This window comes from Oncorhynchus clarkii, chromosome 17, assembly GCF_045791955.1.
Source record: "Oncorhynchus clarkii lewisi isolate Uvic-CL-2024 chromosome 17, UVic_Ocla_1.0, whole genome shotgun sequence".
Classification (NCBI taxonomy): domain Eukaryota; kingdom Metazoa; phylum Chordata; class Actinopteri; order Salmoniformes; family Salmonidae; genus Oncorhynchus; species Oncorhynchus clarkii.
In genome coordinates this window covers 58673849-58818027 of record NC_092163.1, presented here as the reverse complement: position 1 = coordinate 58818027, position 144179 = coordinate 58673849, and the positions used below count along the sequence as shown (strand labels likewise).

The window sequence follows — 144179 nt, the reverse complement described above, 5'->3', positions numbered from 1 at the left end:
TACTGCACTTCTGCTGACATATACTCTATATTGTTCTTGCCCTCTCAAGGGACACATTTTTATTACGGTTGTGTCACCCCAAAGGCGTCGTCCAACTGGGAACTGCGGCACCTCTTCACCCGCTTTTTCAAACGTCTCTCCTGTGAATTAGGAATGTCTGTCTTACGAGATCCAGCACATTTGACCACTCATATAGTACATAATGGACAATTTTGAAAGTTAAAGACCTCCCCAAGTTTGTAATATTCCCCAGAAAAGCACTAATCTGGAAGCATTTTTGATTTTAATAATTTAGCAGACACTCTTATCCAGAGCGACTTACATGAGCAATTAGGGTTAAGTTCCTTACTCAAGGGCACATCAATAGATTTTTCACCTAGTTGACTTGGGATTCGAACCAGCGACATTTCAGTTAGTGGCCGAACCCTCTTAACCACTAGACTATCTGCCACCCCTCCAAACTTAGGCGCATTAGTAATACCTGTCCTATCCAGTGGTTTTATCTACAGATTGCTTATAACCTGGTGAGCAAGACTCTGACTCTTATCTGTTTGGTATATAATTGCCAGTTGGACTCAGTGCTGCCCGCTCTGGAGGAGCCGGGGCGAGCAGGCAGACTATTTTCTGTCTCTCTCAGCAGAAATCGTAAACAAATGAACAGTTGATACAGTATGGGTTTGATTGCTTGTGCAATGTATTTGTGTCTTCATCCTAATGAAGGTTGTTAACTATTAACGTTTAAAAAATAATGCACTCTCTAGAAATTCACGGATTTAGTTATTTTATATTGAGAGAAAAATGTTTACTATAGCCCAGCCTTTACATCACCATAGCATGCCCCTGTTGCTTATGACTGAGCTTGCATTGCTCCCTCCTCTCTGTGAGGAGAAACTGACAGCTGCTTGGATGCTATGGAGTGCAGGGTCCTAAAGCTATTTTCTGATTGTTTCCTTCTAGACTGACCTTATAAATGTAATGGGTCTCTACACTTCACAGTAATAAAACAGAAAAATACCATTATTTTGAGCTGTCAGTGTGGGAATCTACTGATGGGTGAATTTTGCCACTGGCCAGTGCTTGTAGTCCACTTTTGGCTTAGTTAAGTTTTTGGTTTGTTTTTGCAAATTCCACTTGATGATGTAAGCATGAGGCGTGTAGTTCAGGGCCAGAGACTGTTGTCATTGGTGATGATGTCATCGTTGCTCTTTTTACCATAATAAGATGTTGTCATAAAGTTCTTTGGAAAACTACAACGCTCCCTCCCTCCAGCAGTTTTCTATGCAATTAAGTAAATTAAAGTCATCCAGATCTGCTGGCAAATATAAGGACACTTGGAGCCACCCGAGCATCCCTCATTAGTATCAGCCAGAACTGTTCCTGAAATAAGTCTGCCAATGAAGCAAATATATAAATTAAGATTTAATCTCCTTGAAGTATCCGGTTCATCTTTTGAAACACCCGAGCTGGCACTCATGCAGCCCTCTTTCTATATTCTGGAACATGTACTTCATCTTAGCCTGCACTCTTAAAAAATGGGGTTCTAACTGGAACCAAAAAGGGTTCTTCAAAGGGTTCTCCTATGGGATAGACCCTTTTTTTCTAAGAGTGTGTGTTTATTCTTCTATGTAAAATGAAATTACAGTGAACTCATGATTAACCATAAAACATTGTGACCTACTCAACATTCTATGCAGACGCAGAATCTAGGTTCCTTACTGAGGGTGCACAAACAGTATATAACCACTCAAGACAAAAATGCAAAACACCTCCAAGAAATACCCATAGGTAGGCTCCTGCTTAAGTGGGTCAATTAATGGAGTTTGTTCTAAATGTGCTACCTCCAGGAAAGTCTAATAGTTTGGGACAAGGACACATTTATTTGACTGGGCCTTGTGGCTATGAGGATATTTTAAGCAGAGGCGTCTGAGAACAGCGGCGTTACACAGTGCTTGCTGAAGGACCAAATTCAGTAAGCAAACGGCATCTCTCCTTGCAGGTGTCAGAGTTTTCCTCCAGCCGTGCGACATCTTTGTGCCTCAGACTCAGATTCCTAACAGTCACGATATTGATAAAATAAAAAAAACTGGGGAACACTCCAAGTCCCAATGTCCTTTAAAAGCGGTTTGTTTCACATTAATCTATTTTCTCAAATTTTCTGGATATGACATAGTCACCATTCCAGTTTGATTTGGCATGGAAAATATGACCAAATTTGGAAATTTTCGAGTTTCTTTAGTGACTCTGAGGGCAAGCCTGCAAATGTAATTACATGGGTACCTACTGTAATATAGTTACACCCAAGTGAATGACTGGGATGTTACTAAAAGAGTGTTTCTTATCCCTGGGGTGTAGATCAAATTAATGCTGTAATCAGTGAAGGACTAAAAATAATGTTTTTGAGTAAGAACGGAATGACTCATTTCTGGAGCTACAGTACCAAAAGAGCTGTCACCATAACAAAATATGTTGATTGCCTTATCTTTTGACAATTCCAAAAAGGGTTGATTGTAAGATAGAGGGGCATAGCTATATAAAGATGTATTTGATGGTTGGAGTGCCAGTAGGCACGTAGGGCTAGCATCATCAGCATCCTTTCCTCATGACGCAGTATTTGCCCCCTCGATTATGGAATGTATGCACCAATGAATCTCTGTCTGTCTGAGTTGTTTCCTGATGGATTTTTAAATTTACATACACTGCATGTATAAGTATGAAAAGTCCATTTGCGATTCCCTGTTAATCTGTGGATATTTTTTCTCTTAGGTTAAATAAATCTTGTACGTTTTGCTTTTTGTTTTCTATGCAGACATTGAAATTGAAAAGCAGTCATGATATTACAAAAAAAAAGAGTGACCTGACTGACTGTCTACCAGTATATTAACATGAATACTTAAAAAAATTATCTGTCAGTTGTTAGTAATGTTGTTGGAAGTTTAAATAGTTTTATATCCCTTCTGAATTTTACTCACTATTCACCCATTACGTTTAACACCCCAGTTGAACACTCCAACACTAATATCTCCAGTTGGTCAGTGTAGCTATATTGACTATATTTGTTCTAGATTGGGTATCCAACAGCAGCATCTAGAGTGGCAAAGGGTCGGAAACTTTCCGGGAAATGTACGGATGTTTTCTGGTAATCTTCCATGGGAGGTTAAGTCATGGAATTTGTGGAATTTTGCTTAAATTCATCAAAAACGTTAGCTCATAACAGTGAGCCTTTTTTGTGGGATACACATAAGGCAATTTTAGGTCTCTCTTTCTTTGGTTAAACTATCCCCAATTCAATGGAATTGCAACCCTCTGCATGCACAGTGCATTCTTCCATCACATGTCCAGATGATTCTCAAGATCTTGCACTCTAATGAGATGCTATTGAGCCCACGCTACTACACTGTCTGAGCCAAGGACTACATGCTTTCTGGTAAATTTTGATTACGATACTGGGTGGGATGAATATATTTTATATGACATACATGATTTTGTGATAACGAGTAAATAGTAGCCTACAGCAAAATGCGTTTAAATCATTTCTAACTTTTCTGCTAGTTCGTTTTTGCTACCATGTGGGTTTTAGCTTGCTTGAGCCTGCTAACTGAGGAGTGTAAATTCCCCTGTTCCATACATGTTATTTAAAACATTTAACTTACAAATGACTTGTTTAATCTAACAGCTTAACTATTTATCTATACATGGAATTGTATTTGTTTTTTTTAACTAATTTTTTATAATATTTACAGGAAAATGCCACAGGCACTATCTGATGTGTGGAGATATTTCACTGCAGCTAATGTAGAAGGAAAATCTGTGTACATTTGCAAATAATGTGCCAAATCGTGTGTGAAGAATGCAACAAACATGCAGAATCATCTGGCCAAGTGCATAAAGTTCTGTCAGCGCTCACAACAAGCAACCTCTGACAAAAGTCTCTCTAATCCTATTCGAGGTGAAAATGATGCATTAGACACCTTATCGATAGCAACAGCTCATGGTCCTCCTGGAATCAGAAGTTTTTTGGACTCAATTGAGGAACGTAGTCAGAGAAATGCTGATGATTGTCTTGTTCGAGCTGTGTATGCAACTGGTTCACCTCTGATGCTAACAGGCAACGTGTATTGAAGAGATTTCTGAGTGTTCTTCGCCCAGCATACACCCCTCCAACCAGACATGCTTTATCTACTAATTTGCTGGATGCAGAGTTCAACAGAGTTCAAGTGAAGGTCAAGCAAATCATAGAGATAGCAGACTGTATTGCAATCACCTCTGATGGGTGGTCGAATGTTCGTGGATAAGGAATAATTAACTACATCATCTCCACCCCTCAACCAGTATTCTGCAAGAGCACCGACACAAGGGACCACATTGCAGATGAGCTGAAAACTTTTGCCTGAAACTTTTGAAACCTATAGCAGTAGCCATTGCACGGATTGAGGGAGACAATGCCATCCTGTCTGACGTTCAGACTCTGCTTGCAGATGTAAGAGAAGAAATCTGTACTGCCCTGCCCACTTCACTGTTGCTCCAAGCAGAGGAAAACGAAACGAAAATTAACAAAAAAAGCTAAATAAAGGAAACCAGTCTCTTCTAACCAGCGGTTAATGACCTTTCTATTGATTGCTTTAGAGTGTCTCCTGATGGTGCTGAGGGGGGATCGATGGCTTTTTTACACAGTGGGAAATCCATTGTATCCCTGCACTCCATTGACACAGAATTGTAGCATATAGGTTTAATTCCATGGCAAATTGGCTTGTCCACCGTGATGGACTCATCCATCTGTCCTCAGCAACAGCGCTGCAGGGACCAGTGTCATTGGCCACAGGTAAATGACTGACAGCTTACACTCTTGATTGTGCCTTTTTTAAGAGGAAGGTGGCTTCATGTGTGGTGCAACTAATGACTTTGATATAATGGTAAGTTATAGTACTGTTTTATGTGTTCATATATATATTTTTAATGGTTTTGGGGTTATCGTCAGATGTTAAGGTCCTGTTATGAAAATCAATAAAACAGAATTTTCTCTGCCTTGCACGGGTGCAAAGTTGACCTGAGAGAATTTGTCAATTTGGCCCTAGATTGAACCTCTCAGTGGTTGCACTTTTGCATGCTTCAAATATAGCATTTGATTATTTTGCAGTGTATTATTACTACAGCCTTACTGCCTTCTCTGCAAAAAAGGCCTACAATAACACTAGCATACAGCTGATTCAGATGCTTAATGTACTCCATGTAAAAGGTAGTCCGTCATTTTAATTATGTTCTCAGTGTAACCCACACAGTGGCAGTGATATTTATTGACTGTGTATTGATATGGAAGTTGTATCTGTCATTTTTTTTTTGACGTCAATAAAGGTCCATTTAAAATGGAGTCAATAATACAATTACATGTTGTGCAATATGCAGAGGATGCGGAAAACATTTATGAGAACATAAATATTCAACAGTAAACGAGCTGATTTATTCTCATTTTGTATGTAAAATGAGTCCCTATTGTCACTGTAATGGTATGTGGAAATGCAAGCTTAATTCATTCAAATACATCTGAGGATTCCATAATTGGTTCTCAAATTATTGTTGCTCTCTAGAGATTTCATATTCAGAGATCATATATTGTAGCAAATATGGAGACGCATTTATGAAGGCCACTGTATTTTCTTTCTTTTTTTAGAATACTGATTTGGTGCGGTAAATATGTCAAAATAAAATGGTATTTGTCATATGCTTTGTAAACAACAGGTGTAGACTAACAGTGAAATGCGTACTCACGGGCACTTCCCAACAATGCAAAGAGAAAGAAAATAGACTACTAACAGAAAAGAAAAACATGTAATAATAAGTAATAATAAATACACATTGAGTAACGATAACTTGGCAATATACACGGGGTACCAGTACCGAGTCGATGTGCAGGTGTACGAGGTAATTGAAGTAGATATGTACATATAACTAGGAATAAATGTACACATAATAACCAGTAGCAGCAGCTTATGTGATCAGTCAAAACAGTTAGTGCAAAAAGGGTCAATGCAAATAGTCCGGGTAGCTATTTGGTTAACTATTTAACTAACTATTTAGCAGTGTTATAGCTTAGGGCAAGAAAGGTGTTCAGGATCCTGTTGGTTCCAGACGTACCATGCAGTAGCAGAGAGAACAGTCTATGACTTGGGTGGCTGGAGTCGTTGAAAATATTTAGGGCCTTCCTCTGACATTGCCTGCTATAGAGGTCCTGGATGGCAGGGAGCCTGGCCCCAGTGATGTACTGGGCTGTACACACTACCTTCTGTAGCGCTGTGCAGTCGGATGCCAAGCAGCTGCCATACCAAGCGGTGATGCAGCCAGTCAATATGCTCTCAATGGTGCTGCTGTAGAACTTTTTCAGGATCTGAGGGCCCATGCCAAATCGTTTCAGCCTCTTGAGGGGCGAATAGGTGTTGTCATGCCCTCTTCACGACTGTGTTGGTGTGTATGGACCATGATAGATCCTTAGTGATCTGGACACCGAGGAACATAAAGCTCTTGACCTGCTCCCGTACACTCCCCGTTGATGTGAATGGGGGCGTGCTCGGGCCTCTTGTTTCCTGTAGTCCACGTGGCGGATGTGTTGTTGCTTACCCTCACCACCTGGGGGCATCCCATCTCAGGTCCTGAGATGTAGGTGTAGGTGTTCAGTCCCAGGCTCCTTAGCTTAGTGATTAGCTTGAAGGGCGCTATGGTGTTAAATGCTGAGCTCTAGTCAATGAACAACATTCTCACATAAGTGTTGTGTGGGGATACCTAGTCAGTTGCATGCCTCTGAATCAGAGAGGTGTGGGTGGCTTCCTTAAACTACGTCCACGGGAGCAGTTGTTGTTGGGGGTCTTGCTCAAGAGCAGAACGGCAGATTCTGCACTTGCTGACTCGGGGGTTCGGACCAACGACCTTTCGGTTACTGGTCCAATGCTCTTAACCGCTAGGCCTCTTGCCGCCCCTGCCATCCCTGTTCCTCTTGTCCAGGTGGGAAAGGGCAGTGTGTAGTGAAATAGCGATTGCGTCATCTGTGAATCTGTTGTGGTATACGAATTGGAGTGGGCCCAGGGTTGGCTGACATTTGGTGGATTCATTTTAAGAAGACTCTTTGCCACATGACAATAGAAATGGAAACAATGTGATTTTATAGACACAAAGTAAGAATAGCCTCTATGATGAAAGGGATCGGAATCCATCTGTTACTGTGCTCTCACCATCATCATTATCATTATTTACATAATTCAAATTCAGAGTCATTTTGTTTATAAGCCCCCTAGGCTACTCATTTGTTGTCATTAAATCTTTTGAATAATAGAAAGGAAATACCTTGGGTGTTCACGAAATTGCCTAGGCTATCCTACGCAATAGCACACAGTAGCCTAGACTCAGTGTCCAATCCGACACACAAGAAACATATAAAAACATGAACTCATTACCTTGATGCTTTATTTGTTAAATCTTCTAGACCATGCTCTAAATCAACCAGTCAATAGCTAATAATCAACATAAATAAAGGGGTATTGTATTGGACCCAACGTGGATCACAACTGTCGCAACAAACAAAGTTTGTTAGAAGTTAGAAGCATACGATTTTGCAATCGTAATTATTGGAGTTGTGTGCCCATTAAAAACTGTTCACGGCGTAATATAAAATATCAATATGATCGTTTGATAAAACGGTGCTGCTGTTAATAGTGGACCATCTCATAGACTCAGCAATACTTTCGTCCCGCTGATGGCAATAAGGTGTTGATTGGTTGATGGTTTAAGCTTGGAAAAAAATCCACGCCTAGCCTACTGGTCAATCAGCTCACAGTCATCTGGACACTTTTCTATGTGCAGTCCAGGTCAGTCATTTTTCCCTCTCCTCTCTATTTTACTAGGCAAGTTAGATAAGAACAACATTTTTTTTTCCCAATGACGGCCTAGGAACAGTGGGTAGAACGACAGATTTGTACCTTGTCAGCTCGGGGATTCAAACTTGCAACCTTTAGGTCACTAGTCTAACGCTCTAACCACTAGGCTACGGTGCCGCCCCTCATAGATGTCAGGGATCCCTCCGGAACTTTCATCACGCACACCTGTCCCCAATTCCCACTGATTTGTACTTGTGTAAGTGTGGCCTTTGGTTTCCATTATCTGTCGATTATTGTTACTATGTCTGTTGGTGCGTGTGAGTACCTGTGATTTGTGTTTTGGGCTTTCGTGCCATTGTGGATTGCACAGATGATTACGGGTCTCGTCCCGTGTGTTAATCATTGTGTGCGTGTGTATTTTATTCGAGGTACCCCTCGCTCTTTTTGGGGGGTTTCAACCCTGTGTTTTGTGTACGTGTTTGTTTGGTCTTCGTCCCGGTGCCTTTACACCGCACGCCATAATTTTGGCTGAATAAAAAACCCTATTACGCATTCCTGCGCCTGTCTCATGAATCTCTTCATGCCAACGTGAAAATATCGAGAAAATGCAGCTGGTAGCCTATTTATACAGACTTTACATAGGCTATTGGTGATTCTTTATATGTACACATTATGATTTAATGTATAGGTTTATGGATAACATTTTTCAAGTTATTTGCATAACCCTGTTTTATCTAAAAGGAAGGCAACGAATGCAGTACATTTTTATGTATTTATTTTGTACAATATTCTCCCCATATGAACACATTTATATACAATATTCTCCCCATATGAACACGTTTATATACAATATTCTCCCCATATGAACACGTTTATATACAATATTCTGCCCATATGAACACGTTTATATACAATATTCTCCCCATATGAACACGTTTATATACAATATTCTGCCCATATGAACACGTTTATATACAATATTCTGCCCATATGAACACATTTATATACAATATTCTCCCCATATGAACACATTTATATACAATATTCTCCCCATATGAACACGTTTATATACAATATTCTGCCCATATGAACACGTTTATATACAATATTCTGCCCATATGAACACGTTTATATACAATATTCTCCCCATATGAACACGTTTATATACAATATTCTGCCCATATGAACACGTTTATATACAATATTCTGCCCATATGAACACGTTTATATACAATATTCTGCCCATATGAACACATTTATATACAATATTCTCCCCATATGAACACATTTATATACAATATTCTGCCCATATGAACACGTTTATATACAATATTCTGCCCATATGAACACGTTTATATACAATATTCTGCCCATATGAACACGTTTATATACAATATTCTCCCCATATGAACACGTTTATATACAATATTCTGCCCATATGAACACGTTTATATACAATATTCTGCCCATATGAACACGTTTATATACAATATTCTGCCCATATGAACACGTTTATATACAATATTCTGCCCATATGAACACGTTTATATACAATATTCTGCCCATATGAACACGTTTATATACAATATTCTGCCCATATGAACACATTTATATACAATATTCTGCCCATATGAACACGTTTATATACAATATTCTGCCCATATGAACACATTTATATACAATATTCTGCCCATATGAACACGTTTATATACAATATTCTGCCCATATGAACACATTTATATACAATATTCTGCCCATATGAACACGTTTATATACAATATTCTGCCCACATGAACACATTTATATACAATATTCTGCCCATATGAACACGTTTATATACAATATTCTGCCCATATGAACACGTTTATATACAATATTCTGCCCATATGAACACATTTATATACAATATTCTGCCCATATGAACACGTTTATATACAATATTCTGCCCATATGAACACATTTATATACAATATTCTGCCCATATGAACACGTTTATATACAATATTCTGCCCATATGAACACGTTTATATACAATATTCTGCCCATATGAACACGTTTATATACAATATTCTGCCCATATGAACACGTTTATATACAATATTCTGCCCATATGAACACGTTTATATACAATATTCTGCCCATATGAACACGTTTATATACAATATTCTCCCCATATGAACACATTTATATACAATATTCTGCCCATATGAACACGTTTATATACAATATTCTCCCCATATGAACACATTTATATACAATATTCTGCCCATATGAACACGTTTATATACAATATTCTGCCCATATGAACACGTTTATATACAATATTCTCCCCATATGAACACGTTTATATACAATATTCTGCCCATATGAACACGTTTATATACAATATTCTCCCCATATGAACACGTTTATATACAATATTCTGCCCATATGAACACGTTTATATACAATATTCTCCCCATATGAACACGTTTATATACAATATTCTCCCCATATGAACACGTTTATATACAATATTCTCCCCATATGAACACGTTTATATACAATATTCTCCCCATATGAACACGTTTATATACAATATTCTCCCCATATGAACACGTTTATATACAATATTCTCCCCATATGAACACGTTTATATACAATATTCTGCCCATATGAACACGTTTATATACAATATTCTCCCCATATGAACACATTTATATACAATATTCTGCCCATATGAACACGTTTATATACAATATTCTCCCCATATGAACACATTTATATACAATATTCTGCCCATATGAACACGTTTATATACAATATTCTGCCCATATGAACACGTTTATATACAATATTCTGCCCATATGAACACGTTTATATGCAATATTCTGCCCATATGAACACGTTTATATACAATATTCTGCCCATATGAACACGTTTATATACAATATTCTGCCCATATGAACACGTTTATATGCAATATTCTGCCCATATGAACACGTTTATATACAATATTCTGCCCATATGAACACGTTTATATACAATATTCTGCCCATATGAACACGTTTATATACAATATTCTGCCCATATGAACACGTTTATATACAATATTCTCCCCATATGAACACATTTATATACAATATTCTGCCCATATGAACACGTTTATATACAATATTCTGCCCATATGAACACATTTATATACAATATTCTGCCCATATGAACACGTTTATATACAATATTCTCCCCATATGAACACATTTATATACAATATTCTGCCCATATGAACACGTTTATATACAATATTCTCCCCATATGAACACATTTATATACAATATTCTGCCCATATGAACACGTTTATATACAATATTCTGCCCATATGAACACGTTTATATACAATATTCTCCCCATATGAACACGTTTATATACAATATTCTGCCCATATGAACACGTTTATATACAATATTCTCCCCATATGAACACGTTTATATACAATATTCTCCCCATATGAACACGTTTATATACAATATTCTCCCCATATGAACACGTTTATATACAATATTCTCCCCATATGAACACGTTTATATACAATATTCTCCCCATATGAACACGTTTATATACAATATTCTCCCCATATGAACACGTTTATATACAATATTCTCCCCATATGAACACGTTTATATACAATATTCTCCCCATATGAACACGTTTATATACAATATTCTGCCCATATGAACGAATTGATATACAATATTCTGCCCATATGAACACATTTATATACAATATTCTCCCCATATGAACACATTTATATACAATATTCTGCCCATATGAACACATTTATATACAATATTCTGCCCATATGAACGAATTGATATACAATATTCTGCCCATATGAACGCATTGATATACAATATTATGCCCATATGGACGCATTGATATACAATATTCTGCCCATATGAACAAATGTATATACTATATTCTGCCCATATGAATGCATTTATATACAATATTCTGCTCATATGAATACATTCATATACAATGTTCAATATTCAATATTACAATATATATATTTTTTTACGGCATTAGTGAACCAATAGGCTATATACGAGCCTTCAAACAGGTTTAAAGGAGGTTCCCCATGGCGCCACCAACGCACACGCGTTGTTCCCTAGACAATGGCGAGCATGTGGGCGCGCGAATGGACGAAAGAGTCACTGACAAAGGAGTTCGCTTTTGCTGCAGCCTTTGCTGTAAAAAATAAAATCGTTGGGGCGGTGATTCTGATTCTGCATCTGTTATGATGGCGAGAGGAAAAGTAAGACATACTGACTGTCGCACTCTGCCTTCAAGAAGAGCGGAAACTACGTTCAGCATTCCAGGGAGCAGCTTGTTATATGCCTTATCACACAATGGCTCTGATTATTGCCAGAATGAGACAGCAGCTCCAGACCAAATTCTTCATTCCTCCTCTCTGTGTGTCTGATTTGTTTGCATGTGTACTGCATGCCTGCCAGCTGTTATATAGATTCTCTGAGACAAGCCTTCTGCCACAGATTTGTTCTTTGATTGCTTTACCATTACATTGAATAGAAACATGAAACACATTGTCCTTCAGGTAACAGCACACACTGTGGCAGAGACAGAGTAGGTTATCAAAATAATCCTGAAAATGTTATTACATTTCTGTCTTGTGCTCTCCACCATTATAAAACACTTTGTCAAAGTTTCCCCCTGATGTTAGTGTGAGTTTGATTAATTAGCTGTGTTTACTGTTTACTGTGTGTCCAGAATATGAAATTGGCTACTGTAGATGTTATTGGAACATAAGACCAACTTGTTTGCCAACAGACAGTAACCCCAGAACGGTCTGGGGAAGGCGTTGACAAGAGGAGACTCAGCAGATATGAATTTATGAGAATAATTGTTCGGAGGAGTTGGGGGGTCAGTGAGGTCATCGGTGGAACATGGAGAGCAATGATTCATCAGTTTAATAGTTTAAGCCTGGAGCCACTGGGAAGCAAAGCTAACCTGCTGTGAGTGGATTCGACACAAGGCTCAGTCTGGACCTGACGATGACACACCCAAGGCCACTGCTTTTTTTCTTCCCCTATCTCTCCTCATTCTAGTTGTGTTCTATGAGGCAGTGGCATCTGAATGGAGTAATATTTCAGCAGCCTCTGTTGCTGTGCAGCATTCTCCAAATGTTCCGAGATGAATACACAAAAACGCTTGAAAGTAGATCTTTTCTGATCGGTGTCGGTTATGATTGGTTCTTAACACAGTGCGCATCCAACCTGGAAGCCAGCCGCACCAATGTGTCGGTGGAGACACCATGCACCTGGCGACCTTGGTTGGTGTGCACTGCGCCCGGCCCGTCACAGGAGTCACTGGTGTGCGATGAGGCAAGGATATCCCTACCGGCCAAGCCCTCCCTAACCCGGACGACGCTAGGCCAATTGTGCGTCGCCCCACAAGCCTCCTGGTTGCGGCTGGTTGCGACAGGGCCTGGGCGCAAACCCAGGGTCTCTGGTGGCACAGCTAGCGCTGTGATGCAGTGCCCTAGACCACTGCGCCACCCAGGAGGCCCCCACCTTGTTTTTTTATGAGCACCCTCTATCTACAAAGATCTACTATTTTGTGTCCTAGCAGGGATTCCCTTTAGTATAGTATGGTTGTGTGTGCTCAATAGATGGCAAGGACGGTGAAGACTTGACTCCGATTTCAGTATTTTAAATCACATCCAACTATCCACATTACATGCATACTGATTGCATGCTAGGGTGTGTAAGATGGGGAATGACAGATGTGTTTGATGATAATTACCTCCCATTTATGTTCTATACAGTGTCCCTGAGTGATACATTCAAATGTGCATAGAACATCTGAAAGGGAGGTACAGTATGTGGTGCTGAGGGTGAATTTAAATTATAACATGACAAACAGTAGGAGCATGGTGCTTTTTGCTGGGGAGGAGGAAGCCACCACCCACAACTGTACATGGTTCAACATGTTCGCTCTACCATGTAGGGCTCAATACAGTAGTCTAGTGAATACAGTAGTCTAGTGGTCTGTCCTGTTAGGTGTGTATGATTGGGAGTCCTGTACTATGGCTTTGCTTCACTAATCTGACGTCGGATCAACCAACGCCATATCATTTGAGGGTGAAATTGGTTCGCTTTGCTCTATTGACCCACCCCTTTTGCGCAATAACTAGAACCACTCAGTGGCAGGTTGTCCTGGTGTACAGTACTTTCTTTTGATGTCATGATCTTCAACATGTACCAGTGACTAGGGTTTAACAAGTTAAGTCCTCTGTGATGGATCAGGAGATTTAGTCATCTGGATAGACTAGCCTTTTGTTTACCTTTTGGAGAAAGGGTATTGGAAGACAGATGGTAACTCTGAAAGGTCAGGAAGGAAGGATGAGCCCAGTATAAGAGTCATTATCTGCCCCAGGTCCCAGTGGGCATCTTGGCAGTGCCACCTCCACCATTACTTAGACAGTATACATGGGTACCTTGGCTGGCACTGCCACCTCTTTCATTATCTAGACCACAGATGGATTTATCACCAACACCCTATCACTAATCACTTAAAGGCCAGGAAGACTTGGAGAGCTAATGGTTGGTTTCTTGGGGTGCTTCCCTGCTACATGATCTTTTCCAAGTCAACATCACTGTTTTGTATAAGTGTGAGCACTGATAGCAAATTGAGGGTCCAGCAAGGCACCACTCTGTGCTTTCTGTAGTCTAATAGTCTTATGGACAGAAGAGTGATTATTGGACAGTCAAATCAGTCAATCAGCAAAGTAAGTTGAAGATCTCAGTGATGTAAATGTAATTTCCTCTAAATGTCACAGTTGTGTATCCGTGGCCTATTGGTTGGAGTGGAATAAGGTTGTGGATACTGCAGAGTGCCGTCAAGGTCAAGACCATAGACATCACATCATTGTATCTGTCCCATTATGGCGTCTGTGAGAGCACGGGCAGTGCCATTGAGGACTTCTCCATTTTAAAGTAGTATATTTAGTCTACTAAATGGCAAACAAACTGAAAGGGTGTATACTGCCACCAGGAGTGTGTTCTTTGAACAGGCATAAAGACAAGGTAGGCAATTTACTGCCATCTGCAGTTTTGGAACGTTTGTATAAGTATAATTTATTGGTTTATTCCTCCTGCTGACCTGGGTGGAATTATGTGATCCTTCCTTAACCCACAGGAAGTCCCACCCAGTTGAATATTTCAAAATGGTGAAAGTCCTAAATGTCACTGACTGTGCTAAAACAGGATTTTGGGAACTAGAGTTCTCTACCTATCTCTATGGACTAGACACTTCTGTGAAGCTGGCCTTCAGCATGATGACGTCGGGAGGAAGAGGAAAGGTTAGGTGGAGCTCTCTGCAATGAGTCACTCTTGTGACGAACAGATGATGACCTGTTTGTCTGCATTCCACGCCATCAAATGTCAAACACATCTCGGCTTCCCCTGTTTCTCTTTCATACTGCTTGCTGCTGTGACATTGGTCATTACGTAACGGTCTGAACACTCCCGGTGTTTGAAATTCACTTTTATCCTGACACACTCCCACATAGTGCAGTAAACACACACACACACACACACACACACACACACACACACACACACACACACACACACACACACACACACACACACACACACACACACAGAGAGAGAAGATCCTGCTACACTGGCACATTGGGAGGCATGCACACAGCACATGCAGAGCACATGTTGAAGTGAAATGTCAAGGAGATAATCTAAATTGTTTTGCAGCTCCCCAGGGAGCAAGGAGTGCAGGATACAATTACCTTAATGATGGGCTAGTGCTGTCTGCACTGCAGGCTCACTACAACACTACGCACAGAGGGCAAGCTCATTCCAACACTACTCACAGAGGGCAGGCTCACTTCTCACCTATGTACTGTACGTACTTATACACAGACACACCCCTATTTTTGACCACAGTAGTAGGCCTCTTCGTGCTCTTTACGACTAGAAAAGTTTTGTTTTCTCTCTTTTTTGACTCAATCTATTTTTACATGGTAAAGACTCCAGGCAGGCTACTGAGTTTCTTGTATTGTTGTTTCTTGTCTTTACCATGTACATTAATTGTTTTGACTTCAGGCCAGGCTGTAGTTTCATGTTGACCCATATGAGTTCTTGTGTTGGATTTTTTCATTCTCTTGTCAGTGTTATTCATCCGAAGGTCTACATGCTTACACAAATATAGTAATTTACTAGCTACTGCAATGTACTCCCAACATATCCATGTTTATGTCTTCCCTCGCATTTCTCGCTTTGTTTCTCCCTCTCTTTTTCCAAATGTCTCCAATGCCTGCAGCTCACAGGGGCATCTGCCCTCGCTATTCTCTATTCCATCTGTCTGCTTTTGTATTTTACTTTGTATTTGTGTCAGTCCTTGGGGAGATTCTGCCGAAGCGTATCATTAGAGATTCATTACAAAGCATTATTAGATTCATGTCTCAACTGAACAGGTTGAATTATTCAAATGTGGGAATACTCATCCATTGGAGATTGAGTACACAATTATGTATGCTACCATTCTGAAAAATCTAGATAGTTCTACCCATTCACTTTTAACAGTTTCATATTTACTAATTGAGTATAAAAATTGTTTCTGAGCAGCCAAAACCAGTTTATTGGAATAATGTTTACCGCACATGTAATGTCAAGTCCTATCATGTATTTTACCACAGTTAGGATAACACTATAAAATTGCCCATGCTCTCAGCATGTATCAGTTAATCTGTTCACATCATTTCAAACTCATCCCAGTCTCTGTGGAGTTTGTTGGATGTGAGATAACAGTAATGTTCTCCTCCTCTTCTCAGCTTGAAGAGGTTTCTCTGTAGCCTGCAGATGTAGGATCACAGCTCTCATCATCACATGGATGTGTGTGGGTTCTGTTGTCCAAGGAGTTTTGTGTAGGTGAGGTTTTATAATCAACATTATTTTTGTGGAATGTGTCATGGTATTATACAAAGACATCTGGCGGTGAACATGTACTCTGAGATGTGAGGCTGCCTTGAAGTTTGAGCATCTTTCCCAGCTTGTCTTTGTTCTCTGCTTTTTCGGAACTTCAGCTAGAATGAGGGTCAGTTTGCTGTGGCCTTTCTGTTGGCACACAACTACAACCTCCATGCTTTTGATCGTGTGAATAATTCTGTCCGACTCTCCCAATCGCTGTTTTCTTTACCACAGTATAAGGGTATTCGTTCTTATCTCTGTATCCTTTGGCAGTGTATTATATGGGGTTGCTGATGTATAGATTTCCAAAAGGAAAAGTCATTGTCAGCCTGTAAACCCTGTATTTCACTGCCATTTCTCCTGCCTCTGGCTTAGAAAGAAATCCAATACTGCCATGTAATTTACCATCCAGAGGAAGTGGGCTAGTTATGTGCTGCTGAAACTGTGTGGAGAGGTGCAGATACATTGGCAGACCAATTCTTAATATGAACACGTCCTCTCAAACTACACCATGGAAAATCATGTCTGCTGCTGCTATCATTTGGCTGGATGTGATTAAACATCATGATGGAAGATAAGCAGAGAAGGTTAGTCTGCTTAAACCTCTTTTATGGCTAGCGGAACCCCTCAACAACATTCTTCTGAAAAGACAGCGCGCAAAATATAAAAATATTTTTTTAGAAATATTTAACTTTCATACATTCACAAGTGCAATACACCAAATTAAATCTTAACTTCTTGTTAATCTATCTACGCATTGTGTCCGATTTCAAAAAGGCTTTACAGCGAAAGCACAACATATGATTATGTTAGGTCAGAGCCTAGTCACAAAAACACATACATACATTTTCCAGCAAAAGAGAGGAGTCACAAAAAGCAGAAATAGAGATAAAATTAATCACTAACCTTTGATGATCTTCATCAGATGGCACTCATAGGACTTCATGTTACACAATACATGTATGTTTTGTTCGATAAAGTGCATATTTATATCCAAAAATCTCAGTTTACATTGGCAAATATATACAGTTATTGTTATTGTTCAGTAATGTTCTGCCTCGAAAACATCCAGTGATTTTGCAGAAAGCCACATCAATTTACAGAAATAGTCATCATAAACTTTAATATAAGATACAAGTGTTATGCACAGAATTAGAGATATACCTCTCCTTAATGCAACCGCTGTGTCAGATTTAAAAAAAACATTTAACAAAAGAGCAAACCATGCAATAATCTGAGTACAGCGCTCAGACAACAAAACAAGCCATACAGATATCCGCCATGTTGGAGTCAACAGAAGTCAGAAATAGCATTATAAATATTCACTTACATTTGATGATCTTCATCAGAATGCACTCCTAGGAATCCTAGTTCCACAATAAATGTTTGATTTGTTCGATAAAGTCCATCATTTATGTCCAAATACCTCCTTTTGTTAGCGCGTTCAGTTCACAAATCCAAACTCACAACGCGCGGGCAAGTCCAGGCAAAAGTTCAGAAGAAAAGTCATATTACAGTTCGTAGAAACATGTCAAACGAAGTATAGAATCAATCTTTAGGATGTTTTTATCATAAATCTTCAATAATGTTCCAACTGGAGAATTCCTTTGTCTGTAGAATTGCAATGGAACGCAAGCTAACTCTCACGTGAATGCGTGATCAGCTCATGCCACTCTGGCAGACCTCTGACTCATTCAGCTCCCATTCTCCCCTCCTTCACAGTAGAAGCATCAAACAAGGTTCTAAAGACTGTTGACATCTAGTGGAAGCCTTAGCAAATGCAATTTGACCCCATAGACACTGTATATTGGATAGGCAATGAGTTGAAAAACTACAAACCTCAGATTTCCCACTTCCTGGTTTGATTTTTCTCAAGTTTTTGCCTGCCATATGAGTTCTGTTATACTCACAGACATCATTCAAACAGTTTTAGAAACTTCAGAGTGTTTTCTATCCACATCTACTAATACTATGCATATATTAGCAACTGGGCCTGAGTAGCAGGTAGTTTACTCTGGGCACACTTTTCATCCAAACATGAAAATGCTGCCCCCTATCCCAAACAGGTTTTAAATGTAAAGTCTACATATTTGTGGACCTTATTAGATTTTTAAATGTTTTAATTCAGTCTGGTATAAGAATGGTATCCCCTATCTGTAAAAGCTGGGTGTCTGAGGAAACCTGAGTATCTTGGCTGTTGATTGGTGCCTGCAAATCATTTGTGTGACTTACTACCATATATGGGCATACTAATAAATAAAGGCAGGCTGAGCCGATGACCTCATTTCAAGATGGCTGCTACCTACATTCCGGTTAGCGTTGTGAAGCATAAACAAATTAAACACGGAATATGTTGATACACACAGAAAGCGGGAACTCCAGCGATTATGAGGATATCTTATTTGTCTGCCTGTGACCTACCGTTATTGATCACCAGCTCCAAGAGTTAAAATGTTTCTTTTACACATTTTCACCAAAAAGCAAACATCTTACAAAGTAAGCTTCAATTTGGTCGTTTGAGCTATAGCTACATGGGGGGTATCAGTCACACCCTGATCGGTTTCACCTGTTTTTGTGATTGTCTCCACCACCCTTCAGGTGTCACCCATCTTCCCCATTATCCCCTGTGTATTTATACCTGTGTTTTCTGTTTGTCTGTTGCCAGTTCGTCTTGTTGTCAAGTCAACCAGTATTTTGTCTCAGCTCCTGCTTTTCCCCAGTCTCTCTTTTTTTAGCCCTCCTGTTTTTGACCCTTGCTTGTCCTGTCTCTGAGCCCGCCTGCCTGACCACTCTGTCTGACCCTGAGCTGCCTGCCGTCTTGTACCTTTTCCCCACTACAATGGATTATCGACCCCTGCCTGCCTTGACCTGTCGTTTGCCTGCCCTGTTGCTATAATAAACATTGTTGCTTCGACACAGTCTGCATCTGGGTCTTACCTTCAAACCTGCATCTGGGTCTTAGCTATTATCTGGTGATGTATGACTTAATAGCAACATCGAATGTCCACCTAGTGACTATTTCACGCTCTGTAGGCATCCATTACACAGGAGATTGGCTACTATGGCACCTTGACAGTCTTGCAGCCAATTAGATAAGCTTTCCAGGGATATGCAGTTGACCTGGGTGGGACAAAACCAGGCCTAGAACCTTTTATAATACGAACTATTGCTACCTGGCTAGGAAACGTCCCGACTAGGAAACGTCCCGTGACCACACCTGACACCACTTACTAAAACAGCTGCCCATTTCGAGTTGTTAGGTCTATCAATACCATTTTTTTCTGATATCATTCACTTTGTTGAAGCCATCTGATGTGTTTCCAGCTCTGGGAATCAAAAATTAATTTATATCTTGTCAATGAAAGATGACTTTCAAAATAAAAAATTTAAAAAAACGGTTGTTCTGTGTGTGCTTGATCTTGTGTATTCTGAACTATGTAACTCCTATCTCCTGATGTCACAATCGTCGTATAGAGTAGACCAAAGCGCAGCGTGGTTAGAATACATAATACTTTTAATAAAGATAGACCAAATAAACTATACAAAATAACAAAACGAACGTGACGCTAAGATACAAAAGTGCAAACACAGGCAACTAGACATAATAAAGACCGACACTAAACAAACTATACAAAACAAACATGAAGCTATACTATAAATGTGCATACACAGGCAACTAGACATAGACAATAACCCACGAAATACCCAAAGAAGATGGCTGCCTAAATATGGTTCCCAATCAGAGACAACGATAAATACCTGCTTCTAATTGAGAACCAATCTAGGCAACCATAGACCTACATAAACACCTAGATGGTAAACAAACCCCATAAATCTACAAAACCCCTAGACAGTGAAAAACCTAGATGAGACAAACACACACATACCACCCTCGTCACACCCTGACCTAACCAAAATATATAAAGAAAACAAAGAATACTCAGGTCAGGGCGTGACAGTACCCCCCCCCCCCCCCCCCCACCAAAGGTGCGGACTCCGGCCGCAGAAACCTAATCTAAAGGGGAGGGTCCGGGTGGGCCTCTTTCACCGCGGCGGCTCGGGTGCAGGACGTGGACCCCGCTCTATTTCAGTCTTGGCCCACTTAGGTGGCGCCTCAGGAGTGGGGACCCTCGCAGCGGGCCCCGGACAGAAGATCATCGTAGAGGGCGCCACTGGTCTAAGGAGCTCCTCTGGACTGAGGGGCAGCTCCGGACTGAGGGGCAGCTCCGGACTGAGGGGCAGCTCCGGACTGAGGGGCAGCCTGCCCAACCTTACCTGGTTGAATGCTCCCCGTAGCCAGGCCAGTGCGGCGAGGTGGAATAGCCCGCACTGGGCTGTGCTGGCGAACCGGGGACACCATGCATAAGGCTGGTGCCATGTATGCCGGCCCGAGGAGATGAACTGGAGACCAGATGCGTAGAGCCGGCTTCATGGCACCTGGCTCGATGCCCACTCTAGCCCGGCCGATATGAGGAGCTGGAATGTACCGCACCGGGCTATGCACATGCCCGGTACAACACCCTCTCTCTCCACGGTAAGCACGGGGAGCTGGCGCAAGTCTCCTACCTGACTTCGACACACTCCCCCAAGACATTTTTGGGGCCGCCATTCGTGCTTCCAACCGCGCTGCCAACCGCGCATACCGGCGCCTCTCTGCTTTCGCTGCCTCCAGCTCTGCTTTGGGACGGTGATATTCCCCTGGCTGTGCCCAGGGTCCTTTGCCGTCCAGAATCTCCTCCCAAGTCCAGAAGTCCTGCGATTGCTGATGCTGTCCGTTACCACGCTGCTTGGTCCTTTGTCGGTGGGTTATTCTGTCACTATCGTCGTATGGAGTAGACCAAAGCGCAGCGTGGTTAGAATACATAATACTTTTAATAAAGATAGACACTAAACAAACTATACAAAATAACAAAACGAACGTGACGCTAAGATACAAAAGTGCAAACACAGGCAACTAGACATAGACAATAACCCACGAAATACCCAAAGAAGATGGCTGCCTAAATATGGTTCCCAATCAGAGACAACGATAAACACCTGCCTCTAATTGAGAACCAATCTAGGCAACCATAGACCTATATAAACACCTAGATGATAAACAATCCCATAAACCTACAAAATCCCTAGACAGTACAAAAACACATACATCACTCATGTCACACCCTGACCTAACCAAAACAATAAAGAAAACAAAGAATACTTAGGTCAGGGCGTGACAGTACAAAGGTGCGGACTCCGGCCGCAAAACCTAATCTAAAGGGGAGGGTCCGGGTGGGCCTTTTTCACGGCGGCAGTTCGAGTGCAGGACGTGGACCCCGCTCTACCTCAGTCTTGGCCCACTAAGATGGCGCCTCTGGAGCGGGGACCCTCGCAGCGGACCCCGGACTGAAGATCATCGTAGAGGGTGTCACTGGACTGAGGAGCGGCTCTGGCAGCTCCGGACAGGAGGGAGATTCCAGCATCGCCGGCGTGACAGGCGGCAACGGCAGCTCCTGGTTGGCTGACGGCGATGGCAGCTCCTGGCTGGCTGACGGCTCTGGCGGCTCCTGGATGGCTGACGGCTCTGGCGGCTCCTGGCTGGCTGACGGCTCTGGCGGCTCCTGGCTGGCTGACGGCCCTGACGGCTCCTGGCTGGCTGACGGCTCTGGTGGCTCCGGACAGGAGGGAGACTCTGGCGGCTCAGGACAGGAGGGAGACTCTGGCGGCTCAGGACAGGAGGGAGACTCTGGCGGCTCAGGACAGGAGGGAGACTCTGGCGGCTCAGGACAGGAGGGAGACTCTGGCGGCTCAGGACAGGAGGGAGACTCTGGCGGCTCAGGACAGGAGGGAGACTCTGGCGGCTCAGGACAGGAGGGAGACTCTGGCGGCTCAGGACAGGAGGGAGACTCTGGCGGCTCAGGACAGGAGGGAGACTCTGGCGGCTCAGGACAGGAGGGAGACTCTGGCGGCTCAGGACAGGAGGGAGACTCTCGCGGATCCGGACTGTGACCCGTCGTGGTAGGTTCCGGACTGCGACCCGTCGTGGTAGACTCCGGACTGCGACCCGTCGTGGTAGGTTCCGGTCTGCGGCCCGTCGTAGGAGGTTCCGGTCTGCGGACCGTCGTAGGAGGTTCCGGTCTGCGGACCGTCGTAGGAGGTTCCGGTCTGCGGACCGTCGTAGGAGGTTCCGGTCTACGGCCCTTGTAGGAGGTTCCGGTCTGCGGCCTGTCGTAGGAGGTTCCGGTCTGCGGCTCGTCGTAGGAGGTTCCGGTCTGCGGCCCGTCGTAGCAGGTTCCGGTCTGTAGACTGTTGCCGGACACTCTGGACTGGGTATTGTTGCCGGACGCTCTGGACTGGGTACTGTAGCCGGACGCTCTGGACTGGGTACTGTAGCCAGACGCCCTGGGCTGGGTACTGTAGCCGGACAATCTGGACTGGCGAGGCGCACTGTAGGCCTGGTGCGTGGTGCTGGCACTGGTGGTACTGGGCCGAGGACACGCACCTCAGGGCGAGTGCGGGGAGGAGGAAAAGGGCGTACTGGACTGCCGAGTCGCACTGTAGGCCTGATGCGTGGTGCCGTACTGGTGGTACCGGGCTGGGGACACGCACCTCAGGGCGAGTGCGAGGAGCAGGAACAGGGAGTACTGGACCCTGGAGTCGCACTGGTGGCCTGGTGCGTGGTGCCGGCACTGGTCGTACTTGGCCGAGGACACGCACCTCAGGGCGAGTGCGGGGAGGAGGAACAGGATGTACTGGGCTGTGGAGGCGTACTGGAGGTCTGGTGCGTGGTGTTGGCACTGGTGGTACTGGATAGACCGGACCGTAAAGACGCACTGGAGGTCTCGAGCTAATGGCCTGCACAACCCGTCCTGGCTAGATGGTGACTCTAGCACGGCACGTCTGCGCATGATATCCTGGACCGCGAGGAGACACACTGGCTGTCTGGAGAACAGAGCTGGCACCATCCGCCCTGGCTGGATCCTCACCCTAGCCCGGCAGATGCGGGGAGCTGGGATGTAGCGCACCGGGCTAAGCACGCGCTCCACCGCATAACACGGTGCCTGACCAGTATGACTCCCGCCACGGTAAGCATGAGGAGTTGGCTCAGGTCTCCTACCTGACTTACACAAACTCCTTGTGTGCCCCCCCAAACAATTATTGGGGCTGCCTCTCGGCTTCCGTGCTAGCCTTGTACCCATATACCGTCGCCGTTCCTCCTGTGCTCTCTCCACCTGCTTCCATGGCAGGGTCTTGTCCCCTGCCATTACCTCCTCCCAGGTCCAGGATGTTTTACCGTCCAGTATTTCATCCTGAGTCCTCCATTCCACAAAGCGCTGTTCCTCCTTATCACGCTGCTTGGTCCTTTTATGGTGGGTTATTCTGTCACGTTCGTCATAAAGAGGAGACCAAAGCGCAGCGTGATTAGAATACATGTTATATATTTTAATAAAGACGGACACTAAACAAACTACAAAACAACAAACGAACGTGAAGCTATACTACAGTATAAATGTGCATACAAAGACAACTAGACATAGACAATAACCCACGAAATACCCAAAGAAGATGGTTGCCTAAATATGGTTCCCAATCAGAGACAACAATAAACACCTGCCTCTAATTGAGAACCAATCTAGGCAACCATAGATATATATATAAACACCTAGATGATAAACAACCCCATAAACCTACAAAACCCCTAGACAGTCCAAAAACACATACATCACCCATGTCACACCCTGACCTAACCAAAACAATAAAGAAAACAAAGAATACTCAGGTCAGGGTGTGACAGTATTACTGCTGGATCATTACATTTTAAAAAAAAATCTGGATTTCTACAGATACATTTTTTTTGAATAATTTCTTTAACACAGGCAGTAAGCTTATAGGACGACTATTAGAACTAGTGAAGGCAGAATCTTTTGTCTTGAATTATGTTTTGTGTGCTATTTGTTCTATACAAGACCAAGGTAATGTTGATTAGAAAGTCTTTACTTCAGCATCACTCGGTAACATGCATACAGCTCCATTCAGTGCACAGTAAGTAATGCCTAACTTGGCTTGCTAGTACTATATAGTATCACACTCAGATACAGATAACAGCAGCGCCATCTATTGGCTTGGCGACATCTTGTATCACCTTCCTTTAAACAACATATGAAGATTACTGCTCCTTGACTCAAACAGGAGAACTGGGGTTAGACCCTTGGCAGTGAAAACATTACACTGTTAACAAAAAACACATAACTGTGTTCTTATTCAAGTACTTTCAATAAGCATCGCCGTTAAAGTCAATAAGCAGACTACCCTCTTCCCACTTACAAAACAAATACCACCAATTTACAACCTTTAAGATTAAACATCATAGTCTCTGGAGTATCTCACGGGCGGCCTGATATTTGCTGGTGTGTCTCAGAGTTATATTTTCAGGAAGTGGGGCTGCTTCCATATCAGCAGCCTGTTGTTCACCACCTGCTTGGATGGCAGGTTCATTCCATGGTCCCCAGTCATCCTCATCCATGTATGCTCATTGGTCGTTCGGGAGGATCCTGAGTTGTTCAGTCACTGCACAAATGTCTTTTCTGTTTCTGCTGTACTTTGTACCATTCGCAAGTACCTCATACGACTGGTCACTGAGTTCATAAGTGCATATTCCCAGCGTCCAATTGCTGGCTGAGTTGTTGGGGTGGAAAAGAACCCTTACTGTTTGTGAATGATGTTGGGCATGTCACAGGCATGTGTGTCAGTGGTGTTTTGCTGTCAGCCCTTTTGCTTGTTTTCTTGGAATGACATTTTGTACCACTTGGGGTTAGAGTTTTTTCATGGTGGGTAGGATCATGCGTGTGCGTCTGGACATGATTTTCACAAATTTTCAGCTCTGATTCTGCTTTTCCATTACTTTGGCTGTGATACGGTGATGACGTCACATGTTTAAGGTCCCACTCATCAGCAAATTTTTGAAAGTCCATTCCAGGAGGGGAGGCCATTATCAGAAACAACAGTGTGGCAATGCTATGTCTGCTGAACTGCTTTTTGCAGCATTCAATGATGGTGTCTGATGTGGTGTCATTCAGCTAGTGAGCTCCCAGTAGTCTGAGTAATAATCGACCATGATTAGGTAGTTGCTTTTGTTGACTGTGAGTAAGTCCATCCGGATCTTGGACCATGGGATGGGGAGGGAGGGATTTGGTGGGGGATGAGTGTCTGCTTTTGTTGTCTCTTCTGGATGGAGTTACAGGTGGCATATTTGCTGATAAAGATCTTTACATCCTCTGTAATCCTTGGCCAGAAAACAGCATCACATGCCTTTCTGAGACAGGCCTCTATGCCTGAGTGGCCAGAGTATATTTTGTGTAGAAAGTCTCAGCATGTAACATGTCCAGGATGAAGAACCTGTAAATATCAGTTCATTTTCTGTGGTGAGCTCCTCTTTGTACGTCCATAAATCTTTCAGTGCGTGACTCACAGCCTGTTTGGTTCCAGGCCAGCCGCTGTTGATTTGTGCGTACATAGCCTGAAACAGTGCGTCCTGGAAACATTGTGCTTTGATTGACTCCATTGTCTTAGTTGAGATGTTGACATCACTGCTGTGATCCATCTGTTCCAGGTCAGTTGTGGCTAGACACATAGCGTAGACCGTGGCTGGTGTTTGCATTTGTCTGTGCTCTGTGGTTGATTGAGCTGTTCTGGACAGGAAGGCAGCTAGCTATATGTAGTTCTTTGCCTTGTTTGTATTACACATGGAGTTGGTATCTTTGTAGCCTTATCAACATTCTCTGCAGTCGCTTGGGCGCTGAGAGTAGGGATTTCTTGAAGATCATCTTAAGCTGTTTGTGGTAGCAGTGTATTGTGATTAACTCTCTGCCATGCAGATACTGGTCTAACTTGGCACATGAAAAAACAATGGAGAGACATTCTTTCTCAATCTGTGAATATCTTTGCTCTGTCTGGGACAATGTTCTGGAGGCAAATGCAACAGGTTGTTCTTTCGGTAGCAGGGCTATGCCCAAATCTGTCTCTCTGGCATCACACTGCAGTGTGACTTCTTCATTCAGGTCGTAGTATTTGAGCACTGGGTGTTGTGTGACTAACTGATTGATAGTCTCAACTGCTGCGGTAGCCATGTCCTGTCAATGTCCTTGTCAGTCAGTCTTCTGAGCGGCTCACACACACATCAGATAGGCGGGGCATGAATTTTGCAAGATAGTTCACAAACCCCAATAGCCCCTGTAGTGACTTGACATCAGTCGGTGTACCCATGTTCTGAATGACTGTTATTTTCTCTGGGTCAGGGCGAAGGCCCTCTGTGGTGAGAAGATGACCCATGTTACACTCTGCAGCTTTAACCGGAGTTTCTTTTTGTTCAGCTTCAGGTTGACATCTCTTGCTCTCTGCAGGAGAGCTGTAGGTTTCTGTCATGATCTACCATCACCTTTTCATGTGTGTCACCACATCCATAGAATAGAATGTCATCCGATCACACTCACTCCTTGCTACAACTAAACTCTCCGTGAAGTGAAAAAGGTATGGACTGTAGGTGCGAGTAAGGATGACAACACGCAGAATGTGGTACCGTTTACAAGGACTTTATTCCTTTACACGGTAATATGGGGAAAAGGGGCTGGACGGAACCAAAGCAAAGAAAATAAATCTCAAAGCCCCCCCTCTCCCATCTTACCTGCCTACCCACTACTTACCTAATTTAGCACCACCTGGTGCCCTAACCAAAATACAGGGGGTGGTCCGCCCAGGTCTTACCTAGTGTGCCTAGACAGTGAATATACTACGGGTATATGTATGCCCGCGGGCCTCTTGCCTAAGCACTCCCAAGGTGCCTTCCCTTTCCCCCCTGTGAACAAATGAAACAGAATATTAAACAATTTCACAAACAAACTAAGAAACAAAGGACATCAAATAAGCTCTACCTGAGCAACAAACTCACAGAACATACCACTTCCCAGCAATGAACTCCCAACAAAATCAACCTCTAGCAAAAATCTCTCTGCAATGACCTCCCAGCAAATCTCTCTCTCCTGAACAGAACACTGGCTTTTATATAGCTCCAGAAGGAATGGGTAATTGGAGACAGCTGCGTCTTGTCGAGGGGGCGGGGTCAGCTCTCCAATTAGCCCTGGAGTCGACCAATCAGCTGCTTGAGGGATTTCAGGAAGCCATTTCCTGAAATAAACACATGCAAATACACAAACTACAACACATAAACTGGGGAACGTAACAATGCTTTCCTTCAGTGAAATAGGTATCTGTCTTGGAAGCTGCTGCACAGGCCGGGCTGCATTGTCTACTTCAAGGAAGACAGCCAAGCCCATCGAACTTGTCCTTGTACTTGGAGATGATCTCCTCAGTTGTCATGATGACCTCAGTGGATGTGGTGCTTGGGGTGTCAACGTAATGTAACACATGGCTGCATTTCTCATGTAGTCTTTCACATTTGTCAGCTGACAGCAAAGAAAGCTGGGATGTCTCCATGACCTGAAATTTGATATGAAACATTTTTTCATCATGATCTGCTTTGAGATTGCATTCTCCTGTTGGCTTTATCAGTGTGCCGTCATATAGCTTGAGTGGAGCTTTGCTGGGTAGGAGAACTGGATTGCTGACATGACTTGCTGTAGGTCCCCATAGCTTATGACATTCACTGTTGATCCTGTGTCTAGCTGACATTTAATTGCATGGCTGGGGTCATATGTCAATGGCTCATCACTGAGTGGAGTTAGCTTAGCTTTGCTTTCCACAGAATTAACCTGCGAGATGTACCACATTGCATCTGTTGTTTGGTCATCTGACTCATTCTCTTCCTCTACTAGATTGAGTTGAGGTTTGTGTTGTGCTTGTTTATAAACTTTGGAAAAGTGGTTTCATTTGCCATATGCTTTACAGGTGACACCGTATGCTGGGCATTTGGCTTTGGCATGTACTGAACCGTAGTAATGACAGGGTACTTCGTTTAGCATTCTATGTTTGTTATTATCCCCTGTAAACGTTCTGTTTACGACCATATTGTCGTTTTCATTCTGAACGTTGCTCATCGGGAGGTATAATGTACAGTCTCTGGTTCACCTCCATCAATTTTCCTGATTTGCCTTTGTGCTTGTTCACTTGAACGACACATGTCAACAGCTTAGTTCAGTGAGGTTCGGTTCTCAGAGCAAGCACGCTCGCGCAGCTATATCTTTAGTGCCTATGACAAGCCTGTCACGGACTAGTTCCTCTCGTAATGAGCCATATTCACGTGTCTGCTAGCTTTCTCAGATTTGCAATGTACTGCTCTGTTGTTCACATTGACTTTGTTGACAAGCATTAAACATATACCTCTCATAGATCACGTTCCTGGAGGGCTCAAAGTGTTTCTGTAGCGCCTCTATAATTTTTACCGGGTCAGTTCTCTCTGCTTCTGGCATATACAAATACCGCCGTAAGAGATGACATTCCTTTCCCATCACGGTTAGCAGAGTTGCAATGCAGACTTTTGCTTCCTTTTTGCTTCCTTTTCTGACACCATGTTTTGAGTGCTATTAGTTCTATACAAGACCAAGGTAATGTTAATTAGAAAGTCTTTGCTTAAGCATCACTTGGTAACATGCATACAGCTCCATTCAGTGCATAGTAAGTAATGTGTAACTTAGCTCGCTGGTACAATATAGTATCACACTCAGATACACATAACAGCACCACCATCTATTGGCTTGGCGATATCAGGTAACACATTAGTCGAATAGCCTTTAACTCGTTCCAGACTTTTGGGCACATCCCACACATCAAGAACCTACACTGCATGGCCAATAGTATGTGGACACCCCTTCAAATTTGTGGATTCGGCTATTTCAGCCACACCTGTTGCTAACAGGTGTTTCAAATCAAACACACAGCCTTGCAATCTCCATAGACAAACATTGGCAGTAGAATGGCCCATACTGAATAAAAAATATGACAAATTGGGGTGGATATGTGGTTGGCTGTAGCTCTAAGCAGTTTGACATCATGATGATCGGTTTCTGGTAACTTATCATCGGAAAGAGACAACAGCATCCTTTCAACCTCTTCTTTTTCTACTTGTTAAAATTCTAACTTGCAATGCCTCTCATTCATGATTCAGCCTTTTATAAGTGTATATGACAGAGAGCCATCAGTTGGACTCATGGCATTTCTCAACTTGTCCACTTAGCACGTCAAAATATTGATTTAAGTCATTTGCAATGTCACGTGGTTTCATAATAAAATATACCCTCTGATTTAACAAAAGAGGCATACTACCCATTATGACATTCAAAGTTCTCCACATTTTTCCCCCATCACCCTTGACTTTTGTGATTGTCCTTGGTCTCCCCCTCCAGCTCCTCATAGCCTAGGAGTAAATTAGTGCAGCTAGCCCAGACCTCCATCCTGATAAGAGACAAACTAATTACCTACATTATTTCCCACTAATTACATATAGGCTGACAGATTACAGGATAACTGATGATGGTGCTCTATTCATAATAATAGTTGTCTGAGTACATTGTTTATTACTTGTTCAACACGTGACTGTCTGTTTTAAATACAGAATAATAAGATTCAATAAACTCATCTCTGCAGAAAATATACTAAGGGTACAAAACATTGGGAACACCTTCCTAATATTGAGTTGCACCCCCCTTTGCCCTCGGAACAGCCTCAATTCATCGGGGCATGTACTACAAGGTGTTGAAAGCGTTCCACAGGGATGCTGGCCCATCTTGACTCCAATGCTTCCCACAGTTGTGTCAAGTTGGCTGAATGTCCTTTGAGTGGTGGACCATTCTTGATACACATGGGAAACTGTTGAGGGTGAAAAACCTAGCAGCATTGCAGTTCTTGACACACTCAAACCGGTGCACCTGGCTCCTGCTACCATACCCTGTTCAAAGGCACTTAAATCTTTTGTCTTGCCCATTCACCCTCGGAAAGGTACACACACACAATGTCCATCCATCCATGAGAAACAGATGTACTATCTCAATTAAGGAAGCTAAATCAAGCTACATTAAGTGCTATCTCTGACTGATGATCCTTCTACATGTTGGAAAACAGTAAATGCACTGAAGTGTACAAGTTCCTTTTCTTCCCTGCACAAGAAAGCTCTGGAATCATAACTGAGAAGAATGGGATAAGTGATGCCTTTAGTCATCATTTTATCTCGGCAGGCTTTTTATTCAAGTGAAACTGTGGTTTACTTGACCCTGGTCAGTCAATCGACTGCTCTACCCTGTGACAGCCTCTAGCTGACTCGACGGTTAACCTGTCAACTTCTAGTGAATCTATGCTTTAATTTCAACAATTTACTATATGTGATGTACTAGATGCCTTGCTTAAGATCTTTTTTTTTTAATCACTGGGGCTGATATGCTGGATCCAGCTCTCTGGCCCCCTGATTTGCTGAATCATTAACCCATATTTTTACCTGACGATTATATTTGGTACTATCCCCAAGGTTTGGAAGGCGGCCCATGTACTCCTACTTCACAAAGGTGGTTACCTAAATAATTATCGCCCTATTTCTACATTTCTTGCCTAGCCAAAATATTTGAATCCTTGATTAATTCTCAGCTAAGATCTTATCTTTGAAAGGTATTCTAAATCAGTCGGGTGTTAGATCAGGTCATAGCACAATCGCTGCTGCATCCCTATTTATGAATCATGTGGTTAACTTTATGGATAAAAGGCAACATTGTGCTGCACTCTTCATTGACCTGTCAAAGGCTTTTGACCAATTGGGTCTTTCCTCAATTGGCATAGAACAGGCTGCATGTAACTGGTTACACTGGTAAAAATGATTTGACAGATAGAACTCAATGTGTGTCTACTGATGGTGTTAAATCCAATTTCCTGGATATTATGAAAGGTGTCCCGCCGGGGTTGATTCTGGGTCCTGTACTTTTTACTGTTGACATTAACAATATCGACTGTAATTTTTTTAACCTGCACTTGTATGCCGATTATGCTGTTGTGTATGATATTGCTCCCTCAGTTGACCAGGCTCTATCTGAACTACAACCTGCCTTCATTGTATTACAGGAAAACGTTGACCTGAAATGAGTATTGAATGCAGTTAAAACTATGTATATGTTGTCTCTAGAGTGCATAAAAATAACTCTGATGATTTAAGCATAGGTCATTTGGATTGTGTCCATATTGATTGTGTCCCTGCTTACAAATATCTTGGCATCTGGATCGATGAAGAGCTGTCCTTTAAAAAGCATATTGATGAGTTAAGAAGCTGAGAAAAAAAATGCCTTATTCTATGGAAATAAATAGGTTCCGCCTCTCGCTAAATAGTAGAAAGCAGATTATTCAGTCGACATTCCTACCGGTCCTAGACTATGAAGACATCATCTATATGAATGCAGCTGCCAATTCATTTAAGCCGTTGGATGCAGTTTATCATAGCGCACCGCACTTTATTACAGGCAACAATTTTAGTACTCATCACTGCCTTCATCACTGCCTTCATCACTGCCTTCATCACTGCCTTCATCACTGCCTTCTCTACCAGAAAGTTGGTTGGCCCTCTTTGATGTTACGTAGGTTGATACACTGCATCCTGTAGCACTTATTCCAAAAAGTTGTGGGACACTGTAAAGTCCATGGAGAATAAGAGCGCCTCCTCCTAAATGCCCACTGCACCGAGGCTACTGCACCCACACTGTCACTACCGATAAATCTACGATAATCGATCATTTCAATAAGCATTTTTCTATGGCTGACCATACTTTCCCCCTGGCTACCCCTACCCTGGCCAACAGCTCTGCACCCCTGCAGCAAACTTTCCCAAGCCCCACCCGCTTCTCCTTCACTCAAATCCAGACAGCTGATGTTTTGAAAGAGCTGCAAAATCTGGATCCCTGCAAATCTCTTTCTCTTTCTAAAACTATCTGGATTTCTCAAATTCTCTTTCTCTTTCCAAAACTATCCGCCGAAATTGTTGTAACCCCTATTACTAGCCTGTTCAACCTCTCTTTCGTATCGTCTGAGATCCCCAAAGATTGGAAAGCTGCCGCGGTCATCCCCCTCTTCAAAGGGGGAGACACTCTCTAGACCCAAACTCTTATAGACCTATATCCATCCTGCCCTGCCTATCTAAACAATTTTGAATCCCACCGTACCTTCTCCGCTATGCAATCTGGTTTCCGAGCTGGTCATGGGTGCACCTCAGACACGCGCAAGGTCCTAAACGATATCATAACCGTCATCGATAAAAGACAGTACTGTGCAGCCATCTTCATCGACCTGGCCAAGGCTTTCGACTCTGTCAATCACCACATTCTTATCGGCAGACTCAATAGCCTTGGTTTCTCAAATGACTGCCTCGCCTGGTTCACCAACTACTTCTCAGATAGAGTTCAGTGTGTCAAATCGGAGGGCCTGTTGTCCGGACCTCTGACAGTCTCTATGGGGGTGCCACAGGGTTAAATTCTTGGGCCGACTTTTTTCTATGTATATATCAATGATGTTACTCTTGCTGCTGGTGATTCTCTGATCCACCTCTACGCAGACGACACCATTCTGTATACATATGGCCCTTATTTGGACACTGTGTTAACAAACCTCCAAACAAGCTTCAATGCCATACAACTGCTTTTAAATGCTAGTAAAACTAAATGTATATTCTTCAACCGATTTGCTGCCCGCACCCGCCCTCCCGACTAGCATCTCTACTCTGGATAGTTCTGACCTAGAATATCTGGACAACTACAAATACCTAGGTGTCTGGTTAGACTGTAAACTCTCCTTCCAGACTTACATTAAGTATCTCCAATCCAAAATTAAATCTAGAATCAGCTTCCTATTTCGCAACAGCCTCCTTCACTCATGCTGCCAAACATCCCCTTGTAAAATGGACTATCCTACCAATACTTCACCTCGGCGATGTCATTTACCAAATAGCCTCCAACACTCTACTCAGTAATCTGGATGTAGTCTATCACAGTGCCATCCGTTTCGTCACCAAAGCCCCATATACCACCTATCACTGCGACCTGTATGCTCTCGTTTGCTGGCCCTCGCTACATATTCGTCGCCAAACCCACCCGCTCCAGGTAATCTTTAAGTCTTTGCTAGGTAAAGCACTGCCTAATCTCAGCTCACTGGTCACCATAGCAACACCTACCCGTAGCACGCAGGTATATTTCACTGGTCATCTCAAAGCCAACACTTCCTTTGGCCGCCTTTCCTTCCAGTTCTCTGTTGCCAATGACCGGAATACAAATCCCTCTCTAACTTTAAGCATCAGCTGTCACGCCTTGACCTTATTTCTCTATTTGGTTTGGTCAGTGTGTGATTTGGGGTGGACATTCTATGTTGTTTGTTTCTATGTTTTGGCCGGGTATGGTTCTCAATCAGGGACAGCTGTCTATCATTGTCTCTGATTGGGAATCATACTTAGGCAGCCTTTTTTCCTTTTGGTAGTTGTGGGTAGTTGTCTTTGTTTGTGCATGTATAGCCTTACGGAGCTTCACGTTCATTTTTGTTCTATATTGTTTTGTTGTCGACATTTGAAAATTAAGAAAAATGGACGCTCACCACGCTGCACCTTGGTCCATTCCATACGACGATCGTGACAGAACTACCCACCACCAAAGGACCAAGCAGCGTGGTGAAAGGGACTCATGTACATGGGAGGAGATCCTGGACGGTAAAGGACCCTGGAGGCAGGCTGGAGAATATTGCCGTCCAAAGGGGGAGATAAAGGCAGCAAAGCAGGAAGGGCGACGATATGAGGAGGCAAGTCATTGACGGAAGCCCGAGAAGCCACTCCCCAAATATTTTTTTTTGGGGGGGGAGCACACGGGGAGGTTGGTGGAGCTAACTCCCCGTGCTCACGGCAAGGAGCGTGGTACTGGTCAGGCACCGTGTTATGCAGTAAAGCGTACGGTGTCTCCAGTGCGCGTATACAGCCGGTGGGCTCGGAGCCAGCTCTCCACAAGTGCCACGCTAGAGTGGGCATCCAGCCACGAGGAGCGGTGCAAGTGTTAAGCACCAGATCTCCAGTGCTCCCCCACAGCCCGGTTCGACCTGTGCCTGCGCTCTGGAGGTGCCGGGGTAAAGTGAGCATTAAGCCTGGAAAAGTGGTGCCAAGGATAAGCACCAGTGCTCCCCCACAGCCCGGTTCATCCTATGCCTACAACATTCTATGTTTTGGCCGGGTATGGTTCTCAATCAGAGACAGCTAGCTGCCTATCGTTGTCTCTGATTGGGAATCATACATAGGCAGCCTTTTTTCCTTTTGGTAGTTGTGGGTAGTTGTCTTCGTTTGTGCATGTATAGCCTTACGGAGCTTCATGTTCGTTTTTGTTGTATTATTGTTTTGTTAGCGACATTTGTAAATAAACGTATGCTCACCACGCTGCACCTTGGTACATTCCATAAAACGATTGTGACAGCAGCCTACAGATCACTATACCTGTACGCAGCCAATCTGTAAATAGCACACCCAACTATCTCATCCCCATATTGTTATAATTTTGCTCTTTTGCACCCCAGTATCTCCACTTGCACATCATCATCTGCACATCTATCACTCCAGTGTTAATGCTAAATTGTATTTATTTCGCCTCCATGGCCTGTGGCCTATTTATTCCCTTACCTCCCTAATCTTTTACATTTGCACACACTGTACATATATTTTCTATTGTGTTATTGACTGTACTTTTGTGTATGTGTATCTCTGTGTTTTTGTCACACTGCTTTGCTTTATCTTGGCCAGGTCGCAGTTGTAAATGAGAACTTGTTCTCAACTGACCTACCTGGTTAAATAAAGGTGAAATAAAAATAAATAAACAAACATCGCCTTATTTTCATTTATAAAGCCCTTGCACAAAAAGTCCCACTATACCTAACATCTTTACTAAACTAGACATACGAGTTACCATGCCCGGTCTCAGGGATGGCTAACTCTGGAAATTCCTTTGAGTTAGATAAATCAGCTTTTACTTTTCTTTCATTATGACTTCCTGATAAAATAAAGGTTTTAAAAAATGCCTCAATTGTCTCAAAAATCCTTATTTTACCTGATTTAGATTTGACTAGTCTCAACTGTGTCTGCATTATCGAAGTACAGCTCAATTTACAGACTGCATACAGTATCTATAAGTCTTTCTCACAGGTGTGAAACAGACCTCAGGTGCCCCTGATACTATATGGATAATTTTTTTTAAATTAGAATCTTCAGAGGCTCCAGAGATTGAAAGGCATACTAGTTTTCATGGGTTGGCTTGTACTCACTCCAGAGCCTATGCAGATACACACAATGTAGCCTATATAATGCACATATATTTTTTTTAATGCTACAGTATATTAATTATGTACAGATTTTCATGCACAGTGTGTTTTTTACTATTTATGTTGCCTTCCATATCAAGTATCCGGGCCCAACGTGATAATTGTCATTGTGGCTTTGCTCTGGCATTAACCTGTGATGTTAACTGTCCATGTGCATTCCCATTAACACACACAATGAAACCACCTGCTAATTTTCCTAGCACTTTAGGAATTATTGATTTTCATGATGCAAACAGCTGACAGTTCAATTCAGTTTACTTGTGTAGAAACATTAAAAGCACTATGCTGTTTAGTGTGTAGTCAACCAATTATTTTAGGCAAGATAAAATTATTCCGACACTGTTGATGCTGATAGCGGAATACACAAAATCCTGAAATGCGCCCATCACAGTAAGGTGTTTATTAAGATGTTTACGTTTTCTTTGTGATTTTAAGGTATTTTCCGGAAATCAGGAAGAGGAGAATACACAGACATAAAACAGGTAAGACAATGAACATGTTATCATGCTGTTTAACTTCTGACAATATTGAGAGAGAAATTAAATCAAGTTGTTTGTTGAACCTGTGCTGTGTTTGTTTGGTGACCTGACAGACACTTTTGGGGTTGTCAGCTTTGTCTGTTGGCCAGGAACAGGCACACTTGCTGCTCTATTTCCTGCTCTTGATGTGAGTGGCAGAAGCAGCAGTGAGGACGGCTCAAGGTTATGTCCTGTGGCGTTTGAAATGGGGCTGGCCAGTCTGGTGACTCCATGGGCTCAGATTATTGCCTCAGCATGGAGGCAGCAGCAGGAGGAGTATGCATGGCTTTAGTCCCTGCTGTCTGTCACGCATCTCAGTACTGAATCCATTTGGAGAGGGATGGATAGTTGTGTTTTGATGTGAGTGTTTCATCTGCCCAGAGGCAGCAGGAGCTTTGCCTGTGTGATGTACTATAAGGCCTCCTGTATTTTCAACTGCAATGAGTACACTGACCTGCCATGCCTGTCTTCTCAGGAGTTTTAGAGAATGGGCTATACTCAGAACTCCAACCAGGCTGTATGATTGTTCTATTTATAGGAGCAATAGGTCTTCCGTTTCCCTGCCCAGCTAAAAACTCTAGGGAAGAGAGAACATTTTTATAATGTTACCCGTAATGTTTGAGCGTCGAGTTTTCCATTAGTTAGGGGAACCAACATTCTATCTATGTTAGCAAAAACGCTTTTTTTAGCATATTTTGATGTTAAAGTTAGAACATTCTCTTACGGTTGCCATGATCTCACAATATACAATATGTTCTGGACACGTTTCATGGGACATTGCATTACACAACACGCCTTGTTACAGTTGCCAAGCCCGCCAAGGCCGTAATTGGTGAACCCTTAATCCATTTACAGCTTTTTTTGTCCGTTTGCAAGGTTAGGAACACACACGCACTCTGCTTTTAATTTTTTGTTTTTGTTTTGAATTTTACCCCCTTTTCATGGTATCCAATTGTTAGTAGTTACTATCTTGTCTCATCGCTACAACTCCCGTACGGGCTCGGGAGAGACAAAGGTCGAAAGCCATGCATCCTCCGAAACACAACCCAACCAAGCCGCACTGCTTCTTAACACAGTGAGCATCCAACCCGGAAGCCAGCCGCACCAATGTGTCGGAGGAAACACCGTGCACCTGGCGACCTGGTTAGTGTGCACTGCGCCTGGCCCGCCACAGGAGTCACTAGTGTGCGATGAGACAAGGATATCCCTACCGGCCAAGCCCTCCCTAACCCGGACCATGCTAGGCCAATTGTGCGTCACCCCACTGACCTCTCGGTCGGCGCGACCAGCGTCACCGGAAGTTGTCCCGCTAGCGGGACGCCTTATTAAAAAATACAACTTTTACATTACCCTGCAGTTTACCTATAAAATGGGCTGATGGTGAAGTAGACATACTTGGTATTCTTATCACAACATATATAAATAACAATTAATTAATTAACAATTACCACAATTAATTTTATCAGAAAACTTGTAAAAATAGACCAGATCCTGCAACCATGGAGAGATAAATACCTGTGTATTTTTGTGAGAGAAAAAGAGAAAAACAATTGCCCTGATTAACTCCTTAGTCAAATCTCAGTTTACTCACTTACTTATGGCGTGGCCTACTCCTGATATGATCTTTATCTGGGACGCTAAACCAGACAAAATAAAACATGACTGTGTATATTATGAATATGAATTGGGTGTGTTGAGATAAAATATAAAAGCACTAAACCTCTCTCTAAAATCTTCACTTATTCAAAAGTTTAATTTAAACCCTAAATGGTTCTCAAGTAGATTACTAAGAAAAGCATTGTTTTCCTTTATCCTCTTTGCCTTTGTGCAGATTGCCATGCCTCATTTTCAATTCATTGAAAATTATACTTTTTTCAAAGTATCTCTCTTTTTCAAACAAGAATTGCAGAGCTGGCTACAATTTCAATTTCATCCCCCTGAAAAGATAGAACAAATATTATGGCTGAACTCAAATGTGCTGGTTGATGAAATACCTGTATTTATAGGAAAGATTTTTGAAAAAGGTATTTTGTTCTTAGAGTTATGTTATGAGTTATGTCCTTCATGGTGTTATCAGAATTGTACGAGAACGTCTGCTCATTCCAAGACTATAACCAATTGATTACAGCATTACCCCAAAAATGGAGGAGGCAGGTGGCAGCGGGAGGAGGTAGGAAACTGGTCTGTCTGCCCAATATAAAGGATCAAAACTGGCAGAGGAATAAAAATGGCATAAATAGGAAAGTATACCCGTTTCATTTGAGAACTGTGCCATACAGATTGCAAAATAGTTGGGAAGAGGTTTTTGATGTACAGATTCCATGGAACAGGTGTATGAATTGATATATAAAACAACGCAAGATTCAAGACTTCGTGCTTTTCAACTAAAATTATTATATAGAATTCTTGCCACCAACAAAATGTTGAATATTTGGGGCATAAAATCATTGAAGCTCTGCAGATTTTTTTGTGAGGATACAGAATCAATAGACCATTTATTTTGGTATTGCCCTCAGGTAGCCTGTTTCTGGTCTCAGGTTCAGGAATGGCTGATAATGCATAGCGTTGATCTAAAATTGACCCTAAAATTGACTCTAAAAGTACGATCTTTGTCCTCATGTACAGTTGCAAACCGTAGTCTGACTTTTTTTATGCCGGTTTTGGAGCAGAGGCTTCTTCCTTGCTGAGCGGCCTTTTAGGTTATGTCGATATAGGACTTGTTTTACTGTGGATATAGATACTTTTGTACCTGTTTCCTCCAACATCTTCACAAGGTCCTTTGCTGTTGTTCTGGGATTGATTTGCACTTTTTGCACTGAAGTACATTCATCTCTAAGATACAGAGCTTGTCTCATTCCTGAGCGGTATGTCAGCTGCGTGGTCTCATGGTGTTTATACATGCGTACTATTATTTGTACAGATGAACGTGGTAGCATCAGGCGTTTGGAAATTGCTCCCAAGGATGAACCAGACTTGTGGAGGTCTACAATTTTTTTTCTGAGGTCTTGGCTGATTTCTTTTGATTTTCCCATGATGTCAAGCAAAGAGGCACTGCGTTTGAAGGTAGGCCTTGAAATACATCCACAGGTACACCTCCAATTGACTCAAATGATGTCAATTAGCCTATCAGAAGCTTCTAAAGCCATGACATCATTTTCTGGAATTTTCCAAGCTGTTTAAAGGCACAGTCAACTTAGTGTATGTAAACTTCTGACCCACTGGAATTGTGATACAGTTAGTTAGAAGTGAAATAATCTGTCTGTAAACAATTGTTGGAAAGATTACTTGTGTCATGCCAAAACTATAGTTTGTTAACAAGACATTTTTGTAGTGGTTGAAAAACGAGTTTTAATGACTCCAACACAAGTGTATGTAATCTTCCGACTTCAACTGTATACAGTTGGCATTGCTGATATGATTTTAGTTGCCCTTGATGTCCTTTGTTTTAAATGTATTATTATTATTTTTTCTTTTTTTTGCATTGTTGTTTAATGTTTTCTTCTGTCTTTTTATTTTTCTCTTCAGTTCATTCTCTTGGTTGTTGCATTGGGGGGGTTCTTGGGGGAATGGAATTAATTGTATTTTTTTATTTAATTTTTTTCTTCTTGGGGGGGACTGTGGGAGGAGTCTCGAATTGTTGAGGGACAGCTATTGGGGAACTGTGGGGGGATCTTGGAGGGTTCGGGTTCACGTTTTTTGGCCTGGTGGGACATCTGTCAACGTACCCTTGAGCAGGTCATTGACCCTGAATGCTTCTGTGTGTCACTCTGAATGGGAGTCTGTTGGATGACTGGTATGATGTAGTTGTTGAGCGGCTTCACTGCAATTATATTGTATGTTTCAGATATTTAAAAAAAAAAAAAAAAAAAAAACATTCAGTGCAGATAAATTATTCTAATTAATTATTTTACACTATCTTATCACAGCACTGGCAAAACATGGTTGACCAACTCCCTGACCATGTACAGTGCCTTGCGAAAGTATTCGGCCCCCTTGAACTTTGCGACCTTTTGCCACATTTCAGGCTTCAAACATAAAGATATAAAACTGTATTGTTTTATGAAGAATCAACAAGTGGGACACAATCATGAAGTGGAACGACATTTATTGGATATTTCAAACTTTTTTAACAAATCAAAAACCAAAAAAATTGGGCGTGCAAAATTATTCAGCCCCCTTAAAGTTAATACTTTGTAGCGCCACCTTTTGCTGCGATTACAGCTGTAAGTCGCTTGGGGTATGTCTCTATCAGTTTTGCACATCGAGAGACTGAATTTTTTTCCCATTCCTCCTTGCAAAACAGCTCGAGCTCAGTGAGGTTGGATGGAGAGCATTTGTGAACAGCAGTTTTCAGTTCTTTCCACAGATTCTCGATTGGATTCAGGTCTGGACTTTGACTTGGCCATTCTAACACCTGGATATGTTTATTTTTGAACCATTCCATTGTAGATTTTGCTTTATGTTTTGGATCATTGTCTTGTTGGAAGACAAATCTCCGTCCCAGTCTCAGGTCTTTTGCAGACTCCATCAGGTTTTCTTCCAGAATGGTCCTGTAATTGGCTCCATCCATCTTCCCATCAATTTTAACCATCTTCCCTGTCCCTGCTGAAGAAAAGCAGGCCCAAACCATGATGCTGCCACCACCATGTTTGACAGTGGGGATGGTGTGTTCAGGGTGATGAGCTGTGTTGCTTTTACGCCAAACATAACGTTTTGCATTGTTGCCAAAAAGTTCAATTTTGGTTTCATCTGACCAGAGCACCTTCTTCCACATGTTTGGTGTGTCTCCCAGGTGGCTTGTGGCAAACTTTAAACAACACTTTTTATGGATATCTTTAAGAAATGGCTTTCTTCTTGCCACTCTTCCATAAAGGCCAGATTTGTGCAATATACAACTGATTGTTGTCCTATGGACAGAGTCTCCCACCTCAGCTGTAGATCTCTGCAGTTCATCCAGAGTGATCATGGGCCTCTTGGCTGCATCTCTGATCAGTCTTCTCCTTGTATGAGCTGAAAGTTTAGAGGGACGGCCAGGTCTTGGTAGATTTGCAGTGGTCTGATACTCCTTCCATTTCAATATTATCGCTTGCACAGTGCTCCTTGGGATGTTTAAAGCTTGGGAAATCTTTTTGTATCCAAATCCGGCTTTAAACTTCTTCACAACAGTATCTCGGACCTGCCTGGTGTGTTCCTTGTTCTTCATGATGCTCTCTGCGCTTTTAACGGACCTCTGAGACTATCACAGTGCAGGTGCATTTATACGGAGACTTGATTACACACAGATGGATTGTATTTATCATCATTAGTCATTTAGGTCAACATTGGATCATTCAGAGATCCTCACTGAACTTCTGGAGAGTAAAGGGGCTGCACTGAAAGTAAAGGGGCTGAATAATTTTGCACGCCCAATTTTTCAGTTTTTGATTTGTTAAACAAGTTTGAAATATCCAATAAATGTCGTTCCACTTCATGATTGTGTCCCACTTGTTGTTGATTCTTCACAAAAAATACAGTTTTATATCTTTATGTTTGAAGCCTGAAATGTGGCAAAAGGTCGCAAAGTTCAACGGGGCCGAATACTTTCGCAAGGCACTGTATATGGCTCTGGGTATAACCAACCTAGGACCAAGATTCCAAATCATGGACCTAATAGCAACTAGCCGGATTTCCATCAGAAAATATCGCTACAGAATATGGTTTATTAAATCAATCATACAAGACAACACTAATAATGCAGTTTCTAAAGCAACATATTACAATTACATTCCAATTCCTTTTTAAGGCATGTAAAAAGCAGTTTTAGACAGTGGACTTATGAATTGATTCAATGTGATTATTCACCATTATGAAGCTCTTTTCTACCATACTAAAGGTCTAGGGAATATTATTTCCAATGCTACGGTTTAGTTTGTTGTATCCAGCTGGTTGTAAAACCAGCACTGCTGTGTGATTTAAAAAACAACAGCATTTACTACAGCTTTAATGGGTCTTAGAAAAGTGTTCAAGTCTCAAGTCACTACTTTACACTGCATTAAAACATCAAGCTCCATTCAAATAACACTTTGCTTTTTGGTTTTCATTAGACCGTGGTAGAAATACCACTCAATTATCAAGGGGCCAAATCACTGTGTGGATGAGTTGGATTTCTACAAGCTTAGATGCCATGAAGTCAAATCCAAACTCGTATTTTACCCTCAGCATCTCCCAGCGCCTCAGGTCATCCATCATTCCCAATACACCCATGGTGATTGGGTTTGGTTTGGTGTGGACTGGGGGAGAGGCAGTTTTCCATCCCTGAGCAGAATACTATTATGATTAAATGGGATGTTGCTGTTCACCCACACCTCTGTCACTCTGCTTTAGTCGCCCCCTCATTCTCCAAAACTATTTATAGCTTTCACAGACACTGTTCTCCAACCCATTCCCTAATGGATTATACAGTACTACAGTGCCTTGCAAAAGTATTCATCCCCTTTGGCGTTTTTCCTATTTTGTTGACCTGTACCTGTATTTGTATTTTGATTTCATGTAATGGACGTACACAAAATAGTCTAAATTGGTGAAGTGAAATGAGAAAAAAAAATACTTATTTAAAAAAATTATAAAAAATAAAAACCGGAAAAGTGGTGCTTGCATATGTATTCACCCCCTTTGCTATGAAGCCCCTAAATAATATCTGGTGCAACCAATTACCTTCAGAAGTCACATAATTAGTTAAATAAAGTCCACCTGTGTGCAATCTAAGTGTCACATGATCTCTCACATGATCTCAGTATATATACACCTGTTCTGAAAGCCCCCAGAGTCTGCAACACCAAGCAAGCGGCACCATGAAGACCAAGGAGCTCTCCAAACAGGTCAGGGAGAAGTGTAGATCAGGATTGGGTTATAAAAAAATATCCGAAACTTTGAACATTCCACAGAGCACCATTAAATCCATCATTAACAACAGTAAGAATATGGCACCACAACAAACCTGCCAAGAGAGGCCGCCCACCAAAACTCACGGACCAGGCAAGGAGAGCTATAATCAGAGAGGCAACAAAGAGACCAAAGATAACCCTGAAGGAGCAGCAAACCTCCATAGCGGAGATTGAAGTATCTGTCTATAGCACCACTTTAAGCCGTGCACTCCACAGAGCTGGGCTATATGGAAGAGTGGCCAGAACAAAAGCCATTGCTTAAAGAAAAAAATAAGCAAACACATTTGGTGTTCACAAAAAGGCATGTGGGAGACTCTCCAAACATATGGAAGAAGGTTCTCTGGTCAGATGAGACCAAAATTGAGCTTTTTGGCCATCAAGGAAAACGCTATGTCTGGCGCAAACCCAACACCTCACATCACCCAGAGAACACCATTCCCACAGTGAAGCATGGTGGTGGCAGCATCTTGCTGTGGGGATGTTTTTCATCGGCAGGGACTGGGAAACTGGTCAGGATTGAAGGAATGATGGATGACGCTAAATACAGGGAAATTCTTGAGGGAAACCTGTTTCAGTCTTCCAGAGATTTGAGACTAAGACAGAGGTTCACCTTCCAGCAGGACAATGACCCTAAGCATACTGCTAAAGCAACACTTGAGTGGTTTAAGGGGAAACATTTAAATGTATATGAATTGCCTAGTCAAAGCCCAGACCTCAATCCAATTGAGACTCTGTGGTATGGCTTTTGCTGTACACCAGTGGAACCCTTCCAACTTGAAGGAGCTGGAGCAGTTTTGCCTTGAAGGATGGGCAAAAATCCAAGTGGCTACATGTGCCAAGCTTATAGATGTCACGCCCTGACCTTAGAGAGCCTTTTTATGTCTCTATTTGGTTAGGTCAGGGTGTGATTTGGGGTGGGCATTCTATGTTTTGGCCGGGTATGGTTCTCAAACAGGGACAGCTGTCTATCGTTGTCTCTGATTGGGACCCATACTTAGGTAGCCCTTTTTCCCTCCTTTCGTGGTGCGTAGTTAGCTTTGTTTGTGGCATTTTGTCCTGTAAGCTTCACGGTTGTTTTCTCGTTTGTTGTTTTGTTGGCGTCATTTTTAAAATAAAAGGAAAATGTATGCTCACCATGCTGCACCTTGGTCCACTTCTTTCAATGGCCGTGACAATAGAGACATACCCCAAGAGACTTTCAGCTGTTATGCAAGCTCAAGTTTTTCCATTTTTTTGTCTTATTTCTTGTTTGTTTCAAAATAAAACATATTTTGCATCTTCAAAGTGATAGGCATGTTGTGTAAATCAAATGATACAAACCCCCAAAAAATACATTTTAAATCCAGGTTGTCAGTCAACAAAATAGGAAAAATGCCAAGGGGTGAATACTTTTGCAAGCCACTGTATGTACCGTACCGTATAGTGAAAGGAAAACTGCTGTCAGAGTAATGGAGTGTGTGTGATTATTTTTTGGAAATAAGCACAAAGAAAAATGTTTATGAAGTCAGCTTTCTGGGCCCGAAATGGAATTGTGCTGTATTACATTTCATATGGATGGTGCATGTTTTTCTGACATTTTATGCCAACTCGTCTTTGCATTTTCAAATGAGTTTGATGATCTCTCTCTCTCATCGCCAGGACTCACTTGTTGAATATTCAGAGAATGTGGTCTGAAACGCAGTGGTTCATGATACTATCAGGGATGTTTGTTCATACCGTACTGTATACTGAAAAGAAGACTGCAGTCAGAGTAACGGAGGGGCGGCAGGTAGCCTAGTGGTTAGAGCGTTGGACCATTAACTGAAAGGTTGTTAGATCGAATCCCCAAGCTGTCAAGGTAAAAATCTGTCCTTCTTCCCCTGAACAAGGCAGTTAACTCACTGTTCTTAGACTGTCATTGTAAATAAGAATTTGTTCTTAACTGACTTGCCTAGTTAAATAAATGTTGCATGTTTTCAGATCAGGCTTAATGCAGTCATTGCCCATGTTTTACGGATGTGTGTTAGTGGTTATCTGGCTATGATCTCCCTCGGGGGGGGGATCACACTGCACACAGGGGGCCATTCCTTTACAGTACTGTCCATACCCTCAGCAATACAGCTGGCATTGAAAAGCATCAGGTTCATGATCTGGAAAATACTCATAGATATTTCCTCCCACTAATGTGTGCTTATTTGAAATTGCTTGTGTTTGTGAATTAAAGAGTGTATGTGTACTGTATGTTTCCTTTACTCTACTCTGGCCCTTTTCCAAGCTCGTGCTGCTGTCCATGGTGCTGAAACACTCCAGCCGAAGAAACAAAGAGCCCATTGTTGAGTAAACCCCAGAGTGGCTTGTTGCCGGGAAACCGCACCTGGCATTCTTCCAAAAGCTCCCAGTGAGATCAATCCTTTTGAAGCAGTAGTATTTTCAACCTCTCCTTTTCCATGTGGTCTGATTGCCACTATTGCTAGTATCCAGGGATTCAGTTGGGATTTTGTGGAAGTTCTGTTGTTGATTGCTTTTTCATTATTATTTTCAAAATGTATATGATGCTGTTACAGTAGCTATGACCAACTCAAGGTTGTAAAAATATATTTTATTTATTAATGGTGGTGAGAGCTAGTAGGCAGGCCTGTGTTATTTTAATAAAGCAGTGTGATGAGACATTCCCACTCTGTCTGTCCCTCTCCTCTGGATAAATCAAAGTAGGTCTCAAATCTGTGTCCCTCCCAGTATGTGTTTGCAGAGTCATTAACCCATGCCTTTGGTCTGTGGGTGCTCTCCTTCTAGTTGAGCTGAAAGATAGTTCAGCTTTGGTCTATTCTATCCCTCCTTCTCTACCTCTCTTTTGTTTATCCTAGAGGCCTCTGCCTCTCAGTATTCCCCTCTGAAAATGTGTTGCATATGGTGTAGATGTGTTGTCCTGTAGTGTGTACAGTATGTGGGTTGGTCCAGTTGAGACACACAGGCAGGCAGGGATTTTCTCCATGTCTCTCAGCAGTGTTGCCATACTTCCAGTTCCACAGGATTTGTGTCCTCATATATCTTCTTTATCTCCTCTCCTCTGCCTCCCTCCTCACAGTTGTAAATCTGATCAATGTAGGTGGGGAGAATAAAGGTGAATGGATCCTTATTTCCAACCACATTTTCCAGGCTTGAATTGTGCCTATGTAACAATAATTAGGTGGGCACTTACATTTGTCCTATTTCACACATGTACAAGTGTGTGAATTGGAAATTCGTTTTTTTTGCATATCCCACTCCCCCTGAAACACGCTTGGAGAGTGTGGCCACGGCTAGCCATTAACGGTGACCCTGTAGCAATTAGTGTTAAGTACCTGTAGCAATTAGGATTAAGTACCTTGCTCAGGGGCACATTGACAGATTGTTCACCTATTCGGTTCAGGGATTCAAACTAGCGACCTTTCGGGTTACTGGCCCAACGCTCTTAACCGCTAGGATACCTGCCGCTCATGTGATATTCAACTCTCTCATACACTGAGCCTGAACCCCTTCCTCATCCCTTTTTTCTCCTCACACGTCAAAGTCAAGAATGTCCTTTTCTATCCAGCAGTAACCTCATTTTTTAAATCCCTCTACCATCTAATTACATACAGTACCAACCCTTTTTTTTATCTCTCTCTCTCTCTTTTTTCATCTCCCCTCTCTCACTTTCGCTTTCGCTCATTCTTTCTTTCGCTCTCTCGCTCCACCTCTCTCTCTGTTCTCACCAACCCAATGATTTATGTTGTAATATGCATACATACTTTTCTCTAGCAGTCCCAGAGAAGACATTTGTGGAATTCACGACATTCAGTGGACTAGGCGAGGCTGGACAATAATAGCCTTATTAAAAAAGCAGTCTGTTTGATGACTGGGTTATAAAATGTCTGTATATTTATCTGTGTTTTGCAATTTGAGGCAGGCAGAATCTCATTTGTTTCATTAATTTATGGAACACTGGCTTTCGCTGCATCCTTCCATAATTATAATACTCCTCTAATGAGTGTACAGGTCCTGGCTGGAAAAAAAAAAAAAAAAATTTAATATCATTTTAATCTCTGGCTTGGTCAGATAATGAATGGGAAAAGTTTTCTGGAGAGGTCTTTCCTCTCCTTGTTATTCGAATTCCCTATATGTTGATATATTCTGGGTGTGCCTCTGATACTGTAGCATCTGCAAATCCTCCTAAAGAAATTGATTGTGGTCTTGGAATTTCTCGAAAGATCCTTTTGCTCATACTCAAACAAAGAACTGTAGTTTGCAAATGACGCATCACACCATGCATGAAATTCAAACTTATCTGGCTCACACAGCTTTGCAAATAGCCCCTGATACGATCCACTCCATTGCACAACTGAAATGGAAAGTAGTTCCTCTTCTGATCAGGGGGTGTGCTCTAAGAGGACTACATTAGTCCGCTTCTCCTTGACTGTTATTGCTTTTCAATTCATTGTGATTTAGTAGTAGTATTAAACTTAATGCCACGCCCTGACCATAGAGAGTCTTTTTATTCTCTATTTTGGTTAGGTTGGGGTGTGACTATGGTGGGTGATCTAGTGCATTTATTTCTATGTTGGCCTGGTATGGTTCCCAGTCAGAGGCAGTTGTTTATCGTTGTCTCTGATTGGGGATCATATTTAGGCAGCCAATTTCCCCACTGGTTTTTGTGGGATCTTGTTTTTGTGTTGATGCCTGTGAGCACTACAGAACGTCACGTTTCGTTGCTCTTTATTGTTTTTGTGAGTTTCAATTAATAAACATGTGGAACTCTACCTACCTTGGTCCGAGTATGATTACCACGACGACCGTGACACTTAAAGTAAAGGACTATAATAGTACAGGGTACACATTGTTTGAATTCTGATTTAGACCAAATAGAAAAAAAAGTGCAATATACCATACAATACACATGGTTGGTTAACAGTATTCTTGACCCAACCCAAATTGATTCATCTCTTTTTCTTCCAAGGAAAGGTGCTCTCACACTCATGCTATCTCCTTGTCTGTGTCTCTATGTCTCTTCCTCTTCCAATTTTTCCTCATTTAATTGGTGCTGAAGGCTTCTGACTGATTTATCAGGTGGGATGGGATGGTGTGCGGCACAAGGTATACTGGGCCACAAAACAACAGTGTGGAACTGTGATATGTCAATCAGTGGTGGAGAGGGTGGAGAACACAAAGTTGACATGACATTCATGTAATGGGTTGTTAGCCCTGCGGACCTCTATTAGACGAGGCATACTTTTTCATTTGAAGAAATAGTGCTGAGATAAATTCTTAGTGATTGTCTATACAGTAATATTTATATGTGATGTTATGGTTCTGTAAGTAAAACAAACAAACATGAGCTGGCACACACCCAGAAAAAGGATTTTGCGTGGAGGTGCTGACTAACGGCGAATAAACTATAAAAATAGAGTCGCACATAACCTGGTTCAAGTAGGGTGACATCACCCTGAAGAGGGTACGATGATGCTGAAGGGTTGGTGATTTACCCAATAAATTACTGGGAGTTTATATATGGCGTGTGTGACTCTTTATTTTTTATAGTTTATGGTTCTGTAAGTCACCTCTGTCAGATGGTAGAGAAACATGTTATTATATAGAGGCATCTCAGGGTGTACTCAACCCCATCTCTGAGGGCAGTCGCTCATTACTGTGCTGCCCTTGTTGCCGTCTGAGACCGTCTCAACGTTGCGTCTGACCCACTTTAATAGGAGCACAAGCAGCACCGTGGCATTTTGAGACTGGTGGACAGACTAATTATGCTAACGTACCCTTCCCTTTTCACAGCTGATGGAAGGGGAAGAGAGTAGGAGAGGCTGCTCTGTACACCTGGACAGGACACTCCTGGAAAAGACGCTCTGACCACAGGACAGCAGGCAGGCTAGAGGGGAATCTACTTATATAGAGGGCAGAGCAGAGGAAGGGAGAAGAGGAATCTGTAGGGTGATCCATCCCTTTATCCTTGGTTGACCTTAGGACAGGCTTAGGACCCACTCTTGTCAGCAGATACTCCACCTGCACCACACCCTTAGCCAGCTTTCTGTACAATCCACATTTCTATGTGAGATGCAATGCTATTTGTTTGGGTTTGACCTCCTTAACCTTTTAGTTTGCTGGGTTATTTTTATGTAGACTTGTCTAACTTGACTGTAGGGTAGGAAAAATTAATGGGATTCCAATTTCCAGTAGGGTTGAGCTGATTACCACAAGTTCAGTGCAAGTCATTTTCTTCCACTATTCAACCTGTCAGAGCCTTGAATCTGGCTGCTGCTACTAATGAATGCACATGTTTTCCCTTGTACAATATTAAGACTACTTGAGTAAAGGGCATATTCTATTGAACATATTGCATATTCTATTCTAGTAATAATATGACTGAGGTTTTAAGATGAAACAAGAAGTTACCTCTTTTTAGGATGAGGATGGGAATTGAGGACATGTGAGTGCATAGAAATGAATTTAGTCTAAGTGAGGGAGAGAGGGGCACCTGCTCGTTACCAGGGCAACGGAATTGTTGGACGCACCTTTCTCTTAGTCTGAGGGAGATATGACTTACTGAGGGAACGGAGGAGAAAAGTGAGGGTGAAAGGAAGAAAGGAGAGAGGGAGGTGGCAGGCAGTGATGCTTATTGACAGAAATGTAGTCTTGTAAAACACACAGCCTCTGTCAGCCTAGAGAGTTTAAAGAGTATAACAGAGAGGAGGTAAGGAGGGAGGGAGGGAGAGCGAGGGAAGGAGGGAGGGGAGAGGTATGAGTGCTCCCATTGCTCACTTGCTGTGAACTCCACTGATGTGGACATTCTCCCCAGAAAGCATCAGCAGCCCAAGCAAGTAGGATGTCACAGAGAAAGAGGAGCTTCACTTTCGGAGCATATGGAGGGTAAGGATGAAAGCCATTCGGACAACAGATAACATTTACTTATGTGTGTCGCTCGGCAGGCTAGAAATAGCCTTGGTGGGGGATAGTAATGGATAGGTGTTATATATAGCAATACCTGGTATGGAATTAACTCCATCACTGAAGAATTAGGCCTGAGATCTAATGAGATCACCTGGGGTATAATGCTTTAGATATTGAGCAGACTAGCAGTTGAGAGAAAGATACCAAGGTCAGACAACAGTGTCTGCTCTGAACTACAGCTCGGTAACATCTATGATTAGCTCTGAAAGTGATTTCCTAATGAGCTCAATGAAACAGGAGTTGAGTTGGAGATAGAAATAGAGGGGCAATGATGAAATATTCTCCAACACACATTTACCACTGTGATCATTACCTCTTAAATTACAATAGTAATGTGTGTTGGAGAGTAATATCTTTCATTTATGACCAACCAGTGAGTTTTATTGTTTTTGTTCTCAGCACCGGAAAGTTAGGCATAGTGGGTGTGTGTATGTTTATTTGTTTGCCTGCGAGACAGAGGTTCACCATAGGTTTTAGGTTTGATTCAGGGTACTGTTAGATGCTGCTGGGAATTTGTTGCATTGATGAGGACAAGAGTTCAAGGGATGTTGTTAAACCGGTCTATATGGGGCCTCCCGAGTGGCGCTGCTGTCTAAGGCATTGCATCGCATTCAAGACAAGACTAACTACCAATTGGGGAGAAGGGGTAAAAAAGTACTCCAAAAATATATAAAAATAAATAATAGTCTCTATATAGTGTACGGTCTCTGTGTAAAACACACATTGACAGATCTGTTACAATTAATTGTGTTTTTGTGGTCGGTGGGTGGCATATGAAGAGCTAGATGTGGCTTACATCAATGCATTATAATGGTATGAATGTTGGTTAGTGAGTTTTTACTGTAAATTACACACTTTAGCACAGAAATGATGTGCATTCAAGGATGTATGATGTTGTGTAGACTAGCTGCATCGAAACCCCTTGGCACAAGAATAACTCTTAACTTCCATCATTATGTTGCCCTGGCCCTGGGCACTGACAGCTACATGCAGGAAAACATTTCACTCATGAGACTCAGAGTACAAACTAAGCCTTTGGCTGACCCTTAGGCCCTGTGTGAATAGTACAGTACAGTGTGTGTGGAGTTCCATGGACACAGTTTGATTCAAAGTTGGATCGTCAAGACTGTTTTAACACAATCGCCCACCCTCCAGCCAAGCATCAACCGATTGTTCAGGCTCTAAATGCTGTGGTTGGCACTGTAGTGAATTCCATGGATAGAGTGAGATTCTTAGATATTTTTGTGCGTCAGGTTTACGCAGCTATAGAAGTGGGGGAGGAACCACCATTCACATTCATGTGTACACACACACAGAGACACGCACACACACACTCCCACCCACCCACACACACACACAGCTCTGAGTAGTGGAGCACATTAGATAGTCCCACTGACCGCCATCTGCACTCTGAGAAATGGAGCTTGTCGCCCTGTTAATGGAGATTTTATTCCTCTAATTTGTTTTTTGTCACATCTTTATAACCGCATGCATCTTTCCATACACAGCCTCCCCGAGCATGTAAATGGATAATGGTACTCAGGACACTGGGGGACAATAATACATAGGGCGAGAACACTAATACATAGAGCCTTTGTCCATATGAAGAAATAAAACACAACAACACTGTTCAGATCAGTCACATGGTTCAAAATACTATACTGCACCCTATAGAAGGTGTGGGCCTCAGGGAAGAATAAGGAATACTGTATAGAAGGCATGGTGAAAAGCCATGCTGACATTACTGTACAGTGCATTCGGAAAGTATTCGGACCTTATTCGAAAATGGATTCAATTGCTTTTTTTCCCTAATCAATCTACATGCAATACCCCATAATGACAAAGCAAAAACAGGTTTTTAGAAATCTTGCAAATTTACAAAAAATGTAAAACTGAAATATTACCTTTCACTCAGTACTTTGTTGAGGCACCTTTGGCAGCGATTACAGCCTCAAGTCTTCTTGGGTATGACGCTACAAGCTTGGCACACCTGTATTTGGGGAGTTTTGTCACATGGATGACGCTGGAGAGACGAAGCAGGTATGGGGAGTAAAACATTTAATAATAACGAACATGGCACCAGACAGGAACAGCATCAGCAAAAGTAATACTGACAAAAAACAATTAATGCAGCAGTGGGGAACAGAGCAGGGAACTGACAAATATAGGAGGGAAATAAACAGGAGATAAGTGAGTCCAGGTGAGTCCAATAATGTTGATGCGTGTGATGAGGGAAGGCAGGTGTGCGTGATGGATGGCAGGAGTACGTGATGCAGGAGTGCGTGATGCAGTGTAAACTGGCGCCCTCAAGCGCCAGGGGGAGGGAAGAGCGGGAGCAGACGTGACAAGTTTATCCAAATGTTCTCTGCAGATCCTCTCAGATCCGCTATTTTCAGGGGTCTCCAGAGATGTTCGATCGGGCTCTGGCTGGGCTACTCAAGACATTCAGAGACTTGTCCCGAAGCCACTCCTGCGTTGTCTTGGCTGTGTGCTTAGGGTTGTTGTCCTGTTGGAAGGTGAACCTTCACCCCAGTCTGAAGTCCTGAGCGCTCTGGAGCAGGTTTTCATCAAGGATCTCTCTGTACATTTCTCCATTAATCTTTCCCTCGATCTTGACTAATCTCCCAGTCCCTGCCGCTGAAAAACAACTCCATAGCATGATGCTGCCACCGCCATGCTTCACCGTTGGGATGGTGCCAGGTTTCCTCCAGACATGTCGCTTGGTATTCAGACCAAAGAGTACAATCTTGGTTTCATCAGACCAGAGAATCTTGTTTCTCATGGTCTGAGAGTCCTTTAGGTGCCTTTTGGTAAACTCAAGCGGGCTGTCATGTGCTTTTTACTGAGGAGGGGCTTCGTCTAGCCACTCTTCCGTAAAGGCCTGATTGGTGGAGGGCTGCAGAGATGGTTGTCCTTCTAGAAGGTTTTCGCATCTCCACAGAGGAACTCTGGAGCTCTGTCAAATGCCCTTTTCCCCCGATTGCTCACTTTGGCCGGGCCGCCAGCTCTAGGAAGAGTCTTGGTGGTTCCAAACTTCTTCCATTTAAGAATGATGGAGGTCACTGTGTTCTTGGGGACCGTCAATGCTGCAGTAAAGCTTTGGTACCTTTCCCCAGATCTGTGTCTCGACACAATCCTGTTTCTGAGCTTTACGGACAATTCCTTCGACTTCATGGCTTGGTTTTTACTCTGACATGGACTGTCAACTGTGGGATATTATATTGGCAGTTGTGTGCCTTTCCAAATCATGTCTAATCAATGGAATTTACCACAGGTGGACTCCAATCAAGTTGTAGAAACATCTCAAGGATGATCAATGGAAACAGGATGCACCTGAGCTCAATTTTGAGTCTCATAGCAAAGGGTCTGAATACTAATGTAAATATTTTATTTTTTGCAAACAATTCTTAAAACATGTTTTCATTTTGTCATTATGATTATAGATTGATGAGGAAAAAAATCTATTTAATCCATTTTAGAATAAGGCTGTAACGTAACAAAATGTGGAAAAAGTCAAGGGGTCTGAATACTTTCCGAATGCACTGTACACTGTACATACTTGAGTGTTCAGGCTGGACATGGTTTTCTATTAGTTTTCTTTGACTGTATGCATTTATTTGTTCATTTTACAAAAGGGACATTAGCTTTTAGTATCAAGAGAAATCCTTGAGAGGAAGAAGGCCCTGAAAATGTAACAAAGGACATTTCAACCTTCAGTTTAGCCATGAGCTAGAACAACCCTGGAGTAGTACATCCCTGGGAGGAAGGGAGGCAGGTAGGGAGGGAGGTAGGTAGGAAGAGAGGGAGGGAGGGAGATGGGGTAGTACAACCCTGGGACATAAGGGAGCTACGGAGATAGGCAGGGAGGGAGTAGTACAACCCTAGGAGGGAAGGAGTTGGGGGGGTCTCATTATCTTTAGATTTTTCTTTTCCTCTCCCTATCCCAACATAAAGAGGGTAAAGGTGACATTGTCCTTTTTGTATGCATAGCTGACTATCATATATTACATTACAGAAATGCTCCTATCTTTGTGTTACTGTACCTAAAAATGTATTTTCCTTCTACTTTTTATTTGCATATAAGCAATTTATAAAAGTTGTACATTCTAAGAGGAAACACCCCAAAAAGTGTGTGTTATTGTAACATTGTACAATATAGTATGTTGTGTTTATATTTTTGTTCCGTGTATATAGCAGTCAGACATGAGAGTGCATATTGACACACACGCACGCACACACACACACACACACACACACACGCAAACACACACACACACACACACACACACACACACACACACACACACACACACACACACACACACACACACACACACACACACACAACCACACACATAGCCTATAGGTCCACGCTGAAAGATAAAGGTGTCATGCAAGACAGTATGATTCCCTTGACAAACCCCTAGATTCAGTAGGCTTTAGATATAACTTCCTAATTATGCTACTGACATTTATTTGATAAGATAAAAATAAATGTTTTATATTATTATGGTTGGTTTGATACCATGATCTGTATTATTATTATTATTATTATTATTATTGTTATGCTGGCTGCCTGGTTGTGACATTGTTTTTGTGCAGGAGTGTTTTCCACTGTGTACCGTTATCACCAAAACAGAGATTTCCCCTCAGTCAGTCGAAAGAGGAGCAGAGAGCGACTCCTGAGTGACAGCCTGATATTTGTTATTGCTAACAGTCAAACACAAGCAGAACGTGAATGGCCGTTTCCTGTTGTCTTACAACAGCTTTCAAGTTGTGCAGAATGTCATACTGTAACAATGAGGTGGGACTACTTGTTTGTATAAACACAACTATAAACACATCTTGCGAGAGAGTTTAACAGTTGGTTCTGGTTTTTGGATTGTTACGCAAAATGTTGCATTTTTCACATTACCTATCTTATAAAACAGGTAGTCGTTCTATAGGTAGTTCCTCATCTCCTCAGCTGTAGTTCCTCATACTGTATCTTCAGCCATGTAGAGACAAAGAGGAGATCTGAGGGAACCTATCACTCTTCTCTACAGACCACAGGAGGCTGCTGAGGGGAGGGCGGCTCATAATAATGGCTGGAATGGAATGGTATCAACCACATAGAAACCATGTTGTTGATGTATTTGATACCATTCAATTTATTCCGTTCCAGCCATTACTATGAGCCCATCCTCCCCAATTAATGTGCAAAAAAACTCCTGTTCCAGACTGAACCTTCAGCTCCACTGAGCCATCCAGTGGCACAGCCATTCTACTGCAAGATGTGCCCATACATCTAAAGCATGTTTCACCATTCCTCCTGCCTGTCCTGTCCTAAAACCCTTAAGAAGGCCAGAAGCCAACATGTGTTCGTTCTACTTTTAAAAATAAAGAAGCCTTTTTATTTAATTTCATTGTCCTCCAAGTGTTGATGAATATCCTGTCGACTTCAGTTTGCTCCTCAATTCATGCTCCTTGGTTGGAAAGCGTAGTAACGGCAGTGATCCCTATGCACTGTCCTGTCCTCAGGACAGGGATTCATCTAATCTCTGCTGCTAATATCCCCTAGAACTCAAACAAGGCATGAATGGATCACTTTAAATTGTAGAAAATGCCCTCAGAATAGATTAGATAAGGGAGATAATATTAAACCATGCTGGGCTTAAAGTATCCTATTAGGATCCACGTTGGGTCACTGGCTTGGCATTGGAAAATCTGAACTGCTTCAGGGGCCGTCGCTTGTCTCATTCATCAACCTGATAGGGCCTGTATGAAAAGAGAGGGAGAAAGGTAGGGTAGATGAATGTCATCCATCCAATGTCACCTAGTCAGCATTGATGAGGTCTGCAGCAGTATGCTAGTTATGCCCAGCAGATTGTAAGACTTCACTACAAAAGCATATTCAATCTGCTGTGCCATCCTATATTAACCTAGAATACCTGTTGTGTTCTAAAGACTAATCTCCTGTTGATGGGGTGTGTGAAGGGTACCTGTACCTTTTATTTCATCTCTCTCTCTGATACTTTCTGATGGATGGCTTTTGTTTGAGTTTGATTTGCTATGAATGACAGACATTTGTTTGATTGGCTTAGGATTCAGGGGGGCAGGGATAAGTGGTGATTAGCAGTTGATTGATTGACCGTATTAAGCATTTATTCAGCGTTTACTCCATGACGGCTCCTGTGATTGATCCAGGCAGAGCGTTTGCCCGGTTTGATTTGTATGCAGCATGGTAAATGTAGTCAGAATTTGAACCACTATCTCTCTCTGTGCAAACACCAAAAACAATTCCATGGTAAATGGCCAAGAGAATAAAATGGGCTGTTGCTCTATCTATCTCATCCATAGAGATCCTATTAAATTACTAGAGGGGCTATGTCATATACCCTTTAAGTTTCCGAATGGGTTGGTGACAGCCATTGTGGCCAGGGAGAAATCCAAACTAGTCTAATTGGAATGAATGGCCCTAGAAACAAAATCCTGATTTTACTTATGCAGGAAAATAAAAAGCATGTGATATATCAGAAATTGTGTAAAATAATTATTGTCAACCTAAAATATTGTCATATCATTATAAATACAGTTTATACACATTTTCTGTATGAATAGCCTCTAAAATATATGTAAACAGACCAGAAATGTAAAAAACATATATTGGAAGCTAGGCATGCATGTCTCAATGTTTTCTTGGAAAGATGTGAGTGCTATTATATGATACAATATCAGTACTAGTTGCATTTAAATCTTGTCTAAGTCCTATCATCAATTGATTTCAGCCAGTGTATGGCTGTGGATTGACTGCATTTTCTGTTGGCATATTGGCATTTAATTTGAATAATTCCTCTAAAACTGGCTGGCTAGCTAGCTAACAAACATGCAGTGCAGATAAATTCTTCAAATTCATTGATTTACACAATATCTTATCACAGCACAGGAAAACCATGATTGATCCACCGCCTGACCAAAATGGCTGACCTTTATCCCATCATAAGAAGGTTCATGTCCATTATAGTATTCTAATTTCTAATTCTATGATTCTCGTCATCCTATCCGCTGTGGCTTTTCTCATATCTTGGGCACTACAATGGGCTCTGACTGTCTGACTGGCACCTCAGCCAGACTGCCTACTCATCTAGGAGATGGTGCCAGCCTCAACCTGAGAGTGTGCCCATCGGCTGGTAGTCAGGCAGAGGGAGATTACATTATTGACCCATTAATCTGGTGCCATGGGTTCATGGAGGTTGATGCTGTTTTAAATACAGACTACGGTTAAATTCTTGTTCTAAATTATGATTTTTACAGGCATATTTTCAGCCAAAATCCCTGATGCTTTCACCTTTTTAGATGAAACTCTGTTTACATTTTAGTCATTGAGCAGATGCTCTTATCCAGAGTGTAGTAGTGAGTACATACATCTTCATACTGGTCCCACATGGGAATGGAACCCACAACCCTGGCATTGCAAGAGCCACGCTCTACCAACTGAGTCAGTCAGTTTGTAGTCATTTGGTTATGGCATTGTTCTAGACTCTTCTTTAGTCTGGTATGACTTGACACTCAGTGGAACCCATTGATTAAACCAGACCAGTGAAGATGGTGGGAGACAAGAAGTCTGATCTGATATCGCTCTTTGTGCTTTCTCTTTCTAGTGTCGACAAGACCTTCTCCAGGACCAGAAGTCTATGGTGAGTTTACCCCCCTCCCCCTCTCCTTGACATTCAGAAATTAAGTTAATGTTGTGTGGGATAACTTAATATCATGCATAGGTGGCTCTAGATCACTCTTAAAAGTACTGCAGATTAATTTAAGATGTTTCTAAGACAGGCCGCCTTATACAGTAGCTTTCTTTATCCAGCTAAGCTGTCCACCCCTGGTTAAGTACTGATTACAGTCAGAATAACAAGGCATGAAACATCACATGGATGTCAGCCGATGTCTTTATTTACTGTGTATGTTGTACCACATATGTCTATGCTCAATGTGCCATACTGCTGTTGTAGCCACAATTGGGATTCCTTCAGTAAACTGCTACATCAGGCAGTAACATATATGGCACTGAGGAATCCTAATGTCATGGCTGTGGATCAGGCCATCTGGTAACATAATTAATATTGAGGAGGGCAATGTAATATTCCATCCTTGGCAGCATGAGAGAAAGATGTGTTCCCTGTAAATACAGGCACGGTAACAGATGGAGAGGGTGCTAGAGAAATGGAGCGTTTGGAAAGAAGGCCTGCACTTATCAGACATCTTTCCTTTTGCCAGGGTGGCATAGGGCGGGCAAGGAGCTGTGTGTGTGTCTCACACATGTCCTTTTCACAGGTACAAAGAGACACACTCACAACCCAGTCTGATTACAGATACATTCTTATTTTACCACTGCCACAGGGTGAAACATGAGTGATTTAACATAGTACTAGAGAGTAGTAAGAGATTGGGAGTGCTTATTGTCTCACCGGACCCTAATGTATCTAGGCCACTCTACCACTGTCTGTACCGTTTTTGGCCAAGCAGTGTTTAAGCATGAAATAGATTACCTTTGACACAGCACATTAGAATCTGAAATGTAATATCTCCGTGTAAAGCAATCTTATAAGAGCTTTGGAAAGGGCTTATAATATGCTGAAAAGAGAGAGGGAGAGGGGTGAAGATGGGGGGATGTGAACAGGGTCAATAGAGGTGCAGGGTGAAAGACCATCAGAGGGTAACGTTGGGCCCGTATTGCTGCTGAATTTAATTAAGAGGGGATGTGGGGGTTCATTCTGCACTGTGTTCCAAACAGGTCTGTAGCGCATGCTAATATAGCGGGACACCAAAGGAAGGGAATGCCTTCTAGCCACTGAACAGTGCTGCTCTGAACAGTGCCGCTCTGAACAGTCCTGCTCTGAACAGTGCCGCTCTGAACAGTGCCGCTCTGAACAGTGCCGCTCTGAACAGTGCCGCTCTGAACAGTGCCGCTCTGAACAGTGCTGCTCTGAACAGTCTTGCTCTGAACAGTGCCGCTCTGAACAGTCCTGCTCTGAACAGTCCTGCTCTGAACAGTGCCGCTCTGAACAGTGCCGCTCTGAACAGTCCTGCTCTGAACATTGCTGCTCTGAACAGTGCTGCTCTGAACAGTGCTGCTCTGAACAGTGCTGCTCTGAACAGTCCTGCTCTGAACAGTCCTGCTCTGAACAGTCCTGCTCTGAACAGTGCCGCTCTGAACAGTGCCGCTCTGAACAGTGCCGCTCTGAACAGTGCCGCTCTGAACATTGCTGCTCTGAACAGTGCTGCTCTGAGCAGTGCTCTTGCTGCACTCAGTAAGTCATTATGTTCGATTATATCAGCCTCTACCTGCAGGCAGATAAGAAACCCATAGTCATGAAAAGCCCTTTTTGGGTTTGTATGTGAGAAAGTTGTATTTTTTAGAAATAAGACAAGCATTCTTCTGTATTTATTAAATGCATTCATCACTGCTATAAATCATTTAGGAAGGCTGGCCATGTATGACTTACTAAGAAGTCATAGGAAGGATGTCCCAGACTGACTCCATCTCCATTATAAAGGACTGAAAGTTGTCACTGAATAAGAATAGCAGCTTGATACTCAGATTTACCAGAGCAGATTTAAAACAGACACAGTATGCTGTCGCATCCCTCTTAAATCCATCAGAGCCTCAGTCATCCTTTCTCTCAGCAGCCGACAGGTATGCCGAGGGGTATGTGTGTGTGTGTGTGTGTGTGTGTGTGTGTGTGTGTGTGTGTGTGTGTGTGTGTGTGTGTGTGTGTGTGTGTGTGTGTGTGTGTGTGTGTGTGTGTGTGTGTGTGTGTGTTGTTTTTCCTCTTATGGTTAGCAGTGATAATGGTAACTTGACACACACTACATAGTAAACTCCGTCCATATAGGTTGTGTTGTTTTTTATCCCTCAGCGTATGTCTGCCAAGTGCCCTCTAGTGGTTAATGATCAATCATGAACATAATGTTCTTCAACATTCTTCAATGTTCTTCTTGAAGTGAAATAGTTGTAAATCTTCTTCACTGCCATGCTGAATATATAACCATACAGACTCTTCTGAATTACATTTTTTTGTGTTAGTCATTTTTTTGTGTTAGTCTTGCTTTTGGAAATAACACTTCCCCAAGGACATAACTCAGCTATAAACCATGGTAAAGTACTCCGTTTGTGTGTGTATAACAATTTGATTGTGTGGGGGTTAGAGAGTGTTCATGAGGTGGTATGGGCATGTGTGTGTGAGTATGCGTGTGTGTGTGCGAGTCAGTGAACCCCATGGGTATCTCTGACTGCTGCCGACACCCTGTTGCCGTTCAAGCCCCAGAGCGCTGTGTCATGAAGTCATAAAGTGATGGTGAGTGATGAGGAGGGGGAGCTGAAGTAGGACCTCATTACCAGGATGTCTTACTCCTGAGTTCCTCTGTAATGGCTGCCATCTGCCCAAATGCAAGAATGCAGGCCTTGAGGGGAAAGCTGAACCCAGCCACAGAGAGAACAATTGTGGATCTGGGCACCAGTGTCAGTGTGTCTTACCTTTCAAATTGGTCCATGTAAGTCCTCTTGGCATCTCTAATGACACAGAAAGAAGGTGAGGGCGGAACTCACTTATTCAATTGCTATTGGGAGTGCTTAAGATGCTGATTACTTGAGTGTTTCGGATTATACATCGGAATGGGGTCTGGTTATTTTGGGGGTACTGTAAGTCACTGAGCATGTACTCTTAGGCCTCATGAGGACAGTCGAGAAAGCTGAGTATTCACTGAGCATTCAGTTTGAGTGGTGACCCAGACAGAGTGGTGTCTAGGCTAGTTAGATAAAACCCATTTGATTGTATGACCTCCATTACCACGAGGTGACTCTGGTGGAGGTTGTAGAAAATACAGACCTCTAACGCAACAATGAACTAAATTTGTTGAGCAGAAGTCTTTACACTTCTTGTCTAAGCACCTGTTCTGTTTAATGCATGCTAGACAGCAGGCAGCTGGAGGGGGAGGCACACACACACACATCCGCCCCTTTTGATAATCGCACCAATCGTGCCCTGTTCAACTGGTGTGCCAATCCCATCCCCACAATACCGGACAGCTGCAGGTTTTAAATAAAATATGACCAACTTGATATCCCCAATGGGCCCTGTTATAGTTATATAGGTTACTGTAGATACCATAGGGAGAAACTCTCCAATCACCAGCACCCACATTACTAGTCAAGGATTATTTGTCTCCACCAGAATACTTACCTTTAAATTATCATCTACGTGCATCATCATAATTTAGGAAGATTATGTGTTGAAGACTGACATAGGGAGGGAGCGGTCTAAAGCGATGTGCACTTTCCCTTCCCATTCTTTTTAATGACTCGATGCCAATTCATCACATTCCCTCTCCAGTTTCCCCTCATATCTGATGACATGATAATGCATGGGGCTGTGAATACCATCTAATCATGTAGGTTAATGCTTCTCAGCGACAACACATATCACTAACAAATGCCTCCCTTGAGCGTCTAGTTGAGTGGATTGAAGAGGAAACTCTTTTGTGCCTCAGTGTGTCCTGTCCTCTTCATCCCATCCCTCCCTCACTCCCTTCCATCCCTCCCCTCTCCCATCACTCCCGCCGTAGAGGCTTGCTGATTTGCGGCATCTAGCTTTCTGCATTTGCATTTGAGAGTGCATTCACTAAACTGTGATCTAGTTAATCTGTCAAGAGGGCCTCCACTCAGGGTCCATATATTCATGCTATTAATCAGTAAGATGAGACTCATTGAGGGAGTAATGTCCCTTGCAGTTGTGAGCCTTCCCTATAGTCTGGAGGTAATTCTCATCTAATCAAGGGTCGATAGAATTGGTTAAGTATGAGCACAGGGGATTTGCCAGAGTAGCGTCCGCCGGGTGAATTCAAGTGTGTAGTGTTGTGTCTTTGGCTATGCCGGATTAAGTGATATGACATGCTATTCTATAAAATAATTTCTCCGTAATTAATATGACCTGATTGAGCTAATCATATAAATGTAATTAACTAGAGAGTCGGGGCACCACAAAATAATATTTATAGAGCTGTTATCTTCCAAATAAACTCTTAAAGACCTAGTAATATTTTACATCAATAGCAGTCAATATTAATCGTCATCTTAATTCAGTCTCATCTGAAAGTTGTAAATTCCTGGTTATCTGCACGAACCCTGGCTAACAAGTTGAATCAGCAATACAAAATTGGGTTTAATTATTTATTTACTAAATACCTAACTAATCACACAGAATTGCACATACACATAATTAAATCATAATTTGATTACAAATTACGTCATAAAGGAAAACGTCCCTGGCGGGTGGAACAGATATGACAGCTGGTTACACAAAAGAAAAGGGGCTGGGTTTGAGTGAAAGAGTGGGAAGACTAAGGAACAAAGGGCGAAGCTGTGCTATCGTAAATACAGTATCTTATGCATTCTAAATTACCGCCCATTTGGAAAAGGAAAATGCAATAAATATTTACTCTGCTGCGCTTCAGTAGGTTGGTGGTAGATGGAAGGCCATGTTGCCAAACCAAGTCCTTTGTCCTTTGAAGAATGTCTCTGGTGGTCAATTGGATACGTTGTAGTAACGTCGTTGTGTGGTAGACGGGATACTCTGTCTGTTCCTTCCTAACCTGCGTTTGCAGCTGCTGTTGCTAACTCAACGGCTAGGAGGTATCACTTCTGAAGTGAATAAGAGTTCAAAGTTCATACCATTCGCAACCAAAGCTCACGCATCATGATGTTGGCTTCGTTCTGTAGTTATTATCTGAACCATTCTGACATCAGACCGTCGTCAACGGAACAGATGGTTATATTGTCGTCAAGGCTTTATATAGGAAGGTTAGAGGAGGGCGTGTTTGAAAAGTTTTATAGCCCATGTCCCTTCACAGGGGTGGGCCACTGATTGAGCAGAGCCCTACCTTATGGAATCAAATCTCACATTTTAGAAGCTAAAATCACATTAAATCCCATCACGAATAATTTCCTATTCAAACATTTAAATTGAACAACAATTCCATGTGAATCTGATAACTCTGTGTAGACTTTCCACTGTAGAGTTTGTCATCTTATCATTGATGAGAATGTCTCAGATGACAACCGAATTGACATCATATTCATTAAGTACCACTGTGCTGCCATCCTGTTAGAACACATATGTCAGAGTCAAGGCCCGCGGGCCACATCCGGCCCGCAAGAAGGTTTTTTACGGCCCCTGGGATGATCTTGATTTATTATTAGAACCGGCCCGCAGCAAGCCGGCAGCCCGCAGATCTTTTACACGCACCAATACTACATTTCCCACAATGCAAAGGTGACGCACCGAGCAGTAGGCTGCTTCATTTCAATATTTATTGGCACAGCAGTCGTCAGCATCACAGTAAAATTAACTTTCAGATACCCATCAAAAATGGCAAAACGGAAGGTGGATACTGAGAACCGGGGGTTTCAAACAAGGTGGGAGTCGGAGTATATGTTCACGAAGGTAGCTGGAAAACCTGTGTGTCTTCTGTGTGGAGAAAGTGTGGCGGTACTGAAAGAGTATAATCTGAGACGACATTATGAAACGAAACACGCGGACACACACGCGGACGCAACTGTCAAGGCCAGTTTTATTTTGGCAGAAGAGATCGCTAAATCAGCCCGGCCATTTACGGAGGGGGATTTCATCAAAAACTGCATGATTAAAGTTTGTGACGAAGTTTGCCCAGAAAAAAGGCAACTCTTTTTAAATGTGAGTCTGAGCAGAAACACCATTGCCGAGAGAGTAGACCAGTTGTCCATCAATCTAAAAGAGCAGCTTGTGAAAAAGGGAAAAGATTTTATTGCATATTCCTTGGCTGTGGATGAGAGCACCGACATTTCTGACATTGCCCAGTTGTCAATTTTCATCCGCGGAGTGGACTCCAACCTAAGCGTGACAGAGGAGTTTTTGGCTTTACGTCCTATGCATGGCACAACTACGGGGCATGATTTGTATGAAGAGGTGTCAAGATGTGTAAATGAGATGGAGCTGCCTTGGGAAAAACTCGTGGGTTTGACAACCGACGGAGCACCTGCGATGTGTGGACACAGGAGCGGACTGGTGGCGAAGATACGGGAAAAGATGCAAGAGGAAAACGCGACAGGTGAGCTGACAGCTTATCATTGTATCATACACCAGGAAGCGTTGTGCGGTAAAGCCTTGAAAATGGAGCATGTAATGAGCATCATCACGCGCACAGTTAACTTTATCAGAGCCAAAGGTTTGAATCACCGCCAGTTCAAGGCATTTCTGACGGAGTTAGAAACGGAGCATGGTGATTTGCCTTATCACACAGAGGTGCGATGGCTAAGCCAGGGAAAGGTGCTTCAAAGATGTTTCGAGCTTCGTGAGGAGATTTGTCTGTTCTTGGACAGCAAAGGGAAAGACACAACACAACTCAGAGACGAAATGTTTCTGTGTGAAATGGCTTTTCTGTGTGACATTACGAGTCATCTGAATGCAATAAACTTGCAGCTGCAGGGTCGGGATCGTGTCATCTCTGATATGTACAGTACAGTGAAGGCATTTAAAACCAAACTGACTCTGTGGGAGACGCAGATGCGGAAAGAAAATTTGAGCCACTTTCCCAGCTGCCAGACCATGAAAGAGAAGCTCTCTACCAGTGCGTTCCCGAGCACACAGTTGGCTGATAAAATAGGTATGCTTGCCGCTGACTTTCGACGCCGATTTGCTGACTTTGAAGCACAAAAAAGCAGGTTGGAACTGCTCGGTAACCCATTTGCTGTTGACGTGGAAAGCTCACCACCAAACCTCCAAATGGAGTTGATTGACCTCCAATGCAATGATGCACTGAGGGCAAAATATGCGGCAGTGGGTGCTGCGGAGTTCGCCCGTTTCCTCCCCGGCACAATGCCCCAGCTGCGCATCCAGGCTGCTCAAACGTTGTCTATGTTTGGCAGCACATACCTGTGTGAACAACTGTTTTCTTTGATGAACCTGAACAAAACATCACACAGAAGTCGACTTACTGCTGAACACCTCCACTCAATTCTGAGGATTTCTTCAGCTCAGAGCCTTACCCCGAACATTGATGAACTTGTGGAAAAGATGGGACACCACCAAGTATCACCCTCAACCTCAAACAAGTGAACATTACTGTGCAATCACATATTTAGAGTTTTTACTCAGTTCAAGTTTAAAAGTTAAAATTTAATATTTGTTTTCACTGCATGTTACTTCTCCTTAAACAAAGTGTTGTTTTTGATTAATAGATTTTTGCACTTTATTTTTTTGTATTTCAATCCAATTATATTTTAAAAATATTTCAGTTGAGTGGATGATAGAAAATTGCTATTATTGTTTTTTCTTTGAAGTAAATTTAGCCCACTTTTGCTAAAATAGAAAATATAGTCTACTGATGGTGCCTTGAATACCGGTTTCTTTCATTTAATGTTCATGTTATGGGGATATTTATATAAAGGAAATTTGTCTTTTGTGTCTGTTGAAAATTAAAGATTACTGACAGAGCCATAAGAAAATATTGCTTTATTTATCTGATCATATTGTAATATATTTGTTAGGTTTTCAGTAGGTTCAATTAGGTTCACTAGACTATATGCGTCATTTAAAAATTTTTCAATGAACATTCGAACAGTCCGGCCCTCGTCTTGTAGCTGATTTTTTTATTTGGCCCTCCGTCCATTTGACTTTGACACCCCTGTGTTAGAAGGTAACAGATTATTTTATTACAATGGTTCATTGGATTTTCATTGTGTGCAATGGTGTTATTTTCCCCCTAGTGGATGCTTCTGGTACTTAGAAAGACAACGCAAACAGGAAGTAGAGAATTTGTTCTGCACGCATAGAAGCAGCTACAAACAACGCTACGGTGCAGGTCTTTCAATGTAGTTATTTCTTGTCACGCTTCAGCCTTGGAAAATATTTGTTTGTAAGTTCAATTCAAGCATTTAGCTAATGGTTATAATCTTGTTATTGATAGAGTTGCTTACATGTCAATGTTGGTTGCATTTACTCACAAATTGCAATGCTTTTCATGTATGTCGTTAGCTGTATTACTTTGCTCGTGCGTCATGCAAACGAATTGTAAAATATACAATACTGTAGTTTGTTACTGTTCCTAGTGTAATATGCTTTGTTATTCTACATAAATGGTTGTACATTATTAGAGTAATGAAAGGAGCTAATTACCATATGAGTAACAATTAGCTATATGGTTTGGCATCATGCCAGATGCATGGTACCTTAGCGCGTGCTTTGTATTTATGCAACTTCAAATGTATAATGTACAGCTACTGTCGGTGTGAATTGAATACTAAAGTATATTCTTTTCTGTATTTTGCAGTTTCACAACATAAACGTTTTCAATATATTCATTCAAGAAAAGTCACGCCTTGGGAGTTTTATTGAAGACTTAGTTGTTAGCTATCTGTCTAGTTTTGCATGGGAACGCAACTCAAGGGCAGAATAGTGAAAAAACATCATCACAGCGGGCTCAAGCTCAAGAATAACTGCACACGGTGGTTATGTTTCTACGTTCATCAGCCAACAAAGCCTCTTATCCTAGGGAAGACCAGCAGTCTACGATGCAACAACCAGAGTCAGGTGTTCAACAGAGAGAGATGGAAGAGCCTCTTCAGCACATTGGGACCAAGTCTCAATCTACAAGATCAAGGTCATCAAAACAGTCAAGCAGATCCTCAACGGCGAGTTTTGCAGCCGTCAAAGCACGCGCCAAGGCAGACGCAGCGCGTGCACAAGTTTCCTATGCTGAGAAGGAAGCTTCTGTGATGAAGCAAAAAGCTGAACTCGAGGCAACTTTATATGTTCTCCAAGTTGAGAGAGCAGCTGCTGCTGCGTTGGCTGAAGCTGCAGCCTTTGAAGAAGCTGTAGAATCAGAACGCAGAGAGCTTCGCAAAGAACTAGACACAGGGACACAGCCCTTAAGTCCAGTCCAACGTACATGTGAGTATGTGCAACAACATGCTAGGCCCTACTTTGCTGAACTTCCATTTGAAGTGGAGAAACAAGAGCTTGGTGTTGACCCAGCTACATGCCACAATCTAGAAAGTAGCAAACAACGGAGCATAAGCAGAGACTCTCCGTTCAAAAGGAATGAACAGCAGCATGGTGGAAATGGAAAACAAGCCCACTTCCAGTCACACACACAAAACTTCCCTGAGTCACAAGTGGCACCAGACCTCATCAAGTACCTCCTACGCCGTGAGATGGTGAGTTCCGGACTCCTGAAGTTTGATGATCGTCCTGAAAATTATTGGGCATGGAAAGCATCCTTTCTCAATGCGACCAGAGACTTGAATTTATCAGCCGGGGAAGAGTTAGATCTAATTACCAAGTGGCTAGGGGCAGAGTCGCCTGAGCAAGCAAACAGAATTAGATCTGTCCAAATTTTCAACGCAACAGCAGGACTTAACATGGTCTGGCAACGACTAGAAGAGTGCTATGGTACACCCGAAGTGATCGAGAATGCACTGTTGAAGAAAATTGAGGATTTTCCAAAACTGGCTAACAAAGACAATCACAAACTAAGAGAACTAGGTGACATTCTTCTCGAACTGGAGTGTGCTAAAGTAGAAGGGTACCTTCCAGGCCTCGCTTATCTGGACACATCTCGGGGGGTAAACCCTATTGTAGAGAAACTTCCATTCAGTTTACAAGAAAAATGGATAGCACAGGGATCCAAATATAAGGAGGACTATCGGGTAGCATTCCCACCATTCTCGTTCTTCTCGAGATTCATCAGGAATCAGGCGAAAATTAGAAATGACCCCAGCTTCACCCTCTACACCTCAACTAACCAGGTGCCCATGAAAAGTGAGAAACCTGCCAGGTACAGCAGCAAGACACCTGTGACTGTATACAAGACAGATGTGTCATCTGAGGCCTCAGACCACCAAACCAAACCCAGTAAGACAAAGGTTGAAAACCCTGACCATCACTGTCCAATACATAACAAGCCTCATCCTCTTAAAAAGTGTCGTGGGTTTAGATACAAAACTCTAGATGAGCGCAAATCATATCTCAAAGACAATGGCATTTGTTTCCGATGTTGTGGGTCAACTCAGCACAGAGCTAAAGACTGTAAGGTTTCAATCAAGTGCTCTGAGTGCGACAGCGACAGGCATCTTGCTGCTCTGCATCCAGGCCCAGCCCCTTCATATACAGACACCGCTACAGCAGAGAAAGAGCATGGTGGGGAGCAAGGTGACGATGCTCTTCTATCTGTCACCTCAAAGTGTACAGAGATCTGTGGTGAGGCAGTCAATCCAAGATCATGTTCAAAAATATGCCTAGTCAAAGCTTATCCGGCTGGGAAAAGAGAGAAAGCTGTCAAAATGTATGTAGTGCTTGATGAACAGAGTAACAAATCTCTGGCCAAGACAGAGTTTTTCAGTCTCTTCGACATCAATGACAACTCTGCTCCATACACCATGAAGACGTGTTCTGGGGTAACAGAGACTTCGGGCAGGAGAGCCGTCAACTTCATGGTGGAGTCTATAGATGGACACATGCAGATCACTCTCCCTACTCTGATAGAGTGTGATATGATGCCAGACGATAGGATGGAGATTCCCTCCCCCGACATTGCGTATCATCATCCCCATCTGCAACCAGTTATGGACAAAATTCCAGCAGTGGACCCAGACGCTCCCATCCTCCTGCTCTTAGGACGAGACATCTTAAGGGTACACAAGGTACGAGAGCAAATCAATGGGCCCCACGACACTCCTTATGCACAGCGACTCGACCTCGGGTGGGTCATCGTGGGTGAGGTCTGTCTGGGAACGGCTCACCGACCAGCCAATGTTAACGTGTTCAGGACAAACATACTTCAAAATGGTCGCACATCCTATCTGAGCCCTTGCCCTGACATCATCCAGGTAAAAGAGAACTACAACAGCGTAGCTCAGAAACACATCTCTCCCTCTACAGTGCACTCGAGAGATCCAATCACAACTGTGAACACAGACAGCCTGGGATGTTCCGTGTTCGACAAAACACAAGACGATGCTAAACCAGCACCATCAGTGGAGGACAAAGCCTTCTTGGACATTATGGACAAACAGGTTTTCCAGGATGATGGAAACAACTGGGTGGCTCCACTACCCTTTCGCCCCACTAGACGTCGCCCCCCTAATAACAGGGAGCAGGCCATGAACCGTCTCACATCACTTCGCAGGACTTTAGACAAAAAGCCTGACATGAAGCGTCATTTTATTGACTTCATGCAAAAGATGCTGGATAACGACCAAGCCGAACCTTCACAGCCACTAGAGGGAGACAAAGAACGTTGGTATCTGCCAATATTTGGTGTTTACCATCCACAAAAGCCTGAACAAATACGAGTAGTATTTGACTCCAGTGCTAAGTGTCAAGGAGTGTCACTTAACGAAGTTCTGCTCAGTGGTCCAGACTTAAACAACACACTCTTGGGTGTCCTAATGCGTTTCCGCAAGGATTGCATTGCACTAACAGCAGATGTGCAACAAATGTTTTACTGTTTTGGTGTACGTGAGGATCACAGAGATTACTTAAGGTTTCTCTGGTATGAAGATAACAACCCAGATAGAAACATAACTGAGTACAGGATGAAAGTCCATGTATTTGGGAACAGCCCTTCACCAGCCGTAGCCATCTACTGCATGAGACGAGCAGCGCTACAGGGTGAGAAGGAACACGGGTCAGAACCCAAGCAATATGTAGTGAGGAACTTCTACGTCGATGATGGTCTGACATCAGTAGCTACTACAGAAGAAGCTATCAACATTCTAAGAAAAACACAAGCAATGTTGGCGGAGTCCAACATGAAACTACACAAGATTGCATCCAATAGCAAAACAGTTATGGAAGCCTTCCCTATGGAGGACCGTGCGAAAGACTTAAAATATCTGGACCTAGGAGTGGATCCTCTCCCCTTTCAACGGAGTCTGGGACTTTCCTGGAACCTGGAAACGGACACCTTCTCATTCCAGGTGTCCCACAATGAGAAGCCTTTTACGCGGAGAGTCATCCTGTCCACAGTGAATAGTCTTTATGACCCCCATGGGTTCGTGGCTCCAATAACAATGCAAGGTAAAGCCTTAATCAGAGAACTCTCTTCTGATCAGAGTGAGTGGGATGTCCCTCTTCCCACAGAAAAAGGAGAGAAATGGAAAAAGTGGAAGCAAGTCCAGTGTCTCGCTGACACCTTTTGGAAAAGGTGGAGACAGGAGTACCTTACAACGCTGCAGAGACGCAGACAATGGACAGCAGAAAAGCCAAATGTAAAAGTGGGAGATGTTGTCTTATTGAAAGACAGTCAGGCACACAGAAATGACTGGCCAGTCGGGCTTGTGGTAAAAACCTTTCCCAGTACTGACAAAAAGGTTAGGAAAGTAGAACTAAAAATTGTCAAGCAAGGAGCTGCTAAGGTGTTTCTGAGACCAATCTCAGAGATTGTTGTTCTTCTTTCTGAAGCATCCTAGAGACAAAAGATAAAAATAGAAAGGGCATTATTTGTTTCTTGATATGTTTTATTTCATAGTGGCACAATTTCATTATACCAGGTGTGCTGCCATCCTGTTAGAAGGTAACAGATTATTTTATTACAATGGTTCAATTGGATTTTCATTGTGTGCAATGGTGTTATTTTCCCCCTAGTGGATGCTTCTGGTACTTAGAAAGACAACGCAAACAGGAAGTAGAGAATTTCAAATCAAATCAAATCAAATCAAATCAAATTTTATTTGTCACATACACATGGTTAGCAGATGTTAATGCGAGTGTAGCGAAATGCTTGTGCTTCTAGTTCCGACAATGCAGTAATAACAAGTAATCTAACTAACAATTCCAAAGCTACTGTCTTGTACACAGTGTAAGGGGATAAAGAATATGTACATAAGGATATATGAATGAGTGATGGTACAGAGCAGCATAGGCAAGATACAGTAGATGGTATCGGGTACAGTATGTACAAATGAGATGAGTATGTAAACAAAGTGGCATAGTATAGTATAAAGTGGCTAGTGATACATGTATTACATAAGGATACCGTCGATGATATAGAGTACAGTATATACGTATGCGTATGAGATGAATAATGTAGGGTAAGTAACATTTATATAAGGTAGCATTGTTTAAAGTGGCTAGTGATATATTTACATCATTTCCCATCAATTCCCATTATTAAAGTGGCTGGAGTTGAGTCAGTGTCAGTGTGTTGGCAGCAGCCACTCAGTGTTAGTGGTGGCTGTTTAACAGTCTGATGGCCTTGAGATAGAAGCTGTTTTTCAGTCTCTCGGTCCCAGCTTTGATGCACCTGTACTGACCTCGCCTTCTGGATGATAGCGGGGTGAACAGGCAGTGGCTCGGGTGGTTGATGTCCTTGATGATCTTTATGGCCTTCCTGTGGCATCGGGTGGTGTAGGTGTCCTGGAGGGCAGGTAGTTTGCCCCCGGTGATGCGTTGTGCAGACCTCACTACCCTCTGGAGAGCCTTACGGTTGAGGGCGGTGCAGTTGCCATACCAGGCGGTGATACAGCCCGCCAGGATGCTCTCGATTGTGCATCTGTAGAAGTTTGTGAGTGCTTTTGGTGACAAGCCGAATTTCTTCAGCCTCCTGAGGTTGAAGAGGCGCTGCTGCACCTTCTTCACGATGCTGTCTGTGTGAGTGGACCAATTCAGTTTGTCTGTGATGTGTATGCCGAGGAACTTAAAACTTGCTACCCTCTCCACTACTGTTCCATCGATGTGGATAGGGGGGTGTTCCCTCTGCTGTTTCCTGAAGTCCACAATCATCTCCTTAGTTTTGTTGACGTTGAGTGTGAGGTTGTTTTCCTGACACCACACTCCGAGGGCCCTCACCTCCTCCCTGTAGGCCGTCTCATCGTTGTTGGTAATCAAGCCTACCACTGTTGTGTCGTCCGCAAACTTGATGATTGAGTTGGAGGCGTGCGTGGCCACGCAGTCGTGGGTGAACAGGGAGTACAGGAGAGGGCTCAGAACGCAACCTTGTGGGGCCCCAGTGTTGAGGATCAGCGGGGAGGAGATGTTGTTGCCTACCCTCACCACCTGGGGGCGGCCCGTCAGGAAGTCCAGTACCCAGTTGCACAGGGCGGGGTCGAGACCCAGGGTCTCGAGCTTGATGACGAGCTTGGAGGGTACTATGGTGTTGAATGCCGAGCTGTAGTCGATGAACAGCATTCTCACATAGGTATTCCTCTTGTCCAGATGGGTTAGGGCAGTGTGCAGTGTGGTTGAGATTGCATCGTCTGTGGACCTATTTGGGCGGTAAGCAAATTGGAGTGGGTCTAGGGTGTCAGGTAGGGTGGAGGTGATATGGTCCTTGACTAGTCTCTCAAAGCACTTCATGATGACGGATGTGAGTGCTACGGGGCGGTAGTCATTAGAATTTGTTCTGCACGCATAGAAGCAGCTACAAACAACGCTACGGTGCAGGTCTTTCAATGTAGTTATTTCTTGTCACGCTTCAGCCTTGGAAAATATTTGTTTGTAAGTTCAATTCAAGCATTTAGCTAATGGTTATAATCTTGTTATTGATAGAGTTGCTTACATGTCAATGTTGGTTGCATTTACTCACAAATTGCAATGCTTTTCATGTATGTCGTTAGCTGTATTACTTTGCTCGTGCGTCATGCAAACGAATTGTAAAATATACAATACTGTAGTTTGTTACTGTTCCTAGTGTAATATGCTTTGTTATTCTACATAAATGGTTGTACATTATTAGAGTAATGAAAGGAGCTAATTACCATATGAGTAACAATAAGCTATATGGTTTGGCATCATGCCAGATGCATGGTACCTTAGCGCGTGCTTTGTATTTATGCAACTTCAAATGTATAATGTACAGCTACTGTCGGTGTGAATTGAATACTAAAGTATATTCTTTTCTGTATTTTGCAGTTTCACAACATAAACGTTTTCAATATATTCATTTAAGAAAAGTCACGCCTTGGGAGTTTTATTGAAGACTTAGTTGTTAGCTATCTGTCTAGTTTTGCATGGGAACGCAACTCAAGGGCAGAATAACCACCGCATATGTTCAATTTGTCAGATTACCAGAATATAGTTCATTTCCCCCCACCTTCTGATGTTCCCAGAATCTCTATGTTAACCAAGGGTTTTGCAAATGTAACATCAGTCGGACAGAGAGAGGAAAAAGGGGGGAAGCGGTATTTATGACTGTCATAAACCTACCCCCAGGCCAACGTCATGACAGTAGGCTGCCTCAGTGATGATACAAGGAGAATGTCATGGATCTGGTCTGGTATTGTCAAGGATCTGACGTCGATAGAGAGGGCATACGAGCCTCTAGCCCCTAAGCAACTTTGCAGTATTTCGTTTTTTTTATGTAATATTTCTTACTTTATTAGGCCAGAAATGTTTTTGTGTTATTACATACAGCCGGGAAGAACTTTGGATATCAGAGGGGCGGTAACTCATCAGCATTACCAGCATTACGACCAGGAATACGACTTTCCTTTGTTCGTACCACCCAGGGCAATTGAACTGATTTCAGAGGCTGACCCAAAACATCGCCGGCTGAGAAGAGGTGCTCACAATGGACTTCTAGTCCCACTCGGGAGGCGCGCACAACACCCACCACATCCGAGTATATTACTCGCTAATGTTCAGTCTCTGGATAATAAGAATTTCCTTCCGGAGAGACATCAGGGATTGTAACATACTCTGTTTCACGGAAACATGGCTCTCTCAGGATATACTGTCTGAGTCCATACATCCAGTTGGTTTCTCAGTTCATCGCGCAGACAGGAATACATATCTCTCCGAGAAGAAGAAGCCCGGGGGTGTATGTTTCATGATTAACTACTCATGGTGTTATTGTGATAACATACAGGAACTCAAGTCATTTTTGTTCACCCGACCTAGAATACCTCACAATCAAATGCCGACCGTATTACCTCCCAAGAGATTTATCTTCGGTTATAGTCACAGTCATGTATATTCCCCCTCAAGCCGATAACACGATGGCCCTCAAAGAACTTCACTGGAGTTTATGCAAACTGGAAACCACATATCCTGAGGCCGCATTTATTGTAGTTGGGGATTTTAACCTCTAATGACTCCCCATCCCGCATGAGGGAGCGTAATCATCGACTGACACTAATTAGCATAACGCAACGGACATAAATATTCCTAGAAAATATTCCTATTCATGAAAATCACAAGTGAAATATATTGAGACACAGCTTAGCCTTTTGTTAATCACCCTGTCATCTCAGATTTTCAAAATATGCTTTACTGCCAAAGCTAGACAAGCATTTGTGTAAGTTTATCGATAGCCTAGCATAGCATTTTGTCCAGCTAGCAGCAGGTAACTTGGTCACGGAAATCAAAAAAGCAATCAAATTAAATTGTTTACCTTTGATGAGCTTCGGATGTTTTCACTCACGAGACTCCCAGTTAGATAGCCAATGGTCCTTTTTTCCAAAAATATTATTTTTGTAGGCGAAATAGCTGTGTTTGTTCTTCACGGAAATTGCAGTCACGAAAATGCCGAAAAATATTCCAAATTAGCTCCATAATATCAACAGAAACATGGCAAACGTTGTTTATAATCAATCCTCAAGGTGTTTTTCAAATATCTATTCGATAATATATCCACCGGGACAATTGGTTTTTCAGTAGGACCGATTGAAAAAATGGCTACCTCTGTATTTTACGCGAGAATTACTCTGGGAGCCATCAGGTGACCAGTTGTGCAATGTAGCCGCTTACGGATGTTCTTCAACATAAATGCGTACAACTACGTCACAATGCTGTAGACACCTCGGGGAATACGGAGAAAAAGTAATCTGGTTGATAGCCCATTCACTGCTCAATAGGGACGCATTGGAACGCAGCGCTTTCAAAACATGAGGCACTTCCGGATTGGATTTTTCTCAGGCTTTCGCCTGCAATATCAGTTCTGTTATACTCACAGACAATATTTTTACAGTTTTGGAAACTTTAGAGTGTTTTCTATCCTACGCTGTCAATTATATGCATATTCTAGCATCTGGTCCTGACAAAATATCCCGTTTACTTTGGGTACGTTATGTTTCCAAAAAGTCCTATCAACATATTGACTGCAGTACTCGCGCTGCTACAGTAAAACACTCGACCACTGCTACTCAAACTTGTGGGATGCCTACAAGGCCCTCCCCCGCCCTCCCTTCGGCAAATCTGATCACAACTCCATTTTGCTCCTCCCTTCCTATAGGCAGAAACTCAAACAGGAAGTACCTGTGCTAAGGACTATTCAACGCTGGTCTGACCAATCGGAATTCACACTTCAGTATTGTTTTGATCACTCGGACTGGGATAGACTCTGAGAATAACATTGACGAATATACTGATACGGTGACTGAGTTTATCAGGAAGTGTATAGTAGATGTTGTACCCACTGTGACTATTAAAACCTACCCTAACCAGAAACCGTGGGTATTTGGCAGTGTTCACGCAAAACTGAAAGCGCAAACCACCACATTTAACCATGGCAAGGTGACTGGCCTGATTCCAAGGACCCTGGACTCTCTTTCTCCATAGTCGACGTGAGTAAGACATTTAAGCGTGTTAACCCTAGCAAGGGTGCTGGCCCAGACGGCATCCCTATCCACGTCCTCAGAGCATACGCAGACCAGCTGGCTGGTATGTTTACGGACATTTTCAATCTCTCCCTATCCCAGTCTGCAGTCTCCACACGCTTCAATGTTGCCACAATTGTTCCTGTACACAAGAAAGCAAAGGTAACTGAGCTAAATGACTATCGCCCCGTAGCACTCACTTCTGTCATCATGAAGTGCTTTGAGAGACTAGTCAAGGATCATATCACCTGTACCTTACCTAACAACCTAGACCCACTTCAATTTGCTTACTGCCAAATAGATCCATAGACGATGCAATTGCCATCTCACTGCACACTGCCCTATCCCATCTGGACAAGAGGAATATACCTATGTAAAATGCTGTTCATTGACTATAGCTCAGCATTCAATACCATAGTACCCTCCAAGCTCATCATTAAGCTCGAGGGTCTGAACCCCGCCCTGTGCAACTGGGTCCTGGACTTCCTGACGGGCCGCCTCCAGGTGGTGAATGTAGGAAACAACACCTCCACTTCACTAATCCTTAACACTGGGGCCCCACAAGGGTGCATGCTCAGCCCCCTCCTGTACTCACTGCTCACCCATGACTGCGTGGCCACACACGCCTCCAACTCCATCAAGTTTGCAGATGACACAACAGTAGTTGAAGTAATATGGCTACAGGTTCATCTGCCTCACCTAAAGCAGCTCTGGTGCGGGACATAGCACCCGCTCAGACCGCGGATCCAGCCATGAGGCTGGGCTGAACGCAGTGCCCGGACTGGGCACCGGAGCAGAGGAAGGCTCCGGCCATGGAGCAGGACTGGATGCCATGCCTGGACTGGGCACCGGCGCAGAGAAAGGCTCAGACCCTGGAGCGGGACTGGACGCTGTGCCTGGACTGAGCACTGGCGCAGAGGAAGGCTCAGGCCCTGGAGCGGAACTGGACGACGTGCCTGGACTGAGCACCGGTGCCGAGGAAGGCTCCGGCCATGGAGCGGGACTGAACGCAGTGCCCGGACTGGGCACCTGAGCAGAGGAAGGCTCCGGCCACGGAGCAGGACTGGACGCCGTACCTGGACTGGGCACCGGCGCAGAGGAAGGCTCAGGCCCTGGAGCGGGACGCTGTGCCTGGACTGGGCACCAGCGCAGAGGAAGGCTCCGGCCATGGAGCGGGAATGGACGCTGTGCCTGGACTGGGCACCGGCGCAGAGGACTCAGGGCTGGTGACACACTCTTCAGGGCGAGTGCGGGGAGCCGGCACAGGACGTACCGGCTTGGAAGGCGCACCGGAGTCCTGGTGCGTGGAGCCGGCACAGGTTTCACCGGACTGATGACACACTCTTCAGGGCGAGTGCGGGGAGCCGGCACAGGACGTACCAGGCTGAGGAGGTGCTCTTCAGGCCGAATGCGCTGCAGAATACACCTAAACAACATCTCTCTCCGATCCCCCTCCTCCAACAGCTCCATCGACTCCCCGACGGTCTCTGGCTCTCTCCTCGGCTCAACCGACCGGCCCTTGTGCCTCCCCCAAAATAAATCTTGGTGTTTCTGTGGCCGCGGACCCCGGCGTCACCGCTGTCCTCCTATACTCCTATAAGGGTCTCGCATCCACTCATTATTTCCTCACATGTCCAGCTCTCCTTTTCCTCCATGGCACGCTGCTTGGTCCTGTAGTGGTGGGATATTCTGTCACTTTCGTCGTATACATAATGAGCGGACCAAGGCGCAGCGTGAGTAGAGTTCCACACATTTATTAAAGTGACCCTTCAAAAAAACAACAAAGAATAAACGAACGTGCTGTTCGTAGCGCACATAGCACTAAACCAAAACAAAACAATATCCCACCACGCAGGTGGGAAAGGGCTACACAAAGTATGATCCCCAATTCGAGGCAACGATCATTAGCGGCCTCCAATTGGGAACTATACTCACACCAACATAGAAATTAAAGACTAGAACACCCCCTAGAACCCCGAGGGCTCTCTATGGCGTGACATGTATGTGATATCAAAAGGGAAGTATATTTTCTGGGTGATTTAAATATTGACTGGCTTTCATCAAGCTGCCCACTCAGGCAAAAACTTCAAACTGCAACCAGTGCCTGCAACCTGGATCAGGTTGTCAGTCAACCTACCAGGGTAGTTACAAACAGCCCAGGAATTAAACCATCAACATGTATTGATCACATTTTTACTCATGCTGCAGATATTTGCTTTAAAGCAGTATCCAAATCCATAGGATGTAGTGATCACAATATAATAGCAATATCTAGGAAAACCAAAGTTCCAAAGGCTGGGCCTAATATAGTGTATAAGAGGTCATACAATAAGTTCTGTAGTGATTCATATGTTGATGATGTAAATAATATTTGCTCGTCTATGGTGTGTAATGCAGAGCAACCAGACGCTGCACTTGACACATTTATAAAACAACTTATTCCAGTTACTAATAAGCACGCAGCCATTAAGAAAATGACTGGAAAAACTGTTAAAACCCCTTGGATTGATGAGGAATAAAACATGTTATGGTTGAGAGGGATGAGGCAAAAGTATGGCAATTAAATCTGGCAGCCCAACTGATTGGCAAACCTACTGCAATTTAAGAAACCATGTGACTAAACTAAATAATACACACTATAAAACAAAAATTAATTATGTAAGAATGATAGTAAAAAACTTTGGGGCACCTTAATTTTTTTATTTTTTTTTAAAGCCAACTCGGCTCCTTCATTTATTGAATCAGAGGGCTCATTCATCACAAAGCCCACTGATATTGCAAACTACTTTAGTGACTTTTTCATTGGCAAGATAAGCAAACATAGGGATGACATGCCAGTAACAAACTCTGTCACTACACATCCAAGTATATCGGACCAAATTATGAAAGACAAGAATTGTACATTTGAATTCCGTAAAGTCAGTGTGGAAGAGGTGAAACAATTATTGTTGTCTATCAACAATGACAAGCCACCAAGGTCTGACAATCTAGATATAAAATTACTGAGGATAATAGCGGACAATATTGCCACTCCTATTTACCACATCTTCAATTTAAGCCTACTAGAGTGTAATGTCCGGGGTGTAGTGGAGGAAGGAGTCAGACGCAGGAGACAGAGAGTTCAGAGTAGGCACGTCTTTAATACACCGACCAGGTGAAAAAGCAGATGCCACTCAACACAAATACCCAAAACCACAGGGGAACTAAACTGTATCCAAAAAACAGCTCACGTACACAAAACAGCCGTGACATACATGCGGGCACGACAAGTACACATAGAACAATCCCGCACAAAGAGCAGGCGGGCCGGTTGGCTAATAAAGCCCAACTAATAACCAAATTAACAACAGGTGTAACCAATAAACAGACAAGGAGGGGGAGGAAAGAATCAGTGGCAGCTAGTAGGCCGGTGACGATGACCGCCGAGCGCCACCCGAACAGGAAGGGGAGCCACCTTCGGTAGGAGTGTGACATAGAGAGCGTGTGCCCTCAGGCCTGGAGGGAAGCTAAAGTAATTCTGCTACCTAAGAATAGTAAAGCCAACCTAAACTTCTGGGGAAAAATGTGTTTGATCAGATACAATGCTAATTTACGGTAAACAAATTGACAACAGAATTTCAGCATGCTTACAGGGAAGGACACTCAACAAGCACAGCACTTACACAAATGACTGATGATTGGCTGAGAGAAATTGATGATCAAATGATTGTGGGGGCTGTCTTGTTAGAATTCAGTGCAGCGTTTGACATTATTGATCATAGTCTGCTGCTGGAAAAACGTATATGTTATGGCTTTACACCTCTTGCTATAATGTGGATAAAGAGTTACTTGTCAGAACACTGTTCTTTAATGGAAGCTTATCAAATATAATCCAGTTAGAATCAGGAATCAGGAATTCCCCAGGGTAGCTGTTTAGGCCCCTTGATTTTTTCAATTTTTACTATCGACATGCCACTGACTTTGAGTAAAGCCAGAGTTTTTATGTATGCGGATGACTCAACACTACAGCGACTGAAATGACTGCAACACTCAACAAAGAGCTGCAGTTAGTTTCAGAGTGGGTGGCAAGGAATACGTTAGCCCTAAATACTTCTAAAACTTAAAGTGTTGTATTTGGAACAAAACACTCACTGAACCCTAAACGAAATCTTGTAATAAATAATGTGGAAATTGAGCAAGTTGAGATGACTAAACTGCTTGGAGTAACACTAGATTGTAAACTGTCATGGTCAAATAAAATAAAATAAAATGTTATTGGTCAGATACACATGGCTAGCAGATGTTAATGCGAGTGTAGCGAAACGCTTGTGCTTCTAGTTCGGACCGTGCAGTAATATCTAACAAGTAATCTAACAATTTCACAACAACTACCTTTTACACACAAGTGTAAAGGAATGAATAGAATATGTATAAATATATAAATATATGGATGAGCGATGGACGTGCGGCATAGGCAAGATGCAATAGATGGCATAGAGTATAGTATATACATATTAGATGAGTAATGTAGGGTATGTAAACATTATTTAAAGTGGCATTGTTTAAAGTGACTGGCTAGTGATACATTTATTACATCCAATTTTTTATTATTAAAGTGGCTAGAGATTTGAATCAGTATGTTGACAGCAGCCACTCAATGTTAGTGATGGCTGTTTAACAGTCTGATGGCCTTGAGGTTGAAGCTGTTTTCAGTCTCTCGGTCCCAGCTTTGATGCACCTGTACTGACCTCGCCTTCTGGATGATAGCGGGGTGAACAGGCAGACTTGAAATCACTTGCCACTTTAATAAATTAAACACTAGTCACTTTAATAATGTGTACATATTTTGCATTACTCATCTCATACAGTATATACTGTATTCTATTCTACTGTATCTTAGTCTAAGCCACTCTGACATTGCTCGTCCATATATTTCTATAGTCTTAATCCCATTCCTTTACTTAGATCTGTGTGTATTGTTGTGAAATTGTTAGATATTACTGCACTAGAAACACAAGCATTTCGTTACACCCACAATAACATCTGCTAAACGTGTATGTGATCACAGTGCTTTGGGGATTGTGTGGCTAGATGCATCAGCATAACAATACCTGAGTGGTTCAGATACATCTCTAACATTTGTTTTGAACACAATTTCTATATTTAACTCTGCTGCTTTCAACTGGTGGTATTGACATGGCTAGCCTTGAGTATGGCTAGCTTTGCGTTTAGCTGCTTTTGGAGTTGAATGCACTTCAGTCAGCCACTGATGTCCACCTGGAGCACATGCTGAGATCACTGGCCATCCTCTTAATGACTGTAATCACCTAATTAGTCACCTTGTCAGCAGAGCAAAAGCCACAGCTGTGCTGGGCTCCCATCGGACCATGACCAGAGCAGAGCAGTACAGTACACTGAAGCACAGGGACAAAGGATGACCTGGGTTGGGCCGGAGCTCATTACGGAGTAGAGGAGCTTACCTCCATCCCCAGTGGTCAGGGTGACTGGCGCTGACACTGGGAATGAACTACGAGGCTGCTGCCTGCCTGTTCCATCATCAGGTTGAGCTTCAGGGGACTGGGGACAGGGGCCATGGCCTTGCCTGTCTGTCTGCCGGGCTGTCGTGTTGTCTCACACCACACTGTTTCCAGCACAGGACTAACAAAATCAATGGAGTTAGAGTTCCAAACACAATTGAATTATGAGAAGCAGAGGTGGTAAGCAGGGTTGACAGGGTTCTCATTTGATGTGCGTCCAGCCATGTGTAGTCCTCCTAGTCCCAGCAGACTCAGAGGGAACGATGAATCCCACAGCCCCAGGACAGACCAGACAGGAGTTACTTACTGATAAAAAAGTGATAAAGTTACTCCTTCAGTCACACTCAGTGAGGAGGCCATTGCCCCTCTCCGTACCTCTCTCTGTCACACACACTCAGTATCTGTGCCTCCTCCCACATAGAGATTGTTAGTCTCTCAGCACGGAGTGAAGTATCTGCAGTATGACAGTGTGTAAATGTGAAATTTAGCCTAGCTGGCTCCACAGATGACTGCAGGGGCTGAAAAGACAGTGAGAGAGGGAGTGAATGGGGAGGGAGAGAGAGAGGGAGAGAGAGAGAGGGAGAGAGGGAGCGAATGAATGAATGAATGGGGAGGAAGTGAATGGGGAGAGAGAGAGAGAGATTATGGAGGATCCCTTTAATTAGTTTTAGCACAGGCCAAAGACCGTTCTTTTTCCAAGTATTTCTCAAATACATTGATCTTTGTCTGGGCTGACAATGAGAGTGATTTAGGATACTGACTCCCTATGACCTGGTTTGACTCCCTCATTCTCACTCTGTTTGGGAACAATGATACCCTGCTCATCCTATTGTCAGCTTTGCCAATTGGAGAGGCCCAGATTGAGATATATGTCTAGTCTCACATGCTACGCACCTCATCAGACCCTTCCAGGCTGCCTGGATCTCGGTCTGGTTGCCCTCTCCTGAGGGGAAAGGTTATCAGAGGTAAAATGATCTTCCCTGTGCGAGTTCCAAAGTAGTTCACCTGGGAGATAGACAGGGGGAAACTACTGTTTGTGAAAAACTAAGACAAAATGGTTTTGTGTGTCTATTGAGACTGGTGTGGAACCACACCCAAACAATGGGCTTTAGGGAGCTCTGGGCAGTACAGGAGCAGGTAGCATGGGCCTTGGAACCAGGAGAGGGAGCTTCTCTGACACAATCCTCCATAAGGTGCAGCATATCTGGTAAGTACTCATAGGGGAGGTGGAAAGAGACTGAAGTCTGGCTCAATGTGGGAATGAGATAGACTTCTGGTTCTGGTAGACATCGTTTGAAGATTATGTTATTTACAGATGCATTTGACTGTGTTTTATTTGAATTGTCCTCTATGAATGACAGAATCTCAGCAGAATCAATGGTTAATAGCTGACAGGGTCTTCTTGCCTATTATGCTATTTTAATCTCCATATGTGAATCCATAATCTATGTTAGAGATTAGATATTTTTTTTGCGCTTTTCAGCTGTCCGCTACAGAGTCAAATGGAGCATGTGCTGGATGGGATAATTATTGTCAGAGGGATGAGGTAGATAATGGGGAATGAGTGATTTGATATATTGTATGGTAGATAATGTCCTTCTTAGCACTTCGCATCATGAATCTCACTCATGTCCATACGCCCACTGCACTCTGCTCACTCATGTCCATGTGGTGTGTGTGTGTACATGTGAGAGAAGGAGAGAGAGGGAGAGGGAGGGGGAGAGAGAGTAATGAGGAAGGGAGGGGGAGAGAGGGGAGCTTTCCATAGCATCATCTGACAGGAGAGGCTGCGATCTAACAGCAGGTGTTAGAGCTCTAACACTGAATCAGACAGAGAAGTAGAGGGAGAGAAGGAAAGAGAGAAAGAGGGGAAGACATTTGGAGGTGAGCAAAAAGACCACTCTGAAGCAATTAAGTAAAATGAGAGGAGAGGTAGAAACTAAGAGCCTGTGAGAGACGGAGACAGCGAGAGGGAGAGAACATAGTTGTATCCAGCACTTTCCTGGCTAGGTTCTGCTGCATAGAGCAGTGCTGATCGTCCACTGATCTCTGCATCCCATGCTGGACCTGCCTCTGCACTCCACTCGCTCTGCTCACACTGGTGCCTAGAGTAAGTAACTCTGCTTTCATTGTGCATTAGCTGCTGCGGTTGATTAGATAGCCTGCTGTCTGGCTGTGTTCTGTCTGGCTGGACTGACCGGTTAAGCTCTGGTAAATATCCGTGTGTGTGGGTAGAGGACAGGTGGGTTTGGGCAGTGGAAGAGAAAGACGGGACCATTATGCTAGATGTTAGCTATAAGAATACAGGTGATTACTATGTTGGTATGTTGGTGTAGTAGAGGGGTGTTTGTATACTTGATGTTGATCCGGGAATCTGATAGTGCTTGGATTCATGGTTTTATGTCTCTTGGCTATGTTTGCAATCCCAGGCCAAACTCTAGTGGATTATGACGTATTTAGGCATATTGAAATTATGGCATGGGGTGTCATTTTATTTCCATTGCAATTTCCTACCGTCATTACAGGCAACGCAAGCGCCTATGGCCATCCAGTAGGTTCACGACGAGCTAGGGAGTTCTGGGTGGGGTTGAGGACGGGCTCAAACCGTGAGCTACGGCTCAGAGGATCGCAAGTTCAATCCCAATCCCAGTGTTTTGTCATCTTTTTTTCTGTTTTAACCCTAACCCTAACCCAAACCTTTACCCTTACCTTAACGACTCGGAATGAATACCTAAACTTAATCGTCAAGGTTAACCCTATCCCAAACATTCAGCTTAACCACTCAGAAATTATACCAAAACTTAACTGTCAAGGTTAGTTTTGGGTTCACTGACAGCTGACATATGACAGTTAACATACTGCAAAATATGCCATAATTAAAATGCCAACACACTCCATAATCTGCAGACTGCACCACAGACAGCCCCACAAGCCATAATTTACGGCCCCACTTGCCCTAATTAAAAGGGCCAGCCATGCCATATCTCTGTTGCTGCAGTTATGGCCAGATATGGTGTTTTCTTTGGAGATTTTGTTGTGCATTCCTGATGAGATAACAGTCAGTGACGCATTAAATACTCAATGTCTTCATGAAGCTTTATTAGCTTCTGCATTGATACTATACCCCTGCATTGATACTATACCCCTGCATTGATACTATACCTCATTAAGTACATGTTGATATAATACTGTATAATATAAGCCCTCCTCAACAGACTTGGTTTGCTGCTGAAGTTAAACACTAGATCAAATTGGATTTTTACTGCATCTTGAACCATAGTATCGATCTGTTGATTGCACCAATAATTAGTGAATGTTTGCCCTCCACATTGCAACCTTTTCAATCTTCTGCAGGAGATGTGTTGATATGTTTTGACTGGTATGGATTATACCAAACAGGGAACACCTTACTGAGGATATTGAGCTATTGTCTTGGTGCAAACATGCTCTCTTACTCTCTCACTCTCTCACTCTTTCTTTGCCGCTCAGGGACTAGAGAAATGCATTTGTCATTCCATTTTGTTGCAATATATGCAAACCAGTCCAGCTCATTTGTATTTCTAGGTATACTCCACACCCATCAAAGGAGTAGAGAGAGCTCATTTGCATCATCTTATCAGAGCCCATGACCCAGCAGTACTGTGTGGAGGAAGGCTTTTCAGGTTTAAAATGTTCTCCTTGACTAGAAGTTTCCACGGTGTGGGACACCCAAACGCGCACACACACAAACACACACACACACACACACACACACACACACACACACACACACACACACACACACACACACACACACACAGCATTCATGGAAGTGGCATTTTAATCAGATTGTGGTTGAAGGTTGGTGACCTCTTCACCGGGGGCTATTTTTGGACAGCTGTATTATGTAATGGCTGCATGACTCTCATTCTCTGATTCAGATCTCCAGATTAGACCTGGACCAGGACATGCTCTCTCTCTGCCAATCACTCCTCCACTACAGTCTGTTAACTGAGCCACTTATGGATGACTAGCTGCACCAATCACTTGTTTCACACAATGTTCTGTCATTTAGGCCAGTGTCACTATTAAATAAAAATAGTTCAATAAAATAAAATAAAATGTATAAGATTACTGTACGTAGTACTAACTCGAGGTGCGCAAAACCATTGCTCTGGACTCAGTGAATTGTTTAAACATTCATAGTGTGGCAGGTGTCCCTGTAATTGGTATTGGGATGTGACACACTTGGGATAGTATTGTTACTGTCACCAGTCACACTGAGACCATCATCTCTTCTCTCTGTAAAGCTCACCCTTAGTGTTGAGATGATGACACACTCACTGGATGTGTGCTTTGTTTGGTGGCTTTTAAGCTACACACACACACACATTCTGCTCCCGTAATCCGATCCATTAAGCAGGCTGTGTGTGTTCCTGGGGTGAGGCGACCAGTTGTCAGGCTGAACCCTCTGATCCCTCCCTGTGTAGTAGTGCCTGCTTTACCCAGCCGCCATCTAAACCAGCCTACTACCAGATGCCAACGTGTCGTACTGTTGTAGGATGGAATAAGCACTGCAGGGCCCTGCTTTGTAGTGGGGCAATATTATGATGTGCCATGCTTTGGTTAAGAAAAGCATTTGATATGAGCTCTCCGACATGATTCTGCAATGTTTTCATATAGAAGATATGAAATAATGCTGTTAAAGGAGTGCCTGCTCCAGGTCAACAGTGTGTTGTCAGTGATGTTCAGTGGTGTGCACTGACGGTTTCTGAAGGGTTAATGGGCAGGGAACCCGTCAGCTGAGTCGAGCTGCAATTTAAGGATAACAACACCACTTGGTAAATAGGCTTATTGAACCTACAAACCACCCCCTGTGCCATGTGATTGAAAAGTATGCATGTGTATGTGTGTGTGTGTGTGCGTATGTGCCTGTGTGTGCGTATGTGAGAGAGAGAGATTTACATATTCTCAGCAGCTCACCTTCCCTGCCAGCCAGGTTGTTGTGCCAAGCCTTTACTCCTTAATAGAATGCATCCTGCTTCAAGCATCAGCGTGGTGCCCTCTGTTCAAGGTTCTGTGTGTAGAAGGCTCTTCCATTTATTTAATATGGGCCGTTAAAAGCCTGACTGCCAGTCGATCCAGCAGTTGACTGCTTTGTGAGACGTTGTGTGAAGTAACATGTTTTGACTCAATCATACAGCTCTGGCCAGGCTGCTAATAAGATCTTGTCACCAGAGAAAACATGATCAGACAGAGGGAGGGAGGGAGGGATCATGTCCCTTTTCACTCTGTGTTGTTCAAACCAAAGAACAACCCAGTAATTTCAAATTCTATTTCAATGGTTCAGACATTCCAGTTGCCTGACAGCCCTAGTTATAGCCTGTCCTCACCACTTCACAGGCTCAGGAGACAACACTCTAGGTCAGTCGAGCAAGACAGAAAGACAATTATGGGTTAATCCCAAGTATTTACTGGGGAGAGACTGGAAAGACAGTCAGCTCAGTCACATCATCTACAGTGTGCTCCTCCCTTTAATGTGGTGAGGTCCAATCTCGCACCTCCGTGATTGCCAGAATTTACACTACCGTTGCTCTGATCTCTACCGGAGATGTTCAACTCAAAACCAACCAAACATGATTTTTCCAATGTAATCGACCCTACCGCTAACAGTAACCCATAATGTCATAACATATCCATGTCAATAACTCAAACTTTTCCTTTGTGATTCACAGCAAACAGGATGGAAGGATACCTCGTATCTCTGACACACTAGAGCCCTTGCTGTCACACTCCCATCCTCCATATCGCGCTCGCTCGTTATCAAAGGTAGGAGCGGGGTCCAAGCCCCAACTGCACCCTGTCAGCTCAACCTTGACCTCTCACCTATTTTCACAAGTCTCTCTCTTGCCGTCTTTTTCTTTCCTCTTTTCTATTCAGCCCCACTCCTCCCTGTGTTGTTCTATTGCCCTACTCTGTGTGCAGGTGAATGGTGTCACCAATCAAACAGGGGTGGCAAGTAGCCTAGCGGTTAGAGCGTTAGAGTGTTACTGGAAGGTTGCTAGTTCTAATCCCCCATCCAACAAGGTGAAAAGAAAATCTGTCGATGTACCCTTGAGCAAGGCAAAATCAAAGTAATTATCAAGGGCCTATGATCTACTACTTTTAGATAAAATAATATATAGGTTGTTCCAACAGCCAAGGACAAAGCTTTTGTTTTATAGTCCAGAAGATGCTAGTAGGTGCACTTACAAAACACCTTAAATAATTATATGATACTGGGGGCTGAGGAATATAGAGAATGCTCTCAATTTTACACATAAATAAATATTTTAGCAAATTGTTTTGATTCTTGGGTCCCAGCTCATCACAGGTACATAGGGTCTCCTAAAGAATATCTGTGTCTCAAAAACCCACATCTACCCACATCTTACATTATGGAACTCGGGGGAATTGGAGTGTTAGAGTGAGGCAAAGAGAGATTCAGTGGTCTAGACACTGGTGGTCCGTCCTCAACCTCTGTAAACCTGCTGTCACTCACTCAGATGACTGAATCACTCTCTGTGGTTTTGGCTCATGGGAATTCATTTATGCTGATCTACGAACCCAGGTGATGTGATTAGTTTGGACATTAGGAATATTCAATGATTAAATCTGCAGTAATGCACACATAGAATAGGTTAATGTCCTTGTCAATAAGCTGTCAATGATATAATGCATTATGCATTATCTTGTAATATATGAACAAATTCAGCAGACTATAAATCACAGAGTTCTTCATCAATGTAGCTGTATCAGGTGAATGCCTTTGGTCCAGACTGTATTGCTGTAGTATCTAGGCATATTTTCACTGCTGTGTGCTGTGGCTTAGTGCCTTAGTACCTCAGCCTGCAGATTTTTCTATGGTGGTGGTGGTTGTCCTGGAGACACTGCTGCCCACTGCATCAGTCAATCCCTCTGATGGAAGGATGTGTGGAGAGCAGAGCAGACCATACCAGAGCAGCTGCTGTAGTGTAAATGTTGTGCTCTACCACTGCTGGCCAGAGGAGGAGCCTGCCGCTGACGGCCACGATGAATGATGGATTTTCTCAGAGGACATGATTGGAGAGGAGTGGACGGTAGGTTGGCGTGGCCAAAACATTGGCAGGTCTCACCACAGGTAGAGGATGGGAAATTCAGGTATCTGGTATTGGAGTGGTGGGGCGAGATGAAAGCTGTGATGGGGGCTATGAATTATAGTGGTGATGGAATAGACCAGGGAATCAGGTCCATCTTCCTCAGCCCAGTTTGTCAGGTCCCTTCCATTATACTATGGGTTTGAAATAGTCTGAAATAGTTTGGAAAAGCTGAAAGTGTCAAGTCCTTTTATGCAACAGCCTTATAGTGATCGTAGTCATTGATTTGTGGTCAATAGGGTCAGTGTAAGTGCTGTCATAACGTTGCCCTGTTGGGTGAGGTTTATGACCATCCCATAAATACCTTCCCCCCTTTTCTCTTCACTACAGAATGGACTCTTGGAAAGCCCTGTGTTACCACAGTGAAAGTATGGCAGCATCAAAAGGTTGGGGAAAGAACATTATTTCCCTTTCTCAACCAGTTGAAAATGTCCGTTGGTACTTAAAGAATATGATGTCTGATCAGTTGTTGTCTGTCTTTATCTGATGATAGGATGACATAAATTGTATCTTGGAAAGTCTACACATTCTAGTTATCAGATTCACATGGAATTGTTGTGCAATTTAAATGTTTAAATGTGAAACTATTTGTGAAAAGATTAAATGTAATTTTAGCCTGCTAAATAAGATAATTGTTTCATAGTAAAACGTAGGCCCACTCAGTGGCCATGCCCAAGTGAACAGACATTGGTTGAGAACTATGAAACATGCCCTTCTCCCCCCAGTACAAAAGCCCGTTGACGCAAGTCAAACCTTGTTACCGATGATGTGAGGATTGGTGTCCATACGTTTAAAAGGGCTCATTTCTACTACAACCGAACAAAATTAACATTTAGTTCCAGAAATGTTAAGACTGCTGCCCTAAGGTTTAAAAGTGTGAATTTCAACATGGAGGTGACGATCACCAGACTGGACTGGTGAATTTCGACTAGAGCAGCCAGAGTACAGCGCGAGCTGATTATGGCAACTTGGTATGATCTTTGAACGTTTATTCACTAAAGAAGAAGTGATACCTTCTCGACGTTGAGTTATCAGCTGCAGCTGAAAACATACGTGGCCTAGAAAAGGACAGACAATCTCAGAAGAACGACAGGGTATTTTAACTTGTCCGCTCTACAACACAACGACCAGAAAGATTCTTCAAAGGATAATGGCGATCTCTGCTGGGTAAACCAGTCTTCCATCTTTGACCCATCTATCGAGGCGCAGCTCAGAGTAAATATATATATCTTGCATTTTCCTCTTCCGAATGGGTGGTTATTAGAATGCGTAAGACTCTGTATTTACTGTAGCATAGCTTCTCAAGGTCCGATAGAGATTCAATCCCTTTGTCCCTCAGTCTTCCCTCAGTCTTCTAACCTTAACCCAATTAATCTAGGCCTTGGGCCGTGAGGCGCCTTCTGACTGAGCTCCACCAAGCTGTTTTATGTAGGGTCTGGGGAGTGTCATGCCACTCAAACAGACTAGATCTGGTAATTAATACATATAAAATATGCATAGCGTTAGGCCCCCAGGCCAGGGAGGCAGCAAAAGTGATTCAGTGGGAGAGAGGCTCGTTATTGCATCTATTCTAGAGCACTAACCTGGAGTGTTTAAATTAAAGGACTCATAAAAGGAAATTAAGGTAACGTGTACTTGAAGACTCAATATGATGGTGGGGCTTGAGAAAGAGTGCTGTGATCTGTTCACTATGCTGTCTGGTTATTACTTCTCTCTTATTAATTTGCCCAAATCCCTTCTCTCTGTGAATACATGGTTTCCATTTTAAGCTACATTGTGCAGTAGACAGATAGCGAGCTGAGATTTGAGTTGTTTCTACTTCATTTTAACTTTACCTATGCAGGGTATTTCACTTCCCAACACATCCAGTGGAGAATCGTAACTTCATCTTAGGTCAAATTTTCACATTGTGCATGGATGTCAATGGGAAGCATGGCTTTGACCACATAGCTAGCATGACTCAGTCTACCCATGTCATTGCGTTTGTGTGTAGGCTACTTTAAATGGTAATACAGATTTGTTGTCTCAGTGTGTTTCAATATCAAATGTTTGCTGTATGTCACCATGTAGCCTTTGTTGTTTCACAACACCTCAAACATTTGTACACATCTTTGCAATATCAACAGGATTGACCTTCTTTAGGATATTGATGCTGAACAAAGATTTGGTTATGTGTGTTCTCCTACAAAATCCAACTTAGTCTGCTGACGTTTTTGTAAATGTACACTTCACTCAAAGCTCTTCACACAACAGAAGGTCCTTTACAGTAAAGCCTCCATTTTATTTAACAAAGGACATCAATCTGTATTATAAGTTTAAAGTGGCATAAATACAGTGCCTTAAAGTATTCAGACCTCATTTGGCAGCGATTACAGCATCGAGTCTTCTTGGGTATGACGCTACAATATTGGCACACCTGTATTTGGGGAGTTTCTCACATTCTTCTCTGCAGATCCTCTCAAGCTGTCAGGCTGGATGGGAAGCTTTGTTGCACAGCTATTTTCATGTCTCTCCAGAGATGTTCGATCGGGTTCAAGTCCGGAATCAAGGACATTCAGAGAATTTTCCAAAAGCCACTCCTGCGTTGTCTTGGCTGTGTGCTTAGGGTTGTTGTCCTGTTGGAAGGTAAACTTTTTCCCCAGTCTGAGGTCCTGAGAGGTCTGGAGCAGGTTTTCATCAAGGATCTCTCTGTACTTTGCTCTGTTCATCTTTGCCTCAATCTTGACTAATCTCCCAGTCTCTCCCTCTGAAAAACATCCCCACAGCATGATGCTGCCACCATCATGCTTCACCGTAGGGATGGTGCCAGGTTTCCTTTATTTTTCTATTTCATCTTTATTTAACCAGGTAGGCTAGTTGAAAACGAGTTCTCATTTACAACTGCGCCCTGGCCAAGATAAAGCAAAGCAGTTCGACACGTACGACAACACTGAGTTACACATGGAATAAACAAACATACAGTCAATAATATAGTAGAAAAAAGTCTATATACATTGTGTGCAAATGAGGTTAGATAAGGTAGGTAAAGGCAATAAATAGGCCATGGTGGCAAATTAATTACAATATAGCAATTAAACACTGGAGTGGTTGACATGCAGAAGATGAATGTGCAAGTAGAGATACTGGGGCGCAAAGGCGCAAGATAAATAAATAAATACAGTATGGGGATGAGGTAGTTGGATGGGCTATTTACAGATGGGCTATGTACAGGTGCAGTGATATGTGAGCTGCTCTGACAGCTGGTGCTTAAAGTTAGTGAGGGAGATATGAGTCTCCAGCTTCATTGATTTTTGCAGTTTGTTCCAGTCATTGGCAGCAGAGAACTGGAAGGAAAGGCGGCCAAACTGAGGAATTGACTTTGGGGGTGACCAGTGAAATATACCTTCTGAAGCGCATGCTACGGGTGAGTCCTGTTTTGGTGACCATTGAGCTGAGATAAGGCGGGGCTTTACCTAGCAGAGGCTTGTAGATGACCTGAAGACAGTGGGTTTTGCGATGAGTATGAAGCAAGGGCCAGCCAACGAGAGCATACATGTCGCAGTGGTCGGTAGTATATGGGGCTTTGGTGACAAAACAGATGGCACTGTGATAGACTGCATCCAATTTGTTGAGTAGAGTGTTGGAGGCTATTTTGTAAATGACATCGCCGAAGTCGAGGATCGGTAGGATGGTCAGTTTTACAAGGGTATGTTTGGCAGCATGAGTGAAGGATGCTTTGTTGCAAAATAGGAAGCCAATTCTAGATTTCATTTTGGATTGGAGTTGCTTAATGTGAGTCTGGAAGGAGAGTTTACAGTCTAACCAGACACCTAGGTATTTGTAGTTGTCCACATATTCTAGGTCAGAACCATCCAGAGTTGTGATGCTGGACAGGCGGGCAGGTGTGGGCAGCGATCGGTTGAAGAGCATGCATTTAGTTTCACTAGCATTTAAGAGCAGCTGGAGGCCAAGGAATGAGAGTTGTATGGCATTGAAGCTCGTCTGGAGGTTGGTTAACACAGTGTCCAAAGAAGGGCCAGAAGTATACAGAATGGTGTCGTCTGCCTAGAGGAGGATCAGAGAATCACCAGCAGCAGGAGCGACATCATTGACGTATACAGAGAAGAGAGTCGGCCCGAGAATTGAACCCTGTTGCACTCCCATAGAGACTGCCAGAGGTGCGGACAACAGGCCCTCCGATTTGACAAACTGAACTCTATCAGAGAAGTAGTTGGTGAATCAGGCGAGAAACCAGATTGCATAGCGGAGAAGGTACGGTGGGATTCAAAATGGTCAGTAATCTGTTTGTTAACTTGGCTTTCGAAGACCTTAGAAAGGCAGGATAGGATAGATATCTGTAACAGGTTGGGTCTAGTGTGTCTCCCCCTTTGAAGAGGGGGATGACCGCGGCTGCTTTCCAATCTTTGGGAATCGCAGACGATATGAAAAAGAGGTTGAACAGGCTAGTAATAGGGGTTGCAACAATTTCGGCAGATCATTTTTAGAAAGAGAGGGTCCAGATTGTCTAGCCCAGCTGATTTGTAGGGGTCTAGATTTTGCAGCTCTTTCAGAACATCAGCTATCTGGATTTGGGTGAAGGAGAAATGGGGGAGGCTTTGGCGAGTTGGTGTGGGGGGTGTTGGACTGTTGACCGAGGTAGGGGTAGCCAGGTGGAAAGCATGGCCAGCTGTAGAAAAATGCTTATTGAAATTCTCAATTATCGTGGATTTATTGGTGGTGACAGTGTTTCCTAGCCTCAGTGCAGTGGGCAGCTGGGAGGAGGTGCTCTTATTCTCCAAGGACTGTACAGTGTCCCAGGACATTTTTGAGTTTGTGCTACAGGATGCAAATTTCTGCTTGAAAAAGCTAGCCTTAGCTTTCCTAACTGCCTGTGTATATTGGTTTCTAACTTCCCTGAAAAGGGGGCTATTCGATGCTAATGCAGAACGCCACACGATGTTTTTGTGCTGGTCAAGGGCAGTCAGATCTGGAGAGAACCAAGGGCTATATCTGTTCCTGGTTCTACATTCTTTTAATGGGGCATGCTTATTTTAGATGGTGAGGAAGGCACTTTTAAAGAATAACGAGGCATTCTCTACTGACGGTATGAGGTCAATATCCTTCCATGATACCCGGGCCAGGTCGATTAGAAAGGCCTGCTCGGTGAAGTGTTTTAGGAAGCGTTTGACAGTGATGAGGGGTGGTCGTTTGACCGCAGACCCATTACGGACTGTTTTTGGTTTGTCATTATGGGGTATTGTGTGTAGAAGGCAATGAGGCAGTGATCGCTGAGATCTTGGTTGAAGACAGCAGAGGTATATTTGGAGGGCAAGTTGGTTAGGATGATAGCTATGAGGGTGCCCGTGTTTACGGATTTGGGGTTGTACCTGGTAGGTTTATTGATAATTTGTGTGAGATTGAGGGCAACAAGCTTAGATTGTAGGATGGCCGGGGTGTTAAGCATGTCCCAGTTTAGGTCACCTAGCAGCACTAGCTCTGAAGATAGATGGGGGGCAATCAATTCATATTTGGTGTCCAGGACACAGCTGGGGGCAGAAGGTGGTCTATAGCAAGCGGCAACGGTGAGAGACTTGTTTCTGGAAAGGTGGATTTTTAAAAGTAGAAGCTCGAATTGTTTGGGTACAGACCTGGATAGTAAGACAGAAGTCTGCAGGCTATCTCTGCAGTAGATTTCAACTCAGCCCCCTTTGGCAGTTCTATCTTGTCGGAAAATGTTAAAGTTAGGATGGAAATTTCAGGGTTTTTGGTGGTCTTCCTAAGCCAGGATTCAGACATGGCTAGGACATCCTGGTTGGCAGAGTGTGCTAAAGCAGTGACTAAAACAAACTTAGGGAGGAGGCTTCTAATATTAACATGCATGAAACCAAGGCTTATACGGTTACAGAAGTCAACAAATGAGAGCGCCTGGGGAATGGGAGTGGAGCTAGGCACTGCAGGGCCTGGATTAACCTCTACATCACCAGAGGAACGGAGGAGTAGGATAAGGGTATGGCTAAAGGCTATAAGAACTGGTCGTCTAGTACGTTCGGAACAGGGAGTAGAAGGAGCAGGTTTCTGGGCGCGATAGAATAGATTCAAGGCATAATGTACAGACGAAGGTATGGTAGGATGTGAATACAGTGAAGGTAAACCTAGGCATTGAGTGATGATGAAAGAGATATTGTAGTATTTTGAAGTTGAGGTTTAGAAAAATATAAAAAGATATGCGAAGAAAAAATATATAAGAAGATGTATACATGGGACACGACAAGACGAGGACAAAGACGTGTGACTGCTACGCCACCTTGAGTACACATGCACTGTCAACTGTGGGAACTTTATATAGACAGGTGTATGCCTTTCCAAATCATATCCAATCCATTGAATTTACCACAGGTGGACTCTAATCAAGTTGTATAAACATCTCAAGGATGATCAATGGAAACAGGATGCACCTGAGCTCAATTTTGAGTCTCACTGCAATGGTCTGAATACTTCTGTCCATTTCTAAAAATCTGTTTTTGGTTTGTCATTATGGGGTATTGTGTGTAGATTGCTGAGGATTTTATTTTATCCATTTCAGAATAAGGCTGTAACTGTGGAAAAAGTAAATGAGTCTGAATAATTTCCGAAGGCACTGTGTAGCCTCCTCATCACAGAACCTCAGATCTCTCCCTGCTCGAGTGTTTTGCCCATTGATTTCTCTCTGCTGAAATCAATTTTGGTGGAAGAACTGATAGTGTTTCTCGTTGTATAAATGCAGACCATTATAAAATGATTCCAATCTGTTTTCATTGAGGTTCCTGAAATGTGTTTCCCTGTGGTATGAAATAGGGCAGTATTGGTTGGACATGTGATAGTGGGAGAGTACCTCCGAGATGAGGAGTTCCACAGTGTACACTTTACATAATAATACAACTACTCTTCCCCTTTCCTCCCTCTCACTCTTTCTCTTCCTCTTATTCAAACATGTAATCCAACATACTACACAATGACTACCCTTCTTTCTGTTCTGAAAGTTGAAAAGATGAGATGATGAGACCCTGATCTCAGACCCTGGACCTGGCTGTGTCAGCAGACCCTCTCTGGGCTCCTGCAGCCTGCTGACTCCTCTCAGACCCGGCCCATGAAAACTTTCACAGGGTCAATAAAGGCCCCCGAAGAGATGTGCTGTGTCAATAAAGGAACAAGGAGGGTCTTCCTGTAACATCAAGGTCTTTACAGAGCAGTTTATACACGTTATTCAGACTTAAAGGTAGACTTACTTTACTTCTGCAGTGTAAAGGCGAGAGAGAGAGAAAGAGAGAGAGAGAGAGAGAGAGAGAGAGAGAGAGAGAGAGAGAGAGAGAGAGAACAATATGCTTACCATATGAAAGGGTAAAAAAGAGAAGTCCACAAAGCGAGAGAGGAGGTGGAGAAACGCTCTTCCTTGAAAACAGACAGAGTGTGTGAGAAGAGGAAGGGAGGGATGAGGATCTTTACAGTCAGGCACATGCTCACACAGATATAGTACATACAGACCTATACAAAACCCATGCATTCTAATGGGCATGCAGACCTGTTAAGAGACCTGAGACGCAGCAGTTCTTGTCTTGTATTTAGGGGCAGTAGAATAGAGTGTAAAGTGACAGTAGTAGTTAGACCTCTGACACTCCTCTGGTCAATATACACACAGAAACAAATATACCCATACTCTGTTTTTGGAGTCGGAGTTTTGGAGTTATGAGTGACTTCAGGATGACTAAGAGTGGCCATGTGTTCCTCAGTCCTTTGGTTATTACATGGGGCCAGAGGAGACGACACACTGATGTAAGTATTCATTCTTACTGTTGTATATGAGTAAGAGATAATGTAGTGCAGATAACTGTGATCTTAGGTATCTTACAGTGGAGTGTTGTAAATCCACATCTGTTCACGATTACTCTGTTGAAGTCAGAACAGCTGTTCGTTACTTGAAGGCGCAGCTGTGTCTCTTACTGTTAGTCTTATTACCTATATTAATGTGTAATTTCTCATGTGGACAGAGATTGGTTTTGGTAGGACTCTGTTTCCAGTAGCCACAGAGACAGTGGAGAGGCTAGGAAAGGAGATCATTAGATCAGGGTCAGTCTTTACTGCTGTTTCCAGTCCCATCACTTTTACTCGTTACCATGGCAGTACCTCTCAATGGGACCTCTCAATTTGTCTCTGGCAGAGAGTTCAGTCACCCCACATGTGTAGGTTACTACTGCACTCACATTTTTGATAAAGGAGTTGGTGAGGTGAATATTTGTGTTTGGAAAACAGTAATATTTCTGTTATTGTTCTGATCCTCACTGACCGTGTTAGTTTGCACTCGTTTGCTTTCAAGGCAGCAGCAGGATGGGCCAGTGTATCATATGACACTGTTTGTTCACACGGTGAACCATGGGTTATTAAAACAAGCCAGTGTTGGTCAGTATGTGTGAATGTACCCAAACAGTAGATTTCGGTGTACCCGTAGTAAATTCATGTTGTCATGTGGAAACATTAGCTTGACACCCCAGTCCACTTGTGTTACATGGTACAGAGAGTGCCTCACTGGGCTGTCATTGGCTATCTCACCCAATAGCACAGAGTCTTTAATTGGTAACTTCCCTAGTCCATGCGTTGTGGTCAGGATGGAACTGCCCAGCATCAGGATAGCGGGCATTGTGGAGAACAGCTGCCTGGCTGTGGGTATTCCTTCTCTTACTTTATATGAGTGTCCCTTATCTTGAATAGAGTAGATCCTCAGGCCTCAGTAGAGTTCAACTGCTTGACAGCGGGTATCCTTTCTCTTCATGAGTTCTCGTATTTTTACATTTGAGTCATTTAGCAGATGCTCTCATCCAGAGATATTAGTAGGGTTAAGTGCCTTGCTCAACGGCACAATGACATATTTTTCACCTAGTCAGCTCAGGGATTTGAACCAGCAACCTTTCAGTTACTGGCCCAATAGTCTCAACCGCAAGGCTACCTGCCACTACCTTATCTGGGATAAAATTGATTATGCTGTTAATGGGAGCTGATAGTGAATGGAGTTTGTAATGAGGCTACAGCACTTGTGTTGATTTTTGGTTAAAGGAGTCTGGAAGTTATGTATCTTTGGCTCACTTCCTGCAGGACTTGTACAGTAGACTACTATTGATTAGAAATGAACAGAGATGACAGATGGAGGGTACTTATAGAACCAGTTTGTAAACCCATGCATCTCATTTGTTTTCATTTTCGGACTAATATCTCCTCTCCCCATTCCGTGTTGATCTAATGGGCTAAGTGTGTTACAGTCACGCATCAATACATCCTGAGTGTACAGAGTTAGCTGCCTGCCTGAGACTGTGTGTTAAGGTGGTTAGTGGCTGTTTGCAACCTTAATATTCCCTCCCTGCCTTTAGAGGCACTGGGCTTCACCCTGCCTGCTCCTTCAGAGGAGAATATCATTGTTTCCAGGCAATTGTTTTCGTTAGGAGCGATTCAGTGAGTCGTAAATGGAGCCTCAGTGAGGGTGATGGTGTGCTCGGGGGGTGTGACTGGCCTGGGAAAGAAGCACAACACATTGATGCCAAGGAGCATGCAGTCAGAGGCTGGTTGTAATGTAAAGAGGGCTTGGATCAACTACACTCCCAGCTCCACATCCACAAATGTGTTGGAATGAACACAATACAAATCTCATGTGAAGAAGACTGTAGAGCCAGCATATTTCACCAACCAGTAAACCGCTCTCCTTCTTCGATCTGTCTCTCTCTCTCTCAGACATCAGACCTATTTGCAATGATCGAGAGGATGCAGGTACTGTAAGTTGTCTGAGATCTCTGCTGTATACTTTACTCACTGCTTTGTCTTCTTTGTAGTTTCAATTTGTTTTCTGTTTACTATTCTTGTGGGTACTTCTGGTTAAACATGTCCACACACACACACACACACACACACACACACACACACACACACACACACACACACACACACACACACACACACACACACACACACACACACACACACACACACACACACTAACCTTGTAGGGACACAACATACAGTCATATTTAAAATCCTATTTTCCCTTAACCCTAACCCAAAAACCTAACCTTAACCCTAAACCTAACCCTAGCTCCTAACAATAAAATTAACCCTAGCTCCTAACCCTAAATCTAATTCTAACACTAATTCTAACCATAAACCCCCTAGAACTAACATTTGACCTTGTGAGGACCAACAAAATGTCCCCCAGTTGGTCAAATGTTTAAACACACACACTGTTTAGTAATTAGAATCCATAGAGCAGCTTTAAGTGATACAGTCTACTGTGTGCTCACCCCCCCTCTCCATAGCCTTTCCTGTGTCGTCTGTTGCTGTCTCTCTTGTTGCCCTCTTATGTTGCTGTCTCTTAGTATTCTATGTTGCTTTCTCTTGTCTACCCTCCTCTCTCGTCCTGTCCCAGTTGTAAAAAGTGTGAAAGTAAATAATTGTTTTAATAGTAATTTCACAGGCTTTTTCACCTCACCTGCAAATTCTTTGTAAACCATGTTTTACTTTTCACTGTCTGTATTTCACCTGTTATTATTCCTGTAAATAAATCAAACTAAATAAAATCTATAGAGCAACTTCAAGTGATACGTTCTTACGTGTGCTCAACCCACCTTGTTCTCTCTCCATCTGCCCTCTTCTGTTACCTTCTCTGCTTCTTGTCTGTTGGTGTCTGTGTCTTGTATGTTGCTGTCTCAGGTTCTTGTTTGTTACTGTCTCCTTTGTCTATCCTTTTCTGTTATGGCCTGTTCTGTTCTTCCGGTGTCTCTCTCCAACACCTATTATTCTGTTGCTGTCTCTGTGTCTTGTCTGGTGTCTCTCTCCATCATATCCTACACTTCTGTTGCTGTCTTTGTGTCTTGTCTGGTGTGTCTCTCTCCATCATATCCTACACTTCTGTTGCTGTCTCTGTGTCTTGTCTGGTGTGTCTCTCTCCATCATATCCTACACTTCTGTTGCTGTCACTGTGTCTTGTCTGGTGTGTCTCTCTCCATCATATCCTACACTTCTGTTGCTGTCTCTGTCTTGTCTGGTGTGTCTCCTTAGTTTTGCAATTCAAAATATTCAAGGGGATACTGGGGTAGCTTAACTTGTTTTGTGCCTGTGTCCGAGTCACTTAAATTATCCTCTTTCCTACCATCTGCCCCTGGCTGCTACTGTTCTAAGTGCTCCACTGGCCTGTGGTTCTTATCTGTCTTCCTCCATGGCTCATCTGAAAGGTAGCAAGGTAAAGGTGCAACATGTCTTTAGTTAGTTTTAAAGGGTGACTACACTTCCTGATTTGGCCTTTTTTAGATTTGGTTAATTAAGAAATGCTAGCGGCCATGACTGAATTCAAATGTTTGTTTCGTGGTGTGGTTTGATGTGTGTGTTCGCTGTTGGGAAGAGTTAGCCAAATAATTTTGCCAATTAGCTTGAGCCAGCTGATGTGCAACCTGAATTTGACTCAGGCTTAGGATAGCCTATCTCCGGGGCTAGATAAACACCGTCAATACATTTACACAATGTAAATTATACAATTTTCATGTTGCACACCTTTTAGCTTTCTCATTAAATGTTTCAATATTTGTATATGCATTTCAACAATTTATGGTTGGTTTGAGGGTTTAAGTCATACAAATTTGGAGCTATTGGAATTGTAACATAATGTCCCATGTACATTTCGTAATTTACCAATGGTCCCTAACTAGCCCATAGGGATATCCGAAGTCAACTAAAATTTACAACAGGCATTACGATCGGGTCGTGTGCAGCTGCACTTCAAATGTATGATCACTTGTGTGCTGCCAGCTGTGAGCATGTGGGCAGGATTGAAACAAACCCAACCTTTATTTATGTTGTGATGCAATCACGACCACAAGTCTCACAAAACTCAGTTTTGGATGAGACTGACTTTTTGTAGTAAATATTGACAGTAGAAGAAATGTTTCTGACTCATATTGGTGCCACATTGGCTGTTTTCTAAATGACAAGTTGGTTTTTAGGGGCAGCCGCTTTTTGAAAGTTACTGTATACTGACACGACCAGGGCAACTAAACTGTAAAGAAAAATGTGTCCACAAACATATAAGGAGTAGCGCTACATAGCCCCTAGGCTACATGAATATTAAGAGACATGAGCCCGAAAAATTGTCGTGAAGACCTTTGTAAGTTTCTACCAGCTAATGTGAGATATTTAGATGACATAACATTTCTGGACACATAACTTAAGGGCCGATGTAGTTTCAATGTTTTGTTCACCTACAACCACAAATAACCACAAAGCTGGCCATCTTTTCCCCTCTCTTTATGGCTGCCCTCCCCCTTCCCTTCTAAGTCCCAGTTCGTTTATTTGTCATATACACATGATGAGTCAGAAGTTTACATACACTTAGGTTGGAGTCATTAAAAAAAAAAATTAAACCACTCCACAAATTTCTTGTTAACAAAATATGGTTTTGGCAAGTCAGTTAGGACATCTACTTTGTGCATGACACAAGTCATTTTTCCAACAATTGTTTCCAGACAGATTATTGCACTTGTAATTCACTGTATCACAATTCCAGTGGGTCAGAAGTTTACATACACTAAGTTGACTGTGCCTTTAAACAGCTTGGAAAATTCCAGAAAATTATGTCATGGCTTTAGGAGGAACTGAAAGGCTAATTGACATCATTTGAGTCAATTGGAGGTGTACCTGTGGATGTATTTCAAGGTCTACCTTCAAACTCAGTGCCTCTTTGCTTGACATCAGGGGAAAATCAAAAGAAATCAGCCAAGACCTCAGAATTTTTTTTTAGACCTCCACTAGTCTGGTTCATCCTTTCCAAACGCCTGAAGGTACCACTTTCATCTGTACAAACAATAGTACGCAAGTATAAACACCATGGGACCACGCAGCCGTCATACCGCTCAGAAAGGAGACGCCTTCTGTCTCCTAGAGATGAACGTACTTTGGTGCGAAAGTGCAAAACAATCCCAGAACAACAGCAAAGGACCATGTGAAGATGCTGGAGGAAACAGTTACAAAACTATCTATATCCACAGTAAAGCAAGTCCTATATCGACATAACCTGAAAGGCTGCTGAGCAAGAAAGAAGCCACTGCTCCAAAACCGCCATAAAAAAGTCAGACTACGGTTTGCAACTGCACATGGGAACAAAGATCGTACTTTTTGGAGAAATGTCCTCTGGTCTGATGAAACAAAAATAGAACTGTTTGGCCATAATGACCATCGTTATGTTTGGAGGAAAAAGGGGGAAGCTTGCAAGCTGAAGAACACCATCCCAAAAGTGAAGCACGGGGGTGGCAGCATCATGTTGTGTGCGTGCGTGGCTACAGGAGGGACTGGTGCACTTCACAAAATAGATGGCATCATGAGAATGGAAAATTATATGGATATATTGAAGCAACATCTCAAGACATCAGTCAGGAAATTAAAGCTTGGTCGCAAATGGGTCTTCCAAATGGACAATGACACCAAGCATATTTCCAAAGTTGTGGCAAAATGGCTTAAGGACAACAAAGTCAAGGTATTGGAATGGCCATCACAAAGCCTTGACCTCAATCCTATAGAACATTTGTGGGCAGAACTGAAAAGATGTGTGCGATCAAGGAGGCCTCCTCTGTTAGGAGGAATGGGCAAAATTCACCAAACATATTGTGGGAAGCTTGTGGAAGGCTACCCGAAACGTTTGACCCAAGTTAAACAATTTAAAGGCAATGCTACCAAATACTAATTGAGTGTATGTAAACTTCTGACTCACTGGTAATGTGATGAAAGAAATATAAGCTGAAATAAATAATTTATTAATAAATAACACAGTGCAATGAAATGCTGACCTGCAAGTTAACCTCTCGACAATGCAACAACTTTAGAAAAAGTAAGTAGCTAAGTGAATAGAAATTGCAATAAAAATACAAGCTCAATTAAATAATTTCACCTATTTAATAATTGGCAATTTTTCTTACAAATAGTTACATAACCTACAAATATATTGGAAATAACAGACATGAGCCAAGCATGTTGAATGGAATAGATCATTAGACCTCTAATTCAATTCATTTGGTCAATTCTACTTCCTCAACGTTGCTATTTTTAAACTGGGTTAAATATAATGTTGTAGTAAAGTTGTGAAATCTCTACCAATCACAGCAGTCACAGCGTCACTCCAGGGACTTCTTGCAGTGCCTGCTACTGCCTAGCGCATCTATATTGCATTGTTTATTTTTGTCATAAAAATGTCTGTATTTATTTATTTTTTAATATCGCATAGTGCAAGTGATGTGTGGTTATGGAAACTCATATCAGACTGAAATTTAAAATAAAGGTTTCAGGCTGGACCAAAAACATCCAGTGATGAAGCCTCGGACTCCCATGCCTAATGACGATGGTGTTAACTGTTCTGTTTCAGTGGGTTTACTCCCTCTGATTGACTCAATGATGTGTGTGGTCTGGGCCTGGCTGTTGGTGACGCCTTCTCTGCTGTCCTCTGTCTCTCACACACTCACTCCTCTGCTTCAGTTACTACCCTATCTTTTTTCTTCCACTGACATTTGAATTCTCTCTTCCTTTGCTATATCTTCATGCTATGTGTAGTTGATATGTTGAAGCAATGTACTGTCCTTAATCTGAAATCTTCCTATTTTTCTCTTTTCCTATGTACCTGTAATGCCAAGATTGGTTTAGAGAAACATTTAAAACATGTATGCTCTTGAATATTATTATTGTTTTGAAGTTAACTTGGAGTGAGAAGTCTATGTTATTTTTGTGCAGCTGTGTGAGTGTGTGTGTGTGCTGTGTATATCACCTGGCCCCTGGCATGCCTCTATTTCCCTCCACAGGGCAGCAGAATGGACGAGCAGAGATGCACCTTCCCTCCACCCCTCAAAGTGAGTCTAGTCTATCCTCACATTTCCCCACAGACTCCCTGTGGACAAAGGCTCCATTATGGCAGAGCCTTGAACCTCTCCTTGTCTCCCGTCAGACAGGCTTTCAGACACACACCGCTCAAATTAGAACCCCAACCTCATCAATCTTATCACACAGCCAGACTACTGCAGTGTTGGAACGCTGGATTGTGTAGCATATCCTCGGCGCGTCGGCAGTCTGTGTCCGTTTAAAGGGATGCTCGCCAAAGCTCTGAGTGTCACAATTAGTGGACAATAAGGATGTGAATACATTGTTGTGTTTATTGTGGTGGTCACTCCAAAAATTGGGTCTCATTAGTTGGGATAGCCCACCCAATATTGTCAATGTGGTCTCAATCTATGATTTAATGTGGGTTCCTTTCATTCTATGTGCTTTGTAGATTGGTTGATTGTGCTGTCAACATAAAAGTCACATGCTGCATTAATGAGGGGATTATGATGGTGCATTATTATGACATGTGGTTTTCTTGCAGACAGAGGAGGACTATATCCCTTACCCCAGCGTTCACGAGGTACAAACAATCTAAAACTGACTCACATACAGAGCTGTGTCTGATAGAAACCATTGGAAACTGAAATCTCTATCACATATAGAGCTCTTTGATACATAATAAACAGTCTGAATGAACCCAAAGTGTGGTTGCCCTTTATCTGCTATTGAATTGAATCCCATGTATTGTGTTTATTTTCATTTAACTTTATTAACTTCATCATCTTGGTTGGAATCAGGTCCTGGGTCGTATGAGCCCCTTCCCCCTAATCCTGTTGCCTCAGTTCGGAGGCTACTGGATCGAGGGGACCAATCACAAACCCAGTGCCACACCTGAGCCTGAGCAGAAGCCCTGTGCGTCCTCCCACATCAAGCTGGAGACCAACAGCATGGCCAAGATCTACAGGAAACAGTTCATGGACAAGGTGAGCATCATCTGATTAGCACCATTCTGCTCCCTACTTTTTTTCTGGAGATTTCATTCCATCTGAAATGTAAGTAGATTGAAATAGAAATAGAATAGAATAGCATATGTCTTTGCTAGCTGAGAGTCCCTCAAAATGCTTACATCACAGGCTGAGGCTCAGTCCATTCATTCTCCTGGCAGGGGACTGTGTTTATAACAAATTAAAGTATTATCTGTATGCACCACTGTTGAGTTAGCTGGAGGAGCTTTTCTCTTTGAGCAGTCGAGCTGAGGGGGACTGGGCTTAGGGGGACTGGGCTGAGGGGGACTAGGCTGAGGTGGACTGGGCTGAGGGGGACTAGGCTGAGGGGGTCTAGGCTGAGGGGGACTGGGCTGAGGGGGACTAGGCTGAGGGGGACTGGGCTGAGGGGGACTAGGCTGAGGGGGACTAGGCTGAGGGGGACTAGGCTGAGGGGGACTAGGCTGAGGGGGACTAGGCTGAGGGGGACTGGGCCAGTAAGAGGAATAATGAACATTGCCTGAAGTGTGGATTATTTGTTATCTGAGTGTACCTTCTGGTGATGTCTCTATAGGAACACTTTAATTACTACTCCATGGACATCGGCCTGGGCCACCTGGTCTTCTCCATGAAGTATGATGTCATCGGGGACCAGGAGCATCTCTGCTTGCTGCTAAGGTACCATTCATATTATCTTTATCTCTCCCCTGCCTCCTCTTTCTCTCTGCACACCACAGGTGGCTGGTGGCACCTTAATTGGGGGAGGACAGGCTCATAGGAATGCATGGAAAATAATACATGGACTGGTTAAAAAAAAAAACATTTTGATATATTCCATGCACACACTATTCCAGGGATAATTATGAGAAGTCCTCCATCACCAGCCTCCTGTGCTACACACTATTTGTCTCTTCTCTTATTTCATTTCTCTATTGCCCACTGCCCTTCTCCCCCATTCTCTTCTGTCTTCACCACTCTCTCTATCTCTCTCCCCACGTGCCCTCCCCTCTCTCTCTCTCTCTCTCTCATTATTCTCTCTCTCTCTTCTTTCATTGTGGCCTCCTCTCAGGCTCTCTTCACACTGTTCCAGGACAATACAGCCATTAAAGGACTGCAGGCGCTTTTCAATAACACCTGACCCAGAGCAGAGGACATATGTCTGCTTCAGCCTCTAATAGTGTTTGTTAAGCAGTCGTGTCCACATTTCCATCCCCTACTACAGTGGGGCAAAAAATAATTTAGTCAGCCACCAATTGTGCAAGTTCTCCCACTTAAAAAGATGAGAGAGGCCTAAAATGTCCATCATAGGTACACTTCAACTCTGACAGACAAAATGAGAAAAAAATTCCAGAAAATCACATTGTAGGATTTGTAATGAATTTATTTGCAAATTATGGTGGAAAATAAGTATTTGGTCACCTACAAACAAGCAAGATTTCTGGCTCTCACAGACCTGTAACTTCTTCTTTAAGAGGCTCCTATGTCCTCCACTCGTTACCTGTATTAATGGCACCTGTTTGAACTTGTTATCAGTATAAAAGACACCTGTCCACAACCTCAAACAGTCACACTCCAAACTCCACTATGGCCAAGACCAAAGAGCTGTCAAAGGACACCAGAAACAAAATTGTAGGCCTGCACCAGGCTGGGAAGACTGAATCTGCAATAGGTAAGCAGCTTGGTTTGAAGAAATCAACTGTTGGAGCAATTATTAGGAAATGGAAGACATACAAGACCACTGTTAATCTCCCTTGATCTTGGGCTCCACGCAAGATCTCACCCCGTGGGGTCAAAATGATCACAAAAACGGTGAGCAAAAATCCCAGAACCACACGGGGGGACCTAGTAAATGACCTGCAGAGAGCTGGGACCAAAGTAACAAAGCCTACCCTCAGTATCACACTATGCCGCCAGGGACTCAAATCCTGCAGTGCCAGATGTGTCCCCCTGCTTAAGCCAGTACATGTCCAGGCCCGTCTGAAGTTTGCTAGAGAGAATTTGGATGATCCAGAAGAAGATTGGGAGAATGTTATGTGGTCAGATGAAACCAAAATATACATTTTGGTAAAAACTCAACTCGTCGTGTTTGGAGGACAAAGAATACTGAGTTGCATCCAAAGAACACCATACCTACTGTGAAGCATGGGGGTGGAAACATCATGCTTTGGGGCTGTTTTTCTGCAAAGGGACCAGGACGACTGATCCGTGTAAAGGAAAGAATGAATGGGGCCATGTATCGTGAGATTTTGAGTGAAAACCTCCTTCCATCAGCAAGGACATTGAAGATGAAACGTGGCTGGGTCTTTCAGCATGACAATGATCCCAAACACACCGCCCGGGCAACGAAGGAGTGGCTTCGTAAGAAGCATTTCAAGGTCCTGGAGTGGCCTAGCCAGTCTCCAGATCTCAACCCCATAGAAAATCTTTGGAGGGAGTTGAAAGTCCGTGTTGCCCAGCAACAGCCCCAAAACATCACTGCTCTAGAGGAGATCTGCATGGAGGAATGGGCCAAAATACCAGCAACAGTGTGTGAAAACCTTGTGAAGACTTACAGAAAACGTTTGACCTCTGTCATTGCCAACAAAGGGTATATAACAAAGTATTGAGATAAACTTTTGTTATTGACCAAATACTTATTTTCCACCATAATTTGCAAATAAATTCATTAAAAAATCCTACAATGTGATTTTCTGGATTTTTTTCCTCATTTTGTCTGTCATAGTTGAAGTGTACCTATGATGCAAATTACAGGCCTCTTTCATCTTTTTAAGTGGGAGAACTTGCACAATTGGTGGCTGACTAAATACTTTTTTGCCCCACTGTATGTGTTCAGGGAGAGGTTAATTTAGCTCAGCATGGCAGCACTCTAGCCTTAAACAATGGCCAGGCCCGCCTGTGCACTGTGCTAACACAAACACACCCACCTCTACCCAACATGCTCGCTCACTGTGAAATGATCAATTCCACCACGTTATAACACTAATGATAGAGTAGTAACATTCCATAAAAGCTGTGAATTAATTTTACAACCCTAGAGAGTGCACTCCAGCTGTAATGGTTGTTTTGTTAGTTAGTGTGCTCAGTTTGCAGGGGGTGTATGCCAGAGAGTACCTAGGTATGTCGGTTCATGTGCCTGCTGTGCTGTCACTGAAAAGACAGCAGGTGTGAACAGGTTGTGTTGCTCATAGTTGACTGTGGCAAGGCTGGCTATGCAAATCACTATTGTGTCTCCACAGCATCCTTAGAAAGATTATCCACATTGGTTTTGCGTCACATTTGCATCAACAGGGATGACAACAAAACGGGAAGGATTTAAAAAAAAAATGGAACCAAAGTGTTGACATGAGAATCCTATCTCTAAAGAAAGAATGGTGAATATATATGTGACTGTTCCATCAATTTGTCTTTTAGGACCAAATTAAAAACTCACCATGATGTGATTCCTATCTCCTGCCTGACTGAGTTCCCCAACGTGGTCCAGATGGCCAAGGTAGGATGACGGACAGTCCAGAAGGAGATGTTAATGCTCTAGCCCGGTGGAGAATGGTTGGAAAGGGATTTACTGGATGTGAAGTTGAAATTAAGTTATTGTATAAAGTTGCAATGGCAGGAGGAAAAGTTTAAAGTACTTTTTTATTTTGCAGCTGGTGTTTGAAGAGGTAAATGTGGACAGATTTTACCCAGTCCTCTACCCAAAGGTAGGCTCTGTATTAATCTTGAAATGATTTAGTTACCTGGTCAGCTCTGTACATTTACAATGGAGTAGCTAACTATAACTATTTTACAATACAATAATAGTATGGTCCAACAAGGAGCATTTATTGCTGTTTTAATGTTTTATTTCTCAACTACAGTGTGTTTATGTTCCCCCTCACCGCTTTACATTGCAATCCCCTTCACCTTGACTCTGCTGAATGTACAATTCTCATTTTTCCCAGGCTTCAAGGCTCATTGTCACCTTTGATGAGCATGTCATCAGCAACAATTTCAAGTTTGGAGTCATTTATCAGAAGTTTGGCCAGGTGAGTGGTATATAGCCTGTGGTGGTAAAATCATATAAAGTCATATACATATACATATACATACAACAGTTGGTTGCTTCCCATATTTGGGGTATTATTATGACTGTGCTACTTCCTGGTCATCATAAGACTTCAGCTTAGCCATTCTCAGGAGAGTTTAGGTGTGTGAGCTTCTCCCTCCTTCCCAAACTAAGAGGATTTGCTGTCCTTCCTCCAAAGGAGGCCTGACTGATTTCCTGTTGAGCTCAGATGTAATACTTCTTCACAGCCTTGTATTTCTCCCTGCAGACCACCGAAGAGGAGCTATTTGGGAACAGCGACGAGAGTCCTGCTTTTGTGGAGTTCTTGGAGTTTCTGGGGGACAAGATTGAGCTCCATGACTTTAAAGGGTAAGCGTGGCCTTAGAATGGTATTGACATGGCAGATGAAAGACTGGTCATGTCTCTCGATTACAATTGACTTTGACATGACTCCCTGAATGATGACACTTTAGACGTCTAAAGCCTTGTTATTATGGTAGATCTGCTCTGATTCTCTCGATTTAGAGCAATATAATATTCTGAGTGATACGGACATCATGATTGAGTGGAAGGGGATAACTGCCCTTGGCATTCACTCTATGATGGATGAGACAGAGTGGTGTAGATGCACTGGCTGGTTGCACTGAGTCTGAGACGACCTGCTACTGCTGTTGGTGATGTAACGGTCTGGTTCACGCTCTGGTTCTGCAGGTTCAGAGGAGGACTGGACGTCACCCACGGCCAGACAGGAACAGAGTCTGTCTACACTAACTTTCACAACAAGGAGATCATGTTCCACGTGTCCACCAAGCTGCCATATACAGAGGGAGACTCTCAGCAGGTAACTAGCTGTCAGGCCCTGTCCTGTCTCTCATTATGTCTGTCAGTAGCTAGATTGGAAGTATAGTATATCTACTTAATTTCAATCAAGAAACATCACTGGGGAACAGGGGGCACTAGTGAGCACCACATGGAGTAGACGCTTCTCTGACTACCTCATCCTCACTTTTGCTTAAATTTAAATTATACACAATGCTATTACTTTTGCCCGACCAAACTGCTACAATGAGCAACTCCATGAGAAACGCGGCCAATGGGAAACTAATGCATGGCTAACCCTGACTCAGAGCCCTCACTGACTATTATATTAGCAGCTATCAAAAAAATGGAAGAGGACATGAACACTCAATTTAATCATCTCAACTCATCCTTACAATCGGTGCAAGCCTCCCTGGCTGAACATACAACCCGCATTATTGATCTGGAAGGAAACGCAGGTGACCACAAGAAACGCATTGCCACCCCCGAGGGACAGTATGAAGAGCTACTAACAGCAAACAAAACTATGAAACTCAAACTAATTGACCTTGAAGGACGTTCAAGACGTTTGAATATCAAAATCACAGGCTTGGAAGAAAAAATTGAGAAAGGCAGACCAACACAGTTCGTGGCAGAATTTATACCCCAACAGTTTGTTCTCCGCTACACGGCCCCGTGTCATGATTGCCAAAATACACAACGACCACGAGAAGGAAAATATTCTGTGCCTGTCCCGCCAGCAATTCCCCCTGTCCTTCAACGGAGCTCGGGTTAGCATATACCCAGACTACACTGCTGAGGTAACCAGCGCCAGGCCTTTCATGGAGCTAGGAAGAAACTCAGAGATGCGGGAATCAGACACGGCCCCCTCTTTCCTGCTCGGCTGATTCTTACCCATGGTACGGTAGAGAAGATGTTCGAAAAATCACAGGATGCCGAGTCTTTCGTTGACAGGATTACTACTATAGCCACCAACGTCTAGGACCCCATAGGGCCGTCCTGAGTAGTTGTTCACCGTGATCGGTAGGGCGGATTACCCCACTGTTTTCAGATATGACAGCGATGTGATAGTCCCTATACAGGTGGGTAAAACTGCACCTGACCGATTTCCCTGTTCCAGTAGGGACATATGGACGATATTGTTTTGCTCAATTCAGTTATTTTATTAGAGCAATTGTTATAGACCTCAGGGTAAGGGGTCCCAGTCACACCACCTGAAGGAAGGCTAATTTAGTTTCATTATAAATTGGTTAGCAAGCCTGCAGTTGAAGTCGGAAGTTTACATACACCTTAGCCAAATACATTTAAACTCAGTTTTTCACAATTCCTTACATTTAATCCTAGTAAAAATTCCCTGTCTTAGTTCAGTTAGGATCACCACTTTATTTTAAGAATGTGAAATGTCAGAATAATAGTAGAGAGAATGATTTATTTATTTCATCACATTCCCAGTGGGTCAGAAGTTTACATACACTCAATTAGTATTTGGTAGCATAACCTTCAACTTGTTTAATTTGGGTCAAATGTTTCTGGTAGCCTTCCACATGCTTCCCACAATAAGTTGGGTGAATTTTGGCCCATTCCTCCTGACAGCTGGTGTAACTGAGTCAGGTTTGTAGGCCTCCTTACTCGCACACACTTTTTCAGTTCTGCCCACAAATGTTCTATGTGATTGAGGTCAGGGCTTTGTGATTGCCTCTCCAATACCTTGACTTTATTGTCCTTAAGCTGTTTTGCCACAACTTTGGAAGTATGCTTGGGGTCATTCTCCATTTGGAAGACCCATTTGCGACATAGCTTTAACTTCCTGACTGATGTCTTGAGATATTGCTTCAATATATCCACATAATTTTCCTGTCTCATGATGCCATCTATTTTGTGAAGTGTACCAGCCCCTCCTGCAGCAAAGCACCCCCACGACATGATGCTGCCACCTCTGTGCTTCACTTTTGGGATGGTGTTCTTCAGCTTTTTCCTCCAAACATAATGATGGTTATTATGGCCAAACAGTTCTATTTTTGTTTCATCAGACTAGAAGACATTTCTCAAAAAAGTACGATCTTTGCCCCCATGTGCAGTTGCAAACCATAGCCTGGCTTTTTTATGGCGGTTTTGGAGCAGTGGCTTCTTCCTTGCTGGGCAGCCATTCAGGTTATGTCAATATAGGACTAGTTTTACTGTGGATATAGATACCTTTGTAACTGTTTCCTCCAGCATCTTCACAAGGTCTTTTGCTGTTGTTCTGGGATTGATTTGCACTTTTCACACCAAAGTACGTTCATCTCTAGGAGACAGAGCGCGTCTCCTTCCTGAGCGGTATGACGGCTGCTTGGTCCCATGGTGTTTATACTTGCGTACTATTGTTTGTACAGATGAATGTGGTACCTTCAGGCTTTTGGAAAGGATGAACCAGACTTGTTGAAGTCTACAATTTTTTCTCTGAGGTCTTGCCTGATTTCTTTTGATTTTCCCATGAAGTCAAGCAAAGAGCCACTGAGTTTGGAGGTAGGCCTTGAAATAGATCCACAGGTATACCTCCAATTGACTCAAATGATGTCAATTAGCCTTTCAGAAGCTTCTAAAGCCATGACATAATTTTCTGGAATTTTCCAAGCTGTTTAAAGGCACAGTCAACTTAGTGTATGTAAACTTCTGACCCACTGGAATTGTGACACAGTGAATTATAAGTGAAATAATCTGTCTGGAAACAATTGTTGGAAAAATGACTTGTGTCATGCACAAAGTAGATGTCCTAACCGACTTGCCAAAATTATAGTTTGTTTACAACAAATTTGTGGAGTGGTTCAAAAACTAGTTTTAATGACTCCAACCTTAAGTGTATGTAAACTTCCGACTTCAACTGTATGTCTCCCTGTAGTGTCCAACAGTTCCACAGTGTTTATGGGGGAATTTATATTCCACTTCGTTTGGGTTAGTGGACGGGGGAGGGAGGTGGAGAATGTTTTTTTGTGTTTTTCATTTGTCCTTTGCTCTTTACGTGTTGCGCCAACCCTACTGCTACAATTCTAATGTATTTGAGGACCAAATAAATATTTCTTATGGCTACGGATAACTCTACTACTTCTCCACAATGTGGCGACATTACCCTTCTTTCATGGAATGTACAAGGTTTGAGAACAAATTTGAAAGAGGAAAGGTTTTTTCCCATTTGAAATCTTTATCTGGAGATATTATGTTTCTGCAAGAAACTCACATAAAACATACAGAGCAATGGATATTAAAATGTAGTTGGGTATTTATCAATCAACTTTTTCATCCAAAGCTAGAGGTGTAGCCATATTATTTCGAAAAACTATCCCATTCAAACACATTTCAACTATAAGCGACCCCTAGTATTGTGGCCACATTCTATCACAACATGTAACATTTTTAAATCTTTATGCACCGAACCCAGGGTTCTTTCGGAATGTCTTCAATCTCTTACCAGATTTATCATCCACACATTTAATTACAGGCAGAGATTTTAACTGCATTTTGGACCCTTATATGGATAGGCTTCCTGCTCGCCCTACCACTTCACTGAATTCCACTACTGTCTTGAATAATTTAATTGGAACAATGAACCTCGTCGATATTTGGAGATTACAACACCCTACGGATAAGGATGATTCTTTCTTCTCACATGTGCATAAATCATACACAATAATTGACTAGTTTTTTAACAGACTCTAAATTGACATCTAACCTCTCTAACCTCACCTCTACCAAGTAGCATAATATAATCATTTCCGCTCACAGTCTCGTTCCATTACAAATGGATTTCGGCAGAACAAAGCCTCAATTCAGTTGGTGCTTTAATCCAACATTACTCAATGATGAACAATTTCACCAACAAACAGCCAATTTAATTACGGACTATATGTCCCAGAATGATACTGCTGATGTATCCGACTCCACTTTGTGGGAGGCATTTAAGGCTGTTATTCGTGGGCATATAATACCATATGAGGCTACCATGAAAAAATGTACGCAGAGAAGATTATTAGAAATCGAGGCCCAGCTCCCGGTGCTCGAGAGAGACTATATGGAAGCGCCCTTATCTTCCAAGTTGAATGACATAATACAACTCAAATATGAATACAATACTATTCTCTCTAACCAAGTAAACACAATGCTATTAAAGATTAAACAAAAACACTTTGAGTTGGGTGACTAACCGGATAAACTACTGGCGTGCAGCTGAGAGGTATACAGGCCAATAGAACTATTCATATAATTAAATCTAGTACAGGAGCTGTTACTACGGACCCAAAAGAAATGAATGACCCCTCAAAGACCACTGCAGATACCGCAAACATTTTACTTGGAGAACTCTCTGGGTACACTATAAACTGTGATAAAAGCGAATCCATGCCTCTTAAAGGTGACTTAAACCCAGACTTCCTTAAAAATATACATTTTAAAATCACAGGGCACAAAATTAAATATTTAGGGGCTGTCATCCCCAAGGACCCTTAAAATTGATTTATAAAATGAACTAACTCGACATGATAGAGAAGTTGAAGCGCAACATTGAGATCTGGAGAGTGTTGCCTCAATCTATGATAGGCCGTGTTAATGCTATTAAAATGGTTACACTCCCCAGATTCCTTTCTCTTTCAGAATCTGCCTATATTTTTAAGAAAAGCTTTTTTCAAATCCTTGGATTCGATTATCTTGCCTTTTGTGTGGGGATACAGAGTACACCATATCTCTAAAAAACATATAATCAAGCCCAAATTATTAGGTGGCCTGAGCCTGCCAAATTTTCAGCATTATTATTGGGCAGCAAATACTAGAGCACTGGATTATTGGCAGGATGCATACCCTGGCATGGTAGATCCCTCCACCCCTTCATGGCTCGCTATTGAGCAAGATATACACAACACCTCTCTTCCAGCACTTCTCTTTTCATCAACTAAATCCCCTACAGGTATTACTGGCAATAACTTTCTGCAAAAAACAAAAACAAAGAAAAAGTTGGTATCAAATAAGGAAAACATTTGGTCTCCCGGAGACCTCTGTCTGTACCCCTATTTGCCATGACCCTGCTTTCCTCCCCTCACTAACTGACAACACGTTTTATTCTGGAAGAGAAAGGGCATTACTACTATTATAGACCTTTACATCAATAATATTTTTGCCACATTTGCACAGTTGAGGGAAATGTACAATCTCCCCGCATCTAACTTCTTCTGACATCTTCAGATAAGAAACTGCGTTCGCATAAATATACCACATTTTGAGGCAATTCCACCTGCCCACGAACTGTATATTTTCATGAACCTCGCCCCTGGCTCCAAGAGTTTGATCTCCAGATTTGAAGATCACTTTACAGCACATTACTCTGTATCCACACAACATTTGAAGGAGACCTGGGAGGAAGACCTTGGTTTGGAAATTACTGGTGACTGTTGGGCTGATTGCCTTCGAGATATTCACTTGTGCTCGATAAACTCCTGACACCAACTTATTCAATATAAAGTGATTCACAGACTACACTATTCCTGTACCAAAATACCCTCATTCTACCCCTTTGCCTCTCCGATATGCCCTAAGTGCAAATCTGCAGAGGGTACCCTGGGTCACCTCTTCTGGTCATGCACCAAACTGCACACATTCTGGCAGGATATTTTTTTCTCTGAAGTATACAGCTGCAACCTCATACCAGTCCCTGATACTGCTGTTTTAGGCAGGTCACAGCACCTAACGACTTCAACCCACTGGGAACAAGAGACTGTACCTGTTTTTAAAACGTGGTTAGCTGAAGTCACCAGCTTGCTGCACGTAGAAAGGATTCGACATGATATCTCTATCCACAAGTGTTAGCCACCATGAACAGACCTGTTATTATTTTCTCCTGTTGGTGTGCTCAGTGGTGTGCTCAGTGGGGATATGACCTGAAGGGGATATTTCTCATGACGAGTTGCCACTTCCATGAAGATAAACATGGTGCAACATGTAGTTTCTCATTTGAGGACACAGTTTGATGGCTTGATGCTTTCTCCTGTTGCTTTGAATGACCTCAGCTACCTCACCTACCCCCCTGGGAGAACCATCCCAATGAGACTCTTATTCTCAAGAGATGAATGAGCAGAAGATCTCAGCTACGTGGACAGACAGACACACGTAAAGACACAGAAGATACCCTTGTAGGCTAAGACGATCAGAGATTCACTGTGACACCAACGACATAAAGGCAAAGATGAACAGACACAATGTGTTGAGAGGAAGAGGAAGGAAAACAACTTGCAGTCTAAAGCTGAGGCTGACCTTGTGTTGAGCCTGTGTTGAGTTCATTATAGAATGTCTGTGTTTCACCATGGTTATACATGGCAGCTTTTACTCACTCGCTGTCCATCTGCTCTCATGCATAGTGGATGTTCTGGTACCATCTGGCCCCTACTAACGTGTGTGTGTGTGTGTGTGTGCGTGTGCGTGTGCGTGTGCGTGTGCGTGTGCGTGCGTGTGCGTGTGTGTGTGTGTGTGTGTGTGTGCGTGCGTGCCTGCGTGCAAACATCAACAACAGGCCTCAGACTGCCCACTGACCATCCATGCAACACAAGAAAAATGCTCAACATAATGATACTACTGTATAAAATGGCTTGTTTGAGCCTTACATCTGCCTTTGACCTTGTCAGGTGATCAGTCCTGAGTCTCTCACTTTAGTTTTTTAGGAGATTATTAAATAGATAAAGCCTCTATGACAATAAGAACTCTTCCTTATTTCTTCAGTGCTTGAAGAAAATGGTGGATTGTTTTCATGTGTAAAACACAGTGGCAAAATACACAACTATAAAGCAATTCAGCAGCTAATAAGAGAGTAAATATCCATAAAGCCCTGAAAATAAATATTTGCCTTAATGTTTTATTCATACAATCAATATGATCTGTGCTATTTTATGACAGTACTTTGCCCTGCAGTAAATGTCATTCATCAACAGGTGTCATATGGTCCTGCTGTGTAGAATAATTCCCCCATGTTGACAATGGTGTGCAGAATAACATGGAAACTGGTGACTGATCAGTGAGTCAACACATGTTAGGGAGCAGGAAGCTAAGCTGCAGAGACCTATAATCACAATACAGGGAAAAAGGTCCTGTCTTTTTCAGTCTCCAATCACTGAATAGGCCGCCCTATGCCTTTCAATATGCATCACATGACCGCCACTGATTTATGAAAACTGCTTGTATAGAGATGTTTCATACTTACAATTAGTAATTACAAATTGTTTCTGTAGTAGACTATGCATTTAGTGAAGTATTTACATATTTAATTAATCTACATAAGTGTTCTTGGCTGACTTAAATGTAGTGGTTAAGTTTATATCCGTAATGGTGACAATGTTGTGTTTGCAGTTGCAGAGGAAGAGGCACATAGGCAACGACATCGTGGCCATCTTGTTTCAGGAGGAAAACACACCCTTTGTGCCAGACATGATAGCCTCCAACTTCCTGCATGCCTATGTGGTGGTGCAGGTGGAGAATGCCTGCTCAGACAACGTCACATACAAGGTACTGTTAGCCGAGGGATAGTTGGACTCCTCACAGTCTATAAACCTGTTCAATCCTCCTATTTCAATACATAGAGACTCGGCCCAAGGCAACCTGCATATTCCTTATTAGATATCAATCAGTAACTGACTGGCAACTAACTGTCCTGCTTGTTCCTGCCTATTACCTGCCTCATAAATGTTTATAGAGGCTAGTCAGTGTTATGTGATTTTGTAACGGTCATCGTCGTCTGATGAGGAAAAACCGGACCACAGCGCTGCGTGGTAAGTGTTCATGATTTTATTGAACTGAACACTGAAGCAAAAATAACACAGTGCAAAACGAAATCGAAACAGCCCTGTCAGGTGCAGAACACTAAACAGAAAACAACTACCCACAAAACATAGGTGGGAAAAAGCTACCTAAGTATGGTTCCCAATCAGAGACAACGATAGTCAGCTGTCCCTGATTGAGAACCATACCCGGCCATAACAAAGAAATAGAAAACATAGAAAAGAGAACATAGAATGCCTACCCAAAATCACACCCTGACCAAACCAAAATAGAGACATAAAAAACTCTCTAAGGTCACAGATTTAGTGGTGTCATATGGTCATATGGACTGTCATTTGGGTACATTCTACCTCTCTTCTACCCCTCCAGGTGTCTGTGACAGCGAGAGATGATGTGCCTTTCTTTGGACCCGCTCTACCGGACCCGGCCATCTTTAAAAAGGTGACAAGTCATGAATCTAAATAATGGATAAACTAGGTGAGCCCATGAGAGGGACAACATATATTCATTCAGACTTTCCTCCTCTCTCCCTTTCTTCTCTAGGGGCATGAGTTCCATGAGTTCCTGTTCACTAAGCTGATCAATGCGGAATATGCCTGTTACAAGGCTGAGAAGTTTGCAAAACTGGAGGTGAGAGCAGGAGCGTGCCACGGCATGCTATGCAGTGTGGGGGCGGAGTCACGCTGCTCTCGCTGCACCATTTACGTGAGGGTGAATGACTGGATCATGGCCGTTTGCAGACTATCAGCTCATGTTCCTTTGTTTGTATCTCTGTAAAGGCACATGTTTGTGTCTCTGTGTGTGCGTTCATGTGTTGAACTGTATTGTACACTGAATGCCTGCAGAATTGTCTGCACGAGTGTTTACATGTCATTGATTTTTATTGAGGACACTATCCTCTGACTGATGAGTGTGTGTTGTTGTCAGGAGCGCACGCGGTCGGCCCTGTTGGAGACCCTGTATGAGGAGCTACACATCAACAGCCAGTCCATGATGGGCCTGGGAGGGGACGAGGACAAACTGGAGAATGGGGCTGGGGGGGGAGGGGGCTTCTTTGAGTCCTTTAAGGTAACCCCCATACTATGCGAGGTGCAAGCTTAATCGGGCACATGACCTGCATGAGAGAGGTTGAATATTGAAAAATAAATGCTTTCTTTATTTCCTGGAAGGGATTCTGGGTATTCATGCATGAAAAATAAGGCACAGAAAAGGAAGTGTTTTTGCTCTCTGGAAGTGCGCTGATGCTGTTGAAGATTGGGTATTGCCATATCGTATCCCACTGTGTCACGTGACCAGAGGAGGATCAGAGAGTTGGGAGCGTCTCTGTCAATGTGCATCCAGCACTCTGACTCTAAGCCCTCCATCAATGACCATTAGGGTGGTGAAGCTTGGGCAGGGCAGTGAGCCATGGCAGTGGAGGAGCTTTGATTGTGTGTCTCTGACGAACACTGTAATGGCCTCTCATTAGGGAGCGGATGAGGCTGCCCGCATGGCTCCCCATTTGCCACTCTGCTCTCTTCCTCTCTGGCTCTGTCTTGCCTATCTCTCTCTCTCTCTCTTTTCTTGCTCTCTTTTCTCTGTCTCTCTCTGTCCCTCCCACTTTCTTTCTGTCTGTCCCTCTTTCTTATTCTCTGTCTCACTTTCTCTCTCCTTCTGTCCTTTCCACTCTCTTTCTTTCTCTGCATCTCTCTTACTCTCTGTCAGTCTCTCTCCAGCCCTGCACATCATTCATGGATGAGTCTACTGAACACTTGAAAGACATTACAGGATTATTATGCACTCTCCTCTGAATACCCACCCTCAGACTTCATTCAAACCTACCTGTCAGTGTGAAGCACTGGAACTGTCTCCTCTCTTCCACTAAAAGACATGTTCTCTCTTTTAGACTCTTTCCCTCTCACTGATCTACACTGCTCTCAAGTGTTCACATACGGTCCTGCACAATCTCAATCACAGGTTATCATTAGAATTCAGGGTTAGTGTGGTTGAGGTGAGGTTTAGGGTCCATACACACTCACCGATCGTGTCTCCTCATCTCTCTCTGTACTCTGTAGCGGGTGATCCGCAGCAGAAGCCAGTCTATGGATGCCATGGGCCTCAGTAACAAGAAGCCACACACTGTCTCCACTAGTCTCAGTAGCAGCTTTACCGAGACCCCCAAAACCCCAGGGATAGTAAGTAACCCTTTTGGTATTACCAGAGGCCCACGTGGGCCTGTCTACTGACTCCCCTGTAGTAGACACGGACCCTCCTCTAACAACACCCAATACCAACTACTACATACACTATCCTCTCTCCACTGTGGGATAGTCATTGGCCACCTGCACCTACCTGTGCTCAAATCCCTTGATTAAACACAGTGTTTCATATTTGGTATCAGTCACCGCCATAGTTTGCCTTTTTCCATAACTTTTTCCATGGCTTTTTCAAATGAACCACTGTTTATTTTACAGTAGTGTTTATTTTCATGTCATGAGAATGGGAAAGGGGGATACCTAGTCAGTTGTACAACTGAATACATTCATCTGAAATGTGTCTTCCATGTTATACAAAGTCATGCTCAACCCTAAATCATATTCATTTCATATAGTTAAATCCAGTTGTTAGATGATCAGAGATGTTAGATGTAACTGGACTTGGTATGATGGTATAATCTGCTCACAGATCTGTTGAGGCTATAAGAAGGTGGTGGTGTGCTTTTTGGAAAGTTGATTTTATGTGAATGATCTCAAAGAACCTTTAACCCTTTGTGCCACTTCATAGACTTTGTGGACTTTTGCGTCTCATAAGATTGTGAGGCTTGATTTGCTTTCTCTGGCAACCTGAGAGCCATTTGCGAAGAGATGAGTTTAGCTGTCAGACTACCCAGAGTCCCTCCCTTGTTACCTTGCTGTCATGAGTGTTACCTTGCCCTCCCTTGTTACCTTGCTGTCATGTGTGTTAAATGGGCGCTGCAGGAAGCCAGTCTGGCATGGAGCTGTACATGGCAGGCAGTTGTCGAGATAAGAAGTGTATGCATGCATCTTTTTCCACTTTGTGTCACTTTACAGGTTGCAAGTACTCTGGCATGCAATTCAAAGAAACAGCTGTTGGTTCACTGTTGGTTTACTAATTACTTTTTCCTACATTCCAAAAAGTAAATCTGCCCTTTGGATTGTGCCAGTCCCTCCTTTCCATCTCTCTACCTCTCAGCTACCTATTTAAACAGGTCCACTTTGTGATTTGACAAACTCCTCCTTGTGTTTGTGCATTGTCATTACAAGGAAAGAAGAGTGAGACCAAGCTACACGGGCTATTCTGCCCATAAGCTGTATCTTATTCAATTTCCTTCCGCACTCTGTGGTCTCTAACTTTAGTCCAGCTTTCAATGTGAATGGCTTTTCAATGTGAATGGCCTTTCAATATGAATGGCCTTTCAATATGAATGGTCTTTCAATGTGAATGGCCTTTCAATATGAATGGTCTTTCAATATGAATGATCTTTCAATATGAATGGCCTTTCAATATGTGCTAAATACAGTGCCTTGCGAAAGTATTCGGCCCCCTTGAACTTTGCGACCTTTTGCCACATTTCAGGCTTCAAACATAAAGATATAAAACTGTATTTTTTTGTGAAGAATCAACAACAAGTGGGACACAATCATGAAGTGGAACGACATTTATTGGATATTTCAAACTTTTTTAACAAATCAAAAACTGACAAATTGGGCGTGCAAAATTATTCAGCCCCCTTAAGTTAATACTTTGTAGCGCCACCTTTTGCTGCGATTACAGCTGTAAGTCGCTTGGGGTATGTCTCTATCAGTTTTGCACATCGAGAGACTGAAATTTTTTCCCATTCCTCCTTGCAAAACAGCTCGAGCTCAGTGAGGTTGGATGGAGAGCATTTGTGAACAGCAGTTTTCAGTTCTTTCCACAGATTCTCGATTGGATTCAGGTCTGGACTTTGACTTGGCCATTCTAACACCTGGATATGTTTATTTTTGAACCATTCCATTGTAGATTTTGCTTTATGTTTTGGATAATTGTCTTGTTGGAAGACAAATCTCCGTCCCAGTCTCAGGTCTTTTGCAGACTCCATCAGGTTTTCTTCCAGAATGGTTCTGTATTTGGCTCCATCCATCTTCCCATCAATTTTAACCATATTCCCTGTCCCTGCTGAAGAAAAGCAGGCCCAAACCATGATGCTGCCACCACCATGTTTGACAGTGGGGATGGTGTGTTCAGCTGTGTTGCTTTTACGCCAAACATAACGTTTTGCATTGTTGACAAAAAGTTCAATTTTGGTTTCATCTGACCAGAGCACCTTCTTCCACATGTTTGGTGTGTCTCCCAGGTGGCTTGTGGCAAACTTTAAATGACACTTTTTATGGATATCTTTAAGAAATGGCTTTCTTCTTGCCACTCTTCCATAAAGGCCAGATTTGTGCAATATTGTTGTCCTATGGACAGAGTCTCCCACCTCAGCTGTAGATCTCTGCAGTTCATCCAGAGTGATCATGGGCCTTTTGGCTGCATCTCTGATCAGTCTTCTCCTTGTATGAGCTGAAAGTTTAGAGGGAAGGCCAGGTCTTGGTAGATTTGCAGTGGTCTGATACTCCTTCCATTTCAATATTATCGCTTGCACAGTGCTCCTTGGGATGTTTAAAGCTTGGGAAATCTTTTTGTATCCAAATCCGGCTTTAAACTTCTTCACAACAGTATCTTAGACCTGCCTGGTGTGTTCCTTGTTCTTCATGATGCTCTCTGCGCTTTTAACGGACCTCTGAGACTATCACAGTGCAGGTGCATTTATACGGAGACTTGATTACACACAGGTGGATTGTATTTATCATCATTAGTCATTTGGGTCAACATTGGATCATTCAGAGATCCTCACTGCACTTCTGGAGAGAGTTTTCTGCACTGAAAGTGAAGGGGCTGAATAATTTTGCACGCCCAATTTTTCAGTTTTTGATTTGTTAAAAAAGTTTGAAATATCCAATAAATGCCGTTCCACTTCATGATTGTGTCCCACTTGTTGTTGATTCTTCACAAAAAAATACAGTTTTATATCTTTATGTTTGAAGCCTGAAATGTGGCAAAAGGTCGCAAAGTTCAAGGGGGCCGAATACTTTCGCAAGGCACTGTATGTCTCCTGTCTTCTGTGTCTTATGGTGTACTGTGAGCTCACATTCTAATTTGTACCTTGCTGTTCAAATGGTACCTGCTGCATGAAATGTTGTGGGGTATTATTGTATCTTCTACTCTCATCCTCTTTCTCTTTATCCCTTTCTCTTTCTCTGCTTCCTCCTCCCCTTTGTGGTTCAGTCATTACTTGTCCCAGGGAAAAGTCCCAGTAGATATCATGGACGTCGCGGCAGTGCCATAGGGATAGGAACAATAGAAGAGGTTCATGTATAAATCTCCCTTCTAATGTGCTATTTCTCTGCTCTTTTCTTCGCTTACTTGTGTAGTTCTATGTCTCTTTGCATGACTCAATTACTGTTGCTTTCTGCTGAAACCAATAGCCAAGCAATCATTTTCTACATCTCAAGTGTGGGGTAAAACCACTGGGTTGTAAGAAAGCTATAATTTAAGCAAAAAGATTTTATGAAGAGTATCCGTCACAAAAGTGGAAAGGTCTGTGAAAATAATTACTGGTTTATTACCTTTGTATATCAATTCCTCTCTTTCACTCATACAACATGATGGAGTAGCTCAAATAGTCTTTCACCAACAAGCCACTGTCACTTCATTTTAGTTCCCCCATAATGTTTCTCATGTGTTGTAGATAGAAAGTATCAAATACTGAAGGCATTTGAGTCATTGTGCTGCAGAATCTCAATGACATTCAACAAATGCCTATTTGAATGGAGTTCACGTTTTCACTGAATGTAAAACAGACCGAGTTGTGTATTATAGCCCTACAGTAGCCTCTGTCTTTTACTATATAAGTCATGCTAGAGGAATATAGTATTGTGGCTGACTAACCTAGCCACTCCTCCCCAGTCTCTGATCATTCCTGGGAAGAGCCCCACCAGGAAGAAGTCTGGGCCCTTCAGTGCCAGACGGAGCAGCGCCATCGGGATCGAGAACATCCAGGAGGTGCAGGAGAGGAGGTGAGAGGAGGGCTTCTTGAGCTACCCGGAGAAGAAAGAGGAAAATGGGGTGTCAGAGAGAAAGCATAGAAAGAGATGGAGAAATGAAACATACCAGAAGTATGGTCCAATGCCCCAAGTCACTCTGCATGGTGGTCAACTGTGTCGCCATTGCGTTAATAACATGGCGACACATGCTAATGTTAGCTAGCAAGTTAATGGTAGATTAAGGTTAGGGATAGGTTAAGGGTTAGGGATATGTTAAGGTTAGGGTTAGAGTATGGCTAGCTAACATGCTAAAGTACTTGCAAAATGCATTGTTGTGTTTAGCTAAAGTTGGTTATTAGCTAAGACGCTAAAGTTGTCACCGACGCAATTCGAACACACAACCTTTGGGGTAAAGAGATGAGGCATTCAAAGATATGCCAGGTGACTGGAGAGACGTGTTGGAGTTTGACTCTTCCCATCGATAAACTGATATGCATTATAGCGGCAGTGGCGGTCAGTGTCGTTTATGAGCACGGCTTATTTCTATTACAGCATGTTTGAGTTTGAGTTTATTTTTATTTTTACAGGGACAGTGCACATTAATCAACGTTTCAGTAAAAGTGCCGGTTTTAGCCAGCCGGCTAATTTTCAACCGCAGTCCCTGGGCAGGTTATTAAAAAAAATTACAATATAGACAATAGCAGCATAGAACAAGCAAGACATAGCAACATAGGACAAGCAAGACATAGCATACAGAGCAACATAGGACAAGCAAGACGTAGCATACAGACAGAGCAACATAAAACAAAAAGCAGCAAGACAAGTTTAGTTTAGGTGACTGTCATTCATATTCCATTCACCCAGTTCAATGTAACTGTCACGATCGTCATAAAGGAAATGACCTGACCAAGGTGCAGCGTGTTAAGCGTACATTCTTTTATTTTTAAATGTCGCCAACAAAACAAGAAACAACAAAACGGAACGTGAAGCTCTGTAAGGCTATACCTGCCACTAACAAAGAAAACAACCACCAATTGAGAAAAAGAAAAAGGGCTGCCTAAGTATGATTCCCAATCAGAGACAACGATAGACAGCTGTCCCTGATTGAGAATCATACCCGGCCAAAAACAAAGAACCAGAAAGCCTAGACTTTCCCACCCCAGTCCCACCCTGACCAAACAAACACAGAGAATAAAATGATATCTACGGTCTGGGGCTTGACAGTACCCTATCCCCCAAAGGTGCAGACTCCGGCCGCAAACCTGACACTATAGGGGAGGGTCCTGGTGGGCATCTATATTTGGTGGCGGCTCCGGTGCGGGACGCAGTCCCTGCTCTACCTCTGGTTCCCCCCACTTTGGTGGTGCCTCTGGTGCGGGGACCCTCGTCGCCGACCCCGAACTGGGGACCCTCGCCGCAGGCCCTGGACTTGGGACCCTCTCCGCAGGCCCTGGACTGGGGACGGTTGCTGGAGGCTCCGGACCGGGGACCGTCGTTGGAGGCTCCGGACCGCAGATCAACGCTGGAGGCTTCGTGCCATGGATCCTCACTGCAGGCTCCGGGCCATGGATCATCACTGGAGGCTCTGTGCCATGGATCATCACTGGAGGCTCCGTGCCATGGATCATCACTGGAGGCTTTGTGCCATGGATCATCACTGGAGGCTTCGTGCCATGGATCATCACTGGAGGCTTCGTGCCATGGTCATCACTGGAGGCTTCGTGCCATGGATCACTGGAGGCTTCGTGCCATGGATCATCACTGGAGGCTTCGGGCCATGGATCATCACTGGATGCTTCGGGCCATGGATCATCACTGGAGGCTTTGAACGTGGAGCCGGAACAGGTCTCACCGGACTGAGGAGACGTACTGGAAGCCTGGTGCTTGGAGCTGCCACAGTGCTTACCAGGCTGGGGAGACATACTGGAGGCCTGGTATGTGGAACCGGAACAGGTCTCACCGGACTGGGGAGATGCACTGGAAGCCTGGTGCGTGGAGCAGGCACTGGATACACTGGGCCGTGGAGGCGCACTGGAGGTCTCAAGCGTTGAGCTGGCACAACCCGTCCTGGCTGGTTACTCTCGCCCGGCAAATGTGGGGCGCCAGCACAGGACGAACTGGGCTGTGCAGACGCACCGGAGACACAGTGCGCAGAGCCGACGCAGGATATCCTGGGCCGAAGAGACATACTGGAGGCCAGGAGCGCTGAGCCGGCACCATTCGTCCTGGCTGGATGCCCACTCTAGCCCGTCCAATGTGAGGAGCTGGAATATTACAGCACCGGGCTGTGAATGCGCACTGTAGACACTGTGCGCTTCACCGCATAACATGGTGCCTGACCAGTACCACGCTCCCTACCGTGAGCACGGGGAGTTAGCTCCGCCAACCTCACCGCGTGCCCCCCCCACACATTTTTTTGGAGTGGCCTTCCGGTCTTCCTTGCCAGCCGTGACCCTGTGTTACACTGGGCCCCTTTACTAGCTGCCTCCGCCTTCCTCGCTGCTTCCACCTGCTTCCACAGCAGGCAATCCTTTCCAGCCAGGATCTCCTCCCACGCCCAGGATCCCTTTCCTTCGGGGAATGTCTTCCCATGTCCACTCTGTCTGCTCCTCCCGGCCACGCTGCTTGGTCCGTTTGTAGTGGGTTGTTGACTTTCCCACCCGAGTCACACCATAACCAAACAAACATAGAGAATAAAAGGATCTCTACGGTTAGGGCGTGACAGTAACATCGATAGGTTTAGGCTACCACATGATACTCTAATTTTCCCGATATCAATCATGAGGTTGCTACATGAATGAAAGTTTAAAACACAGGTCGGAAAAAAAGTGAGATGACAGATAGTGACACATGGACAGACAGTGACACATTCAATACCACCTTGCACACTCTTGTCTGCATCTAGCTTATCTAGGGTGTAATCATTAGTCCAACAGTTGCAAACAAGTGTTTCTATTAGACAAATTCAGGTATGTTTATCCCGTTTAAGTAAAGTTGTTCGACAGAATGAATACACCCCTGATCACACACAAACACAGTTCACTTTCCTAGCAGCCACATAGAAACAGCATGATCCTTTTGATCAATGTCTAATTTCTTCTCGCAGCTACGCACTCTCCTCATCTCACATTTTCCCTTCGCTTGTGGACTTCAGTGCACAACACATCAGCTGTCTGTGACCGGGCAAAAAAAACTTTCCAAGCCAAACCTTCATATCATAACCGAGTCAAATACTCACCACATTTTTTGCCATGCACTGCTAGCTAGCTGAAGCTTATGCTTTCAGTACTAGACTGATTCTCTTTGATTGGTTGGACAACATGTCAGTTCATGGTGCAAGAGCTCTGATAGGTTTTTTTATCCCCCGTTTAAAATAAACGTTTTTCAACAGAATCGGCGGAATGAATTCACCCCTGATCATGCATAAACACAGTTCACTTTCATAGCAGCCTCGTTGTATTCCTTCTTGCCTCTATGCACTCTCCTCGTCTCACCTTTTCACTTTGTGTGTGGACTTCAATGAACAACACATCAGCTGTATGTGACCAGGCGGAAAAACCTTTCCAAGCCAAACCATTTCATAACCACTACACACATACTACATCGTTGTCCCCATATTAGCTAAAGTAACGTCCTAGTCAACATAGCTAATAGAACTAGTGCATTAGTAAACCTGCTAAAATCATGCAGTAACATTAGTGTATAGTCAGTAAGCAGTTACACCATCAGGCCCCGGTGGCAATAAATGAATAAAACCTTGAATAAAACCTTGACAACCTTACCTTGACTTGGAAGAGTTCAAGTGTTGTGTTGGATAGTCATAGCCAGCTAGCTAACATAGCATCCCTTTGTTTGAGCCGGGTGTTTGAGTAACTAAACTGGCCACCGGCATTTGCTAGCTAAGTAAGTGAAAGTGAAAAAAAAGTCTCTCTCTCTCTCTCTTGCTTCTCCTTCATTTTTGAAGAAATGCATTTGTTCAAAACTGTTAAACTATTGTCTTTCTCTCTCTTTGAGTCAACTACTCACCACATTTTATGTACTGCAGTGCTAGCTAGCTGTAGCTTATGCTTTCAGTACTAGATTCCTTGTCTGATCCTTTGATTGGTTGGACAACATGTCAGTTCATGCTGCAAGAGCTCTGATAGGTTGGAGGATGTCCTAATTACTGTGTAAGTCTATGGAAGGGGGTGAGAACCAAGAGCCTCCTTCCTAGGTGTTCTATTGAAGTCAATGTACCAAGAGGATGACGGAAGCTAGCTGTCGTATGGCTACACCATGGTGTTTTATCATATTTATTTTTATGAAATACATGGAAGAGGATGGTCCTCCACTTCCTCCTCTGAGGAGCCTCCACTGATTAGCAGTAATGTCTATGAGCCCATCCTGATACCTCTCTATCCCCTCCTATCTCAGTCGGGAAGTGTCCCCCAGCACACAGAGGACTCCAGACAGTGGACACATCTCCCAGGACCCCAAATCAGAGAACTCATCTAATCAGAGCTCACCAGAGATGCCCACAACAAAGAACAGGTGAATAGACAGTACTTAATAGTGCTGTCAAGCCCATGCTGAAGAATGTTTGTGTGTGTGTGTGTGTGTGTGTGTGTGTGTGTGTGTGTGTGTGTGTGTGCGTGTGTGCGTGTGTGCGTGTGTGCGTGTGTGCGTGTGTGCGTGTGTGCGTGCGTGCGTGCGTGCGTGCGTGCGTGCGTGCGTGTGTGCGCGCTAGAGTCAGAGTAACCCTGGTGTGTAGTTTGGCCATGTGTTGCAGGGCCCCTTCTATCCCTGAGGCCCAGGATCTGTCCCGCTCCTCGTCCAACGCCAGCAGCTTCGCCAGCGTGGTGGAGGAACACGATAACGAGGGCATCGAAGAGTACGACACAGGACTGGTAGGTGCCCCTCTTTTTTAACCGTCAATCACTAGCATACAGCACACCATCACATAGAGGTCATGTCAATATAATAATGACACACTCAAAATGAACGAAAAGCTAAAGATCCCGACAATTTCTGTTGTGCTTTTGTTTGTTGCAGGAGAACCTGTCCTTTTCTGGAACACCACACAAGAGAGACTCATTTGCGTACGTCTCCTGGGTAGAGGATAGTGTGAGCAGTACTAGTGCCACCAGCCAGGGCAGCTCTCCAGGTGAGTTGTTTCATGAATTTTTTTCAATACTGCCATAAGGTACCAAAAGTTGAGTTTGTTTGTCATGATGGCCCATTGTCTACCCCTTCCTGAAAGCACCTGCACGGTCCCGGCAGCCTGAGGGGGGCAAAGGGGAAGAGCTCAAAAAGGCGGAGAGCCGAGACAAGACAGAGCGGTCACAGGATAAGTCATCATCGGTGAGATCGGTTTTACTAATTGAATAATCAGATCCTCTGTAACATCTCTGCTCGTTCACTGTACTAGCTGTGTACATTGGAAGACAGATTTCATTCCGCTTACATACAGGTATATATAACCATTTGTAAATCTACTTATAAATTTATAAATGCCCTAAACTTTTCCTCTTCATTGTTGTTCAGTAATTGTGGTATTTGTTAACCTTGTCATTCTCTTTCTGTGTCTGTGTCCAGAACTGTTAGCCTCTCCCCATTGATCAGTACATGGATGTCCATTAGCAGGTACCTGTAGTTGCTCAACTCAGTAGATGTAGCTTACTGACAATGTGTTACCCATGTCTGTATTTGTATGTTTGTGTGTGATCTGTAGCAGTAAAGATGGTGTCTGACCCCAGTCCCTCCTCCTCCCACAGCATTCCCATAAGAGGCACCCCCTGCAGGAGATGAAGCAAGCGCACGTGTGTTCCACCACAGATGCAGAGGAGGAGCAGAGCTAGTCGCTGGGACAGACAGCTAGACCTGGTGTAAACTAGTCCAGTCTGAACAGCCAGGTCCATGGACATGCACTTACAGCCTTCCCTCATCCCAACTCTTTGTGGCTGACTCCCAGCATGCCTAGAGGGGTGAAGGAGAGGATCAGCCCACACCCATTCCCAAAATGAGTGCCACTCACACAGTATCGCTTCTGGCTGTTGTCTGTTGGCTCGCTTAGCCTGCATATATTTCTGCTCCATGAGCTCTGTGAAGCCTAAATCTGTTCATGTGGTAACTCATAGAATACTCTCCCTTGTCCTCTCTATGGCATTGTTTTTATTTTGGTTCGAAGGTGGAGGGAGGGGAGGATCTTAAGCATTAGACAGATTGGTGTTGCAGGAGATCCGTTGATCATGCATTAGGGGAAGTTTTCTGTTAGGCTAAAGAGGAATGCATGAGGAGGATAAGAGGGTGTTGTCCTGTTGTCATTGTTGGAAGAACTGACATTATTGCTCCCATCAACCTCACGTCCCACCATGATGCTGTACATTTGTTACTCTTGGTGTCCCGGATCCTTTGATGTCACACCAAGCCTTGTGTTTTATTAATGGTCAATTAAGAGTGTAATGGTGGATGTTGACTAGAAATGTTTAGTAAATGTTACATGTTTTTGTTAGAAGGTACTTTTTTCATCATGCTGCTGCTGGTTTTGATTCCATTATTAATTTCCCCTGACAAACTGTACAATTACAGTTGACAGTTTATGTTGATGAATGGACAATATTTTACTGACTCCATAAGTATAGTCAACGTATTTCAGGCCATTTAAAGGGGTAGTCTGCAGTTCAAAGTTTATGTTGATGAATGGACAATATTTTACTGACTCCATAAGTATAGTCAACGTATTTCAGGCCATTTAAAGGGGTAATCTGCAGTTCAAAGTTTATGTTGATGAATGGACAATATTTTACTGACTCCATAAGTATAGTCAACGTATTTCAGGCCATTTAAAGGGGTAATCTGCAGTTCAAAGTTTATGTTGATGAATGGACAATATTTTACTGACTCCATAAGTATAGTCAACGTATTTCAGGCCATTTAAAGGGGTAATCTGCAGTTCAAAGTTTATGTTGATGAATGGACAATATTTTACTGACTCCATAAGTATAGTCAACGTATTTCAGGCCATTTAAAGGGGTAATCTGCAGTTCAAAGTTTATGTTGATGAATGGACAATATTTTACTGACTCCATAAGTATAGTCAACGTATTTCAGGCCATTTAAAGGGGTAATCTGCAGTTCAAACAATAACAAAGTCTTTACCCCGCCACTGTATCGATAACCAGCTGAGTGATGGGGTTGGCGAAAAGTAACTCAAATTCCTAGACAGAGCTATGGATGCAAGGACTGACCATCCATGATAGCAAAATTATACTTTTAACCATGTTGAGGCTATATAGTGTTTGTTTACAGTTACCTTGTTTACTAACTAATGAGTAAAACACGCTTATGTTTTGGGTTTTGATGGGGTACGACAGTTGAACTAAGCGCATGAAGCATTTCTAAGTAATATTCAAGAATCAATGGGTATATATAATTAATTGAAATGTAAAAAAAAAAAGCTATGTAGCAATCGTAGATTGCCCCTATAAACTGAGGAAAAAAACATGAAGTATTGAATTACCGATAAGGTCTGGTGTCCAAACTAAATTGCTCATCAGTCTTCATCACTGTCCCATACTGTAGATAGTACCACACAGACAGACATTCCTCCAAGGTGACCTAACCAAAGCACACAGCCTCCAAAGCCAAGCTATTGTTCAGTGACTACTGTCTTCAGTTTATTTTTTAAAACCTCTAGTTTGATTTAAAGTATGTGTTTGGATGTGTATGCATGGTGAATGGTGTAAATCTGCTTGCAAAACCATGTCAACTGTACAGTACCATGCTGGAAATACATTGTTTCTTCAAACCAGTCAAACTTCTCTAGAAAAGCAGACAGAGAGTCATTATTTCTTTACATCAGTTTCGATAGAGAAATATGGGGATACAAGTGTAGATGTGGAAACCGGCACTACATTTTCAATTAATTGCTGATCATTTGAAAATCTGACTTGGTTTTTAAAAAGAATTACACTGTGACAAGTCTTGAAGTTGCCTTTTTAATGATTGTTAAGTAAGCTGCTTTGTAGGAGGGTATCCCCTTTCATATACGGAATCTATCCCATGGTGGATATCGCCACTGGAATCTATCACCAACTGGTTTGAATGTAAAACTAAACAGATATGTATTCATTTGTAGACATCTGCTCTCAATGAATGGAACCTTTGTATCTTGTTGTAATGTTTTACATTTCCTGATTAGAGACATTTTCCCTCATCTCAGATTTATATAATGAAAAGACCTGATATGAAGGCATAGTTTCCATTACTATTTATTTCAATTAAATGAACAAAAGCTAAAATGGAATTTAGTTGCACTTTGTCAGTTGTGGCATTAATGCATAAACCTTTTACACTCCTTTGGAAATCTTTCAGTTTAATCTAAAGGATCTCTGTAAGTAAGGAACACTACATCAAAATACAGTAAGTTTGACAAGTATTTATTATTAAACACCATTCTGAAGATTATGATTCAACAAAAAACTATTAATTGAAATGTGATTGGAAAGATGAGAAAGTAACCTTTCATCAGCTTAAGAGAGCCTTTGGAGTCCGTGTGTATTCCAGGCACTGAAACTCAAAATATATCAAACACAATTTTCATCTCAAAGCTTAAAATAAATGTATTAAAACTCACAAGTTTTCAGAAATGCTTGAATAGTTGGATCACACCCTCTGGTGGCTCCAGATTATACTTACACATTTCTCTGTGGTCCTGTTCATCTGTACCTGTGTTTGTACATGTAAATGCAAGACACTTGGATTGAGCACCCAGCCAATCCAAACAGATTCAGCCTACAATGTGCTTAATTCAGATGATTGTATTTCTGTTCTCGTTGATAATCTCCTCAAGCCCTTGTTTAAGTTGGAAAGTCTTGTTTATAAATATAGTTTTTCATCCTTTTGTAAAAAAAGGCAAATACATGTTTAATAAAGACAAAGGGGTAATACAGTACAAGGACTACTGTTGTTGTTTGAAGATGACTGCTGCTGGCGAATGTTGCTGCTGTTTACGTCAAGCCTTATTCCCTCTTTCTAACTACAACCATTCCTTATCCCAAATCCCTCACATCTCCAGGTTCCACCACTTGAAGGAGAAGGGTTCCCTGCGAACGTTGGAGCCACAGTGAACCTCTCCCAGCAGTTTGTGGTAGGAGGCAAAGTCATCAATGTATGTGCAGTGGAGTCCCAGGCCCTCCATGAGGGAGGTCATCTCTGCCTCCAGGGCACAGCGGCCGTCCACCTTGGGCCCAAATGGTTTAGGGATGCCCAGGTTCTTCCCCAACACAATCATGTTCACCTGGAGGTAGAGACATATGCCTCAATTAGGATTTGCTTCTTGCGCTACTTGGGTAGTAGATGATTTGAGCATACTTCCTAATCACATGTAGAAAATCATCACAAAATGTCTAAAATGATTTGGCAGCATTTTTGAGTTTTGCCATTATGTAATGTAAAATGTATAACAAATATAATAGGAAGTACTTTTGGTTTGGAGGTGTTCTAGTGTAGAACTTGCGTCTGCTCACCATGTCTGGGTAATAGGCCACAGCCCTGTTCTCCTCCATCACATGGAAAAGGATGGGCAGATCAATGATATCATCGTCGTCTAAACCCAGCTCCCTCTTAAGGACATCCCTGTTCCAGTCTATACAGCTCTGTGGGACGGCAGCAGTCACAACATCTACATGGTTATTTCACCAAGCACTGCAATGCTCTGCTAGCCTCTCTGAGTAACTAGTTCATCTGGCGTTTAGTTTCCCTCACCTGGACATAGTTGTTTTCTGCTCTGAGTTTGTCATCACTCAATATCTCATCTACTGTAATCTCTTCTTCTGCTCCAAGACCTGTTAGGATCGTGAAGGAAGTGGGTGTTAATTAGTAACACACAGTATTATGTATTCCATTCACCCAGCTCAATGTAACATTGATAGGTTAAGGCTACTTGATACTCAAACGTTCCCTATACCCAACGAGGTTGTTACAACTTTGCCTATGAACGTAGATGCACAGGTAAAGAGAATTTTGTGAGTAATCAAGGTGACAGACATTGGCACTTTCAATACTGCCTGAATCTAGCTGATCTAGGGTGTAATCATTAGTCCAACAGTTGCAAACAAGAGTTTATATTAGACAAATTCAGGTATGTTTATCCCCGTTTCATTCCGTTTCAGTAAAGCGTTTCAACAGAATGAATACACCTCTGATCACATACAAATGAAATCAAATTTTGGGTTCCTGAGTGGAGCTGCGGTCTAAGGCACTGCATCTCAGTGCAAGAGGTATCACTGCAGTCCCTGGTTCAAATCCAGGCTTCATCACATCTGGCTGTGATTGGGAGTCCCATAGGCCGGTGCACAATTGGTCCAGCATTGTCAGGGTTTGGCTGGGGTAAGTTGTCTTTGAATGTAAGAATTTGTTCTTAACTGACTTGCCTAGTTAAATAAATATTGTATTGGTCACATACATTTGTTTAGCAGATGTTATTGCGGGTGTAGTGAAATACTTGTGCTTCTAGCTCCGACAGCGCAGTAATATCTAACAGTTTCATAACATATACCCAAAATACAGATAAATCTAAGTAAAGAATGGTTTAAGACCATATATACACCTCTGTTCGAATGTGTGGGGTCACTTAGAAATGTCCTTGTTTTTGAAGGAAAAGCTTTTTTTTTGTCCATTAAAATAACATCAAATTGATCAGAAATACGGTGTAGACATTGTTGTAAATGTTGTAAATTACTATTGTACTTGGAAACGTCCGATTTCTTTATGGAATAGCTATATAGGCGTACAGGGGTCCATTATCAGCAACCATCACTCCTGTGTTCCAATGGCACGTTGTGTTAGCTAATCCAAGTTGATCATTTTAAAAGGCCAACTGATCATTAGAAAACCATTTTGCAATTATGTAAGCACAGCTGAAAACTGTTGTTCTGATTGAAGAAGAGAGTTTTTATGAAATTCACTGAGGATGGTCCTCCATTGTGGCAAAATCTGCACGGAGCCTTCACCGTGCACTGCCACTTTAAGAGCGCATGAGCAGTAAGGAAGGAGGAAATAAAGAGAGCTCATTCAGCTCTTTGGGGAGGAGCTCTTGGGTGGCGCGACAGTTTGATTGTGTGGGCTGTGCTGCAGAAGTTTTGTTTGTTTTCAGCGTGTGTAGTTTATAGAGTATTTAACTCAATCATCGGTGTAATCGCTCTAGGTCGTGGTTGTTTTCGTTTGGGGCCGCGCCCGTTATGGATCACATGGATTAGTAGCAACATTGTTGCGAAGCTTTAACATACAAACCAACAAACCATCGGACAGTCAGACAGCACACCGGCACACCTGAAGAGCACAGCTAAGATCTCACTTGTTCTCTTTTTCTCTTCCCTCCATCGTTCCAGTGCTTTACCCTGCAACAGACTCTCTATTTTTCCAATGCACTTTTTTTCTCTCCACTGGCTATCTGGTAAACAGGCTACACTCTAGGCAGTCTCTTCTGCTGATGTGTGTGGGTCTGGTAGTAGTACTCTCTCTATTCTACTCTTTTTCCTTTCGGCATGGTTAATAATAAATACCGCTACACCATCTTCAGAGGAGCCTCCACAGATACAGTTGTAACTATGGTGATACACACTGAAATTAGACCCTTAACTGAAATCCTACCGTCAAACATTTTGGCTTGTCCATGCCCGTCGTTCTGTAAGCCTCTGAAAAGTTTGTAGCCTGCGTCGGGGCTGGCGAGCAGCAGCCGGAATCCCTACACAGAGAAACAAAGACAACATTGGCTGTGCGCTTCATTTGACTTCCTGACAGCTTTACATTATCACATAAACCACATGGCAGCCACAGCCTGCGCCACAGCATACTTTGTGCAAATGGACGGCATTAACAATTCTTTGCTCGCCGTCATTTCTACTCTATATTAAAGAACAGTGTATTTACACACATGTTCTAATGGAGCGGGCAACTATACTTTCCTTGACAATATTGTTTTACCTTTTTGTCAGGAGCTGGGACAAAAGTCATGAATTCATCCATATGCCCAACCAGAAGCCAATCAGAGAACAGTGCAATGGGCTCCTGGACTTTCTGTGCCCAAAGGAAGTCTTGCACTACTTTGGTCATGTTGCGGCCCTTGTTTGCCCTGAAAAGTTAAACAGCCTTATCACCACTGCTCACAGCCATATCTTTGTTCTAAATATTCATGAATCATTAGCAAGAGATTTAAAGGAGCAAAAAGCATCAATTGTATTTAATAAGTCAATCAACTTTGGAATAAAGGCAAATATTGGTATCTAAAAACCAGACTCTTCCACTGAAGCAAGTTCCACTCACGTGGGGAAAGCCACTCCAATTATGATCCTGCCCAGAGGGTAGATTTTTCCATTTACAATAACTGGAGGGCTAACTTCCAGGTTACCAAACGAGTCCAGGCTGCTCACTTCCTCATCATATGCTGTCCTCGTCACATAGCCAAAGTCTGGGCCCTGAGGGCACCAGGCAGAGAGAGGTTGAGAAAGAGTTCCACCACATCCCTCACAGTATGGAAATAAGAACATTTTAACTGCAGGTGTGGTGAATTCCTTTTCTTACCAGTAGCACATCATAAGGGAAATCCTGTAGTTTTCCGTCTCGGGGGGAGTCCAGCACAACAGGGAAACGTTGGTGAGGAGAGTCAATGTAGCCAAACTCTATCTCATCCTGAGAGAGAAACCTTCTTTACATGTCTATTATATTTCTATATTTTTCATGCAGTTAGAAAAAAAGACACTGGTCTATGTTCTGATTTATTTTAGTTGAAACCGAGAGACAAGACTGACAATGATTTACATTGATGTAAAAGGATGTGAAATAAATGGTGTTTAAAAAAGGTTGGAATTGAAAAAAGTTCAAATGCGCAAAGCTACATGAAAGACTAGGAGCTGAATCTCACTGCTTACCTGCATCCAGCGGTCTCCTCTGTTCATGTACTCATGACAAACCTTCAGCTTGTACCCACTGTTCTCCACCAGCCTCCTCATTCCCTTTAGGAACTGGTAGTTATCAGATGTGCTGTGTAACCAAATGCACAGAAACAGTTGTCTGAGTACGTTTACAGACAGCACCATCATTATTTCCATCAACATCAATTTCCATCAACAACAACAAACATCAATCATCATCATCTCTCACCTGCAGACAAAGACCTCCACAGGGTTGAGTGTGTTGGGTGTCATGATCCAGGGAGCCACACGGAACACCACCCTGTCTGTAAAGATAGGTGTCTCAGGGAAGCCCTGGCAAAATAACGGAACAAAAACATGAATGATAGATTCCACGACAGAGGTACAGTATATACCCTTTGAAGTTTTAAACTAGGAACAGTGAAATAGTTACAATGTACCTGAGAGCTGGGCTCCAGCAGGCTGAGGCTGATGCTGATGAGGCCCTCAAAGTCTTTGTCAGGGAATCTCAGGCCCTCAACGTAGAAATTCATCTCAGCGTTTCCCCCGAGGTACGGGACCTCCTTGGATAAATCCTCACTGCCCAGCACCAGCGGGTAGTCCTTCACAAAGCTCTTGTAGAACAGGTTTTCTGCAGCAGTAAATTATTTTTTATAATGAGGATCAAATGTATCTCCATTTATATGCAGCATTAAAACCCTATTGTATACACATTATACATGCATGGACAGCCACAAGAACACATAAAAGATCTGACTGGACAAAATTTCATTGACTCACTCAGTGTTTGATGCATGCCTGCTGTGGACCTGGTTCTGAAGACCCTGACACTCTCTGCATCCCCCTGGGAGATGTGCATGGTCAGCTTGTAGCCCTCTGGGAGCTTGGCAGGGCCACTGGTCCGCAGCACCATTGGGGACATGTCTTTCAGATCTGACATTTCACAAATACTGACATTATTGTGCATCAAGTGTCAACCCATCAATGTCATAATCAATGTGACCTCATCTCAATGTGGCTCCCAGGATTTGGTAGGCCGTCATTGTAGATAAAAATGTGTTCTTAACTGATTTGCCTAGTTTTATAAAGGTTCAAAAACACATAGGTATGACAATGTGTTATACAACTACTTATCCTAGAAGGATAGTGGTCGTGAAGGGACCATCAAACCACACCAGACACACCCCTAGCTCATGCATTTTGTGTTTAGCTAACACAAATACACACATCCCTACTGCTCCTCTCTGCTGACTACACACAAAACACAGACCTGCAGCCTTTAAAATGTTGATTTATTGCAATGCCTGCAGCACTGTCAGCCGGTCAGCTCAGTGGGCCAGGATGACTTGGCTGTTGTTATATACCTGAGACCCTGCTGACCTCAGCACGCTCACTGTCTCGCTTCTTCCCATAGGTGTGTTCTGAGTCACAGTTGACCAGTAGGATGGCACCATGGCCATTAGGCCCCCACATCCACGATCCCTGCAGAGAGATAAACACTGTCTTTCAAAACAAGAACTAACACCGCCCTGCCGAATGAGCTTTTCCCAATGTGTTTCCATGAGGTTAGATTAGATTTACAGCTGAAAAACACAACCTTCAAAAAAAATTCCCACTTCCAGGAATATAGTATGAACAATATTTTGATATATCTATTAATATCAGTGGAAGGCTGTGCCCTGTGTGAGTTGACAGATCATTTCCTAGAAGTGCCTTGGCAATCTTCCTTTGTGTTTTGGAAAACAGTATGAACACTAGTCTTCTGACATGCCTATTCATGTTAGAACGTCTCCTTATGTACCCTGCTGTGTTAAGAAACAAAGATAGTGACCTCTGAGCTGAAAGAGACCTGCCTGGACGGACCCAGCAGACATAACCCACCTTGTTGGGGTTGTTCCTCTCCACCTGGCCATCTCGATCAGCATCTACATCCAGAGAAATCTCTACAAGACAGAGAGGCCCTGGGTGTCACTGAAGCTCATGAGCTGCTTTGGGGTCTCAATTAAAATATCAAAATGTACAAATGACATTCACAAAGGTATGCTTTGAAGGTGGGGGAGGGTGGTAGTTTATATGGGTGTGCTCTCCTGTCCTAAGCATAACACAACATACCAACAGCGGTGAGGTGAACGACAGCTTTCCCTAACACCTCCGTCTTCTCTCCATAATACATGACCGATAACTGCACAACAAAGGACAACATTTACAAAGTTAAACATCTAGAACACTGGTGACTAAGCAGTGGTTGTGTTTTGATGGGGTCTTCTATGATATATTCATGTCCAGATATGTACAGTACATCATTTCTAAACAACTGGCCCATTCTGGAACTGACTAAGTCTCCTTCAATTCCTTATCAATAGAACGGGCACTGTGGTTAACCACATCACTTTCCACAGTTTTGACATCTCTCTGGTATCAGGTTGAGAGTGCCACATTTGCATTATTTCAGTGTGGTTTGCACGCCACTCTTAAGAGGCGTAGGAGCAGCAAATACTTGATTTGTTTTTCTTATTAACATAATTCACTGTAGCGTGTTCAGTCCCAAGTGGAAATATTCACCTCAGGATTCTATGAATAAGATCAGGGTACACTCTTAGAAAAAGGGTTCCAGGGTCGCCTTAGGAGAACCCTTTTGTTTCAAAGTAGAACTCTTTTGGGTTCCATATAGAACTCTCTGGGGAAGGGTTCTAAATGGAACCCAATAAGGATCTACCTTGAACCAAAAATGGTTCTTCCTTCGGGGACAGCCAAATAACCCCTTTGGGTTCTAGATAGCACCTTTTTTCTAAGAGTATAGCTATCATGGCTGTGGGAGTGGCCTACTTTATTTACCTTGCTATCATTTCCCACTTCGCTGGCAGTGTCCATGGTGATAAGAAGCATTGTATTACCATTGAGAGTGGTGGGGAGGGTCCCACTCTCTGGTGGGGGTGGGGTGATCCTGTACTGCACTCTGGGACTGCATTGCACAGAGAAGTACTTGGAGCTAGGAGGGGCACTCCTTGGGGAACAATAAATACATGTGACAGTTACACATCACATCCTGATACTTTTCTTATACAAATCTATAGCAATAACAGAGTAAACACAAGAGGACATACCTATACTGCAGTAGAGCACCATCCGTGAGTGCCGTTCATTATCCCCTATTTCCAGAAGCAAGAGGTGGCAGTGCTAGTTCTAAAGTTACATCTCTATAGTAATCGTAGAGGTATGATGTCTTCTACATGAGTAACGTACCAAAGAGGGAGAAATACTGGACTGTCAACCTACACAAGAATACTGGCAAAAAGGATTGTACTTATGTGTCAAAGTATCAACCAACATCCCAAGTTGTTATACTCAGTATGACTCTTGTTTATAAACATTAAGCTTAGCTGTAAAACCTAACACATGGAGTCCAGACTGAGCTGTATAATGATAGGAGACAGGCGCAGGAATACGTAATAGGGTTTTTTACGTCATGAAAACGACGGGGACGAAGCCCAAAACAAACACGTATATATAACGCAGGGATGTAACTCAAACAAAAGAACGAGGTGCAAACCTCTAAATAATACACGGGACGGGACGAGACCCGTAAAAACAACTGCACAAACCACGTGGCATGAAAGCGGATACAGCAGAGCACAAGACGAACGGATATGGGACAATAATCAACCAGGACAATGGGGAACAGAGGGCACATATATAACATACTAATCAGGGGGAAAGGGAACCAGGTGTGCGTAATGAGACAAGACAGTCCGGGGTTTGTGGTGATGAATCCAATTCAGTGACGGTGACGTAGACTTCCGGAGCTGGTGAACAGAATGAGCAGCAATAGGGGGGATCCGGGACAGAGCCCAAGGGGGTGGTTCACACCAAAGGAACATTAGGTTTGTGGGGGAGGGATAGTATTCGCCCCGAACAACAGAGCCTAGGCTACTCTAAACAATAGCAAAAAGAGAAGTTCTTAACAAGAAGTTGAAGTTGTTACACACCGATGCTGTGAAACCATCTGTATCTGCTGTGCAATCATACCATGTGGAGAGTCTGATAAACTAACTGCAGTCGTAGTCAAGATAGTCCCACAATATGTTTAATTCTCCAGGTTGGCGATTTGTGTTGGGCTTACCACTTTTTTGTATTATGTTAACTTGGAAATCATAGGCCATAATAACTGCTTATAACCCATTGAATTCAGTTGCAATGGAGTAATATGAATTGACAGCTTTTAATGATAAAAAGGAGAGTCTGTTGAGAGGTCTGACTCCTCCTCTGAATACAAATGCCATTCACAAACAGTTATTTCAGCCCAATTTTGGGGCATGATCATCCAAATCCTTCTGCAGTTGGAATATCCAAGAAGTAAAATGACAACAAAATAGTCAGTGGATGTAATCCGTCTTTTAAAAACATATTATCACTGCAGGAACTACAAGTGGAATAAGATTATAAAGCTATTAAATTATTAGAATCAATTCATTTAAAGAAATAAAGCAATTCAGTACTGTGCGCTTCCAAACCTGGGACAAACTATCCAGCTAGCGCATAATATTCTGAGAACCATATGTTCAAATCAAAATAAAATAAAATGTTATTGGTCACATGCACATGGTTAGCAGATGTTATCGCGAGTGTAGCGAAATACTTATGCTTCTAGTTCCGACAGTGCAGTAATATCTAACACGTAATCTAACAATCAGCGAAGTGGAGATGTTGTTTCCTACCTTCACCACCTGGGGGCGGCCCGTCAGGAAGTCCAGGATCCAATTGCGCAGGGCGAGGTTGAGAACTAGGGCCTCAAGTTTATTAATGAGCTTGGAGGGTATTATGGTGTTGAATGCTGAGCTGTAGTCAATGAATAGCATTCTTACATAGATATTCCTCTTGTTCAGATGGGATAGGGCATTGTGCAGTGTGATGGCGATTGCATTGTCTGTGGACCTATTGGGGCGGTATGCAAATTGAAGTTGGTCTAGGGTGGCAGGTAAGGTGGAGGTTATATTATCCTTGACTAGTCTCTCAAAGCACTTCATGATGACAGAAGTGAGTGCTATGGGGCGATAGTCATTTAGTTCAGTTACATTTAACTTCTTGGGTACAGGAACAATGGTGGCCATCTTGAAGCATGTGGGCAAAACGGACTGGGATAGGGAGAGATGGAATATGTCAGTAAATATACCAGCCAGCTGGTCTGCGCATGCTCGGAGGACGTGGCTAGGGATGTCATCTGGGCCGGCAGTCTTGCGAGGATGAACATGTTTAAACGTCTTACTCACGTCGGCCATGGAGAAGAAGAGGGAGGGCCTGCAGTCCTTGGTAGGGGTCGTTGACACTGTATTATCCTCAAAGCGGGCAAAGAATGTGTTTAGTATGTCTGGAAGAAAAACGTTGGTGTCTGTGACTTAGCTGGTTCTCTATTTGTAGTCCAGGATTGCGTGTAGACCCTGTCACAAGTCTTGTGTCTGAGCCATTGAATTCACTTTTTCCCTATACCGACATTTCGCCTGTTAGATTGCCTTGCGGAGGGAATAACTACACTGTTTGTATTCGGCCATATTCACAGTCATCTTTCCATGGTTAAATGTTGTGGTTCGCTCTCTCAGTTTTGTGCGAATGCTGCTATCTACCCACAGTTTCTGGTTAGGGTAGGTTTTAATAGTCACAGTGGGTACAATATCTCCAATGCACTTCCTTATAAACTCACTCACAGAATCAGCTTATAAATCAATATTATTCTCTGAGGCTTCCTGGGAACATTTCCCAGTCTGCATAATCGGAACAATCTTGAAGCGTGGATTCCGATTGGCCAGACCAGCGTTGAATAGTTCTCGTCACGGGTACATCCTGTTTCTACCTATAGGATGAAGCTAAATGGAGTCGTGGTCAGATTTGCCGAAGGGAGGGGGGGGGGGGGGGGGGGCTTGTATGCATTGCGGAAGTTAGAGTAGCCGTGATCCAGTGTATTGCCCGCACGAGTGCAACAATCAATATGCTGATAGAGTTTAGGTAGCCTTGTTCTCAAATTTGCTTTGTTATAATCCCAGCTACAATAAATGCAGCCTCAGGATATATGGTTTCCAGTTTGCATAGAGTCCAGTGAAGTTCCTTGAGGGCCATCCTGGTATCGGCTTGAGGGGGGATATACACGGCTGTGACAATAACCAACAAGAATTCTCTTGGGAGATAATATGGTCGGCATTTGATTGTGAGGAATTCTAGGTCAGGTGAACAAAACGACTTGAGTTCCTGTGTGTTATTATGATTACACCATGAGTCGTTAATCATGAAAACTACACTCTCGCCATTCCTCTTCCCAGAGAGATATTCCTGTCGGCGCTACGCATAAAGAATTCTGATGGCTGTACCGACTCTGACAACATACCCCGGGAGAGCCATGTTTCCGTGAATCAGAGTATGTTACAATTCCATGTGTCTCTCTGGAAAGCAACCCTTGCCCTAATTTCGTCTACCTTGTTATCTAGAGACTGGATATTGGCGAGTAATATACTCGGAAGCAGTGGGTGGTGTGCACAACTCCGAAGTCTGACCATGAGGCTGCTCCGGCTACCTCTTCTGGAGGCGACATTGTTTTGGGTCGACATCTGGGATCAGATCATATGCCCTGGGTGGTGATGCGAACAAAGGATCCACTTCGGGAAAGTCGTATTCCTGGTCGTGAGGTTGGTAAGTTGACATCGCTCTGATATCCAATAGTTCTTCCCAGCTGTATGTAATAACACTTCAAATTTTCTGGCCTAACAATGTAAGAAATAATACATAAATAAACCAAATACTGCATAGGTTCCTAAGGACTAGAAGCGAGGCGACCCTCTCTGTCGGCTCCATCTAGTCATCTTGCCGCATGATTCTTAGAGCTTGGTCAGAGCGTGGTTGTCATATGGTTATTTTGGATACAACCTTCCCATAACATTTCCTACAGCTTTACTCATGGTTCTATTTAGTACTGTTCTCAAATTGTTCAGAGGACATCAAGAAATAACATTTTTCTGTGGGACTTCCAGTACTTCAGCATAGGTTTTTCTGCACATGTTTCCTCATTGTTCTATTTAAAGTAATCTTCTCAGAACATTAAGACAACTTTCCATAAAAAACACCAGAAAACATTAGTGAAGTATAAAGAATGTTGTAAGAATTTGATTAAAAACATATACACTCTGTTCTCAGCATCAACAAGACTATATCTATCCTCTATATTGTTAAGTGTGTGATCTTAATAAGTGCTTGTTTTCTTTGAAATTAGGGTCTGTTTGAATAGACTAAAATGAACAGCTTTGGAGCTATCTGTGCTCGTAGTTCAAAACAGTTAACCCAAATTAAGATAGCAGTTTTATTGAAACATGTTATCATAACTTATTTAATTCTTGATGTCACACACTCACCTGTTTAGGTTCACTTTCAACACCGTGCCAACAACATAAAGAGCCCTCAAAGTCTTCTCAATGTCGAGACGAAATGTCTGTTGATACGGTACTGGTATGTCGGTTGCTTTTCTCTTATTAAGGTGCTGAAGGAGATTAGGGTGCCTGGTCATAGAAACTTGTTCCTGTGAAACATCCATGGTGATACAGTACATTGCAGAGGAGCAGATTGATGAAATGAGATACGGCGGTGGAGGGTAGGCTTGGCCCTATTGTTAAGGGGGTGTTTTCCTGCCAGTAATTTGAGGCAGAAGAGGCTGCAATTACCCAGCAAACCAAACATGTGCCAACTTGCATTGCAGTCAGCACTTGAATAGTAACAGGATAATGTAGGCATAGGCCTAAACTAAGCCTGCAGTATACATTTTGTTGTCACACTGATTGTCATGTTGAAGGCCATATTTGAATCACATAAAAACAGTTGATGTCAGAAGTTTACATAACCTGAGTTTAAATGTATTTAATTACGGTGTTTCAC

The 144179-nt window shown here is 43.0% G+C and overlaps 2 protein-coding genes across 2 annotated transcripts; one reads left to right on the top strand and one right to left on the bottom strand.

The window, feature by feature from the left end:
* Nucleotides 1-50400: 50400 nt before the first annotated feature.
* LOC139371187 (rap1 GTPase-activating protein 1-like) lies at nt 50401-130004 on the top strand. Its single transcript, XM_071111354.1, has 24 exons — nt 50401-50453; nt 58175-58210; nt 87374-87467; nt 103642-103689; nt 104202-104240; nt 104458-104643; nt 105218-105321; nt 108055-108133; nt 108288-108341; nt 108582-108665; nt 108954-109054; nt 109397-109526; nt 116864-117019; nt 117662-117733; nt 117836-117922; nt 118220-118360; nt 119347-119466; nt 122603-122683; nt 123284-123393; nt 127774-127890; nt 128111-128246; nt 128392-128503; nt 128600-128700; nt 129114-130004. Exons 1-24 carry the CDS (start codon nt 50410-50412, stop codon nt 129195-129197), a joined length of 2316 nt encoding a protein of 771 aa, XP_070967455.1. The 5' UTR covers nt 50401-50409; the 3' UTR covers nt 129198-130004.
* A 1761-nt stretch (nt 130005-131765) lies between these two features.
* On the bottom strand, nt 131766-143856 carry LOC139369861 (protein-arginine deiminase type-2-like). Its single transcript, XM_071109143.1, has 16 exons — nt 143663-143856; nt 139107-139275; nt 138384-138453; nt 138153-138214; nt 137636-137753; nt 137052-137204; nt 136712-136902; nt 136501-136604; nt 136269-136380; nt 135922-136029; nt 135664-135815; nt 135325-135472; nt 134992-135085; nt 133105-133184; nt 132867-132995; nt 131766-132637 (listed from the first exon to the last, which is right to left on the bottom strand). Exons 1-16 carry the CDS (start codon nt 143854-143856, stop codon nt 132404-132406), a joined length of 2118 nt encoding a protein of 705 aa, XP_070965244.1. The 3' UTR covers nt 131766-132403.
* Nucleotides 143857-144179: the final 323 nt, after the last annotated feature.

Excerpts from the sequence above, each read along its gene's own strand:
- LOC139371187 (XM_071111354.1), top strand. The coding sequence starts at position 50,410 with ATGTCACAGAGAAAGAGGAGCTTCACTTTCGGAGCATATGGAGG. Across the intron at positions 50,454-58,174 it reads ACTTTCGGAGCATATGGAGG|TGTCGACAAGACCTTCTCCA; the intron begins GTAAGGATGAAA and ends TTCTCTTTCTAG. Across the intron at positions 108,134-108,287 it reads ACGTGGTCCAGATGGCCAAG|CTGGTGTTTGAAGAGGTAAA; the intron begins GTAGGATGACGG and ends TTTATTTTGCAG.
- LOC139369861 (XM_071109143.1), bottom strand. The coding sequence starts at position 143,856 with ATGTACTGTATCACCATGGATGTTTCACAGGAACAAGTTTCTATGACC. Across the intron at positions 138,454-139,106 it reads AAGTGGGAAATGATAGCAAG|TTATCGGTCATGTATTATGG; the intron begins GTAAATAAAGTA and ends TTTGTTGTGCAG. Across the intron at positions 136,381-136,500 it reads GTGGAGGTCTTTGTCTGCAG|CACATCTGATAACTACCAGT; the intron begins GTGAGAGATGAT and ends TTGGTTACACAG.